At 36.8% G+C, this 144,179-nt stretch overlaps 3 protein-coding genes across 4 annotated transcripts; 1 reads left to right on the forward strand and 2 right to left on the reverse strand.

Annotated features, from left to right (window-relative positions):
- Positions 1-10,347: 10,347 nt before the first annotated feature.
- NUP35 (nucleoporin 35) lies at positions 10,348-83,236 on the reverse strand. 2 transcript variants are annotated; one of them, XM_017652825.3, is made up of 9 exons: positions 83,125-83,236; positions 80,118-80,288; positions 78,217-78,344; positions 68,444-68,501; positions 21,299-21,440; positions 16,787-16,856; positions 14,721-14,849; positions 13,496-13,660; positions 10,348-12,550 (listed from the first exon to the last, which is right to left on the reverse strand). In XM_017652825.3, exons 1-9 carry the CDS (start codon positions 83,162-83,164, stop codon positions 12,473-12,475), a joined length of 981 nt encoding a protein of 326 aa, XP_017508314.2. In that variant the 5' UTR covers positions 83,165-83,236; the 3' UTR covers positions 10,348-12,472. The 2 variants fall into 2 exon arrangements, with proteins under 2 accessions (XP_017508314.2, XP_073074683.1); XM_073218582.1 differs by lacking the exon at positions 83,125-83,236 and adding an exon at positions 82,305-82,449.
- Positions 82,617-99,753, forward strand: LOC140845043 (uncharacterized). The gene is made up of 3 exons (XM_073218583.1): positions 82,617-83,230; positions 97,203-97,323; positions 99,462-99,753. Exons 1-3 carry the CDS (start codon positions 82,729-82,731, stop codon positions 99,751-99,753), a joined length of 915 nt encoding a protein of 304 aa, XP_073074684.1. The 5' UTR covers positions 82,617-82,728.
- Positions 99,754-106,056: 6,303 nt separating this feature from the next.
- DUSP19 (dual specificity phosphatase 19) lies at positions 106,057-121,019 on the reverse strand. The gene is made up of 4 exons (XM_017652824.3): positions 120,610-121,019; positions 115,710-115,756; positions 111,366-111,518; positions 106,057-106,484 (listed from the first exon to the last, which is right to left on the reverse strand). The coding sequence occupies exons 1-4, from the start codon at positions 120,833-120,835 to the stop codon at positions 106,245-106,247; spliced, it is 666 nt and encodes a 221-aa protein (XP_017508313.2). The 5' UTR covers positions 120,836-121,019; the 3' UTR covers positions 106,057-106,244.
- Between the last annotated feature and the right edge of the window lie 23,160 nt (positions 121,020-144,179).

Genomic DNA, 144,179 nt, shown 5'->3' on the forward strand with positions numbered 1-144,179 from the left:
TAGATATTCAAGGAAAGAAAATATAATCCAAATGTCCTGTTAATCCAAAACATCTAGCAACACTGATTTTCAAGTATAAAGAATAAAAACCTATGTATATTTAATAATTCAGTGTTCATGGAAACATAAACACTTTCTAAGGAATTAACTAGAGGATAGTTTCAACAACCAAAATGAATAAAATGGTATCTACATAAGCATGAACATTAAATATAGTTAATATAGTTACTTGCACAGCTAAGAACAAAGTACATAGTACAATAATTAAAAGTTGGGAAGACATGCAAAAAATTGTTTTCAACTATTCTCAACAATTATATAGATGAAGGCAGTATTCACATTATTATTCTGATGCATATGTAATGTGGGATTACCTATGGGTTTTTCTCCTCAACTTTACTGAAGTATAACTGACATACAGAAATTCTATATATTTAAGGTAACAACTTTTGTTTTGATACATGTATAAATTGTGAAAAGATCACCACAAACAAGCTAATCAACATATCCAGCACTAGTTACCATTTTCCTTCCTTCTTCTCTTTTATGGTGTGTTTGTGTGTGTGTGTGTGTGTGTGTGTGTGTATGCATATGTGATGAGAATAGTTAAGATCTACCCTCTTATCATATTTCAAGTATACAATTCGGTACTGTTAACTGCAGTCACCATGCTGTACATTAGAACTCTAGAAGTTATTGATCTCACAGAACTGAAAAACTTTGTACCCTTTGACAAACATCTCATGTTCCCCTCCCATCTGTCCATGGCAACCACCAATCTACTCTCTATTTCTGTAAATGTGACCATTTTAGATTCCACATGTAGGTGAGATCATGAAGTATTTGTCATTCTGTTTCAGACTATTTCACATAGCATAATGTCTTGCAGGTTCATCCATGTTATCACATACATATTTTTTTCCTTATTTATCCATCTGTAAATGGACATTTAGTTTGTTTCTGTATTTTGACTGCTGTGAATAATAGTGCAATGAACATGGGAGAGTGCAGATATCTCTTCCATACCTTATTTTCATTTCTTTGGATATAAATGAAGAAGTAGAATTGCTGGATCAGAAAGTTCTATTTTTAACTTTTTGAAGAACCTCCATACTGTTTTCTATAGTGTTTTAAAAAATTCACATTCCTACAAGCCAAGGTTTCCCTTTTCTTCATACCCTTGCTGACACTTATTATGTCTTTTTAACACTAGCCATTCTGACAGGTGTGAGGTAATATTTCATTGTTGTTTTGATATGCATTTCCCTGATTAGTGATGTCAAGCTCCATGAGTGCGAGAAACTCTATACATCAAATGACTGATCCTTCAACAATAAATTGTAAGTAAAGAAAAATATGCATGAATCTGTAAATTAAAAAAAAAAACTTAAAAGATCAAACCTTTTTAAAGGTGCAAACCATAGTATCTAGGAATGCACTTTTGAATAATAAAACCATTAAGATATAATAATTATAAAAGTTATAACTATTTAATTTTGTAGGGAGAGGATAGATTAGAATAGGGCATATACAGACAGCTGGTAAAATTTTATTTCTTGACTGAGTGGTAGTTGCAAAGTTACCTTGTAATTTGCTAAGCTGTATTTTGTGTATTTTTGTCTTATTTGGTAAATTATAATACTTTTTAGAAAGATGGAAAAGGTGTGAAGCCATCAAAGGTATTGCTTTACATATAATTTTAAAAGAAGAAGACAGATGTCAGCTGCCACACAGCCGAGTTTCCAGATATGAGTCAATTCTTAGATCCAGACTAAATGTGAAGCCAGTTTCAATTGAGGAAGAAATTTTCAGTGCTACAAGTATATACAATAGCAATTCTCTAAGGTCTTCCTGATTTTTTAGAATACATTGAAGAAGAGTACCTAGACACTTCAAGGGCTGTTAGATACAGAGTCATAGTTGAGATTGATAAACCAAAACATCGTCATCGTTCCTGTTAGGTTTGGGCCAGTTAAGAAGCCAGGTGATACACAGAATGTTGGCCCATGTCTGATCTCACAATGGGCAAGTCACAATATATAGTCAGAAAACTTTTGCTCATTTGGACACTGTGTTGATCCACAATATTGAAGGTAGCATGTTCACTGAACCTACAAGAAGTGAAAAATACCCTGGATGTTCTGTTAAGGCATATGTATGCAAGAGAGTGGGAGGTAAAACACAAAAATCCAGGTTCACCACACTGATGAAGTTAAGGGTCCAGTGGTCTGGGGCATACTGAAATAGCTCTCCAGATAAATTATTGCACCTTGCTCCTCCCATCACTAAATGAGACACTGCATTTGGTGGGCCTCTGAATTGGGGAGACAATGGAATATATATGGGAAAAATGCTTCAACCCATTTCTCAGGTGATTTGGAAGATATTACAGAGAACTGGAATGAGAGAGGACACCAGAACAAGTGATTTGGCTCCTAATTAGCAATTACATCATAACATTACAACTATGTGACCAAAGCTGTCCATCATAAGCTTACTACTGTCAGATCCACCATGTCATAAGACTAGGCCAGCAAAGTATTAACCTATAACACATTTGAGATGGGGCCCAAGCAGGCCCACAATCCCCCAGTTTCATACAAAATGGTCCAGAACCCTGCATACCATACGCCAACACTTCTTTCTCAATTCACAATTTACAACTTCATTGAAGTTCACTACCATTAGCTGACAGGAAAAAACCCAGGCTTGGTTCATAGATGAATCAACTTGATACTGTGCTGTAAGCCAAAAATTGACTGCAATCCTATTAGTAGACTTAGAGTGGACTTGACAATAAGGGAAAATCTACCCAATGGTCCGAGCTTCAGGCAACAAACCAGGTTGGCCCTTTGGTCTAGAGATATGTCAAATTTAATGCTCACCACAGATTTTGTCAACATCTTTCTAGTTACTTAGCTTGTCTGTGCACATTCTCCAGTCCATTTCCCAAGGCAGCTCTCAAGGAAACATATTTCCTGAATACTTGCATGTTGATACTGTTTGAGCAGTGACTTTTTAATTTATTTTTTATTGAAATATTATTAATATAGTCTTATGTTTTTAAATGTACATCACAATGGTTCAACAGCCCCTGTGATCAACTTACAGTTTGTGAATTGTGCCCTTTTATCTCCCTACCCTTTGCGCCCATCTCAAACATTGCTAACTGCTAGTCGCTTCTTAGTATCTATGTGTCTAATGCTGTTTTCTTCCTTCTGTTTTGCTGTTTTTATATTCCCCAAATAAGCGAAATCATATGGTATTTGTCTTTCAATGGCTGAATTATTTCACTGAGCATAATACCATAGAGATGCATCCGTATTGTTGCAAATGGCAGGTTTGTTTTCTTTTCATGGTTGAATTCCATTGTCTACATATACCACCTCTTCATTATCCATTCATCTACTGACAGACACTTGGGGTGCTTCCATATCTGGGCTATTGCAAATAGTTCAGCGATAAAGATAGGGGTGCATATATCCTTTCAAATCAGGGATCTTGTTTCTTTGGGTAAATTCCCAGGAGTGGAATTACTGGGTCAAATAGTATTTCTACTTTTAGTTTTTTGAGAAACCTCCATATGGCTTTCTACAGTGGTTGTACCAGTTTTCTGTCCCACCAACAGTGAAGGAGGGTTCCTGTTTCTCCACATTCTCTCCAGCATTTCTTGTTTCTTGTCCTTTGGATAGTGGTCATTCTGAGTGGTGTGAGGTGATATCGCATTGTGGCTTTAATTTGCTTTTCCCTGATGATTAGCAATGTGGAGCTTCTTTTCATATGCCTGTTGGCCATTTGTATTTCTTCTTTGGAGAATTGTCTGTTCAGGTCCTCTTCCATTTTTTAATTGGGTTATTTGTTTTTTGGGTGTTGAGGCATGAGTCTTTATTTATTTTGGATGTTAACCCCCTATCAGGTGAGTTATGAATATTCTCCCATACTGTAAGATCTTTTTGTTCTGCTGATGGTGTCCTTTGTTGTACAGAAGCTTTCTAGTTTGATTTAGTCCCACTTGTTCATTTTTTATTTTCTGTTTCCCTTGACAGATGAGATATACCTAGGAAAAATTGCTCAAACTCACATTCGAGAGATTTTTGCCTGTTTTAAGAGTTTTATGGTTTCATGACCTCCATTCAGGTCTTTGATCCATTTCAAGTTCATGTATGGAGTTAACTATTATCCAGTTTCATTCTCTTACATGTAGCTGGCCAGTTTTGCCAACACTAGTTGTTGAAGAGGCTGTCTTTTCTCCTTTGCATATTCATGGCTCCTTTATTGTATATTGACCATATATGTATGGGTTTATGTCTGGGTCTTCTATTCTGTTCCATTTATCAATGGGTCTATTCTTGTGCCAGTATCATATTGTTTTGATTACTGTAGCTTTGTAGTACAGCTTGAAGTCAGGAAGCTTAATCCCCTATACTTTATTCTTCTTCCTCATGATTATTTGGCTATTCGAGGTCTTTTGTGGTTCTCTATGAATTTTAGAACTATTTGTTCTAGTTCATTGAAGAATGTTGTGGGTATTTTGATAGGGATTGCTTTGAATCTGCAAATTTCTTTGGGCAGGATAGCCATTTTGACAATATCAATTCTTCCTATCCATGAACATAGGATAGATTTCCATTTATTGGTGTGTTCTTTAATTTCTCTCATGAGTGTCTTGTAGTTTTCAGAGTATAGGTCTTTCACCTCCTTGGTTAGATTTATTCCTATTTTACTCTTTTTGATGGAGTTGTAAGTGGAGTCATTTTCCTGATTTCTCTTTCTGCTAGTTCATTGTTATGTATAGGAATGTGACAGATTTCTGTATATTAATTTTATATCCTGCTACTTTACTGAATTTAATTAGTTCTAGTGATTTTGTGTGGATTCTTTATATATAACATATATATATCACATCATCTGCAAATGGTTAGTTTAACTTCTTCCTTATCGATAACATGTCATCTGCAAATGGTTACAGTTTAACTTCTTCCTTATCAATTTGGATGCCTTTTACCTCTTTGTGTTCTCTAATGGCTGTAGCTGGGACATCCATACTATATTGAATAAAAGCGGTGATAGTGGGCATCCTTGTTTTGTTCATTTTAGAGGAAAAACTTTCAGCTTTTTTGTAATTAAGTATTATGCTATGAGTTTGTTGTATATGGCCCTTATTATGTTGAGATACATACCCTCTATACCATTTTGTTGAGACTTTTTATCATGAATGGATGTTGAATTTTGTCAAATGCTTTTTCAGCATATATTGAGATGATTGTGTGGTTTTTATCCTTTCTGTTGATGTGGTTTATGATTACTGATTGATGTATAAATATGGTACCATTATTGCATCCCTGGAATAAATCCCACTTGATCATGATGGATTTTTTAAATTTCTTTTTGGATTTGGTTTGCTAATCTTTTGTTGAGGATTTAAGCATCTATATTCATCAGGGATGTTGGTCTGTAATTTTGTCTCTTATGGTGTCTTTGTCTGGTTTTGGTGTTAGAGTGATGCTGGCTTCAGAGAATGAATTTGGAAGTATTCCCTCCTCCTCTAATTTTTGTGGAGTACTTTCATAAGAGGGTATTAGCTCTTCTCTAAATGTTTGGTAGAATATGGCTGTGAAGCCATATGGACCTAATATTTTGTTTTTCGGGAGTGTTTTGATTACAAACTCAATTTCATTGCTGCTAATTGGTCTGTCTTAGATTTTTTCTTTCTTTCTGGGTCAACCTTGGAAGGTGTATTTTTCTAGGAACTTGTCCATTTCTTCTTGGTGTCCAATTTATTGGCATGTAATTTTTCAGTTTCTCTAATAATTATTTGTATTTCTATGGTGTACATTGTGGTTATTCCTTCTTCCTTTCTGATTCTGTTTATCTGTTGACACTTTTTTCTTGATAACTCTGGCTAGGTGTTTACCTATGTTACTCATTTTTTTCAAAGACCCAGCTCCTGGTTTGTTTTTTTTCTACCACTTTATTCTTCTCCATTTTATTTATATGTCCCTCCTTCTACTGACTTTGGGCTTCATTTGTTCTTTTTTCCAGTTTCTTTGTGATTTTGCCCCGTTTATTTAGGATTGTTCTTGTTTCTTGAGGTAAGCCTGCATTGCTATGCACTTTCCTCTTAGAACTTCCTTTGCCGCCTCCCACAGATTTGGGGCTGTTGTGGTTGTTTTCATTTATCTCCATGCACTGAATGATTTGTTTCAATATGGTCATTGATCCACTCATTTAGAAGCATGTTGCTTAGCCTTCATGTGTTTTTAGGTCTTTCTGTTTTCTTTGTGTAATTTATTTCGCTTCATAGCACTGTGGTCTGAGAAGCTGCTTGATACAATTATCAATCTGTTTTGATTTATTGAGGCTCTTCATGTGGCCTAGTATGGGATCTATTCTGGAGAACGTTCCATATACACTTGAAATGCGTATCATGGTGCTTTTGGGTGGAATGTGTAGATATCTGTTAAGTCCATTTGATCTAACGTATTGTTCAGTGCCTCTGTTTCCTTACTTTCTGTCTGGTTGACCTATTGACATAAGTGCTGTATAAAATCTTCTAAAGTCAATGTGTTGCAATCTATTTTCTCCTTTAATTCTGCATTTGTTTTACATATTTAGGTGCTCCTATGATGGGTGCACTGATTTTTATAATGGCTATATCCTCTTGTTGGACTGATCCTTTTATCATTGCATAATGTCCCTTTTGTCTCTTACTTTATTTTGAAATCCATTTTGTCATGATAAAACTACTGCTAATACTGTTTTCTTCTATTAGTGGCATGGAATATTTTTTTCCATCCTGTCACTTTTAGTCTGTGTATGTTTGTGTCTGAAATAGGTCTCTTGTAGGCAGCATGTATATGGTCTTATTTCCTTATCCATTCTGTCACTCTATGTCTTTTGATTGGTGTATTCAGTCCATTTACATTTAAGGTGGTTATTGGTAGATATGTTCTTATTGCCCTTTTGTTTCCTGGCTGTTTTTTATAGCTCCTCTCTGTTCCTTTCTTCCTCTCTTACATTCATCTCATTATTGATGGTTTTCTTTAGTGTTGAAATTGGACTTTCTAAAATTTATTTTTTGTGTGCGTATATATTGTAGGCTTTAGTTTTGTAGTTACCAAAGGTTCAAGGACAGGCTCATTATTGTATAATAGTCTATCTTAAATTGCGGATACTCTAACCAATCTAAAAGTAGTTTTTTTCTTCCTCCTCTTCCACATTTTTCATGTTAGATTTCATAATCTGCACTTTTCCGTATCCGTTGACTGATTTTGTGTATGATTGATTTTGCTTGTTTTAATTTCATCCTTGCTTGGTAATTAGTTGGTCTACTACCCTTACTGTGGATTTTCAGTGGTAAAAGCTATTAACCCTTGAGTTACTTCTGTCTATAGCAATTCCTTTAACATGTTGTATAAGATTGGCTGAATGGTGGCAATTCCTTCAACTTTATCTGGAAATTGTTTAATCCCTGCTTCAAATTTATTAATCTTCTCTGGTAGAGGATTCTTGGTAGGACATCCTTCTGTTTCAGTACATTAAATATATCATGCCACTCTCTTCTGGCCTGTAGAATTTCTGTTGAGACATCTGCTGACAGTCTGATGGGATTTCCTTTGTAAGTAATCTTTCTTCTTTCTCTGGCTGGTTTCAACACTGTCCTTATCCTTGATCTTTGCCATTTTGATTACTGTATGTGTTGGTGTTGTCTTCCTGGGCTTTTTGTTAGGGGCTCTCTATGCTTCTGTGACCTGAATTTCTATTTCCTTCCGCAGACTAGGGAAGGTGTCAACAATTATTTCCTTAAACTTTCTATCCCTTTGTCTTTCTCTTCTCCTTCCAGTACTCCTATCAGTTTCATTTGGATTGGTCACATTGTTCTCTTATCAATCTTTCATTCCTAGAAATCCTTTTTTCTCTGTTCTTCAGCTTGCTTTCCTGTTCTCTAACTTCTATTTCATTTAACATCTCCTCTACATGATCTAATCTACTTATAAATCCCACCATTATGTTTCACGTCAGATATTCTGTAGCTCTGAGTGGCTTCTTCAGGTTTCTCGTTTTTGGTCTTCCCTGATATCTTGAATACTTTTTTGCAAACCCATGAGCATATTTATGACTTTTATTTTGAAATCTTTATCAAGATTGGTAATCTCCTTTCATTTAGCCTCTCTCTGGGGTTCTGTCTTGTAGTGTTGTTTGGATCAAATTCCTCTGCCTGCTCATTTTGTCAGGGATTCAGTTTCTTCCTTTGTATTAGATGTCTCTGCCATGCTTTCTGGTCTAAAGAGTAATAGCTTTATGAAGAAGGTGTGCTATGGTATCCGGGAGCTCAAGATTCTTTACTCAGTAGTATCTGGTTCTATTTTGTGGGGGCCCAGATGTTGGTGTGCTGTGGGTGGTGTGCCTATCTGGCATCTGTAGTAGACTAAGTTTGGGCAGGCAGATTGCTTCACTGCTGCCTTGCTGATCGGTTCAAGGATCTTTGATGAGCTCACTGTGGGCAGGACCACCCTCTGCCTAGCCTACAGCAATGGTGGGCTTCAGTGTTAATGGAGTGAGCAGACTGATGTGCCCCAGCTGGACACATTACTGGGTTTGGACACCCACAGAGGAGCTCTGGAGGCTGATTCCTCCAGGCACCTCTCCAGTTGGGCTGAAATGGAGCCAAGCAAGCTGGGAGAGTCTCCCCTTGCCTGCCAGGCAGCAAAGTCAGATGCTGCTGCTGAGCCAAGTGGGTCGGGTCCAGGCAATGAATGCATGCAGGTTGGAGCCTATGGGACTGTGCTGCCAGCAAGAGGGATGGAGCATCTGGGGCTCCCAAGAGTTCCCAATCTGTTGGGCTGTGGAAAGGCTGGAAAGATATCCTCCACCTGCCTGTTCTTACAGTTCCATTTAACTCTTGCCTGTCAGGTACCCCTCTCACTGCTGCTAAGTCTTTCAAACTGCTGCCTCTGCTTTAGGTCTCAGGACAGGGAAGGCATGCCTGCCCTCCACAATGGCTGTCTTCTCAGCCTCCCAGTGTTTTCACCAGTCCGTGTCCAGCCCCACTAATCACTAGAACCCAGTAAAATGCGGGCTCATGCTCCTGGAGATTTCCAGGGCCAGGTGTGCAGCACTCCTGGGTTCCCACCCCCTCCCTGCTCTGTTCCCCTTTCTCCTGCCTGTAGGCTGGGTTGCAGATAGGGCTTCAGTCCTGCTTGATCTTGGCTTTGCCACTTGGCCTTTTCTGTGTGGTTGTCTCTTCTTCCTCAGGTGTACGTGGTCTGTTTTGCAGCCTTCAGGTCATTTTCAGGTTTAGTTATATTTGGTGTATTTTCTTCTCTTGTGTTCTTGGAAGGAGGTTTCTGCCCTGCCTTCATATTCCACCATCTTTAATCCCTTGAAGCTGAACAGTGATTTTTATAGTTATGTTTGATATATAATCTTTTCCTCACATCTTTTTACCACTATTACCTCAAGTTTTATTTTCTCCTGGCATACTGCTATTTAAGTCTGCTCTTCTAAGTCATTCAATACTTACCTAGATAGCCAAACCCAAAGTTTATATCTGGGATAATATTTTCAGGCAGCGTGTTCTTTCATTAAACAGCTCCAAATATTTTTTTCCAGCAAAGTGTCCTTCATATGTATTTTTTATATCGACGTTCTTTTTTATCTCTAAAATTTGTCATTTGCCCACAAACCTTTTTTATGTTTGATTCTTAAAGCCATCATCCTTTTTTTACATTCTATTTCCATTAAGCCATCATCTGTCAATCTATTTTTGTTCTAGTTTGGGGTTCATTTCCAATTTTTTCCCCTTTATTTCTACTGTTTTCTCAAGTTTTTTAAATTGACTTTTGGTATTCTTTCATATTTTATATCATTTTCAAAACATTTTAGAACTCATTTTTAAATAACAGGTAATAATTTTTATCTTTCTAAGGACGTGTTGCTGGTGTGCTTTCAATGTCTCTACAGACTAAGTTGTTCCTAATCCTCTTATTTTTTGTGATAACATTGCATATAGTTTTATGTTATTTATTTTGTGTGAAACCAGCTTTTCTAAGTTTTTAGAAAGAGACTTGGTTCAGGGTAACTTTTCCAGTTTCTCAGAGTTCCCACTTCTTTGTTTTTTTGTATAGTATTGAAAAATAAGGCAGCTTGCTTTCTTAGACATTCCTGTTTTTGTTGGTTTATTATTATAGTTTTTTAATTGAGAGATAGTTGACATATACTATTACATAAATTTGAGGTGTAAAATGTGTTGGCTTGAACCATTCATATTATTTCCTGGCTCTTTTTAAATGATGATAGACACAAAAGTAGGTAAGACACAATACTGAGTAAAGAAACAAACCCATACACAGCAAACAAGTATTTTTAGCCAGAAAGCAAACTTCATGGTTCACAGAGGTGTATGGCAATTAAATGCTCTCTCAAGCACACATAAAAAAATCCCACAGCCCTTTTACAAAGATGGGTAAAACTCAAAATATAAATGCAAGAGTTTCCTTAAATAATTAAGTTCTATATGTAATGAAATAGGATACAAAATATATTTTAAGTTGGAAGAGAAAGACTTCAATATAAAAAGTTCAGATGAAAAACGTTTTCTATATATGTAATGATAAATGGATTTTCATCCATTCCAGTAACATTCCTTAGTATCACTTCATCTCAGGAACTAAATATACCTTCAGTGGTAGTCTGCTATGATTTCAAAAAGCATATCAAAGCCTTCCATATGTTAGTTACTCTTTATAAAGATGTATTAAAAACAAGATACAAATTTATTAAATGCATGTACTATAGTGAAATATTTTAATTAAAAACATCCTTTTCACATAAAAGCCAGCTTGATGAGGGTCTCACTGGCCTAGGGGGATAATCTGAACAAAAGATTAATGACTGCAAGTGACTGAAACAGTAAATAAAGAAAAAAAAGAGCTGTAAATACACAGTGATACTAAGGGATAAAAAATTTTTAATTCATAGGACATCAGTGGAAGTTTCCAGGGCACCAAATTACTCTAAAAACTGAGAGGGAAATGATTAGATATTTATCCTCCAATTCTGATATGAATGTATTCCATGATGAAGAAATTAACCCTAGTGGATAGAGCAACGCTCTTCTACATGGAAGAATTCCAGCTAGTAAATGGAAAATCGTCATTCTGCAAACCTTAGAAATAACTGATTCAGGCAAGTATCATTAATGCATGCTGTTAAAAACAGAAGAAGAAGAAAAACAGAATTAAATGTCTCTTGGTTTAATATAACATGTATACTACTACTATCAAGTACTCTTCTCCAAAAAAATGAAATCAGAATCTAATTAATCCTCTCTGGATCTAACTTCTAGGATATGGGATAAAACAAGTTATACAAGATAGCAATCAAACTCAGTCTGTGGGACACTCTATAGCAACACACATGATTGTTTCAACAAGTCATCTGTGTTGGACAATGGAAAAAAGGAGGGGAACTAACTCTCAAGATATTCCAAAAAACTACCAAATATAGGAAGTATACCTAGTCTACTCAGTGATTCAAACAAATCAATGGTGAATACATTTGTTGGAGATATTTGGGAAATTTAAAAATGGACTGCATATTAGATATGAAGAAATTGTTAATTCTGTTAAGTGTGATACTGACATTGTAATTACATATGAAATGTTCTTTTTTGCTACATCCACAAGTATTTAGATTAAAATGACATCACATCTGAGATATGCCTTAAACAAAACAGGGGGAGAAGAAACAAGTATGGCAAAATACTAATGGTTATATGATCATTAAAGCTGGATTACAGGTTTACGGAGGTTCATGGCATATTTTCTCTATTTCAGCAAACACTGAATATTTGTAATAATAAAATAAAAAAATAATCACTACAAATATGTTCAATATATATATAATTGACAGAATTTATTATCAAGAAATTTTAGTAGGTTTTTAAAAAGACTATTTTGGTTTTAGAATACTGAAAAGTTGACAATCCACTATAGGACATATACAAACAAGGATAATTAAAATATTAAATACCACCTAAGTTAAAAGACCATAATCCAAATTGGTAATTATAATATTTGTGTCTTAATATAGGTAACTGCACATGTACTCTTCATGAAATCACCCCACCCACTCATGAAGACTACCAAGCCTCACCACAAATTCAATTATATCACTTACAGTAATCAATGTTGCATTTTTTTGTGCTTAAGCATGCACTATCACAGAAAGCACAAAGTCCTATTCAAAGGAATTTGTTTCTTTAAAATGTCTATCAAGCATCTTTTAAAGTGCGAGCTACAAATATGCTATATACTTGAAGAAAAGGGCTTCTAAAGGATGGGAGATAGCTATCCAATACTTCCAAGAGTGGTTATATAACTAACCAAATGAAACCCAGCAGTACTCTGTTAACTCTGTTTTAGTGTAGCAGCCTCCTCCTCTGTTGTCTGAGTTCTTAGCTCTTACTATACTACCAGCCGAACATGTAATCCATTGCTTTCGATACAAGACTTTCATCTTTTTTTGGTGTTTGTCTGTCAGAAATAACCTATTAAAAAAACACATATAACTGTTAGGTTATGGTTTCTGCAGTGTCATAGTCAATTTTAGAGTTAATGGTTAATTTAAAAGGACCAAACACTAAAATGCATTTGGAGCACTAAATTGTACATTTAAAGATTAAAATATGGATTTAGTTGGAATATCCATATGCTTTTAAGAATGGCAAAATCTTACTCCCTCGGCAAGGCAAATTACATCTGCTCCTTAAATTAGGAAACAACAAACAACACAAAAGCTGTAAGAGATTAGGGCTTTAAAAATATTGGATAAAAAAAAAACCTAAAGGAAAAAAATTTCTAGGAAGATCTCCAAATTTCAGGCAGAGTCAAATTATCTTCCCTACTAAAACACAGGTGTTTTTCTATTTGCTGCTTCAGAGCCCATGTCTGCCACTAGGGAAGTTCAGAATTTATGGCCAATTAAGGGACAATAACACATTGAATCAGAGTCATAATACTTCTACTATTCTTCAATGAATATTAATGAACTTTTAAACATATTGAAGTCAGAAATTTTGAGATGGGAGCTGGTCAATGTTTTCTTTTGATATCAAAGCTACTCCAACTGAGGGTCTTCATTTGTGATGCCATCAGATACAATTACCAATCCAATAGGGTTTTAATATTATTGCCTCATGCCAGAGATATTCCTGAGAAACCTTTTATGTATGCAAACACGGAAAAAAATAACAAATACAAAGTTTTAACAAATGGCAAAGAAATTTTTTAAAAAATCAAAGCTAAGTTTCCAATCAGCCAAAATTCTAATTTTTAAAATAGTAAATTTAAGACTAAAAAGTTTACAGGTTTCATCAAGGCTATCACTTCAGTAGGAAATATTTAATGGCATACAAATCAATCCAATGAAAAAGCTAAACAGGCTATACACCTCTACCTTTAAAGTAATTATTTTTATACATTCACTAAAATACCTGATAGTCACTAGTAGAAGCTTTATATGCTGTAGCCAGAGGTCTCATTGTAGAAATCCTAGGAGTATTTCCAGGTTGGGTTGGTGTACCTAAGGTTCTGATTGGTGGTGTAAAGGCTAGAGATGGAGATGGTAAAGCACACCTGTCACCATTTTCCATAACACTCTGGAGAAATAAAGATAAAGGACTTCTCTGTTTATAAACGTAATACATCTTAACCCACTTACAAAGAAAACTTCATTAAAAAAGGCATACATTATTTGATCTGATTTACTTTTCAAGTAATTTCAGGCTTGTAAAACAATTTATGCTTCTTAACTATCATTTGAGATTTAATGCTCAGCCAGAAATCTCACTTCAATGACCTCAAACATCCTCAAAACAACAATAAACTCACGAGAAGAATCTCTTAACCAACACTAAGAAAAATCAGCAAGGAAGAAAAAGAATTCTGGGGGACATCTGCAGTGGAGGGGAAAATCAAAGTCTATTGCTATTTAGTACCCAATAACCCCAACTTTTCCTCTAGCCTCTGCAAACATCTGTTACAGCACAATATAATAATTATACAACTACACAGTGACCCTAGATCATAAGAACAGGAGCCATGTCTGCTTTGTGCACTAATGTGTGTGCACAAGCACCCAAGCAGAGTGCCTGGTAGGTAGAAGAAGTTCAAATATATTTACTTAAAGAATGATCATAATGATTTTACAAGCCACAGAGAAAAGCTTAAATTGTGCCTTGTATTGTTTTTTAAGTATTTACATATAAAGTAATTTTAAAATTATTTCAAAATAAAAATGACTAATTAAAAGCTTCAGTCATTTAAAAGTTAACCCTCAGTTACCATTCATGTGAATATTTCATTGTGAAATAGCACCATTCCTTTAAAGTGTTTGAAGACTGTGATGTAGCTCTGCCCAAGAAACAGATAATAAATTAAGAGACCTAAAGTCTAGGCTTCACCTTTAACAAATCTGGATGTTACTTAAGTCCTCTTGGCCTCTATATCTGTAAAATGAAGTTGTTGGGATGGATTACTGTTAAATTCTGAACCTGGTGACTAAACATCTCTGACATACCATACTACCAGCACTTAACATCATCATATTTACAAACTAAGATACATATGAAGCAATGTGAAATAACTACCACTATTAATACATAGACTTCTTCTATTCATATAGATTAAGTGGTTTTCCTTACATCAGCAATAACTTACTTTATCTATACATGGTTTCACACCAATCATTATGGACTCTCCAAAAATCCTCCCATCTTTGCTTAAGGCTTTCCGGGCCTGCAGTTTAGACTGATAACGAATGTGCATCCAATTTCCGGTGTTAGACATCTACAAAGAATGAAGTCATCTCTTAAAATATGGAATACATAAAATCTAAACTTAATTAGTTCTATTAGAAAATACAAATACATGAAGATAAACCTGCTTCCACTTTTTATTGACACCCTGTAAAAGTGATTACTAGGATTCAACAGAAATTCTATTAAACAATTTCAATAATCTCTATCTAGCTCTTAATTCCTTAATATAAAGAATATGTGGCAAATATTCTCAGAAAGTAAAGTAACTCTCAAAAAATAATTGTTTCTTCAAAAGCAAAAATGAACAAATGGGACTATATCAAGCTGAAAAGCTTCTTCTGTACAGCAAAGGACACCATCAATAGAACAAAAAGGTATCCTATAGTATGGGAGAATATATTCATAAATGACAGATTCAACAAAGGGCTGACATCCAAAATATATAAAGAGCTCACACACCTCAACAAACAAAAAGCAAATGATCCAATTAAAAAATGGGCAGAGGAGCTGAATAGACAGTTCTCAAAAGAAGAAATTCAGATGGCCAACAGACACATGAAAAGATGCTCCACATTGCTTGTCATCAGAGAAATGCAAATTAAAACCACAATGAGATATCATCTCACACCAGTAAGGATGGCTACCATCCAAAAGACAAACAACAACAAATGTTGGCAAGGTTGTGGAGAAAGGGGAACCCTCCTACACTGCTGGTGGGAATGTAAATTAGTTCAACCATTGTGGAAAGCAGTATGGAGGTTCCTCAAAATGCTCAAAATAGAAATACCATTTGACCCAGGAATTCCACTTAGAGGAATTTACCCTAAGAATGCAGCACTCCATTTGAAAAAGACAGATGCACCCCTGTTTATCGCTGCACTATTTACAATAGCCAAGAGATGGAAGCAACCTAAATGTCCATCAGTAGATGAATGGATAAAGAAGAGGTGATACATATACACAATGGAATATTACTCAGCTATAAGAAAAAAACAGATCCTACCATTTCCAACAACATGGATGGAGCTAGAGGGTATTATGCTCAGTGAAATAAGCCAGGTGGAGAAAGACAAGTACCAAATGATTTCACTCATATGTGGAGTATAAGAACAAAAGAAAACTGAAGGAACAAAACAGCAGCAGAAGCACAGAACCCAAGAATGGACTAACAGTTACCAAAAGGAAAGGGACTGGGGAGGATGGGTGGGATGGGAGGGATAAGGGTGGGAAAAAAGAAAGGGGGCATTATGATTAACATGTATAGTGTCGGAGGGGGCATAGGGAGGGCTGTGCAACACGGAAAAGACAAGTAGTGATTTTACAGCATCTTACTATATTGATAGACAGTGACTGTGAAGGGGTATGTGGGGGGGACTTGGTGAGGGGGGGAGCCTAGTGAACATAATGTCCTTCATGTAATTGTATATTAATGATACCAAAATAAAATTTAAAAAAAAAAGATAATTGTTTCTTGCAAAAAAGTCTTAACAACTCTTACTGTATTTTAAAAAGCTCTACTCATCAATCTGATTTTCTTAGGAGTTAAACAGTCCATCTCTAGTAACAGAAAAAAGATTGATTTATAACTTGTACAATGTAAGATAATTCTTTTAAAAAAGCTCTCTATGGACTAAAAAAAACCCTAAGAACTCTAAATCAGGAACTTCTCCCTTTTCCTTTAACCCAAATCAAACAACTTCAAATTGGAATACAGTAATAAAATATTTGGAATAATCTACCTTTTATAAGGCTCTGTGAACTATTTTAAAAGAGAGAGAAGCCTGAAACTCTTTCTTGATTCTTTCTCTTTTTTCAAATACTATGCAACTTCAGCCTTCCAGACTCTAAAAAACACATTCTATGAAAACTTTAAAAACTCTCTCAGTTGGAAAAAAGCCAAAATTCAGCTGCCAAGTTTCCCCCAATTCACAGCCTAATGCTTCAATTGAAAGAATTAAGACTTACCACATGTTTTAAGACATTCCCATATTGCGCAAATTGTAATAATATATAAGAAGCGGATGCTTGAGGAAACCTGAAAAAAAAATGTTTCCAAGTCAACTTCCACAATAAATACACAACACCAAATTTAGAAGTATTCAAGATAAATTACCCTCAAATGTCAGGTATTAATAGATCCCCTGATTATCCTGTTTTCTCCAATATCAGCTAAATCCATCATTGCCTATCATCCAAAAAGCAAACATGTAAAAATTAAATTTGACTCAGCCATTCTTCACTATCCCTAGATTCCACCTCTATAACATTCAGTTACAGATGTGAATAAAATTTATTTTATACAGGTACAGTGTGTGTGAGAGAAATATTTAGGTATACTGTGGTTATTAAAGGGAAAAATCTTAAATTACATAGTCACTATCACATATTGAGTACCACGTGAAAATTCAGAAATTAGTCCTGAGACAAAAAAAAAGTCAGTTATCAATATCAATGGTATAGAAACACTAAAAGGATAGCTTCCAAAATTTTAATAGCCATATCTCTGTATGATAAAATTCTGAGATTTTTACTTTCTTCTTCTTTATAAATTTATGTATGGTTTGACTATTTTATTAAGATATTTTTAATTTTATAGTCCAATTTTTTCCATTTTCATGTTGAAAAAAAATTTGGAGTTTACTTAACCAGTAGCTTCAGTTATCTGGAGCTTGGATTACAACCTTAAAGAAAAAAGTCCAAGTTACAAAAATAATTGAGAAATTGCATGCATTAAAATATATTAATTCTTCCTAATCAAGAGCATGGGATGAGTTTCCATTTCTTAATGTCCTCTTTAATATCCCTTAAGAGTGTCTTGTAGTTTTCAGGGTATAAAGGTCTTTCACTTCCTTAGTTAGGTTTATTCCTAGGTATTTCATTCTTTTTGATGCAGTTGTGAATGGAATTGTTTTCCTGATTTCTCTTTCTGCTAGAGTTCATCATTAGTGTATAGTAAAGCAACGGATTTCTGTGTATTAATTTGGTATCCTGCAACTTTGCTGAATTCAGATATTAATTCTAGCAGTTTTGGAGTGGAGTCTTTAGGGTTTATTATATACAATATCATGTCACCTGCAAATACTGACAGTTTGACTTCTTTACAAATCTGGATGCCTTGTGTTTCCTTGTTTCGTCTGATTGCCAAGTCTAGGACCTCCAGTACTATGTTGAATAACACTGGGGAGAGTGGGTATCCCTGTCTTGTTCCCAAAATTAGGTGAAAAGCTTCACCTTCTTGCTGTTAAGTATGATGTTGGCTGTGGGTTTGTCATATATGGGCTTCATTGTGTTAAGGTACTTGCACTCTATACCAATTTAGTTGAGAGTTTTTACCATGAATGGATGTTCAATTTTGTCGAATGCTTTTTCAGCGTCTATGGAGATGATCATGTGGTTTTTGTCCTTTTTGTTGATGTGGTGGATGATGTGGATGGATTTTCCAATGTTGAACCATCCTTGCATCACTGAGATGAATCCCATTTGATCATGGTGGATGATCCCCTTGATATATTTTTTAATTTGGTTTGCTAATATTTTGTTCAGTATTTTTGCATCTACCTTCATCAGGGATGTTGGTCTGTACTTTTCCTTTTTTTGTGGGGTCTTTGCCTGGTTTTGGTATTAGAGTGATGCTGGCTTCATAGACTGAGTTTGGAAGTACTTCCTCCTCTTCTATGTTTTAGAAAACTTTATGGAGAATTGCTATTATGTCTTCTCTATAAGTCTGATAAAATTCAGCGGTGAATCCATCTGGTCTGGGAATTTTGTTCCTGGGTATTTTTTTGATTACCAATTCAATTTCATTGCTGGTAATTAGTCTATTCAGATTTTCTGTTTCTTCCTTGGTCAGTCTTGGATGGTTGTATTTTTCTAGAAAGTTGTTCATTTTGTCTAGGTTATCCAGTTTGTTAGCATATAGATTTTCATAGTATTCTCTAATAATTCTTTGTATTTCTGTGGTGTCCGGCGGGATTTTTACTTTCCCATTTCTGATTCTGTTCATGTGTGTAGATTCTCTTTTCTCTTAATAACTCTGGCTAGGGGACTATCTATTTTGTTTTTTTCCACAAAAAACGAGTTCTTGGTTTCATTTATTTTTTCTAATGATTTATTCTTCTCAATTTTATTTATTTCCTCTCCAATCTTTATTATGTCCCTCCTACTGCTGACTTTGGGCCTCATTTGTTCTTCTTTTTCTAGTTTCAATAATGGTGACTTTAGACTATTTACTTGGGATTGTTCTTCCTTCTTTAAACAGACCTCAGTTGCTATACACTTGCCTCTTGCCTCTTAAAAGTGCCTTCACTGCATCCCACAGAAGTTGGGGCTTTGTGATGTTGTTGTCATTTGTTTCCATATATTGCTTGACCTCTGTTGTAATTTGGTCATTGATTATTTAGCAGGGTGTTGTTAAGCCTCCATGTGTTTGTGAGCCTTTTTGTTTTCTTTGTACAATTTATTTCTACTTTTATACCTCTGTGATCTGAGAAGCTCGTTGGTACAATTTCAATCTTTTTGAATTTACTGAGGCTCTTTTTGTGGTCTAGTATGTGGTCTATTCTGTAAAATGTTCCATGTGCACTGGGGAACAAAGTGTATCCTGCTGCTTTTGGTTGTAGAGTTCTGTAGACATGTGTTAGATCCATCTGTTCTAGTGTGTTCAGTGCCTCTGTGTCCTTACTTATTTTGTCTGGTTGATCTGTCTTTTAGAGTGAGTGATGTGTTGAAGACTCCTAAAATGAATGCATTGCATTCTACTTCTTCCCTTAATTCTGTTAGTATTTGTTTCACATATGTTGGTGATCCTGTGATGGGTGCATATATAATAGTTATATCCTCTTGTTGGACTGACCCCTTTATCATTATGTAATGTCCTTCTTTATCTCTTGTTACCTTCTTTGTTTTGTAGTCTATTTTCTCTGTTACAGGTACTGCCAACACCTGCTTTTTTCTCACTATTCTTTGCATGAAATATCTCTTTTCATCCCTTCATATTAGTCTGTGTATATCTTTGGGTTCAAAGAACATACATATTTTAGATGTACTTCCCTATAAATAATCAAAGTAAAAATATTTATTCCTTGGAAGAAAATGTTTCAGTTCTTGCAATTAAACTCATAGAGTTACTAAAACAAGAAAATAAACAGTTGGGAAAGTTTATCACAGAAACACTGAAAAGGACCAACAGAAATACTTCAAGTAATTTATCCAATTACTAAGGGTAATAACACCATTATTGAAAAGCAGACTTGGGAGTTGTCATCCAAGTTCACAATCACACAGCCATTTCATGAGAGAATACAAAAATTTAAACACACACACAAAAATCGTAAGAAGCCAGCCCAGTTGCTATGGATATAGGACTGAGTCTGGGCTTTCATGAGAGCAAGGAAAAGCAAAATCCTGCTTTAATTTACACACAGAATCTCTGGAAGGCTAAACAAAAAACAGGATGCAATTATTGCCTTAAAGGAGAGACTTGTACCTGGGGACCAAAATGGGAAGGAAAACGTTTCACTTTATACTCTTACATATTCTTTTTAATTTTTAAGTAAATTTAAATAAATGTTATACATTTGAATAAATAAATTGAATTCACTAACATTTACTGTACACTGTTTTTCCTTCGAGCTCATACATTTTTATATTTTTTACCCCAAACCTAATATACTCAGGTACAATATTAACATGACCTATTAAACTTTCAAAAAAAACCTCTATGCTAGTATAATGTGAAAAAATCACACTCTTAAATCACCATACCTGAGTTTTTCCTGAAGTCTTAGTAGTAACTAGACATAAACCTCTTAACAAATCACTTAATGTGTGAATACCTCAGATTCCTCATCTGTAAGTTATATAATACAATCTCTAAGTTACTTTAAAGAACTTTTTGGGAACTAAAAATCCACTCTAAATGCATCCAGGACTATCATGCAGGATTTCTATTACTATTCAATATTTGACTATAAAGTATGTGTGCATGTCTGTGTGTATACATATATATACACACACACAAACATACAAATGAAATTCCATTTGTTAGTTCCAGACTGGTTAAGTCCACTATAAGCAGATAAACAACCACTAGACAGAAAGGAGCTTCCTACACCCAAAGGGCCAACCTTGTTTCCATATCCAGCAAATACGATGAAGAGAAAAAAATCTGAGAAAAGGCAAACAGTTAAATGATGAAAAAACTATAAATAAATATTGAACACTAGTTTAATAGTATCCTGAAGTGTTAGGGTGATTTGTACCAATGTTTGTCACTTACTTTCAAATACAGTAACAAAAAAAAAGATGAACTAAAGAAGATAAAACAAATATAGCAAATTGTTAACAATGCAGAATCTAGGTGGTAGATATACTGGTATTAGCTGTGTACTTATTTTAATTGTTTGTAGATTTGATAATATTTGTTATGAAGTTAGGTAGAGGTGTTTTTTTTAAAGGTAAATGATCCAGAAATCTTACCCAAATACAGTCACCCAAGTGTCATCAAGATGGTCTTCAGAAGTCAGAGAATCTCCTTGAGTATAAAAAGGATCCAACTGGGCAGGAGATAATGTTGTCTTTCGTGGTTGACCAATGTTTGCTGGACTAAACACACTTTGTCCTATATTAGTGCATTTAATAAGTTAGTTACAATATAAAGATTTTGATTTATTTTAAATAAAAGCTCTTATTTTAAAATTAAAAACTTCTAAATTTCTTTAAATGTATTAAAAGTTGGCAATTGTATAGATAGTTCAACATACACAAATATGGTAAATGATAATTTTATTTACAATAATGTACAACCTTAAGAAGCCATTAATAATTGGGCATAATTTATGGTTTTGCAAATGTTTTACTTTATCACCAATTATAAACTTGCTAAGTATTTTATTAATTTCTGGTTAGGCCTACACCAGAAGGATCTCCAGTCAATTTAAAGGACTTATGCTGTTTAACACTCCACTTAGATCAATGGACAGATCATCCAGACAGAAAATAAATAAGGAAACAGATGGACTGAACAATAAATTAGATCAGATGGATTTAACAGATACGTACAGAACATTCCACCTAAAAGCAGCGGGATATACATTTTTCTCAAAAGCACAAGGAACATTCTCCAAAATAGATCACATATTAGGCCATAAAAAAAGCCTCAATAAATTCAAAAAGATGGAAATTTTATCAAGCATCTTTTTATATTACAATGATATGAAATTAGAAATAAATCACATGAAGAAAACAAAAAACACCACAAATACATGGAATCTAAGCAACATGCTTCTAAATAATCAATAGATTGATGAAGAAATCAAGCAGTTCATGGAGACAAATGAAGACAAAAATACAAGAGTTCAAAATATGTGGGATGCCACAAAAGCAGTTCTAAGAGGGAAGAAGTACATAGCAATACAGGCCTACATCAAGAAATAAACAGTCTGAACTCACAGATGATGAAACTAGAGAAAGAAGAACAAATGAAACCCACAGTTAGTAAGAGGAGGTACATAATGAAGATCAGAGCACAAATAAAACAATAGAAAAAAAAATCAACAAATCCAAGTGCCAATTCTTTGAGAAGATAAACAAAATAACCCCTAGCGTGACTCAATGAGAGAGCACACAAACAAAATCAGAAACAAAAGAGTTATAACTGACACCACAGAAATACAAAGAATTATTAGAGAATTCTATGAAAAATATATGCCAATAAATTGGACAACCTAGAAAAAATGGACAAATTCTTAGAAAAGTACAAACTTCCAAGACTGACTCAAAATAAAGAGAAAACCTGAACAGACCAATTACCAATTAAATTACCGAATTGGTAATAAAAAACTCCTAACAAACAAAAGTCCAGGACCAGACGGCTTCTACCAAACACTTCAAAGGCTAATACCCATCCTTCTTTAAGTATTCCAAAAAGTAGAAGAGGAGGGAGTATTTCCAAACTTATTCTCTAAGGCCAGCATTATTCTAATACCAAAACCAAAGACACCACAAAAAAAGAAAATTATAGACCAGTATCTCTGATGAACACAGATGCAAAAATCCTCAAAAAAATATTAGCAAACTGAATTCCAGAATACATCAAAAGAATCACCCATCATGACCAAGAGGAATTTATTCCAGGGATCCAGGATGGTACAATATTCACAAATCAATCAACATGAAACACCACATTAACAAAAAGGATAAAAACCATATGCTCATCTCCATAGATGCTGAAAAAGCATTTGACAAAATTCAACATCCATTCATGGTAAAAGCTCTCAATAAAATGGGTATAGAGGGCAAGTACCTCAACATAATAAAGGCCATATATGACAAACCCACAGCCAACATACTTAACAGCAAGAAGCTGAAAGCCTTTCTTTTAAGATCAACAACAAGAAAAGGGTACCCACTCTCCACACTTTTAATCACATAGTACTGCAAATCCTAGGTATAGCTATCAGACACGATTTAGAGATAAAAGGTATCTATGTAGGTAAGGGAGAAGGAAAACTCACTATTTTCAGATGGCATATTATACACAGAAAACCTTAAAGACTACCAAAAAACTATTAGAACTAATAACTGGATTCAGAAAAGTTTCAGAGCTCAAAATTAATACAGAAATCTGTTGTATTTCTATATACTAATAAACTAGTAGAAACAAAAATCAGGAAAACAAATTCCACTTTAGGAATTTACCTGAAGAATGCAGCAGCCCAGTTTGAAAAAGAAAGATGCACCTATGCTTATCGTAGCACTATTTACGATAGCCAAGAAATGGAAGCAACCTAGGTGTCCATCAGTAGATGAATGGATAAAGAAGATGTGGTACATATACACAATGGAATATTATTCAGCCATAAGAAGAAAACAAATCCTACCATTTGCAACAACATGGATGGAGCTAGAAGGTATTATGCTCAGTGAAATAAGCCAGGCAGAGAAAGACAAATACCAAATGATTTCACTCATATGTGGAGTATAAGAACAAAGGAAAAACTGAAGGAACAAAACAGCAGCAGACTCACAGAACCCAAGAATGGACTAACAGTTACCAAAGGGGAAGAATGGGAGAGAAAGGAGGGATAAGGGTGGGGGAAAAGAAAGGGAGTATTACGATTAGCATGTATAATGTGGGGGTGGGCATGGGGAGAGCTGTGCAACACAGAGAAGACAAGGAATGATTCTACAACAACATACTACGCTGATGGACAGTGACTGTAATGGGGTTTGTGAGGGGGGACTTGATGAAGGGGGGACCCTAGTAAACATAATGTTCTTCATGTAACTGTAGATGAATGATAACAAAAAAAAAATCAGGAAAACAATTTACATCTGCATGAAAAAAATAAAACACCTAGGAACAAACCTAACCAAGGAGGTGAAATACCTGCATTCTGAAAACTGTAAGACACTCGAGAAAAATTAAAGACACAAATAAATGGAAATCTCTCACATGTTCATGGATAGGAAGAATATTATGAAATGGCTATCCTGCTCAAAGCAATTTACAAATTCAGTGCACTTCCTACCAAAATACCAAATGGCATTTTTCAATGAACTAGAACAAATAATCCTAAAATTCCTATAGAATTACAAGAGACCCCCAAATAGCCAAAGCAATCTTGAGAAAGAAGAACAAAGGGGGGGTATTACACTCCCTGACTTAAAGCTTTGTTACAAAGCTACAGATCAAAACAGTATGGTACTGGCACAAGACGAGACCCATAAATCAATAACAGAATAGAGAGGACAGATATAAACCCATGCATATATGGTCAATTAATACAAGATAAAGGAACCATGAATAAACAATGGGGAAAAGACAGTCTTCAATAAATGGTTTGAGAAAACTGGACAGATACATGCAAGAGAATCAAACTGAATTACCATTTAACTCCATACACAAAAATAAACTCAAAATGGATTAAAGATCTAAATATAAAGATTTAAAACTCTTAGAAGAAAACCTAAGCAAAAATTTCCAAACAGAAGCATGAGCAATTTATTTTTGGACACATCTCCTCAGACAAGGGAAACAAAATCAAGAATGAACAAATGAGACTACAACAAACGAAAAAGCTTCTGTACAGAAAAGGACACCATCAACAGATCAAAAAGGCAACCTAAAGTATGGGAGAATATATTTGTAAATGATTTATCCAATAAGCAGTTAACATCCAAAATATTTAAAGAACTCATACAACTCAACACCAAAAAACAAATAAGCTGATTAAAAAATGAGCAGAGGACCTGAACAGACATTTCTCCAAAGAAGAAATACAAATGGCCAACCGGTACATGAAAAGATGCTCCACATTGCTAATCATCAGGGAAATGCAAATCAAAACCACAATGAGAAATTACCTCACACCAGTCAGAATGGCCTTTTCCTATCCAAAAGACAAGAAACAACAGTGTTGGCAAGGATGTGGAGAAAAGGATACCCTCCTACATACACTGTTGGTGGGAATGGAAATTGGTGCAGCCACTATGGAAAGCAGTATGGAGGCTCCTCAAAAAACTTAAAATAGAAATACCGTACAACCCACTGTACTTCTAGGAATTTGCCCAAAGAACACAAAATCTGATTCAAAAAGACATATTCAGCCACAAAAAAGAAAGAAATACTGCCATTTGTGACAACATGGATAGACCTAGAGGGTTATTATGCTAAGTGAAATAAGCCAGGAGGAGAAAGAAAATACCAAGACTTCACTTATTTGTGGAATCTAAAAACAAAACTAAACAAAATGAACAAAACAGCAGTACACTCAAAGACAATGGCGAAGTGACCTGTGATTACCACAAGGGAAGGGCTTTGAGATGGGTGGGTAGGGAGGATGAGGGGCATAAAGCAGCACAAAAATCTCAGTCATAATACAAGTTGGTCAGCGGAATGGAAGAATACAGCCAATGGTTCTGTAATGTCTGTCTATGTTGACAAATAATAACTGCACTAGTTGGGGTGAGAATTTAATAATACCAACTATTGAACCACTTGAAACCAAGTGTTGCATACTTGAAACCAATATAATATTGTGTGTCAACTGTAATTCAATAAAAAGTTTAAAACAAAAGAGACATGTTGAATTAATCTTCAAAACCTACCACTTTCATCACAGTGCCTCTGCCTTAAAATTATTCAGTAATTCCTCATTGCCCACAGAGCAAAATCCAATGCCTTGGCCTCCACAATATAGTTTCGACCTTATTTTTTCAATATGTCCCTAAACAGTGTCTACCCTAGCTCCTAAGATGTAAATGCAGTTTTCTTGCATTCAGATCATTTTTATCTGAAAAGTCCAATTCTGTTCTTTCTTTTCTTATTGTTCAGTAACAGCTACCAATCAATGCATATTTCTACATGTCTAACATGCCAAGCTAAATGCTTTACACACTTATTTTATCTCAGAGGCACTATCCTATTGAGACCACATATTTCTGAGAAGTAGAAACTATATTTCCTTCATCTTTAGATGATTCCTTTGAACAAGAAGTATTATTTCAGTACTTAAATATGTACTCATCATCACTGCAGGTATTGGAAGACATAGTAGTAAACAAGTTAGAACCTAAACAACAAAAAATCACCTATCTAATGGAGCTTAAATCCTAGAGGAGAAAAAAGAAATAACACCTATTATGTTGGAAAACAGAAAATTGCACAGAAAAAAAAAAATAACAGAGACAAGATACAAGGAGTCTAAATATATGTACATATGTGAATAGGATAAACTTAAAAAGGATTTTGCTAAGGTACCATTAAAAAAAAACCTGAAGGAGACAGGAGGCAAACATCCCAATATTTTAAGAAGTGAATATTAGGTGGAAAAAAATCAGGTACAAATGTACCAAAAAGGAATATGACTGGTGTTTGATGAAGAGCAAGAGGGCCAGTATTTGCACAGCAAGGAGAAGAATCTAAGATCAGAACAAGTATTTGAGAGTGCAGAGAGGTAACAAGATGTCAAATCATGAAGAAAAACATTTCACCCACTGCAAAGACTTTGGCTTTTACCTCAAATGAGTTGGGAAGTCAATGGAAAATTGGAAGCAAAGGCAACAAAACAGGATTAAATTCTGAAGTGATAATGCATTTTACTGATTACTTATTACAGCATTCTTTACCCATATAATTTTATTTCATTCTAATAACCATGTAGATAGGTCCTATTAGTAGCTCCATTTAACAAATGGGGAAACAGGGTGATTCATGTTAAATAACATCCAGAAGGGAAGTTGGAATTTCAATCTAAGCAATCTAAATTCAAAGCATGATTTCATAAGCAGTAACCTAGTTAAACACTTGTATTTACTATAGCACCAATTCTACAAGTGTGGTCAGAGACCCTAGGCTCCTTAACACCCTCTCATGGGATCAGCCAAATCAAAATTATTTTAATAATTTAAGGTTTCATTTACCTTTTTCACTCTCATTCTCTCATGAGTGTACAATGGACGTTTCCAGAGAGTACTTGATGTGAAATCAATTTAGATTGAATAGAGAAGCAGTTTATGAGAGTTCAGCTGTATTTTAAGCCACACATTTGAGATTTGTAAAACATAAAACAATGTTACTCTTTTCATGAAAATCTTCTCCTGCAGAAAAGTTATTTTTTACTTTGAAAAAGGTTATTTATATTTACATGAAATAGGTTATTTTTAAGTGAATCAATACATACTTTAAAATATTCTCTGTTTTAATTTCTAATGTAGTAAATATAAATAGCAATACTCCAAAAGCTCCTCAGTCTTCAATTTCTAAGAATGTATTAAGGACTCTGACACTAAGAAGTCAAGAATAATTGTTCTACATGTCCCTGCAAATGATTCACACCACATCCACATGTTTACTGATTTTCTGGAGACTCTGCCTAATGCATTTTAATTATATATCTGTTTCCTTGTCCTTTGTTCTGAATTCCCAATAGAATTTGTTTTTTTCCTTCCTCCTTTTTTTCTGAATTTAATAAAATCCTCCTTCCTCCAAAAATTTGTTCTGAATTTAAGAAAATCATCTTAAATCATCCCAAAGTGTTTATAGTCAAATGAATTTATCAAAGTATGTTCTTAAGAAATAAAAAATACACTGCACAAAGGGGGGGAAACCCCTACTGTGGTAAAAGTTTTATATAGTCCATATATTATATTGTCCTGGTGGGATATTTACAATGCGCATAAAATTACTCTCAAAGGTTATTCAATAAAGGAATATTTGTAACTTCATTCAACCCACAATTTCCTTTATTATAACTGACCACATTTTATCCTCATAAAACAAATATTTTGGTAAATGCTTATCTTGTGTCAAGTACCTCCTATATGCCTTATAAATGCTTGACAAACGTAAGAATTTACAGGAACCAAGCCTATTAGGAAATTAATAATAAAAGCACTACTCAAATCCAAAGCTAAGATGCAAAAAGAGTAACCAACTGAGTTTCAATTTCCTATTCATCAAAAAAGAATGATTTTTCTCAGAATCACACAAGAAGTTCTCTTAACAAACAAGCTATATTCAATGACCAGTTACAGTGACACACTATTAATCCATAACAAACAACTGGAGAGTCAAGTTACTCTCAAGATTTGATCTAACACTCAAAAGGTCAAACTAAATAAAAAAGAAAAATTCTAAACTGGCCCCGAGAATTAGTTTGAGGAGATTATTATTTTATTCATTAAATATTTATGTTCCAACTGCTACTGAACTACAAAAAAAGTAATGAAAATGTATTAAAGGTATGGGGGAAAAAGATAGCATAACATTTTGCTTTTTGATAGGCAGTATGTAATTGTATTAAGAGTCCAGGACTGCACTGAACTAGAAGGCAGACTGCTAACACTGGGCCTTTCATTCCCCTTGGTAGAGAGCATCATGTAGTAGGAAGAGAGTAAAAGGCTTCCTAATTAGCTCACATTGCAGTTCTATTCCAGTTACAGTGACTAGAGCAAGTTATTGAGCCCCACCCCAAACATTACAACAAAAATAAAACAGCAGCAATAATGACTGCTAGCATGCACTGAGCACTTACGCTAGTACATAGTATGAACTTAAGATTTCTTGCACACTTATATTTAATCCTAAAGGCAATTCCATGAAATAAAAACTACCGTCTCCACTTTACATATGAGAAATACACAAGGCAAACGTACAGAAATGCCCATCCAACATAGCTGAAAATTAACTGAGGCAGCACATTTAAGAAATTCAATAAAAATATTAGTTTCATAATGCAATGAAACAGAAGGGCCTTGAACCAAGAATACTCTAGCTGGCAAGATTATCATTTAAATTGGAAGGAGGGATTAAACAATTTCCAGATAAATGGAGATAATTTACCTCCCACAAACTGTCTCTAGAGTGTATTTTGGAGAGACAGCTATAGATGGAAGTGTTCCTAAGGCTAAACAGCTGTCACCAGAGAAAACAAAACCACAGTAACAGAAGTGGACCAATTAATTACTAGCAAATGCAAAATTAAATCAACTATCCCCAAAGTCAGCCAATGGATACACAGAGTACAGAATGTGATACCTAATACATAAACAATGGATGAGGAAGAAAAAGGAGGAAGGAAAAAAACAACCTTTAGATTGTGTTTGTAACACCATACTAAGTGAGTTAAGTTAGACTGTTAAATAGTAAAGAAGCTACCCTTGAACCTTTGGTAAACAAGAATCTAGACGCTGCAATGGCAACAAGTACCTATGTATCGATAATCACCCTAAGTGTAAATGGTCTGAATGCACCAATCAAAAGATGTTGAAGAGTTACTGAGTATATAAAAAACCATGACCTGTCTATATGCTGCCTACAAGAGACTCATTTCAAACCCAAAGACATACACAGACTAAAACTGAAGGGATGGAAAAAGATATTTCATGCAACAAATAAGGATAAAAAAGCAGGAGTTGCAGTAATTATATCAGACAAAATACACTTTAAAACAAACTAACAAGACACAAAGAAGGACATTACATTATGATAAAGGGGTCAGACCAACAAGAGGATTTTATAAATATCTATCTGTGGACCCAACATAGGAGCACCTACATATGTGAAACAAATACTAACAGAATTAAAGGGGGAAACAGAATGCAATGCATTCATTTTAGGAGACTTCAACACACCACTCACTCCAAAGCACAGATCAACCAGACAGAAAATAAATAAGGAGACAGAGGCACTGAACAACAGACTAGAACACATGGATCTAACACACACACCTACAGAACTCTACACCCAAAAGCAGCAGAATACACATTCTTCTCAACTGTACATGGAACATTTTCCAGATAGACCACATACTAGGCCACAAAAAGAGCCTCAGTAAATTCAAAAAGACTGAATTCTACCAACAACTTCTCAGATCACAAAAGTATGAAGCTAGAAATAAATTATGCAAGAAAACAAAAAAGCCCACAAACACATGGAGGCTTAACAACATCCTCCTAAATAATCAATGGTTCAATAGTCAAATAAAAACAGAGATCAAGCAACATATGAAGACAAATGAAAACCATAACTCAATACCACAAAATCTGTGGGACACAGTGAAGGCAGTGCTAAGAGGGAAGTATACTGCAATACAGGCTTACCTCAGAAAAAAGAACAATCCCATATGAACAATCCAAACTGACAATTAACAAAACGAGAAAAAGAAGAACAAATGAGGCCCAAAATCTGCACAGACCAATTACCAGCAAGGAAATTGAATTGGTAATCAAAAAACTACCTAAGAACAAAATCCCTGGACCAGATGGCTTCACCGTTCAATTTTATCAAACATTTAGTGAAGACAATATCCATCCTCCTTAAAGTTTTCCAAAAAGTAGAAGAGGAGGGAATACTTCCAAACTCATTCTATGAAGCCACCATCACTCTAATAACAAAAACAGGCAAAGACACCACAAGAAAAGAAAATTACAGACCAATAACCCTGATGAGCATAGATGCAAAAATACTCAACAAAATATTAGCGAAACGAATTCAAAAATACATCAAAAAGATCATCCAACATGATCAAGTAGGATTTATTCCAGGGATACAAGGATGGTACCATATTTTCAAAATCCATCAACATCATCCATCACATCAACAAAAAGGACAAAAACCACATGATCATCTCCATAGATGCTGAAAAGGCATTTGACAAAATTCAACATCCATTCATGATAAAAATTCTCAACAAAATGGGTATAGACGGCAAGTACCTCAACATAATAAAGCCCATATATGACAAACCCACAGCCAACATCATACTGAACAGCGAGAAGCTGAAAGCTTTTCTGCTAAGATCGGAAATAAGACAAGGATGCCCACTCTCTCCGCTTTTATTCAACATAGTTCTGGAGGCCCCAGTCACAGCAATCACACAACACAAAGAAATAAAAGGCATCCAGATTGGCAAGGAAGAAGCTAAACTGTCACTATTTGCAGATGACATGATATTGTAAATAAAACCCTAAAGAATCTACCCAAACACTACTAGAACTAGTAACTGAATTCAGCAAAGTTGCAGGATGCAAAATCAATACATAGAAATCTGTTGCATTCCAATATACTAGCAATGAACTAGGAGAAAGAGAAATCAGGAAAACAATTCCATTCACAGTTGCTTCAAAAAGAATACCTATGAATAAAACTAATGAAGGAAGTGAAAGACCTATACCCTGAAAACTACAAGACACTCATGAGAGAAATCAAAGAAGACACCAATAAATGGAAATACATCCCATGCTCATGGATAGGAAGAATTGATATTGTCAAAATGGCCATCCTGCCTAAAGCAAGCTACAGATTCAATGCAATCCCTATCAAAATACCAAAGGGATTCTTCAACAAACTAGAGTAAATTCATATGGAACCACAAAAGACCCTGAATAGCCAAAGCAATCCTGAGAAGGAAAAATAAAGCTGGGAGGATTATGCTCCCCAACTTCAAGCCCTACTACAAAGCCACAGTCATCAAGACAATTTGGTACTGGCACAAGAACAGACCCGCAGATCAATGAAACAGAAGAGAAAGCCCAGATATAAACTCAAGCAGATATGGTCAATTAACAGATGATAAAGGAACCATGGATATACAAAGGGAAAATGACAGCCTCTTCAACAGATGGGATTGGCAAAACTGGACAGCTTCATGTAAGAGAAAGAAAATGGATTATCGTCTAACCCCATACACAAAAGTAAACTTGAAAGAGATCAAAGACCTGAATGTAAGTCATAAAACCATAAAACTCTTAGAAGAAAACATACACAAAACTCTCTTGAATATGTACATGAGCAACTTTTTCCTGAACACATCTCTTCCAACAAGGCAAACAAAAGCAAAAATGAACAAATGGGACTACATTGAACTAAAAAGCTTCTGTACAGCAAAGGACACCATCAGTAGAACAAAAAGGCATCCTACAGTATGGGAGAATATATTTGTAAAGGACATAACAGACAAGGGGTTGACATACAAAATATATAAAGAACATATATAAAGAACCTCAACACCCAAAAAGCAAATAACCTAATTAAAAAAATGGGTAGACAATATGAACAGACACTTCTCCAAAAAGAAATTCAGATGACCAACAGGCGTATGAAAAGGTGCTCCACATCGCTAATAATTAGGGAAACGCAAATTAAAACCACAATGAGGTATCACCTGACATCAGATAGGCTGGCCAACATTGAAAACGCAAGGAACAACAAATGCTGGAGAGGATGTGGAGAAACAAATACTACCATTTACAAAAACATGAATGGAGCAAGAGGGTATTATGCTCAGTGAAATCAGCCAGGCAGAAAAAGACATGTACTAAATGATTTCCCTCATATGTGGAGTATAAAGATGAAGCAAAACTCAAAGAACAGAACAGCAGCAGACTCACAGACTCCAAGAAGGGACTAGTGGTGACCAAAGAGGAAGGGTGAGGAAGGATGGGAGGGGAGGGAGGGGAAAGGGCATTGAAGGGGATTATTATCAGCACACATGTTGTGTGTGGGGGGTCATGGTGAAGGCAGTATAGCAGAAAGACAAGCAGTGACTCTGTGGCATCTCACTATGCTGATGGACAGTGACTGCAATGGGGAATGGGGGTGGACTTGATAATATGGGTGACTTTAGTAACCACAATATTTTTCATTAGAAACCTTTATTAGAGTGTTTATCAATGATCCTTAATTTTAAAAAAATGTTAAGTTTCAATTTTACCATGCCAGCATTACCTGATACAAAAGCCAGATAGGGACACTACAAGTAAAGGAACTATAGACCAATATCTTAACAAAATATTAGCAGACCAAAGTCATAGTACATTCAAAGAATCATACAAACAGGATTTATCCTTAAGGCAGTAAGGATGATTCAACATATTCAAATCAAATGCGACACACTGCAACAGACTGAAAGATTTTTAAAAGATCATTATCATCTCAATAGACACAGAAAAAAACATTTGGCAAAATACATCCTTTCATGATAAAAATATTCAACAAGATGGTGGAGCCAAGATGGCGGCGTGAGTAGAGCAGTGGAAATCTCCTCCCAAAACCACATATATTTATGAAAATATAACAAAGACAACTCTTCCTAGAATAGAGACCAGAGGACACAGAACAACATCCAGACCACATTCACACCTGCGAGAACCCAGCGCCTCGCGAAGGGGGTAAAATACAAGCACCGGCCCGGTGGGTGCCGAGCACCCCTCCCACCAGATCCCAGCAGGAGGAGAGGAATTGGAACAGGGAGGGAGATGGAGCCCAGGGCTCCTAAACACCGAGCCCCGGCCATCTGGACCAAAGTGCAGACACAGCGCATGCGTCGGGTCCTGGATACTAGGGAAACAGGGCAGCAGAACCGGGGAGCGGGTCCCGGAGGCCGACGCCCTAGGACAAAGAAAAGCGAGTGGCTTTTTTTTAAATTATTTATTTAATTTTTTTTTTTTTTGGTGAGTGCTTTTTGGAAATCTTAAAGGGACAGGGACCCCAAAACCGGACGGAAGTGTCCCAGGACACTTACTCCAGAGGCAGGGAATCTAGGGATATCTGGGCACACTAACCCCCTGGGCAGCAGGGAGCACGAAGGCCCCTCACGGAGATAAATAGCCTCCAGCCACTCCCCCTCCAACACGGCTCCACCATTTTGGAGCAGCCTCACGAGCCAGGCCACGCCCACAGCAACAGCGGAGATAAACTTCATAGCAGCTGGGCAAGAATCGGAAGCCCTGCCTCCTCTGCACAGCTGCCCAGCACAAGACACTAGAACTCACTGTTCTCCCAGGAGAGGAAGGCCACAAACCAACAAGAAGGGAAGTTCTTCCAGCCGTCACTGATCTCAGCTCTGCAAACTATCTCTATCACCATGAAAAGGCAAAATTACAGGCAAACCAAGATCACAGAGACAACGCCTGAGAAGGAGACAGACCTAACCAGTCTTCCTGAAAAAAACTTCAAAGTAAAAATCATAAACATGCTGAAGGAGATGCAGAGAAATATGCAAGAGCTAAGGGATGAAGTCCGGAGGGAGATCACAGATGCCAGGAAGGAGATTACAGAAGTGAAACAAACTCTGGAAGGATTTATAAGCAGAATGGATAAGATGCAAGAGGCCATTGATGGAATAGAAATCAGAGAACAAGGACGCATACAAGCTGACATAGAAAGAGATAAAAGGATCTCCAGGAATGAAACAATATTAAGAGAACTGTGTGACCAATCGAAAAGGAACAATATCTGTATTATAGGGGTACGAGAAGAAGAGAGAGAAAAAGGCATAGAAAGTGTCTCTGAAGAAATAATTGCTGAGAAGTTCCCCAAACTGGGGGAGGAAATAATCGAACAGACCACGGAAATACACAGAACTCCCAACAGAAAGGACCCAAGAAGGACAACACCAAGACACATAATAATTAAAATGGCAAAAATCAAGGACAAGGAAAGAGTTCTAAAGGCAGCTAGAGAGAAAAAGGTCACCTATGAAAGAAAACCCATGAAGATATCATGAGACTTCTCCAGAGAAACCTTACAGGCCAGAAGACAATGGCATGATATATTTAATGCAATGAAACAGAAGGGCCTTGAACCAAGGATACTGTATCCAGCACGATTATCATTTAAATATGAAGGAGGGATTAAACAATTCCCAGACAAGCAAAAGTTGAGGGAATTTGCCTCTCACAAACCACCTCTACAGGGCATCTTACAGGGACTGCTCTAGATGGGAGCACTCCTAAAAAGAGCACAGAACAAAACACCCAACATATGAAGAATGTAGGAGGAGGAATAAGAAGGGAGAGAAGAAAAGAATCACCAGACAGTGTATATAACAGCTCAATAAATGAGCTAAGTTAGACAGTAAGATACTAAAGAGGCTAACCTTGAACCTTTGGTAACCACGAATTTAAAGCCTGCAATAGCAATAAGTACATATCTTTCAATAGTCACCCTACTGTAAATGGACTTAATGCACCAATCAAAAGACACAGAGTAATAGAATGGATAAAAAATGAAGACCCATCTATATGCTGCTTACAAGAAACTCACCTCAAACCCAAAGATATGCACAGACTAAAAGTCAAGGGATGGAAAAACATATTTCAGGCAAACAACAGCAAGATGAAAGCAGGGGTTGCAGTACTAATATCAGACAAAATAGACTTCAAAACAAAGAAAGTAACAAAAGATAAAGAAGGACACTACATAATGATAAAGGGCTCAGTCCAACAAGAGGATATGACCATTCTAAATAAAAATGCACACAACACAGGAGCACCAGGATATGTGAAACAAATACTAACAGAACTAAAGGGGGAAATAGAATGCAATGCATTCATTTTAGGAGACCTCAACATACCACTCACCCCAAAGGATAGAACCACTGGGCCAAAAATAAGTAAGGACACGGAGGCACTGAATAACACACTAGAACAGATGGACCTAATAGACATCTACAGAACTCTACATCCAAAAGCAACAGGATATACATTCTTCTCAAGTGCACATGGAACATTCTCCAGAATAGAACCCATACTAGCCCACAAAAAGAGCCTCAGTAAATTCCAAAATATTGAAATTCTACCAACGAACATTTCAGACCACAAAGGTATAAAACTAGAAAAAAATTCTACAAAGAAAACAATGAGGCTCACAAACACATGGAGGCTTTACAACATGTTTCTAAATAATCAATGGATCAATGAACAAATCAAAATAGAGATCAAGGAATATATAGAAACAAATGACAACAGCAACACAAAGCCCCAACCTCTGTGGAACGCAGTGAAAGCAGTCTTAAGAGGAAAGTATACAGTGATCCAGGCACACTTGAAGAAGGAAGAACAATCCCAAATGAATAGTCTAACATCACAATTATCAAAACTGGAAAAAGAAGAACAAATGAGGCCTAAAGTCAGCAGAAGGAGGGACATAATAAAGATCAGAGAAGAAATAAACAAAATTGAGAAGAATAAAACAATAGCAAAAATCAATGAAACCAAGAGCTGGTTCTTCGAGAAAATAAACAAAATAGATAAGCCTCTAGCCCAACTTATTAAGAGAAAAAGAGAATCAAAACAAATCAACATAATCAGAAATGAGAATGGAAAAATCATGACAGACTCCACAGAAATACAAAGAATTATTAAAGACTACTATGAAAACCTATATGCCAACAAGCTGGAAAACCTAGAAGAAATGGACAACTTCCTAGAAAAATACAACCTCCCAAGACTGACCAAGGAAGAAACACAAAAGTTAAACAAACCAATTACAAGAAAAGAAATTGAAACGGTAATCAAAAAACTACCCAAGAACAAAACCGAACGGATTTACCTTGGAATTTTATCAGACACACAGAGAAGACATAATACCCATTCTCCTTAAAGTGTTCCACAAAATAGAAGAAGAGGGAATACTCCCAAACGCATTCTATGAAGCCAACATCACCCTAATACCAAAACCAGGCAAAGACCCCACCAAAAAAGAAAATTACAGACCAATATCCCTGATGAATGTAGATGCAAAAATACTCAATAAAATATTAGCAAACAGAATTCAACAGTATATCAAAAGGATCATACACCATGACCAAGTGGGGTTCATCCCAGGGAAGCAAGGATGGTACAACATTCGAAAATCCATCAACATCATCCACCACATCAACAAAAAGAAAGACAAAAACCACATGATAATCTCCATAGATGCTGAAAAAGCATTTGACAAAATTCAACATCCATTCATGATAAAAACTCTCAGCAAAATGGGTATAGAGGGCAAGTACCTCAACATAATAAAGGCCATATACGATAAACCCACAGCCAAGATTATACTGAACAGTGAGAAGCTGAAAGCTTTTCCTCGGATATCGGGAACAAGACAGGGATGCCCACTCTCCCCACTGTTATTTAACATAGTACTGGAGGTCCTAGTCAAGGCAATCAGACAAAACAAAGAAATACAAGGAATCCAGATTGGTAAAGAAGAATTTAAACTGTCACTATTTGCAGATGACATGATATTGTACATAAAAAACCCCAAAGACTCCACTCCAAAACTACCAGAACTGATATCGGAATATAGCAAAGTTGCAGGATACAAAATTAACACACAGAAATCTGTGGCTTTCCTAAAGACTAACAACGAACCAATAGAAAGAGAAATCAGGAAAACAATTCCATTCACAATTGCATCAAAAAGAATAAAATACCTAGGAATAAACATAACCAAAGAAGTGAAAGACCTATACCCTGAAAACTGCAAGTCACTCTTAAGAGAAATTAAAGGGGACACTAATAAATGGAAACTCATCCCATGCTCATAGCTAGGAAGAATTAATATCGTCAAAATGACCATCCTGCCCAAAGCAATATACAGATTTGATGCAATCCCTCTCAAATTACCAGCAACATTCTTCAACAAACTGAAACAAATAGTTCAAAAATTCATATGGAAAGCACCAAAGACCCCGAATAGCCAAAGCAATCCTGAGGAAGAAGAATAAAGTGGGGGGGATCTCACTCCCCAACTTCAAGTTCTACTACAAAGCCATAGCAATCAAGACAATTTGGTACTGGCACAAGAACAGAGCCACAGACCAGTGGAACAGATTAGAAACTCGACATTAACCCAGACATATATGGTCAATTAATATTTGATAAAGGAGCCATGAACATACAATGGCAAAATGACAGTCTCTTCAACAGATGGTGCTGGCAAAACTGGACAGCTAAATGTAGGAAAATGAAACTGGACCATTGCCTAACCCCATACACAAAAGTAAATTCAAAATGGATCAAAGACCTGAATGTAAGTCATGAAATCATAAAACTCTTAGAAAAAAACATAGGCAAAAACCTCTTAGACATAAACATGAGTGACCTCTTCTTGAACATATCTCCCCGGGCAAGGAAAACAACAGCAAAAATGAACAAGTGGGACTATATTAAGTTGAAAAGCTTCTGTACAGCAAAAGACACCATCAATAGAACAAAAAGGTACCCTCAGTATGGGAGAATATATTTGTAAATGACAGATCCAATAAAGGCTTGACATCCAAAATATATAAAGAGCTCACCGACCTCAACAAACAAAAAACAAATAATCCAATTAAAAAATGGGCAGAGGAACTGAACAGACAGTTCTCCAACAAAGAAATACAGATGGCCAAAAGACACATGAAAAGATGCTCCACATCGCTAATTATCAGAGAAATGCAAATTAAAACCACAATGAGGTATCACCTCACACCAGTAAGGATGGCCACCATCCAAAAGATAAACAACAACAAATGTTGGCAAGGCTGTGGAGAAAGGGGAACCCTCCCACACTGCTGGTGGGAATGTAAATTAGTTCAACCATTGTGGAAAGCAGTATGGAGGTTCCTCAAAATGCTCAAAATAGACTTACCATTTGACCCAGGAATTCCACTCCTAGAAATTTACCGTAAGAACACAGCACTCAAGTTTGGAAAAGACAGATGCACCCCTATGTTTATCGCAGCACTATTTACAATAGCCAAGAATTGGAAGCAACCTAAGTGTCCATCAGTAGATGAATGGATAAAGAAGAGGTGGTACATATACACAATGGAATATTACTCAGCCATAAGAAGAAAACAAATCCTACCATTTGCAAAAACATGGATGGAGGTAGTGAGTATTATGCTCAGTGAAATAAGCCAAGCGGAGAAAGAGAAATACCAAATGATTTCACTCATCTGTGGAGTATAAGAACAAAGGAAAAACTGAAGGAACAAAACAGCAGCAGAATCACAAAACCCAACAATGGACTAACAGGTACCAAAGGGAAAGGGACTGGGGAGGATGGGTGGGGAGAGAAAGATAAGGGGGTGGAAGAAGAAAGGGGGTATTATGATTAGCATGCATAATGGGGGGAAGGGAGAAAGGGGAGAGCTGTACAACACAGAGAAGACAAATAGTGATTCTACAACATTTTGCTATGCTGATGGACAGTGACTGTAAAGGGTTTGTGGGGGGGACCTGGTATGGGGGACAGCCTAGTAAACATAATATTCTCCATGTAATTGTAGATTAATGATAAAAAATAAATAAAGCAAAGGGGGATTACTCCCTGATAGGATAAAACTAACTGTAAATCAACGATTAATGCATGCCTTAAATATCCTTAATTTTGATCAATTAAAGGGTGTCAGATGATCAGCTATGGAAATACTTTTTTCTGATAATATTCCTTTCTCCTTAAAAAAAAAAAAGAAAAGAAAAAGCAGTTCCTGTGTGGTGATCTCCAATAAGTTCTTCACAATGGTATAAAGGGCATATCAAAGTATGGACAAAGGGTTTGTTTGTAGTTTACACAGAGGATCAAAGCCTAATTTGGCTACCCAGAAAACGAATTAAGATATGATATGAAGAAGAACTTCCAACATCAACATTCTCTGGAAGAGTCATTCCAGAAGATGATCATCAAAAAACTTCAACAAAGATCCTGGCACTGCCGCAGTTGTAGCTGCATTCATCCCATTGGTTCCTGGACTTGCCATTGGAATGAAGAAGGAGATATCTAAGCTGGCCTGTGCATACAGTAAAACAACAAATTTGACTGGATCTATACTGTTGGAACTCAACCAAGAATTAGGAGAAGTGCAAGTTGCAGCGCTCCAAAATCTTGCAACTATAGACTATCTACTGTTAAAAGAACATATGGGATGTGAACAGTTCCCAGGAATGTTTTTTTAATTTGTCTGGTATTTCTCAAACTATTCAAATTCAGTTAGACAATATCCATCATATCATTGATAAGTTTTCACAAATGCTTAGGTGCCTAACTGGTTTTTTTTGGTTTCACTGGAGATGGCTGGTAATTGTAGGTATGCTTTGGTTATGTAGCTGTATTCCTATTATGTTAATGGGTGTATGCAATTTAATTAGTAATTTAAAACCTACACATGCTTATGTTACTCTACAAGAAGATATGTCAAAGAAATAATCTTCCCATGTTTTCTTCTGTCTGCTACTTCTGTAGCTTTTCTTTTTCCTTCCTAATTACAACCCTTAAGTAGAATTCGTGCCTCATATCATAAATTACCGAGTATCATAATTCTTCCAAGTGGTAAAGATACCTCAAGACAAATGCTGGGCATAGAAGCCACAGGGCTTAAATCTGCAAAGAAGTAAAAAGCTAACCTTTTCAAAGAATATTGCTTCTCTCTCACTTACGAACTTTACATTTCCCTGTATGGCCCCGGAAGATGACTGGTTAGCCAGAGATGGTAAGATTCCTCAAGGGAGGAACAACCTAATACAGGCACAGTCGCAGGGGGGCCATCAGGTGAGAAATTGGGGATCAACAAAGGTGAAGCTTAGAACCTCACACCCCCTGTTTTGAGAGAAATCTTCTGCATCCATGGATGATTTGTTGCTCTTGTCTAGCTTGGATTAATACTTAGTCTATAGGCACACACCTGATCATCTACATTTGCCCTCTTACAGCACTAAGCTATGTTGTTTTCTACCTTTATCTTGCATCTACCTACCACTTCAGCATTTTATTAAAAATAATAATAAGGGAGAAATGTGGAATTCACATATAAATCAAGTATAAAAATCAAACAAATATTCATATTTGACCTGATTGTTTATAGTTCATAATGCATGATCAAAACCAAAGGTTTCTGTGATGACTGCCCTTGCACTGTTCACCATGTAAGAACTTATTCACTATGTAAGAATTTGTTCACCATGTAAGAACTTGTTTGTTATGCTTCAGAAGATTGGAGACTGTTGAGAATTAGGCTTGGGGTTGATTAATGATTGTGCATTGAGTCCCCTATACAGAATTTTATTGTTATTAACAACCATTTGATCCATAAATATGAGAGATGGCCTCTCAAAAAAAAAAAAAAAGTAGGAGAGCTAAAGGTCAGTCCATGTTCATTCAGCCCAGTGGGCAATGGTACAGGAATGGAGTGGAGGGAACCTAAAAATCCTAGAAACAGCCTTTGGTGACACCCAGAAAGTGATGGATTGGTAGGTACCATGTACTGTGATGTGTGTGTGTGGGCGATGATATCATCACAGCCTGCTTTTGAGTGATGAGCAATAGGACACTTCTTGACCTTCGGTGGCAGATGCACACTTGGAACTGCTCAGAATGGCTTCTCAGCAGTGTGTATCTGAACGTGTTCTAATGTACCTGTGCAACCCAACCACCCAGCTTGTAGTTTCCAACGTGGCCCACACAGAATACACAAGATCATTCCACTGTATAAAAAGTCCAGACAAAGAAGAAAGATCTTTGTTGTGAGCCTTAATGTCTGCATATTCAAAAGAGGAAAATCATACTTGCAACCTATCCTTCTGTCCCCCCTCCCTTAAAGTGCTGAAAATATATAGTGTATCTTGTCTCTGCTGTAGAGGGAAGCATTTTCTGGTTCCTTAAGTCTGTAAGGATTCCTGGCTCTAAAATCCATAGAATTTGGGAAGAATCAGGTAGCTGAATGGATGTTATTCACAGGAATAGGCCTCACTATATGTATCATCAACCTATGTATTGCAAACAAAAGTTGGGGAAAATCCTTAATGGTGGCTGGGGTAGGGGGAGAGGCTAATGAGAAGGCTTTGGGAAGCAAGGAATCCTTCAAATCATTAAAACCAGTTCTTATCTGGTGACTGCCAAGATAGGTGATAAATTGACATATTTAAATGGAAATGTATGGTGGGTTCAGACATTTGGTTGTGGCTTAAGCAGCCACAGGTAACTGAAAACTGCCCCCTCAAGTTCCACAAGGGGTTCAAAGGTACAGCTAATGCTCTATTTCTTACCTGTGTGGTAGTACTTGAGTATTGCATTATTATTCTTTAAACTGAATGTATGTGATCTATATACCCTCTTTTGTAGATTTCATTAAAGTAAAAATATTTAATCGAAAAAAAAAAAAGACTGGATGGTTTTGGTTAGTGCCCATGCTAGCCATGTGGTAAAAAAAAAAAAAGTTCAACAAATTGGGTACAGATGAAACATAACTCATCATGTAAGTAATAAAGGCCATATACAAGAAGCCTACACCTAACATCATACTCAATAATGAAAGACTGAAAGCTTTCCTCTAAGATCAAAAATAAGGCAAGGATGCCCACTCACCACTCCTATTCAACATGGTACTGGAAGTCCTAGCCAGAGCAATTAAAACAAGAAAAAGAAATAAAAGACATCCAAATTGGAAAGAATTAAAATGATCTGTTTGAATATGACATATTAAATATAGAAAATCCTAGACTCCACAAAAAAGCTGAGCTAATAAACAGATTCAATAGTATTGCAGAATACAAAATCAACATACAGAAATCAGTTGTGTTTCTACACACTAACAACAGAGTATCTGAAAAAGAAAACAATTCCACTTTCAGTACCATCAAAAACAATCATTAAGAATATATTTAACCAAGGTGGTGAAAAATTTGTATACTGAAAACAAGACTTTGATGAAAGAAACTGAAGACACAAAGAAATGCAAAGATATCCATGTTCGTGGATCAAAAGAATTAATATTGTTAAAATGTCCATACTTAACAAAGCCATGCCTAAAACCATCAACAAGATAAAAAGTCAACCTCTGGAATGAGAGAAAATAGTTGACTCTTGAACAACATGGAGATGGGTTAGGGGAGCCAACTCCCAGCACAACAAAAATCCACATATAACTTTTGACTCCTCAAATACTTAACTACTAATAGCCCACTGGTGCCTGGAAGCCTTAACTGAAAACATGTTTTGTATGTCATATGCATTATATACTGTATTCTTATAATAAATTAAGCTAGAGAGAAGTATTTTTCCAAATTGTCACAAATATCTAAAAAATGTCTCAATATATTTATTTTTAAACCCATATATAAGTAAGTTCACACAGTTCAAACCCATGTTGTTCAAGGGTCAGCTGTATGTGCAAACCATATATCTGACAGGGGTTAATATCCAAAAATTAGAAGGGACTCATACAACTCAATAACAAAAAAAAACAAATCCAATCCATAAAAAAATATGCAGAACTGAATAGACATTTTTCCAGAGACACACAAATGACCAATAGGTACAGAATCAGAAGTACAATAGATATCAACTCACACCTTTTAGAATAGCTATCATCAGAAAGACAAAAGATAAGTGATGGCAAGGATTTGGAGAAAAGGGATTCCTTGTGCACTGCTGGTGGGAATATAAATTGATGCGGCCACTACAGAAAAGTTATGGAGGTTCCTCAAAAAAATTAAAAATAGAACTACCATATGATCCAGCAATCCCACTTTTGCATGTACGTCCAAAGATAATGAGAATAGGGTCTCAAAGAGATATGTTCATTCCCACATTCACTGCAGCACTATTCACAATAGCCAACTTACAGAAACGGTCTAAGTGTGCCTCAATGGATGAATGGATAAAGAAGATGTGGTACATGTCTACAATGGATGTTATTCAGCCATAGAAAAGAAAGAAATCCTGCCATTTGCAAAAATATGGATGGGCTTTGGGGGAATGATGTTCATGGTGTTAAGTGAAAGAAGTCAGAGAAAAATAAATAGTGTATGATCTCACATATATAGAATGTAAAAAAGCTGAGTTCATAGAAACAAAGTAGAATGTTGGTTACTAAGGTCTAGGATAGGGGAGATTGGGAGATGTTGGTCAAAGGATTCAAATGCCCAGTCATAAGATAAGTTCTGGGGATCTAAAGTAAAGCATAGTAATTATCATTAATAATACTGTATCATGTATTTGAAAGCTGCTAAGAGAGCAAATCTTAAATATTCTCACCACAAAAAAAAGGAAATTACATGAAATGAGGGCATAATAGCTAATACTATGGTTATTTCACAGTATATAAGTGTATAAAATCAACACATCATATACGTTAAATTTACACAAAGATTTATGCCAATCATCTCTCAATAAACTTACAAAATATTAGATTATATCCATAAATTAACCTATAATACAAGATCTGTTATTCCAAGAATCAAAAGGTACAGTAGATAAAAACTCATTAAAAATGTTAAGTTTTATCAAAATATAGCTTCAATATAAATGATGTACTTGGTACAATTATTCTTTTGCATCAAAAGCACAAATATATTCAGAGTCAAGTCTAAAAGTCATCCATCTCTTGCCTCCAAATTGTACCATACCAAAACCACACCCTCAACAGAATCAAAAGTTAAAAGTATCAATCAGGTAAAAAGTACAATGTAACAATATAACTCCAACTAGAGAGAAAAAAAATACATGATACAATTTGAATCCCTTTACTTCACTTGGGCTCTAATTTAGAAACCATAATTAATCTAATTCAACCTATCAATATAGCCTTTCCTTTAAAAAAAAATGTTTCAGAACACTACTCTAGATCCTAGAAGAAAACAAAGATGCTCAACTAACTGCTTATGTTGTCACCAAGTAACCAAACTAAAATACAATTTAGCCGACAGAAAGCCTGAGAAACATCCAAACATTTTTTTATGAAAGCAATCAAGCAAATGAAGATATGCAATCATTATTAACTCTAGAAAAAACATAAAGTTATACAAGAAGGTAATGGAATCCCAGTTTATTACATGGTTCAGTCTTACAGTTTAGAACTGACTTAAAATTGAGTTCATGCTTAATAAAAAAAAAAGAAAAAGAGAGAGAGAGAGACAATACAAAGGAAGTAACTGAAAGGAGGCCAAACTGCATACATTCTATAATACATTTAACAACTACTTTTTCCTCATCATTCCAGATGCACTTAATAGGTGTAACACATTCCTAAAATGATGTTGATTTTAAAATGAAACACCCACTTTGACAAGTGTCTGCTTACAACTAATTTATCAACTATCCCTACAGGAAATAAGCAAAAGCACAGAGGATACTATAATAAAGTTAGTTCTTACTACAAAGACATGACTTTAACACACAGACAGTAAAAAACATTTTAGTATAAAATGTGAAGCCAGTTCAAAATGTTTTATGTTCTGTATTATGATAAAGAAGGTATAATTTAGTTATGCTACATCATGTAATAACCTTCAAGCAAGAAATTAAATGAAGGCTCAAAATGAGACAACCATTATGACCTTTAAATATAAAACAAATCAAAATTAAGTCTCAAATGAATGAGCAATGTAATTTTTGCCCTGTCAACTACTCTGAAAAACATAATTACTTACACATAATCTAAAACTATTTACATAACTTTAGCATAATTGCCCCCCACCTTGTTAATGTTTAATTGCTTCACTGATTTTACTTCCTTTCAATCAGACTTCAGGTAGAATGCACTGCTTTATAAGATGAAAATAAAGTGTGCCTATCAAACCACATCAAATTGGACTATCATGTGTCTCCATTGGTAAATCACTACTCACTCTTCATAATATCAGATAAAAGTGGAGGACAAAAGACTTACTACCCTTTATGAAATACCCTCAATTAAAGAACAGATTCAAGAGGAGAGGAGGAGCCAAGATGGCGGGGTGAGTAGGGCAGCAGAAATCTCCTCCCAAAACCATATATATTTTTGAAAACACAAAAAATACAACTACTCTTAAAAGAGAGACCAGAAGATACAGTACAACAGTAAGGCTACATCTACATCTATGAGAACTCAGCACCTCATGAAGGGGGTAAGATACAAGTCGCACCAATAGGACCCGAGCACTTCCTCAACTCCAGCCCACCCGCAGGAGGAAAGGAGTCCCAGCAGGGAGGGAGGGGGAGCTCATGACTGCTAAATACCCAGCCCTAATCATCCGCACCGGGAGCGCAGACACAAAATGGATGGTGGGCTGGACATTAGGGAAATGGAACAGTAAAACCTGCGAGCAGGTTCCACAGCTGGTGCCCCTGGGACAAAAGAAGAGAGTGCTTTTTGAAAGTCTTAAAGAGAGGGTCTTCAGAGCTGGATGGAACAGTTCTGGCATACTCGGCCCAGAAGGCTGGGAACCCCGGGGAACTTCGGGTGCCCTAATCCCCTGGGCGGCAACGCAGCTCTGAAGCCCCTCAAGGCGATAAACAGCCTGCCATACATTCCCCCTCCTGCACGGGTCTGCCACAGCAGGGGAGCAACCTGACAGCGGCCACAACCACAGCAGCCACCCAGAGACTCCTCCACAGGACATGGGGCCAGACTCAGATTCCACGCCAGAGCGCAGCAGCCCAGCACAGACAGAGGAAGCCGGGACAGGCTACGAAGGGTCACCATTCTCGCAGGAGAGCACACCAGGAACGCCTGCCACTCCCCACGGGGCTCTGGGCTGCCCTGACTGCTGTCCCACCGGCGGCAGCTCAGGAAATAAAATCGGAAGCTGCTCACGGAGAGCAGGTAACTGGCACAGGCAGCGGAGAAGGGCAAGGGGACCAGCAAGCAGGAAGGGATGTTGTTCTCCCAACTGTCACACATGCCAACTGCCTACAACTACCTCTATTGCCATGAAAAGGCAGAAGAATTTGAACCAATCAAGAATTACCCAGACAACTCCCAAGAAGGAGCCTGGGGATATAATTTTTAACCAATTTTCCTGAAAAAGAATTCAAAATAAAGGTCATACCCATGCTGATGGACCTGCAGAGAAATATACAAGAGCTAAAGGATCAAGTTAGGAGGGAGAATACAGAAATAAAACAATCTCTGGAAGGATTTAAAAGCAGACAGGATGACATGCAAGAGGCCGTTAATGGAACAGAAATCAGAGAAGGAACACAAAGAAGCTGAGGCAGAGAGAGAAAAAAGGATCTCCAGGAATGAAAGAATATTAAGAGAACTGTGTGACCAATCCAAACAAAAGAATATTCGCATTACAGTGGTACAAGAAGAATAGAGAGAAAAAAGGATAGAAAGTGTATTTGAAGAAATAATTGCTGAACACTTTCCCAAACTGGGGGCGGAAATAGTCTCTCAGACAATGGAAACCCACAGATCTCCAAAAACAAGGAACCCAAGGAGGACAACACCGAGACACATAAAAATTAAAATGGCAAAGATCAAGGACAAGGACAGAGTATTAAAGGCAGCCAGAGAGAGAAAAAGGTCACCTACAAAGGAAAACCCATCAGGCTATCATCAGACTTCTCAACAGAAACCTTACAGGCCAGAAGAGAATGGCACGATATATTTAATGCAATGAAACAGAAGAGCCTTGAACCAAGAATACTGTATCCAGCACGATTATCATTTAAATATGAACGAGGGATTAAACAATTCCCAGACAAGCAAAAGTTGAGGGAATTTGCGTCCCACAAACGACCTCTACAGGATATTTTTAAATGACTGCTCTAGATGGAAGCACTCCTAAGACTAAATAGATGTCACCAGAGAAAATAAAATCACACCAAAGAAAGCAGACCAACCAAATAATAACTAAAGGCAAGAAACAAAATCAACTACTCACAAAAGCAGTCAAAGGACACACAAAAGAGTACAGAATAAAACACCTAACATATAAAGAATGGAGGAGGAGGAATAAGAAGGGAGAGAAATAAAGAATCATCAGACTGTATTTATAGTAGCTTAATAAGCGAGTTAAGTTAAACAGATAGTAAAGAAGCTACCCTCAAACCCTTGGTAACCACGAATGTAAAGTCTGCAATGGCAGTAAGTACATATCTTTCAATAATCACCCTAAATGTAAATGGACTGAATGCAACAATCAAAAGACACAGAGTAACAGAATGGATAAAAAAGCAACACCCATCTATTGCTGCTTACAAGAGACGCACCTCAAACCAAACACATACACAGACTACAAGTCAAAGGATGGAAAAAGATATTTCATGCAAACAATAGGAAGAATAAAACATGTGTTGCAGTACTAGTGTCAGACAGAATAGACTTCAAATCAAAGAAAGTCACAAGAGATAAAGAAGGACATTACATAATGATAAAGGGTCAGGCCAACAAGAGGATATAACCATTATATATATATATATATGTATATATATATACATGCACCCAATTACAGGAGCACCACCATATGTGAAACAAATACTAAGAGAATTCAGGAGGATACAGAATGCAATGCATTCATTTTAGGAGACTTCAACACACCACTCACTCCAAACGACAGAACCACGAGACAGAAAATAAATAAGGACACAGAGGCACTGAACAACACACTAGAACAGATGGACCTAATAGACATCTACAGAACTCTACACCCAAAAGCAGCAGGATACACATTCCTCTCAAATACACATGGAACATTTTCCAGAACAGTCCACATACTAGGCTACAAAAAGAGCCTCAGTAAATTCAAAAAGACTGAAATTCTACCAACCAACTTCTCAGACCACAAAGGTATAAAACTAGAAATAAATTATACAAAGGGAGCAAAAAGGCTCACAAACACATGGAGGCTCAAAAACATGCTCCTAAATAATCAATGGATCAATGACCAAATTAAAACAGATAAAGCAATATATGGAGAGAAATGACAACAACAGCACAAAGGCCCAACTGCTTTGGGATGCAGCAAAGGCAGTTCTAAGAGGAAAGTATATAGCAATCCAGGCCTATTTAAAGAAAGAAGAACAACCCCAAATGAATAGTCTAAAGTCACAATTATTGAAATTGGAAAAAGAAGAACAAATGAGGCCTAAAGTCAGCAGAAGGAGGGACATAATAAAGATCAGAGATGAGATAAATAAAATTGAGAAGAATAAAACAATAAAAAAAAAAATCAATGAAACTCAGAGATGGTTTTTTTGAGAAAATAAAAAAAGTAGATAAGCCCCTACCCAGACTTATTAAGAGAGAGAATCTACACACATCAACAGAATCAGAAAAGAGAAAGGAAAAATCATGATGGACCCCAAAGAAATACAAAGAATCATTAGAGAATACTATGAAAATCTATAGCCTAACAAGGTGGAAAACCTAGAAGAAATGGACAACTTCCTAGAAAAATACAACCATCCAAGACTGACCAAGGAAGAAACAACAAATCTAAACAGACCAATTACCAGCAACGAAACTAAATTGGTAATCAAAAAACTAACCAGGAGCAAAACCCCCAGGTCAAAAGGATTTATGGTGGAATGTTACCAGACATACAGAGAAGACATGATACCCATTCTCCAAAACGTTTTTCATAAAATAGAAGAGGAGCGAATACTCCCAAACTCATTCTATGAAGCCAGCATCACTCTAAAACCAAAACCAGACAAAGACCTCACAAAAAAAGAAAATTACAGATCAATATTTCTGATGAACATAGATGCAAAAATACTCAACAAAATATTAGCAAACCGAATTCAAAAATACATCAAGAGGATCACACACCATGACCAAGTCGGATTCATCACAGGGATGTAAAGATGGTCCAACATTCGAAAATCCATCAACATCATTCACCACATAAACAAAAAGAAGGACAAAAACCATGTGATCATCTCCATAGATGCTGAAAAAACACTCAACAAAATTCAACATCCATTCATGATAAAAACTCTCAGCAAAATGGGTATAGCAGGCAGGTACCTCAACATAATAAAGGCCATATATGACAAACCCACAGCCAACATCATAGTTAAGAGCAAGAAGCTGAAAGCTTTTCCTCTAAGATCGGGAACAAGACAGGGATGCCCACTCTCCCCCCTGTTATTCAACACAGTACTGGAGGTTGTAGCCATGACAGACTGGTAAAGAAGTCAAACTGTCACTATTTGAAGAACTCAAACTCAAACTGTCACTATTTCACTACATAAAAAACCCTGAAGACTTCACTCCAGAACTACTAGAACTAATACCGGAATTCAGCAAAGTTGCAGGATACAAAATAAATACACAGAAATCTGTTGCTTTCCTATACACTAACAATGAACTAGCAGAAAGAGAAATCAGGAAAACAACTCCATTCACAATTGCACAAAAAGAATAAAATACCTAGGAATAAACCTAACCAAGGAAGTGAAAGATCTATACCCTGAGAACTACAAGACACTCTTTAGAGAAATTAAAAAGGACACTAACAAATGGAAACTCATCCCATGCTGTTGGCTAGGAAGAATTAATATTGTCAAATGACCATCTTGCCTAAAGTCATCTACAGATTCAATGCAATCCCTATCAAAATACCAAGAACATTCTTCAACGAACTGGAAAAAATAGTTTTAAAATTCATATGGAACCACCTAAGACCCCAAATAGCCAAAGAAATCCTGAGAAGGAAGAATAAAGTGGGGGGCATCTCGCTCCCCAACTTCAAGCTCTACTACAAAGCCACAGTAATCAAGACAATTTGATAATGGCACAAGAAAGGCCCACAGAACAGTGGAACAGGATAGAAAGTCCAGATATTAACCCAAACATATAGTCAATTAACATACGATAAAGGAGCAATGGACATGCAATGGGGAAATGACAGCCTCTTCAACAGTTGGTGTTGGCAAAACTGGACAGCTACATACACCAAAGACCTGAATGTAAGTCATGAAACCATAAAACTCCTAGAAAAAACCATAGGCAAAAATCTCTTAGACATAAACATGAGTGACTTCTTCATGAACATATCTCCCCAGGCAAGGGAAACAAAAGCAAAAATGAACAAATGGGACTGTATCAAGCTGAAAAGCTTCAGTACAACAAAGGAAACCACCAATAGAACAAAAAGGCAGCCTACAGTATGGAAGAATATATTCATAAATGACAGATCTGATAAAGGCTTGACATGCAAAATACATAAAGAGCTCACACACCTTAACAAACAAAAAGCAAATAATTCAATTAAAAAATAGGCAGAGGAGCTGAATAGACAGTTCTCTAAAGAAGAAATTCAGATGGCCAATAGACACATAAAAAGACGCTTCACATCGCTTGTCATCAGAGAAATGCAAATTAAAACCACAATGAGATATCACCTCACACCAGTAAGGATGGCTACCATCCAAAAGACAAACAACAACAAATGTTGGCGAAGTTGTGGAGAAAGGGGAACTCTCCTACACTGCTGGTGGGAATGTAAATTAATTCAACCATTTTGGAAAGCAGAATAGAGGTTCCTCAAAATGCTCAATAGAAATACCATTTGACCCAGGAATTCCACTTCTAGGAATTTACCGTAAGAATGCAGCAGCCCAGTTTGAAAAAGACAGATGCACCCCTATGTTTATCACAGCACTATTTACAATAGCCAAGAAATGTAAGCAACCTCAGTGTCCATCAGTAGATGAATGGAGAAAGAAGATGTGGTACATATACACAATGGAATATTATTCAGCCATAAGAAAAAAACTAATCCTACCATTTGCAACAACATGTATGGAGCTAGAGAGTATTATGCTCAGTGAAATAAGCCAGGCAGAGAAAGACAAGTACCAAATGATTTCACTCATATGTGAACAAAGAACAAAGAACAAAGAAAAACTGAAGGAACAAAACAGTAGCAGAATCTCAGAACCCAAGAATGGACTAACAGTTAATAAAGGGAAAGGGACTGGGGATGATGGGTGAGAAGGGAAGGATAAGGGCAGGGAAAAAGAAACGGGGCATTACAATTAGCATGTATAGTTGTTGTGGGGGGGAGTACAGGGAGAGCTGTACAACACAGAGAAGACAGGTGGTGATTATACAGCATCTTGCTACACTGATGGACAGTGACTGTAGTGGCGTGTGTGGGAGGGACTTGGTAACGGGGGAAGCCTGGTAAACATAGTGTTCTTCATGTAATTGTAGATTAATGATGGCAAAAATAAAATAAATAAATAAATAAATAAATAAAAATGGGCAGAGGAGCTGAACAGACAGTTCTCCAAAGAAGAAATTCAGATGGCCAACAGACACAGGAAAAGATGCTCCACATTGCTAGTCATCAGAGAAATGCTAATTAAAACCACAATGAGGTATCACCTTACACCAGTAAGGACTGCCACCATCCAAAAGACAAACAACAACAAATGTTGGCAAAGTTGTGGAGAAAGGGGAACCCCCCTACACTGCTGGTGGGAATGTAAATTAGCTCAACTATTATGGAAAGCAGTCTGGAGGTTCCTCAAAATGCTCAAAATAGAAATACCATTTGACCCAGGATTTCCACTTCTAGGAATTTACCCTAAGAATGCAGCAGCCCAGTTTAAAAAAGAAAGATGCACCCCTATATTTATTGCAGCACTATTTACAATAGCCAGGAAATAGAAGCAACCTCAGGGTCCATCAGTAGATGAATGGAGAAAGAAGATGTGGTACATATACACAATGGAATATTATTCAGCCATAAGAAGAAAACTAATCCTACCATTTGCAGCAACATGGATGGAGCTAGAGAGTATTATGCTCAGTGAAATAAGCCAGGTGGAGAAAGACAAGTACCAAATGATTCCACTCATCTGTGGAGTATAAAAACAAAGAAAAACTGAAGGAACAAAACAGCAGCAGACTCACAGAACCCAAGAATGGACTAACAGTTACCAAAGGTAAAGGGACTGGGGAGGATGGGTGGGAAGGGAGAAGGGAGGGATAAGGTGGGGGTGTGGGGGGAGAAAGACAGTATTATGATTAGCATGTATAATGTGGGGTGGGGCATGGGGAGGGGCTGTGCAACACAGAGTAGACAAGTAGTGATTCTACAACATCTTACTACCCTGATGGACAGTGACTGTAATGGGGTTTGTGGGGCTACTTGGTGATGGGGGTAGTCTATTAAACATAATGTTCCTCATGTAATTATAGATTAAGATAGAAAAATAACTTAATAAATAAAATAAAATAATATAAAAGAAAGTAAATAATAAAATAAAATAAAGTAAAATAAATGAATTAATTAAATAAATAAATAAATAAATAAATAAATAAATAAATAAATAAATAAACCCACAAAAAAGAACAGATTCAATTATTTTAAAATAGACCACTAACCTAAATGAAAATGTAAGAGAGAATAATGGTCAATTTTAAACAAATTCAGGGCATTTGAACTTGGGAAAAAGAGGTTCCTGCTTACCATGAAATAAAGCAGCACGTTAGGAATTTAGCCTCAGCCCAAAGAGAGGTTTGGCTTTTGTCAGATTCCTTGAATGTAACCTCTAAACCCTAGGAACGTCCACAGGACAGAGTATTTTTGTTATTCAGGACAGGCACCTCAAGCACACCTGAAGTTTATGCTAACAAGGTGAAGCATGGTGAGGGCAGGTCATGCCATAATGACCAACCATGTGATAAAAAGTTTAGACCTATCAGCCACTCAATATCTCACCTATATACAGAGGAGTGAACTGGAGATTGAGCTGAGACACCTGATCAATGATTCAATCAATCACGTTTACATAATGAAATTTCAGTTAAAACCCTAGACATAGAAGCCCCAGTGAGCTTCCCTGGCTGGCAATACCATGTTAATGCCATTTATCAATACTCGGAGAGTAACAATGTCATGGAAACTACATATTTGGAATACTCCCAGACTTTGCCCCCATGCAGCTCTTTGGCTCTAATTCGTACCCTTTTACTCTAATAAAACTGTAACCATAGGTATAGAACTTTCAGTGAGTTGTGGGCTTTTCGAGTGAATTATACAACCTTTGGGAGGGTCTGGGCACCTCTGAATTTGTAGCTACCGGGTCTTAACTGATGGTGGCCCTGTGACCTCGCAACTTGCAGCTGACATCTGAAGTGAGAGAGATCTTGTGGGGACGAGTGGTTAAGTGAAAATTTGCACACTGAAAAGGAGACTTCTCCCTTTCTATAATCAGAACACCAGCTTAGACATTAAGGTTGAATATTAGAGAATTCTTCCTTGGGAAAATTTAGAAGAAACAGACCTACATATGCTGATATCAGAAATTTCCCCCAACAAAAATCTAGCTAATTGTCCAATCCCCTTACACCGAAGCCTAGTAAGAGACAAAATGGCCTTTTTTCACCAAGTTCCCTCTTCCTGCTAATGTTGATACACACACATGCACAAATTCCTAGTAAATTTTTAGTGCCTCATTCAATAAATATGCTTCCACCAAGAAAGACAGATAGAAAAAGATAAAATAACTAGAAGGAAATAGAGAATTTGAACAGGAATGAAAAAGACCCACATTAATCTCACTGATAAGATAGATACTTTACCCATGAAACAAGAACATATTTTTTAAGTACATTCAGAGAAGCACAACAACAAAAAAACATTCTTGGAAATTAAAAATGCCAAGTTAAACATTATTTAAAAAGTTGGAAATTGAGACTGAAGATATTTCTCAAAAAGTAGATTTTATATATATATATATATATGTGTGTGTGTGTGTGTATGTATATATACATACATATATAAACACAATTTAAGAGAGAAAAAGTGGAAAATTAGAAATCTCTGCAGTGCTTACAAAAGGAATTCCAGAAAGCAGAAACAGAAAAAAACAGGGAGAGCAATTATCAAACACAGGGAAATTTCCAGGAGAATAACAGGTACAGGTAAGTTTCCCAAAACTGAAGTTAAGTGTCTTGATTTAACAGATCCATCAATTAATTCCCCAGCAAAACAAATGAAAAGTCCCACACCACGGCACATTTGTGGAACTGAGAACACTAACCATACAGAGAACTTAAATTTTTCAAAGCCAAGACATATACAAAGATGTAGGATTCATCTCCATAAATGACTTGTAAAGAACACTAGAAGCTAGAAGACAATGGAATGATGCCTGCAAATTCTCAACTAACATACCATGTCCTGCCAAATTAACAATCCAGTGTGAAGACAGAAAAAAAGCATTTTAGACATGAGGTCTTAAATTTCACTTCCCATGCAAGCTTTCTTAGAAAGCTATGCAAATATGTTCTTCACCAAAATGAGGAAATAAACTAAAAAAGAAAACACACCCAGGAAAAGGAGTTCAACTCTGGAAAGTTGGTAAGGCAAGTCCTAAGATGACAGCTGTACATAATGCTAAACAAGAAACAGCCAAAAGAGACTAAAAGAAAAGTTCAGTTTAAAACAGAAAAAAAAGAAATGTTTGAAACTATGAGCATTTTTAAAGCAGCTATGTATCATAGCAACAGAACATTTGCTTAAAATAAAGGAGCAAATGGCACACAGAAAATTAAACAAATGGGAAAGAAAAGAGACAATTATTAACTAAAGAAAAATAAAAATTTTACAGAAAGGAAAATTATGATACTTGGTTCAGCACTAAATAGTGCTCACATGGTCATATAAAACTGAACAAAGGAATAAGGTTTGATACAATTATATTCAGATAATGTGGAGATAAGATATAATACTTCAATTTCCCAAAGACATATATAGCATTACTGAAAACTGAAAATCAAGAATGACCAATTATACATGGTTGAAGGAATAATGGCCCTCCAACAGGTCTACATCCTAATCCTAAGAACCTGTGAATGTTACCTTATGCAGCAAAATGGACTTTGAAGACATTAAAAGATCTTGAAATGGGAATATTATCCAGGATTACTCAGGTAGACCCCCACTAGTGTTCATACAAGGGGAGCAAGTGGGAGATTTTAACTACAGAGAGATGATGTGATGATGGAAAGAGATTGGAGTGATACACTTTAAAGAGGAAAGAAGGGGCCACAAAGCACAGAATACAGATAACCGCTACAAGGTGAAAAAACAGAAATGGATTCTCTCTAAAGCCTCCAAAAAGAAACCGTCCTACCAATACCGTGACTTTATCCCAGTGAAAATGATTTGGAGCTCTGAGTTCTACAACTGTGAGAGAATAAATCTGAGTTGCTCTAAATTTGTGGTAATTTGTTACAGCGGTAACAGGAAAATAATACCAGCATCACATTCAGAGAAATGGAGGTAAATTCCAAAAGGAATAGCTCTACGATCTGGATTGGTTGTTAATACTGGGGAAATAGGCTAAAGATTACTGCATTTCATTGTAAGTATACAAGGACCATCTGATTTTTTTTTGAACTATCTGCATTTATTATTTTGGCTAACATACCAAATATTAACCCTTCCAAAACTAGAGGTTACTCAATGGTATTATGGTAGTCTACCATGAGACTAAATAAATTTTAGTGACTAATTTTTAAAAAACCTATGTGGTGGGCAGAAAATGGTCCCCTAAAGATGTCCGTGTCCTAATACCCAGAAGCTGTGAATAAGTTACATCACATAGTAAAATAGAATTAAAGAACATGGACGGACATGTTCCTTCTAGAAGCTGGAATAGGCAGGTGGGGGGCAGGGGAAGATTCACCTCCAGAGCCGCCAGAAAAGAAAGCAGGCCTACCAATGCCTTGACTTTTGCCCACTGAAACCAGTTTCAGACTTCTGACCTCCAGAATTTTAATAAAGCTGAGTTGTTTTAAACCACAAATCTGTGATAATTTGTTTCAGCAGCAATAAGAAACAATGCAATCTAGAATAAGGTTAGTGTTTATTATTAATGAAAAAGTATGCCATGCCACGTAGGATACAACCATTCCAATCCTCTTACTTGGTGTTTGGATGTCATTGCCTCAAAACCCTATATACATATGTTACTTTCCAATGTCTGCTGTGATAAAGTACCACAAACTGGGTGACTTAAAAATTACCCAAACTGAGTGACTTATTCTCTCATAGTTCTGGAGGCCAGAAGTCTAAGATCAAGTTTTTGACAGGGTCAAATGCCTGCTGAAGGTACTAAGAAACTACTGCTTGCCCTGAGTGCTGGCATGTCATTTTGGTGTTCATTGGCTTGTGATGTTAACACTCCCATCTTTGCCTCACTCTTCATATCACCTTCCCCTCTGCATCTCTCTCAGGTCTGTGTCAAATTTCTCTCTACCTATATAGGGATACTTACGACTGCATAAAGAGACCACCCAGGTAACTGCCAGGATTACCTTCCCCTCTCTCTCTCTCTCTCCTTAACTCTCTCTCACGATTCGCAACTTAGTAATACATTTCAGCCACACAGTAATATTCACAGCTTCTGGGGATCAGGATGTGAACAGATCATTCTGGGGCCATCATTCAACTCACTACCACTTACATCCATCTATCTATTCAGTCAGTAAACATTTACTGAGGTCCCTTCATACCCAGCTCTATGGTAGGTAAATAATGAAGATACAGAAGGGGTCTCTCTGTCCTGAAGGAATTTATAATCCAGTAATCAAGAAAAAGCTGAGCAGAGAGAGCTCTACAGAAACACATACAAGGAGCAGCTAACCTGGATCAGAAAAAGAAGTGTCAGGGAAATGTCCTTCACAGATAAATTAGTCCTTATTTTCCCATTCTAGGAACACTATCAGAACTCTGAGCTCCTACAATCAACAAAAGTAGCCAAAAAGCTAGAGCCTAAATATCACACTTAGTCTGTTAACAATATAACACAAATAAGGATTCTGATTCAGTAGATATAAGTGGCACACCCTTTGAGAAGAGCGATGATAAGTGAAAGAACTTCTCAAGAAAAAAATTAAGAAAAAATTTAAAAGATAATGGGAAAGCAGAGGAATATTTAAATAGTAGTTGAAGAAAACTAAGGGGTGAGAAGGGACAAAGATAGGGCAAACATACTCAATATTCTTTACCAGGGCACTAATACGCCATGGTTGAAAACAGTTTCTGAAATTCTTTAATCCAGATTCCCTGTTTTTTCATATGACCAAGGTTTCCCTACAGAAATACGATTTTAAAAGAGAGTTTAACATCAATAACAAAATTAAAGCAAAAAGAACCCCCCGTACTTAGACACAAATACCTAAGCATAAAATACCACTCTTACCATAAAATCCCATGACACCTCTTTATAAAAGCTGCCAAACTTAGAAAGCTAAATTTTATAGGATACAAAAATGTTTCATTTATGTAACACTAAGAGCTAAAAGAATAACCAACAATTTTCTAAAGTCAACTCTTTACCCACTTCTTGTTTATTACTGGCCATGCATGACAGGTCCTCAGGTCCACCGTATCTTTTCAAAAATACTCTTTCACTTATGCCCTATTAAGACTTTGCATATGTAAATTCCTTAAGGTCAGAGTAGAAGCAGCAGTGGCTCCCACTGGCCAATTTACAATAGGTATACTCTCCTATCATGGTCCTTATATTTTCATATATGATTTCTATAATTATAAGAACCTCTTAGAAGTTACAGTATTAGGAAAAAAAAAAGGTAACAAAAGGATATTTAATAAATTTTAATCCTGTGTTCTTCCACTTGACAATATAAAATGCGTGCCCTTCAAACAACAGATCCCTTAAAGTATAAAGCATACTACTTGTTAAGCATTTTTGCATTTTCAAGGTCCTTGGGATCAGTTACTGATTCAAGCAACTGAATTGTCACTATTGTTAATTAGTCAGTTAAAAAAGCATTGTCAATTACCAGCAACGAAATTGCAGCAGTAATCAAAAAACTACCCAAGAGCAAAACCCCCAGGCCAGATGGTTTTACCGCAGAATTTTCAGACACACAGAGAAGACATAATACCCATTCTCCTTAGTTTTCCAAAAGTTAGAAGAAGAGGGAATACTTCCAAACTCATTCTATGAAGCCAGCATCACGCTAATACCAAAACCAGGCAAAGACTCAAAAAAAAGAGAAAACTACAGACCAGTATCCCTGATGAATGTAGATGCAAAGATACTTAACGAAATGTTAGCAAACCAAATTCAAAAATACACCATGACCAAGTGGGATTCATCCCAGGGATGCAAGGATGGTACAACATTCAAAAATCCATCTACATCATCCACCACATAAACAAAAAGAAGGACAAAAACCACATGATCACCTCCATAGATGCTGAAAAAGCACTCAACAAAATTCAACATCCATTCATGATAAAAACTCTCAACAAAATGGGTATAGAGGGCAAGTATCTCAACATAATAAAGTCCATATATGATAAACCCACAGCCAACATCATACTGAACAGCAAGAAGCCGAAAACTTTTCCTCTGAGATCAGGAACAAGACAGGGATGCCCACTCTCCCCCGTTATTCAACACAGTACTGGAGGTCGTAGCCATGGCAGTCAGACAAAACAAAGAAATACAAGGAATCCAGATTTGTAAAGAAGCCAAACTATCACTATTTGCAGATGACATGATATTGTACACAAAAATCCCTAAAGACTCCACTACAAAACTACAAGAACTAATATCGGAATTCAGCAAGGTTGCAGGATACAAAATGAATACACAGAAATCTGTTGCTTTATACACTAATGATGAACTAGCAGAAAGAGAAATCAGGAAAACAATTCCATTCACAATTGCCTCAAAAAGAATAAAATAGGGAGCCAAGATGGCAGCTTGAGTAGAGCAGCAGCAATCTCCTCCCAAAACCATATACAACTATTCCTAAAAGAGAGACCAGAAGACACAGGACAACAGCCAGACTATACCTACACCTGCAAGAACCCAGCGCATCACGAAGGGGGTAAGATACAAGCCGCAGCCCAGTGGGGCCCAAGCGCCCCTCACCCCAGCTCCCCAGTGGGAGGAGAGGAGTCAGAGTGGGGAGGGAGAGGGAGCCCAGGACTGCTAATCACCCAGCCCTAGCCATCTGCACCGGAGTGCGTGGTGTACAGGATAATAGGGAAACAGAACAGTAAAAACTGCAAGTGGGTCCCCACAGCCGTTGCCCTTGGAACAAAGAAAAGCGAGTGTTTTTTGAAAGTCTTAAAGGGACAAGGACCCCAAAGCTGGACAGACGCATCCGGGGACACTTAGCCCAGCAGCTGGAATCCCAGGGAACTCAAGGCATGCTAAACCCCTGGGGGGGCAGGACAGTTCGGAGGCCCCTCACGGTGATAAACAGCCTCCTGCCCTTTTCCCCCTCCAACGCAGCTCCACCATATTGGAGCAGCAGCCTGAGGCCAGACACACCCACAGCAACCGCAGAGGTCCACAGCGACCGGGCAAGAATCAGAGTACCCGTCTGCACGCAGCTGCCCAGCACAAGCTGCTAGGGGTCGCTGTTCTCCCAGGAGAGGAAGGGCACAAACCAGCAAGAAGGGATGTTCTCCCAGCTGACATATGTGCCAGTTAGCCACAATTACCTCTATCACCATGAAAAGGCAGAAGAACTTGATACAAACCAGACTAAGTCAGACATTCTCCCGAGAAGGAATCTGGGGAGATAGATCTAACCAATCTTCCTGAAAAATACTTCAAAATAAAGGTCATAACGATGCTGACAGATCTTCAGTGAAATATGCAAGAGCTAAGGGATGAAGTCCGGAGGGAGATTACAGAAATAAAACAATCTCTGGAAGAACTTAAAAGCAGACTGGATGAGGAGAAAGAGGCCGTTAATGGAATAGAAATCAGAGAACAGGAACACAGAGAAGCTGACGAAGAGAGAGAAAAAAACATCTCCAGGAAGGAAAGTATATTAAAAGAACTGTGTGACCAATCAAAATGGAAGAATATTCACAATCTAGGGGTACCAGAAAAAGAAGAGAGAGAAAAAGGGATGGAAAGTGAATTTGAAGAAATAATTGCTGAAAACTTCCCCAAACTGGGGGAGGAAATAATCGATCAGACCACGTAAGTACACAGAATTTCCAACAGAAGGGACCCAAGGAGGACAACACCAAGACACATAATAATTAAAATGGCAAAGATCAAGGACAAGGACAGAGTATTAAAGGCAGCCAGAGAGAAAAAAGGTCACCTACAAAGGAAAACCCATCAGGCTATCATCAGACTTCTCAACAGAAACCTTACAGGCCAGAAGAGAATGGCATGATATATTTAATGCAATGAAACAGAAGGGCCTTGAACCAAGAATACTGTACCCAGCACGATTATCATTTAAATACAAAGGAGGGTTTAAACAATTCCCAGACAAGCAAAAGTTGAGGGAATTTGCCACCCATGAACCACCTCTACAGGGTATTTTAGAGGGACTGCTCTAATGGGAGCACTCCTAATACTAAATAGATGTCACCAGAGAAAATAAAATCACAGCAAAGAAAGCAGACCAACCAAATACTAACTAAAGGCAAAAAATAAAATCAACTATGCACAAAAGCAGTTAAAGGAAACACAAAAGAGCACAGAATAAAACAACAAACACATAAAGAATGGAGGAAGAGGAATAAGAAGGGAGAGAAAGAATCACAAGACAGTGTTTATAATAGCTCAATAAGTGAGTTAAGTTAGACAGTAAGATACTAAAGAAGCTAACCTTGAACCTTTGGTAACCACGAACCGAAAGCCTGCAATGGCAATAAGTACATCTCTTTCAATAATCACCCTAAATGTAAATGGACTGAATGCACCAATCAAAAGACACAGAGGAATAGAATGGATAAAAAAGCAACACCCATCTATATGTGGCTTACAAGAGACCCACCTCAACCCAAAGACATGCACAAACTAAAAGTCAAGGAATGGAAAAAGATATTTCATGGAAACAACAGGGAGAAAAAAGCAGGTGTTGCAGTATCAGACAAAATAGACTTCAAAACAAAGAAAGTAACAATAGATAAAGAAGGACATTACATAATGATAAAGGGCTCAGTCCAACAAGAGGATATAACCATTATAAATATATATGCACCCAATACAGGAGCACCAACATGTGTGAAACAAATACTAACAGAACTAAAAGAGGAAATAGAATGCAATGCATTTATTTTAGGAGACGTCAACACAACACTCACTCCAAAGGATAGATTCACTGGACAGAAAATAAGTAAGGACACACAGGCACTGAACAACACACTAGAACAGATGGACCTAATAGACATCTATGGAACTCTATATCCAAAAACAACAGGATACACATTCTTCTCAAGTGCACATGAAACATTCTCCAGAACAGACCACATACTAGGCCACAAAAAGAGCCTCAGTAAATTCAAAAAGATTGAAATTCTACCAACCAGCTTTTCAGACCACAAACGTACAAAACTAGAAATAAATTGTATAAAGTAAACAAAAAGGCTCACAAACACATGGGGGCTTAACAACATGCTCCTATATAATCAATGGATCAATGAACAAATTAAAATGGAGATCCAGCAATATATGGAAACAAACAACAACAACAACACAAAGCCCCAACTTCTGTGGGACACAGCGAAAGCAGTCTTAAGAGGAGAGAATATAGCAATCCAGGCATATTTAAAGAAGGAAAAACAATCCCTAACGAATAGTCTAACATCACTATTATCGAAATTGGAAAAAAAAGAACAAATGAGGCCTAAAGTCAGCAGAAGGAGGGACATAATATAGATCAAGAAGAAATAAATAAAATTGAGACAAACAAAACAATAGTAAAAATCAATGAAACCAAGACCTGGATATTTGAGAAAATAAGAAAAATAGATAAGCTCTAGCCAAACTTATTAAAAGAAAAAGAGAATCAACACACATCAACAGAATCAGAATCGAGAAAGGAAAAATCACGACAGACCCCACAGAAATACAAAGAATTATTAGAGAATACTATGAAAATCTATATGCTAACAAGCTGGAAAACCTAGAAGAAATGGACAAGTTCCTATAAAAATACAACCACCCAAGACTGACCAAGGAAGAAACACATAATTTAAACAAACTAATTACAAGCAAAGAAATTGAAGCAGTGATCAAAAAACTACCCAAGAACAAAACCCCCGGGCCAGACGGATTTACCTCAGAATTTTATCAGACACACAAACACATAATACCCATTTTCCTTAAAGTTTTCCAAAAAATACAAGAGGAGGGAATACTCCCAAACTCATTCTATGAAGCCAACATCACCCTAATAACAAAACCAGGCAAAGACCCCACCAAAAAAGAAAAGTACAGACCAATATTCCTGATGAACATAGATGCAAAAATACTCAACAAAATATTAGCAAACCAAATTTAAAAAAGAAATCAAAAGGATCATACACCATGACCAAGTGGGATTCATCCCAGGGATGCAAGGATGGTACAACATTTAAAAATCCATCAACATCATCCACCACATAAACAAAAAGGACAAAAACCACATGATCATCTCCATAGATGGTGAAAAAGCATTCGACAAAATTCAACATCCATTCATGATAAAAACTCTCAGCAAAATGAGTATAGAGGGCAAGTACCTCTACATAATAAAGCTCATATATGATAAACCCACAGCCAACATCATACTGAACAGCAAGAAGCTGAAAGCTTTTCCTCTGAGATGGGGAACAAGACAGGGATGCCCACTCTCCCCACTGTTATTTAACATAGTACTGGAGGTCCTAGCCCCGGCAATTAAACAAAACAAAGAAATACAGGGAATCCAGATTGGTAAAGAAGAAGTTAAACTGTCACTATTTGCAGATAACATGATACTGTACATAAAAAACCCTAAAAACTCCACTCCAAAACTACTAGAACTGATATCGGAATACAGCAAATTTGCAGGATACAAAATTAACACACAGAAATCTGTGGCTTTCCTATACACTAAGAATGAACTAACAGAAAGAGAAATCAGGAAAACAATTCTATTCACAATTGCACAAAAAGAATAAAATACCTAGGAATAAACCTAACCAAGGAAGTGAAAGACCTATACTGAGAACTATAAGACACTCTTAAGAGAAATTAAAGGGGACACTAACAAATGGAAACTCTTCCCATGCTCTTGGCTAGGAAGAATTAATATTGTTATAATGGCCATCCTGCCCAAAGCAATATACTGACTTGATGCAATCTCTATCAAATTACCAACAGCATTCTTCAATGAACTGGAACAAATAGTTTTAAAATTCATATGGAAACACCAAAGACCCCAAATAGCCAAAGCAATCCTGAGAAGGAAGAATAAAGTGGGAGGGATCTCACTCCCCAACTTCAAGCTCTACTACAAAGCCATAGTAATCAAGACAATTTGGTACTGGCACAAGAACAGAGCCACAGACAAGTGGAACAGAATAGAGACTCCAGACATTAACCCAAACATATATGGTCAATTAATACATGATAAAAGAGCCGTGGACATACAGTGGGGAAATGACAGTCTCTTCAACAGATGGTGCTGGCAAAACTGGACAGCTACATGTAAGAGAATGAAACTGGATCATTGTCTAACCCCATACACAAAAGTAAATTAGAAATGGATCAGAGACCTGAATGTAAGTCATGAAACCATAAAACTCTGAAAAAACATAGGCAAAAATCTCTTGGACAAAAACATGAGCGACTTCTTCAAGAACACATCTCACTGGGTAAGGGAAACAAAAGCAAAAATGAACAAATGGGACTATATCAAGCTGAAAAGCTTCTGTACAACAAAGGAAACCATAAATAGAACAAAAAGGCAGCCTACAGTATGGGAGAATATATTCATAAGTAACAGATCCGATAAAGGGTTGACATACAAAATAAGTAAAGAGCTCACACATCTTAACAAACAAAAAGCATATAATCCAATTAAAAAATGGGCAGAGGAGCTGAACAGACACTTCTCCAAAGAAGAAATTCAGATGGCCAATAGGCGCATGAAAAGATGATCCACATCGCTATTCATCAGAGAAATGCAAATTAAAACCACAATGAGATATCACCTCACACCAGTAAGGATCGCCACCATCCTAAAGAGAAACAACAAATGTTGTCAAGGTTGTGGAGAAAGGGGAACCCTCCTACACTGCTGGTAGCAATGTAAATTAGTTCAACCATTGTGGAAAGCAGTATGGAGGTTCCTCAAAAAGCTCAAAATAGAAATACCACTTGACCCAGGAATTCCACTTCTAGGAATTTACCCTAAGAATGCAGCACTCCAGTTTGAAAAAGACATGTGCCCCTGTTTATCGCTGCACTATTTACAATAGCCAAGAAATGGAAGCAACCTAAGTGACCATCAGTAGATGAATGGATAAAGAAGAGGTGGTACATATACACAGTGGAATATTATTCAGCCATAAGAAAACAAATCCTACCAATTGCAACAACATGGATGAAGCTACAGGGTATTATATTTAGTGAAATAAGCCAGGCGGAGAAATACAAGTACCAAACGATTTCACTCATATGTGAAGTATAAGAACAAAGAAAAACCTGAAGGAACAAAACAGCAGCAGAATCACAAAACCCAAGAATGGACTAACAGTTACCAAAGGTAAAGGGACTGGGGAGGATGGATGGAAGAGAGGGATAAGGAGGGTGGGGGAAGAAAAGGGGCATAACGATTAGCATGTATAATGTGGGGTGGGGCACGGGGAGGGCTGTGCAACACAGAGAAGACAAGTAGTGATTCTACAGCATCTTACTACGCTGATGGACAGTGACTGTAATGGGGTTTGTGGGGGCTACTTGGTGATAGGGGGAGTCTAATAAACATAATGTTCCTCATGTAATTGTAGATTAATGATACTAAAATTTTTTAAAAATTTTTAAAAAAAGCATTGTCATGTACCTATGTATTTGATCAAACTAAAGTTGTGAAAACCTCAACTAATTCTACATTACTCCTCAAGTATGTACGGAGATTGAGGTGACATCCTAGATTTACAATGATATATGTGGCAGACAGAAATTTATAGATATTACCTGCAAAACTGCTGTTGTAATTTGATTGGTTATTCTTAAACATTAATGCAGGCACTGCTGTGAAGGGTCTCTGCAGACAGAATTAAGGTTAGTAATCAGCTGATCTTACATAAGGAATTACCCTGGATTATTCCAGTGGGCCCAATGTAATCAAATGAGTCCTTACTAGCAATAGATGGCAGAAAAGTCAGGTCAGAGATACTACAGAAGACGGACATCAGGGAAATTCAAATCATAAAAAAAGGACTTAATCTGCTATTGTCATGTTCAAAGATGTAAGGGGAGCCATGAACCAAGGAGTGAGAGCAGCCTTTAGAAGCTGAGAACCACCCTCCAGGTGACAACCAACAAAGAAACAGGGGCCTCAACCTACAAACACATGGAACTGAGTTCACCCAATAACCTGAGTGAACTTGGAAGCATATTCACCCCCAAGAGCTTCCACACAGCACTGTTGACACCTGAGCTCTAAAGCAAAGAACCAAGCTGGGCCTCGACATCTGACCTGTGGAAAACTTGAAATAATAAATTTGTGTTGTTTCAAGCCACTAAATTTGTGATAAATTTGTTACGGCAGCAATTTAAAACTAACACAGATTTTCGTACTACAAGTAGGGTGCTGTTGTAACAAATAACTAAACATGTGGAAGTGGCTTTGGACTAGGCAGTGGATGAATACTAAAGAAATCTGAGGAGCACTACAGAAAAAGCCTAAGTAGCGTTTATTAAACTGATAGTAGAAATCTAGACTTTAAGGACACTGACAGTGAGGATACAGACTGTTGAAGAAATCTGGATTTGCAGGATAAAAAGATCCAACTTGTCAGTGAATACAACTTTTGTTATCTATTCTGACAACCTCTGCCCTTTAACTGGAGTATTTAGAACACTGCATTTTATATAATCATTGATTGGTTCATTTTTAATCTACTGCCTTGCTATTGTTTCTGTTCCATATTCTTTTCCAACTTTCCTTTACATCTCTCACCTAGATGAATGCAGTAGTCTCCTATCTGGTCTCCTTGCTTTCACATTTGCCCCTTCCCCCAAAGTCAGTTCTTGCACAACAGCAGTCTTACCCTATCTTGTTTTCCACCTTTTTTGGATAAAGACCATTTGATACAATGACCTACAAGGCTCTGTAATATCAGCCCCCATTAACTTTCGGACCTCATTTCCTACTAGTCTCCCCCTCACTCACCCCATTTTACACTAGCGTCTTCACTTTTGAACACAACAGATACACTCCCACCTCAGGGCCATTGTACTTGCTACTTCCTCTGTCTAGAACACCTTACCTTCCCTACCTCCCTTAATTTTGTTCAGATTTTTAAGCAAATGTTACTTAAACCCTAACTGTTTAAAGCAGAATAGCCCCCCAAAGATGTCCATGACCTTATCCTGGAACATAGGAATGTTACATTATACAGCAAAGGAGAATTAAGATTGCATATAGAATAAGGCAGCTAATCAGCTGACCATCCTCAGTTACCCAAAAGGGCTCAAGGTACTCACAAGAGTCCTTAAAAGAGAGAGAGAGAGACAGGGAGAGGTGATGGCAGAAGAATGGTTGGTCAGAAAGATGCAAAGCAAAACTGCTGGCACTGAAGATGGAGGTAGGGGACCACAAGCACAGAAATGTGGGCAGTCTCTAAAAGACAGAAAGGATTGCCCTCCAGAACCTCTATAAATAAACACAGCCCTCCCTACCTATGCCTTGCTTTTAGCCCACAGAGACCCATTTCAGACCTCCACCTCTGTAAAATAATACATATTGTTTAAGCCACTTTCAAGTTTGTGGTAATTTATTATAGTAGCAACAGAGAATTAATACAGCTACCCTATTAAAAATTATAAGCTCTCACACTCTACTCCCCTTTGCTGCTTAATTTTCCTCCATATAGAATATAATACTTTTCAACAAACTTTAAGATTTACTCGGTTTATTTATTTTTACCATTTTTTAAATTGAAGTATCATTGATATACAATCTTATACTGGTTTCAAATAACAACACGATGGTTCAACAGTTACCCATATTATTAAATCCTTATGCCCTTAGTTTATTTATAAATGTAAATTCTGTGAAGTCTATATATGTAAGCTCCATAAAGGCAAGGGTCATCTATTTTGTTCAATTTTCCAGGTCCTGGCACATAGTTATGTGCTCAAATATTTGTTAAATGAACATTTAATAGATGACAAATACATGAATATGTAAGAATTGCGCAAATGATTATGATGGTGATAAAAAATACCATTAATCTTAAGGAAAAACTAGATATAATCAGAGGCTGCATATAGTCCATGACATTTAGATTTATTGTTATGCACTAACAGCTCTCAAAATACTTTTTATTGTTTACTCTCTGTATTCCTTTTCTTCCCAATTGCTACAACTCTTTTTAAAATTAGTTTTAATAAATCAAGAGACACCATTGTATAATTTATTTAATTCTTAATATTTTGAGTGGAATATCACATCCTAACTATAAATTCAGAAAAATAATTAATATACAAAGCATTTCCCTCCTAAATGAAGTTACTAACATGGAGTAAGTTGTGAAGTTTTAAATATGAAAGAAAAAATTTTGCAATTATGAACAAAGATCTTATATCATTTTTATTCACAAAGTGGAGAATAGTCTTCGAAGTTAAAAGGCATTACTTACCTGTTCCAGGAGTAGTTGTCATAGCACCAAGAGGACTCTGCATTACTGAAATGTTTGGCTACACGAAAACAGAAGAAGGCATTAAAGTAAAAATGCAAAGTTCTAACCATAACGAAACATATTAAGTGTTGAAAGCCTTCATTCAACAGACAACTAGATGACTACCAGGTACCAGAAATGCTTCTAATTAACTTACAATCTAAGAGTACTTCACCTTTTTTTTTTAAGTTGAGAAGTATTAATTTAAAATGCTTAATTATTTTAGCATATTATTTGTTTAAAATAAAAGTTTTTTATTTGTTTAAAATAAAAGCATATTATTTGTTTAAAAACAAATAAAAATTTGTTTAAATTAGAAAGACATTATTTTTAGAATAAGATGATTTGTTTTTGAAGTACAATAAGGTACAGTATTTGAAGTAATAGAGATAATGGTGATTTTTCAAATCACCAAGTTCACATAAAAATAGAAATGTTTCTAGATGCTGAAAAAGCATTTGACAAAATTCAACATCCATTCATGATAAAAACTCTCAGCAAAATGGGACTAGAGGGCAAGTACCTCAACATAATAAAGGCCATACATGATAAACCCACAGCCAGCATTATACTGAACAGTGAGAAGCTGAAAACATTTCCTCTGAGGTCGGGAACCAGACAGGGATGCCCACTCTCCCCACTGTTATTTAACATAGTACTGGAGGTCCTAGCCACGGCAATCAGACAAAACAAAGAAATACAAGGAATCCAGATTGGTAAAGAAGAATTTAAACTGTCACTATTTGGAGATGATATGATATTGTACATAAAAAAACCCTAAAGACTCCACTCCAAAACTACTAGAACTGATATCGGAATACAGCAAAGTTGCAGGATACAAAATTAACACACAGAAATCTGTAGCTTTCCTATACACTAACAATGAACCAATAGAAAGAGAAATCAGGAAAACAATTCAATTCACCATTGCATCAAAAAGAATAAAATACCTAGGAATAAACATAACCAAAGAAGTGAAAGACTTATACTCTGAAAACTACAAGTCACTCTTAAGAGAAATTAAAGGGGACACTAACAAATGGAAACTCTTCCCATGCTCTTGGCTAGGAAGAATTAATATCGTCAAAATGGCCATCCTGCCCAAAGCAATATACAGATTTGATGCAATCCCTATGAAACTACCAGCAACATTCTTCAATGAACTGGAAGAAATAATTCAAAAATTCATATGTAACCACCAAAGACCCCGAATAGCCAAAGCAATCCTGAAAAAGAAGAATAAAGTAGGGGGGATCTCACTCCCCAACTTCAAGCTCTACTACAAAGCCATAGTAATCAAGACAATTTGGTACTGGCACAAGAACAGAGCCACAGACCAGTGGAACAGATTAGAGACTCCAGACATTAACCCAAACATATATGGTCAATTAATATTTGATAAAGGAGCCATGGACATACAATGGCAAAATGACAGTCTCTTCAACAGATGGTGCTGGCAAAACTGGACAGCTACATGTAGGAGAATGAAACTGGACCATTGTCTAACCCCATATACAAAGGTAAACTCAAAATGGATCAAAGACCTAAATGTAAGTCATGAAACCATTAAACTCTTGGAAAAAAACATAGGCAAAAACCTCTCAGACATAAACATGAGTGACCTCTTCTTGAACGTATCTCCCCGGGCAAGGAAAACAACAGCAAAAATAAGCAAGTGGGACTACATTAAGCTGAAAAGCTTCTGTACAGCGAAGGACACCATCAATAGAACAAAAAGGAACCCTACAGTATGGGAGAATATATTTGAAAATGACACATCCGATAAAGGCTTGACGTCCAGAATATATAAAGAGCTCACACGCCTCAACAAACAAAAAACAAATAACCCAATTAAAAAATGGGCAGAGGAACTGAACAGACAGTTCTCCAAAAAAGAAATACAGATGGCCAAGAGACACATGAAAAGATGCTCCATATCGCTAATTATCAGAGAAATGCAAATTAAAACTACAATGAGGTATCACCTCACACCAGTAAGGATAGCTGCCATCCAAAAGACAAACAACAACAAATGTTGGCGAGGCTGTGGAGAAAGGGGAACCCTCCTACACTGCTGGTGGGAATGTAAATTAGTTCAACCATTGTGGAAAGCAGTTTGGAGGTTCATCAAAATGCTCAAAACAGACCTACCTTTTGACCCAGGAATCCCACTCCTAGGAATTTACCCTAAGAACGCAGCAATCAAGTTTGAGAAAGACAGATGCACCCCTATGTTTATCGCAGCACTATTTACAATAGCCAAGAATTGGAAGCAACCTAAATGTCCATCGGTAGATGAATGGATAAAGAAGATGTGGTACATATACACAATGGAATACTACTCAGCCATAAGAAGTGGAAAAATCCAACCATTTGCAGCAACATGGATGGAGCTGGAGAGTATTATGCTCAGTGAAATAAGCCAAGCGGAGAAAGAGAAATACCAAATGATGTCACTCATCTGAGGAGTATAGGAACAAAGGAAAAACTGAAGGAACAAAACAGCAGTGGAATTACAGAACCCAAAAATGGACTAACAGGTACCAAAGGGAAAGGAACTGGGGAGGATGGGTGGGCAGGGAGGGATAAGGGGGGGGGAAGAAAAAGGGGGGTATTAAGATTAGCATGCATGGGGGGGAGGGAGCAAGGGGAGGGTGGGCTGCACAACACAGAGAGGACAAGTAGTGACTCTACAACATTTTGCTAAGCTGATGGACAGTAACCGTAATGTGGTTGTTAGGGGGGACCTGATATAGGGGAGAGCATAGTAAACATAGTATTCTTCATGTAAGTGTAGATTAAAAATTAAAAAAAAAAAAAAAAAAAGAAAGAAAGAAAGAAGGAAAAGGGGGATTACTCCTTAACAGGATAAAACTATTGGTAAATCAAAGATCAACGCATGCTTTAAATATCCTTAATGTTGATCACTTAAAGGGTGTCAGATGATCAGCTATGGAGGTACTCTTTTCTGATAATATTCCTTTCTCTTAATTTAAAAAAAAAAAAAAAAAGCAGTTACTGTGTGCTGACCTCCAATGAGTTCTGCACAGTGGTATAGAGGGCATGTCAAAGTGTGGGCAAAGGGTCTGTTTGTTTCTATGCAGGAGATCAAGGCTTAGCTTGGATACCCAGAAAATGAACTAAGATACGATATGAGGAGGAGCTTCCGGCATCAGCACTCTCTGGAGGACTTGTGCTGGGGGATGATCATCAAAAAGCCTCCACAGGAATCCGGACGATGCTGCGGTTGTGGCTGCATCCAGCCCACCATCTCCTGGACTTGCCATGAGAAGGAGGAGGGAGATGTCTAGGCTGGCATGTGCATACAGTGAGACAACGAATTTGACCGGATCTGTACTGTTGGAACTCAACCAGGAGTTGGGAGGGGTGCAAGTTGTAGCACTCCAAAATCTCATGACTATAGACTATCTATGGTTAAAAGAACATATGGGATGTGAACAGATCCCAGAAATGGGCTGCTTTAATTTGTCTGATGGTTCAAGTACAGTTGGACAATATCCATCATATCATAGATAAATTTTCACAAATGCCTAGGGTGCCTAAATGGTTTTCTTGGCTTCACTGGAGATGGATGGTAATTATAGATTTGCTTTGTTTATGTCACCGTATTCCTATTATGTTAATATATGTGTGCAAATTAGTTAGTAGTTTAAAACCTATACATACTTAAGGTACTATACAAGAAGATATGTCAAAGAAATAATCAATCCTCCCAAGTTTCCTTCGTATGCTACATCTATAGCTTTTCTTCTTCCTTCCTAATTACAACCCTTAAATAGAATTCGTGCCTCATATCGAATTTACCGAGTATCATAATTCCTCCAGGTGGTAAAGATACCTCGAGACAAGTGCTGGGCATAGAAGCCACAGGGCATAAATCTGCAAAGAAGTAAAAAGCTAACCTTTGCAAACAACATGGTTTCTCTCTCACTTACCAACTTTACATTTCCCTGTATGGCCCCGGAAGATGACTGGTTAGCCAGAGATGGGTAAGATTCCTCAAGGGAGGAACAACCTAAGACAGGCACAGTCGCAGGGGGGCCATCAGGTGAGAATTTGGGGATCAACAGAGGTGAGGCTCAGAACCTTACCCCCCCTGCTTTGAGAGAAATCTTCTGCATCCGTGGATGTCTTGATGCCCTTGTCTAGCCTGGATTAATACTTAGTCCATAGGCACACACCTGATCATCTGATCATCTACATTTGCCTTCTTACAGCACTAAACTATGTTTTCTACCTTTATCTTGCATCTACCTACCACTTCAGCATTTTATTAAAAATAAAAATAATAATAATAATAGGAGAAATGTGGGATCAACATATAAATCAAGTACAAAAATCAAACGAATATTCATATTTGACCTGATTGTTTATAGGTCATATTGCATGATCAAAACCGAAAGTTTCTGTGATGACTGCCCTTGTACTGTTCACCATGTAAGAATTTATTCACTATGTAAGAATTCGTTCACCATGTAAGAACTTGTTCGTTATGCTTCAGAAGATTGGAGACTGACGAGAATTAGGCTTGAGATGGATTAATGATTGTACATTGAGCGTTGACCCCCCTATAGTGAATTTTATTGTTGTTAACAACCATTTGATCAATAAATATGAGAGATGCCCTCTCAAAAAAAAAAAAAAAAAAAAAAAATGGGCAGAGGAACTGAACAGACAGTTCTCCAACAAAGAAATACAGATGGCCAAAAGACACATGAAAAGATGCTCCACATCACTAATTATCAGAGAAATGCAAATTAAAACTACAATGAGGTATCACCTCACACCAGTAAGGATAGCTGCCATCCAAAAGATAAACAACAACAAATGTTGGCGAGGCTGTGGAGAAAGGGGAACCCTCCTACACTGCTGGTGGGAATGTAAATTAGTTCAACCATTGTGGAAAGCAGTATGGAGGTTCATCAAAATGCTCAAAACAGACCTACCATTTGACCCAGGAATTCCACTCCTAGGAATTTACCCTAAGAATGCAGCAATCAAGTTTGAGAAAGACAGATGCACCCCTATGTTTACCACAGCACTATTTACAATAGCCAAGAATTGGAAGCAACCTAAATGTCCATCGGTAGATGAATGGATAAAGAAGATGTGGTACATATACACAATGGAATACTACTCAGCCATAAGAAGCGGAAAAATCCTACCATTTGCAGCAACATGGATGGAGCTGGAGAGTATTATGCTCAGTGAAATAAGCCAAGCAGTGAAAGAGAAATACCAAATGATTTCACTCATCTGAGGAGTATAAGAACAAAGGAAAAATTGAAGGAACAAAACAGCAGCTGAATTACAGAACCCAAAAATGGACTAACAGGTACCAAAAGGAAAGGAACTGGGGAGGAAGGGTGGGCAGGGAGGGATAAGGGGGGGGAGAAGAAGGGGGGTATTAAGATTAGCATGCATGGGGGGGAGGGAGAAAGGGAGGGAGGGCTATACAACACAGAGAGGACAAGTAGTGATTCTACAACATTTTGCTATGCTGATGGACAGTAACCGTAATGTGGTTTTTAGGGGGGACCTGATATAGGGGAGAGCATAGTAAACAAAGGAAGTATAGTGTAGATTAAAGATTAAAAAAAAAAAAAAGAAAGAAAGAAAGAAAAGGGGGATTACTCCTTGATAGGAGAAAACTATTGGTAAATCAAAGATTAAAACATGCTTTAAATATCCTTAATGTTGATCATTTAAAGGGTGTCAGATGATCAGCTATGGAGGTACTCTTTTCTGATAATATGCCTTTCTCTTAATAAAAAATAAAAAAAAAAAAATGCAGCTCCTGTGTGCTGACCTCCAATGAGTTCTACACAGTAGTATAGAGAGCATGTCAAAGTGTGGGCAAAGGGTCTGTTTGTTTCTATGCAGATCAAGGTCTAGCTTGGCTACCCAGAAAATGAACTAAGATACGATATGAGGAGGAGCTTCCAGCATCAGCACTCTCTGGAGGACTCGTGCCGGGGGATGATCATCAAAAAGCCTCCACAGGGATCCGGGCGATGCTGCGGTAGTGGCTGCGTCCATCCTACCGTTTCCTGGACTTGCCACTGGAATGAGGAGGGAGATGTCTAGGCTGGCATGTGCATACAGTGAGACAACGAATTTGACCAGATCTGTACTGTTGGAACTCAACCAGGAGTTGGGAGGGGTGCAAGTTGTAGCACTCCAAAATCTTACGACTATAGACTACCTACGGTTAAAAGAACATATGGGATGTGAACAGATCCCAGAAATGGGTTGCTTTAATTTGTCTGGTTTTTCTCAGACTGTTCAAGTACAGTTGGACAATATCCATCATATCATACACATATTTTCACAAATGCCTAGGGTGCCTAAATGGTTTTCTTGGCTTCACTGGAGATGGCTGGTAATTATAGATTTGCTTTGTTTATGTCACCGTATTCCTATTATGTTAATATGTGTGCACAAGTTAGTAGTTTAAAACCTATACATGCTTAAGGTACTCTACAAGAAGATATGTCAAAGAAATAATCAATCCTCCCATGTTTTCTTCCATATGCTACCTCTATAGCTTTTCTTCTTCCTTCCTAATTAAAACCCTTAAATAGAATTCGTGCCTCATATCGAATTTACCGAGTATCATAATTCCTCCAGGTGGTAAAGATACCTCGAGACAAGTGCTGGGCATAGAAGCCACAGGGCATAAATCTGCAAAGAAGTAAAAAGCTAACCTTTTCAAACAATATGGCTTCTCTCTCACTTACCAACTTTACATTTCCCTGTATGGCCCCGGAAGATGACTGGTTAGCCAGAGACGGGTAAGATTCCTCAAGGGAGGAACAACCTAAGACAGGCACAGTTGCAGGGGGGGCCCATCAGGTGAGAAATCAGGGAACAAGTGGTGAAGCTTAGAACCTCACCCCCCCGTTTTGAGAGAAAGCTTCTGCATCCATGGATGTTTTATTGCCCTTGTCTAGCTCGGATTAGCACATAGTCTACAGGCACACACCTGATCATCTACAATTGCTCTCTTACAACACTAAACTATGTTTTCTAACTTTATCTTGCATCTACCTACCACTTCAGCATTTTATTAAAAATAAAAATAATAATAATAACAAAGGGAGAAATGTGGGATCCACATATAAATCAAGTATAAAAATCAAACGAATATTCATATCTGACTTGATTGTTTATAGTTCATAATGCGTGATCAAAACCGAAAGTTTCTGTGATGAATGCCCTTGTACTGTTCACCATGTAAGAACTTACTCACTATGTAAGAATTCATTCACCATGTAAGAACTTGTTCTTTATGCTTCAGAAGACTGGGGACTGACGAGAATTAGGCTTGAGATGGATTAATGATTGTGCATTGAGCATTGACCCCCCTATACAGAATTTTATCGTTGTTAACAACCATTTGATCAATAAATATGAGAGATGCCCTCTCACAAAAAAAGAAGAAAATAAAAATGTTTCTATTTTGAAACATTTATAAACCATGAAATACTACAAGTTCAAATGAGTCTACACACAAAAAAGACAGCAAGCCCCTGCCTCTACTAGTAGAAAGTTACAAAGCAGGAAAAGTATAGATACCATAGTTTTTTATATGTGAAAATACTGAAGTTTTATGAAAGTCATTAAAAGTCCTTCTATAAACAAAGTCAACATCAATCAAAAATAGGAAAAGACTCTATAGAAGTAAATATATAGACAGATTTTTTTTTTTAAACAGAATCTGATTTACAAAAGGAAATCTAAAATCTGGCTATTATCTAGCCACCAAACCAAATGTTGAGAGAATGCTAGCAGAGATACAAAATGCACTGTTCAATTCCTGCTACCAGCCTCTCATGATTAGAGAGAGGCAGAGCAGTCTAAAGGGGCAAAACTAATCTGGGCTCTGATCTACTAATATTTAATCTAATTACTAATCTTCACCCCCAAATATCCTGTACAAACTATGACCTACAAGACAATTAAACATTTTGAACATAGCAATAACTATAAACTACCTTTTTTTCATGTATCATCAGAAGAGTAATGAAAACTAGCATAAATTCATAAGCCAGTGGTTCTTATACTAAACTAAACATCAGATTTACTTATCAACCTTTAGAAAAATATCCCAGAACAGAAAATTCTGGATTTAGTAAGTCTAGCACACCAATGTCCAAATATTACACAAGCCATACAAGTAATTTTAAAGGTTACAGTAGATATTTTAAAAAAGTAAAAACAGGTATAGTTTATTGAACAGAATATATCCAAAATATTGCAATTTTAATGTGATCACTATAAAAAAGTAAATTAGATAGTTTACATTCTTCCTAAGTCTTCAAAATTTGGTATGTATTTTCCACTTAAGTATATCTCAGTTAAATCTAAGAATAGCCACATTTCAAGTGTCAATAGTCATACCTGGCTAGTGGCTACTGTACTGGACAGGGCAGCAGGGCTAGAAATATTGGAAAGAGAGGGCAATCTGTTTTACAGAATGAATTAATTTTGCTTTGCTTGACATGTAGACCTAGTCTGCTAGGCATATCAAGCCCATAAATAGTCAAAATTTACTATAAGATGCTATCTACTATTCTTAAACTTACCAACAACTATGCTCTTTCCTTTGAAAGGCATAAAACATTTCTCCAAAGAGCAGAAATGTGTTTATACAAAGAACCTATCAGTTTAATCGACACACTGTTTTTACGTCCTACTAAGCACAAAATAGGAAAGAACACTTGTGACTATAAAAGCTACTAAACTCTCCACTTAAAAGAAAAATCCACACTACCTTTCAACTGACAGTCAATAGTTCCCACAGTACTATCAGCATAGCAAAGCTGTTACAAACACTGGCTCTAAATTCAAGACTGCCTGAGTTTTAAGCCTGCGGCACTAACTGCTTACTCTGGACAAATTACTTAAGCTTTCTGCATCCTAGTTTCCTCAATGATAAAATGAAGCTCGAAATAGCTACCTCACAGATTCACTGCGAGGAATGACTGAGATAATACATGAGAAGTTTTAAGATCAGGGACTGTAAACTAAAGGTACTTCATTGAAGTATCAGAAACTTTCTTACAGCTATCAGTCCCATCAAAACACAAAATCTCTATCTTGCATAATCTATGACTGAAAATAACACTATCACACCTATGCCAACCAATCTTATCACCAGCAGAATACCTGCACCCAGAACACACTAAACCAGCTCATACATATGCAAGAGGCATTTTTAGTAAAATAAACAATGAACATAGCTTTAAAAGGTCTTATATTAATAAAGCATTCCTGAAACAAAAATCTCAAATAATTACAAAGTGCCCTACATCTTTATCAAGGATAAAACCTTGAATCATTTCTTCTTTCATGAAATTATGTGTAAATACTCAACTTTTTAAACAATTGGAATGACTTAAACCACAATCATTACTACATGTATATTAAGTAGGTTGCAAGCATTGGACAAGTAAGTAAAGCATACCTATACAAACCACAGAATTACCTATAGGAAAAAAATAATAAGGAATTTTATTACATTTTTAAGTACATTTCATCATAAACACATTTAAGTAGTTTCTATGATAAATGTCCTTAGTGCTTATTCTGTGCAAGACAGTTACACATAAGCTGACCTCAAGGAAACATTTCAAATCACCCTCATTATATAGCCACATAAAAACATAAAATTATTAGATGTGGATTATGAATGAGGATCTGTGTATGACCTGTTTTCTCAAGGTTAAAGGTGTTGATCCAAGTCCTGGGCTGGAAATGTCATCATATATACTTCTAACTGGTGGAGCTCCACTTTTATCTTTATGAGCTGGTACAACTGGTTGTGGGGGTGATCCACCTACAATGTACAAAAAGTTTAGACAGGTGAAAAAACAAAGAAATCTTCCATCTTTCTAGTAAGGTTTTTTTAATAAAATTTTTTTTAAATACTGATTTAAACTCCTGTCTCCTAGTGCTTCTCAAACTTTAACATACATGAGGGTCACCTGGAGATCTTACTCAAGTTCAGATTCTGATTTAGAATATGTGGAGTAAAGTCTGAGACTAAGAACTTCTGACAAGCTCCCAGTGATGCCAATGCTGGCAATCCATAGACTGCACCTTGAATAAAAGGTTCCAGACTAAGAAAATAAAAAAATTTTAGTTTTTAGTAAACACATGTAACTTTTACCTTCTGTATAAAATGCTTAACATTCCAATACAAGACCTAATCCTATTTCTTACTTGCAAGTAGCTAATAAACAGCTCCAGTTTGTATACATTTAAATAGATATAATCCCCAAATGGACCTATCAAAATTAAACAGATCCCATTCATGGTTCTCACAGTAGAAATATACTTAAAATACATAATACATATGTAGGAAAAGGACCAACTCTGGGGGACATGAAGATGTCTCTAAAAGCCAGAAAAATCAGCAATGCCAAATAGTGAAACAGCCCAGGCCCTCTGTAAGACTAATGTCTGAGTCTAGAGAGTACTCCATAAGCTATTTAGAGCATAGACTTTAGAATTAGACTGACCTGGACTTTAACTTCTTGCTCTGTCACTTATTAACAAGTGGGCATCAGCAAGTTCTCTACTTAGACTCAGTCTTCTCTTTTGAAAAGCAGGATACTACCTACTCTTTAAGATTGATGAAGGAATGAAAATAACGTAAAATGCTTAGCATATTGCCTGGCTCATAAGTACTCTTTATGTGGTAGCTACAATAATAAAATAATACATTTGAAATACATAAAAAACAAAAGTCTATCCAGAATAATGTTCTTACATCAATTACTTCAAACATAATTTATGATAATTCTCCCTTAACAATCCTTAAAAAAAAGATAATAAACACGTCAGACCTTAAGGACAATAAAAGAAGTCTCCATTTAAACATCTATTAAAAGGATATTAGCTTTTGGAATCAATCATTTTTTGTAGCTAATTCTCACTACTCATAGTCAAAACAAGTTATCTTTTAAAATACTTCTTTGCTAAAAGACTTCTCTTAAAAAGATACATGTTGCATTTAGGTAACAATATTTTGTGCTAACTGCAAATTCTTTTAAAAAACTTCACCACAGTTTGAGGAGTAAATCTTTTCACTAAACACACTACAGTTGTGAATTTTACTTCATTGTGACTAAAAGTAGAATTTACATCTACAAATTCTAAATCACACTTATTCTGACTGAATATTTACTGTTATATTATTTATTTAAGATGAATTACTTAAGTTGAATTCAAACAACCATATTTCTTCTTTCCCACACATTTTAACATCTCAGAAACAGGGATAATTTACAAAAAACAGCATATGAGCAATTGTTATCATATTTAGTGTTTTTCGTAATGGTACTTAAAATAATGATGAGTTTTACAATCAATGGCATCTTAAATTGGATGAAATGTAGTACACACTTTTTTAATGGGTGGTTCCTAGAATTATAGTAACCTATACTGCTTACATCTCTACTCCAAGAGTCTTAAAAATAGAGGCATTGCTTTATTTTTTTTAATTAATAAACGTGTTGATGAGATTGAATACTGCACCATTACTCTTTTTAAAATTTTAGAACATGTAATGATAGTACTGTGAAACTATTTTAAACAATTTACCTACCTGCAAGTAAAGGGGATCTCATTTCCATTACTCCTACTGAAGGGCCACTAATTGATCTAGGTTGTGGTGTCACTGGAGCTGGCAAGTCCCCCATTAAAAATCCTGGTAAGAACTGAGCATTAATCCCTGGCTTTGGAGATGTGGGTGAACCCAGCATCATTGGTTCAGATCCTAAATGAATCAAATAGTAAAATAAAACAAAGTAAGGACTTTCATGTTACAATATCCAACAAAAAAATGCAAGATTCTAACATAAATAATTTTGAGAAATTAATAAAAACTTTTAGTTATAAAACCATAGTTGAGTTTATTTTAAAAACAGATAAAATTCTTTCCAGAGAAATGTAAAAGTATTTTGTATTAACAATACTAACCTCTGACAGCTATTTTTGTTTATATTATTTCACAGGTTTAAGAATTAACATTTACTTTTAAGTGAAAAAATGTTAAGTTTATTATCTTAAAAAGAATTCCTAACACATACAGAATAACTTCTTTCCACTTCTGGGTCAGCTTCTACTATGCAACAACCACAAACAAGGACAGGGTGCACTAGTTACTTAATACAAAGTCTTAGCAAAACCCAACACAATGGACTTAGCTTGCTGTATATTTCATTTTTTTCTTCCCCATACACAAATACTGTAAATCATTAACATAAAACCAAACTAAAGAGAACTGATACTTCACACTCATCAATTCAAAATTAATCTTCACAATTTACAGAGTGGGTATTATTATTCCCATTATAAAGATAGGGAAGTTATAACTAACTTCAGAGCAAAATAGCACTATAAAGAAAACATGGGTTCTGGAGTCAGACACCTGGGTTCAAATCTCTCAGCAAAATAGACGTAAGGTAGCACCCACTCAGAGTTTTGATTAGAATTAGCAAATAAAGCAGTTGACCCCATGCCTAATATACAGTGAGTGTTCAATATGAGTTATTGTTATTATTCTAACAGTATCTTATAACAGCAAAAGCTGAATGACTAACATGTTATTGTAGAATTTGTGACTTCTACTTATGAAAATTTAATCGTTCAACTACATGATGAGCCTGAATGTGTTTCCTGGCACTCAGATCAAATGTTTGGTATGTTATTTATATGATCTTTATTAACTGTTCCTTAACTTCTAAGGGTCCTCAAAAATGTTTTCTTGCTATCCAAATGCTGTTAATTCTTTATTCTTCCTTTTCTCATTATAGTAGACCTAGATATTAACAATGCAAGTTTATAAAAGAGGGGAAAAAAGTATTTCAGGAAAAGAATAAGGTAAATACTGAAATACGCTGTGAGAAACTATAATTACATTGTCATTACTTAACAGTGCTAGTTACTATGTTAATATAATACTATTATATATTTCCAAAGAACATACACACCAAAAGTCTAAAAAGCACACTCTGAACAGATATTCAGAAACCAACAGTAATAAACACAAAAGTTTTGGGTACCAACTACCTTCAGTCTTCCATCCCCAAAAGAAAACATATATATGGCAAGCATTAAGAATTAAGAAAGATTCTGACATATCTGGACATTTTTGTGATACAGTGGAAAGCACAAGCAGGAGAGCACGAAGAATTCTTAATCTGTTAGTAACGACCTCTCAGGCTAAATTTCATTTAAAGAGAGAGCAATACTAATGGATCCTTTAAGTCTTAAATTCCACTTCACACTGTGTACTCCTAAAATGATAAAAAAAAAAAAACTGTCTTACTCGGCTAGCACTGTTTGTGGAAGTATCCTTAGTTTTAATATACCATTAGGTGCTGGGAAATTGTTTATTCCATGCCTGGAATAACTCCAACATGTGGACTAGAAGATTCATAACAGCTAATGTCAGATTTCTGCTCAGACAATAAATAGGAAGGGTTTGTTCATTCACATTTGTGACCCCAAGATATAAACACACCGAAATGTTTTTGTTAAGCAGAAAACTTTGGAACTAGAAACGAACAACTTTCTAACCTAAAATAATACAAATCAAATACCAGACCAGCAACTGTAAGTAAGTTTAAACGGAGCAGGTATGCGCACTGACATTATACACTTAGTTTTTTATGACTAAAACAGTTCGAGTTACTCTATATTATATATTATCTATATTATAAACTTATTTTCCACCAAACATGACAAACAGCATACACTCTTCAAGTCTTAAAAAACATTCTACACATACATATCGCTGTTGCTCTTTTTCAAACTCAGTTAAGTAACCTCATTTTCAAGTACGTCTCTATGATAGTTTATTTTCTGCTCCAAAATTTTCGACGGTTCTCACAAGTCCACACTCAGCAGAAAAAAAACAGAAATCGACATCCTGTTAACATGGTAGTTTTTTTCAACAAACATAACTCAGCAAAGCTCCCCGCTGAATAATAGTATTACGTGACTTATTAGAGTAAAAAAACTCCTACAATACTTAGTCACTTCCCCAAGATAAAGGCGGGTTCCCAAATGGTGCGAACTCCTCCCTTCTTATTAAGGCCAATTTCTCAACACCGCCCTTTTAATTAAATGTCTCACGATCAAGCTTCCATTAATCGCATTCCTTCTGCAAAGCCTGGGCGAAGAAAGGGAATCAAACAGGAGTATAAGTCTAGATGACCAAAAAGCAGCGGACTGTAGTCACACTGCAGGGCCCCACCCACCACGTGCAGGCAACTCAGTTCCTGCACACCAGCGCTCCCCGCAGCTGGGAGCCCAGGGTCGCTGCCCGGGCTCAGGTGTGGGCAGGTGTGTCCGGGCCCGCGTCTGTGGGCCCAAACGGCACAGCCGTTTCCTCACCCTCTTCAGGATGGGCCGCTTCCAGGAGCCGCCCTGGTGGCTGCACGGTGGCAACGCCTGGAGCAAGGAGCCGACTAGGAACTTGGGGGCGAACCGGGGGCTCCTCTGCGACTGAAGCTAGCAGACAACAGCTTGATGCCTTCAGCCTTGCCGGCTTCCAGGCCTACAGCGTGGGCTGCAGTGACAGCCAGGACAAGCAGTTTTTCACTCACCCAGCGCGGCCGCCTGAGGTTCCACCGCAAAGGCTGCCATCCCAGCGGCAACTTCACTTGGCCCCGAGCTTTCCCGATTTTCAAATATGGCGGAAACTCCCCACGGGTAGGAGCGCGCTACCTGACGAGGTTTCGTAACTTCCGGACACGCGCTGTACTTAAGTTGTAGGCGCGAGAGCTATCATTTTGGAATAGGGCAAACGTCTCTGCGCAGACTCAGTGTTTTTGAGAAGGATTTCGCGGGAAAGGTGTTAAACTAAGGTGGAAACTTTCGGTTCTGGGAATCCTTTTGCTCACGCTGTGATTGACTCTGGATTTGGTGCCCTTGATTTGCTTTGATTTTGGTGCTTGAGGCTTATAGAAGCGAAAGTTCTTTTAGGTTTCATAATTAGCGTGAGTTTACCCCGTCTTGTGTCATCTGTCAACTTTTCCAAGTAACATCTGGAAAGGTTAGCTTGATTGAGTAGTTGATGCTTTGATTCCGATGTCAACCGCAGGCTTAGTGTATGCAGCTCCATTCTCAAAGTATATTTTCCACCATTTTAATGACTTTTTAAAAAATGTGTTTCGTAGACACAATTTTACATTAAAATGAAAATAAAACAGTTATTTTACTAGCAAAAGTAGGTTTATTCAGGAATACCACAGAATTGCAAGCCAGTACCTGCAGACTATGGCAAAACCACAGGCAAGTCCAAAAAATAAAGAAGGAGGATGTGATAGGGGTTGTTTTAAACAAAAGTCCATTAGAGAAAAGCAGAAGTTCAGGGTGATGAGTGTTTCTCATTAGCTGAGTTGCAGGAGTGGTCAATTTCTTGTAGACGATGCAATTGACATCTTTCCCTGTTGGAGTTTCTAGCTGATGATTATTCCCAGTTGAGGATTCTCCTGTTGGGGTCTACATTTAACAATACTTCTGTAACTGAGGAAGAGCAGTACCAGCTGAAGTTTCTAACCTCCTGACTCTACTTAACTGAGGCTTCCCTTTATTTTCACAAAGGCATAACATATACTTGCTGTTTTATTACATATTAATATATACAAAACATATTAAGTAATGGAGGCTAGTAATGAACACCCATAACCCCACTGCACTGACGGATCCTGTGTGCTCCTCCCTTTTATCCATGCCATCCACCTCTCATTTTGCAGCTGCTCTCTAGAGCATATTCAAACATGGATCTCACACACATTCTATATATGCATATGCAAAAAATACAGTTGTGCTCACTTACTAACTTTATAAAAGTGATGTGCTACATGTATATATCCTGGGATGGTCTCTGGTCCATAATAAACCCATTATCCTCAAAATACCCACCCATTCTCTGAGATTTCTTAAAATTCCAAATCCAGCAAGAATTTTGTACTTTGTGCAACAATAATTCCAGAACTAAGTACCAAGTTCCCAGAAATCAAATTTTAAAATCAATTGACTTTTTTTTTAATAGGTGTGTGGATTAAATTGTGTCCCCCAAAAAAGATACGTTCAAGACCTAATCTCCAGTACATGTGAATGTGACCTTATTTTGAAAAAAGATCTCTGCAGATGTAATCAAGATCAAATGAGGTCATACTGTATTACCACAAACTTGGCAGGTTAAAACAACACAAATTTTTTTGTTATAGTTCTAGAATCCAGAAATCTGAAATGAGTGTTATGGGGCTAAAATCAAGGTGTAAGCAGGACTGGTTTCTTCTGGAGGCTCCAGGGAATAATCTATTTCCTTGCCTTTTCTAGCTAACTATAATCCTTAACTTCTGGCCCTTTGCTCCCCCTTCAAAGCCAGTGGCATAGCATCTTCTCTCTCTCTGGCACTGCTTCTTTCTAAACTCTCCCTCTCCTTCTTTTTTTAATTTTTTTTTCATTTTGGTATCATTAATATACAATCACATGAGCAGCATTGTGGTTACTAGATTCCCCCCATTATCAAGTCCCCACCTCCCTCTGCTTCTTATACCAACATTTGTGATTATATTTAGGGTCCACTTAGGATACTTATCCACTCAGAATAATCTTCCCATTTCAATATCCAGTTGTGATTAAGTTAATAATCATATCTGCAAAGTGCCTTTTTCCAAATAAGGTAACATTCATTAATTCCAGAAATTAGAGTGTGGATATCTTTGGTGGCTATCACTCAGCCCATCATATCCAGCAAACCCCTTTTTAGAACTATGGTACCAAGATGTGTTCATTAGTGAGGAAATGTCTATGAAAATTATGGCCTAGTCAAACAAGAGAACATTATGCACTTGTTAGAAAGACTAAGGTAGATTTGATATATGAGTGGAGCATGAAACCCAGAAAAATCTTCAGGATTCATACAGTGAAAGAGGCAATTTGAAAACATATATATGACATAATTTTAATTTTTAAAAAGTATATTTGGGTAAATATTCAAAGAGGTTGGGGAAAATGCTTACTTAAAGTAAGAAATTGGAAAACATTTGTGTCAACAGGCAATATGGGGTGGGAGAGGGATTTGTAAATTGGAAGGCGTCAGGGCCTGTAACTTACTTTATATAACTTTTTAGTGGTTGATTATATGTGCTTTACTATTTTTATTATTCTGCAAATTTTAAACATTTTTTCCCTTAAGAAAGAAAGTCATTTTCCTTTCTTCGTTTGTATCTCAATCATCTACCCTTCAACTGGCTCGTTCCTTATGAAGTTCTAAACATGCCTAGTGTGCCCTAACAAAAACCTTCCCTGGAGCTTTCTCCTTCTTCTAGCTACCATGCACTAATTTTGCACACGTTCTCTTTCTTCAAGATCTGAAAAGAAGGACTTTAGAAGATGTTCATCAATTGTCACATCTATGCAAACATTTTCCAAGACTGTATTAGATTTCTCTCTAAAGCCAAATGCTAATTTTCCATTTGCTTACTGGACAACCTACCGGTACATCAAACCTTAACAACAAACTCCTCTTACCCCTAAAGCCAGCCCTGTTCCATTTGTCCCTTTTTCCATAAGTCTCTTAGAAACCCAAAACTAAAATCACAATGTATTAGAGCAGAATTTTAAGTGCTGAATTCAGAGCCCAACTTTCCCACTTAAATCCTATATTACTTGTATTTGTATTAAGTATTTCTAGATTTTATTTTCAGTAAAATAGAAACAATACCTACTTTGAAAGGTGGCTACACTTAGTACAGTGTCTCATCTAATTTGCTATTACTGGCTCCTACCTTCCCTGTCATCAAACATTCAGATATATCAAGTCCTATTTTTTCTGCCTCCTCAATTCTTAGATAATTAACATCTCCCTGCCTTCAGTCTCTCCCACCAAATGTAATACACCATTAGCCAATACTCCTTTTTTGTACACATTACCCAGCTGTCCAAAAACTTTTACTGACTTCCTGTTCCCTTATAGCAGCCTCCTTTTCTTCAGCTCCACAAGATTCACATGCATAGTACATGTCAACCAACAATGTCCTCATTACATGACATACACGGGGAGAAAGTGAAGAGGAAAATCAGAATCTCAGGGTGGAAGCTGCCATAAACAGAAAGTTTGCGCCCCTCAAATTTCACATATTTAGATATGTGTGTCCCTCAAAGTTCATATATTGACATCCTGATCCCCAATATGATGGTATTTGGAGATAGGGCCTTTGGGAAATTATTAGGTCATGAGGGTGGAGCCTTCATAAATGAGATTACTTCCTTTATAAAAGAGACCCCAGAGAGCTCTCCTCACCCACAACAGCACCACATCAGCAATTTGAGGATACAGAGACAAGACTGCCGTCAGAGTAGGCTCTCACCAGACACCAGATCTGCTGGTGCTTGACCTCAGACTTCCCAGCCTCCAAACTGTGAGGAATGAATTTCTGTTGTTTATAAGTCACCCAGCCTATGGTGTTTTGTTGTAAGAAACCGAATAGACAGAGAGAGGTGGGTGGGTAGAGATTGCAGTAGGCACCACTAAAGGACATACACATTGTCACCCTAACCTTCTGCTCCAATCAGTTTCCCCATTATTCCCCTTTGCAAACCTTCAGCCTCTTATGAAAGATCTCCACACTGTATTCTTTGATCACAGCAATCCCTCTGCCTAACATCTCTTTAGTTTCCACTCCAATTTACAAAGCCCTGTCCTTCTTACAAGTAGCAGCTCAAGATTTTCTGCCACCATGAAACTTGCCCCTGCTAAGCCAGCCCTCATTCATCATTCCATTTCAGAATATTCACTGCATTATTTATGCAACTCATTTGCTATGATACTTGTTTTGTAAGTTTTCAGTCCCAACTAGATGGATTTTTTTGAGGACAGGGACCATACTTCTTCTTTTCTGTATTTCTAATACTTTCAATAAATAAATTTTGAAAAAGTAAATGAATGGATGAATTAATAAGAAGCTCTAAATAAATAAATACTGAATAAAGGGTAATCATTCAACATTTGATGCAACTGTCCATATTTCCAGATTTGATGCAATTTTTATGCAATTTTATAAGTTTTCAGATCTTTAAATCATAATTTCACTCATTAATTTTATTAGAAGTGCTTATTATTTATGTTACAAAATTAAGAAATGCTTGTAGTTCCAATTACTGATATTTTTTAATAAAATTATATTATCATAATGAATTATATCAAATGAGAAACTTGTAGGGCATGATTTTACTTTTTTATATTTCTTGTTAAACTATAATCTTTAGAAATATTACATGTTCACCATGTTCTCCTGTACATAAATGTAGTTATCTTAGAGTACTTACTTTCCTTTCTTTTCTGAACATATTAAATAAAATGTCACCTAAAGTGGAACACTTATTGCATATTTCTATTCCACATTCATGGTTCCTTGAAGAGTGTCTTCTGATGACATAAGATTTAATCAAAGTGATATATTTTTTGCACTCTGCTGATATTCAAACTTAAATGAGGAACTGTTTCTTTAAACAAAGTATTGTGCACATACTACATACAATAGAACTGCTCTGGTTGGACAAAGAAACAAAAAACCAACTCCAGGTTTCTTGCCCCCTAAACTGTTGACTATCACACTTCTAGGTGACCCCAAAACACTTGGGTGGGGTACCTGGGGATACAGAGAGTCCAATCTGAAAATAAGCTCTGGGCCATACATATTTCAACTTTCTTCTAAACTCAAAACAAATATTTAAAATGTCAGATATGTAAAATCTCCAAATTTATTTATTTTCAATATATTTGATATATTCACAGCCAAACTGCTTGTGTATCTATAGTATATACTGAATACTCATCAAACTATTTATAAATGTCTATTAACTAGCAGTATTTGTATATAAACACAATTTCATTCGCCTAAAAGCCCACCCTCAAGTCTATTTTTTTTCTTTTGCTATCATTAATATAAAACCACATGGGTAACATTGTGGTTACCAGATTCCCCCCATTATCAAGTCCCCAACACATACCCCATTACAGTCACTACCCATCAGTGTAGTAGATGCTATAGAGTCACTATTTGTCTTCGCTGTACTATACTGCCTTCCCCATGCCCCCCACTACGTTACGTGTGCTAATCGTAATGCGTTTTACTGCCCTTCTCCCTCGCTTCCCACCCATGCTCCCCAGTCCCTTTCCTTTTGGTAACTGTTAGTTCATTCTTGAGTTCTGTGAGTCTGCTGATGTTTTGTTCCTTCAGTTTTTGCTTTGTTCTTATGCTCCACAGAGGAGTGAAATAATTTGGTACTTGACTTTCTCTGCCTGGTTTATATCACTGAGCATAATACCCTCTAGCTCCATCCATGTTGTTGCAAATGGTAGGATTTGTTTTCTTCTTATGGCTGAATAATATTCCATTGTGCATATGTACCACATCTTCTTTATCCATTCATCTACTGATGGACACTTAGATTGCTTCCATTTCTTGGCTATTGTAAATAGTGCTGTGATAAATATGGCTGCATATGTCTTTTTGAAACTGGGAGCCTACATTCTTAGGGTAAATTCCTAGGAGTGGAATTCCTGGGTCAAATGGTATTTCTATTTTGAGTTTTTTGAGGAATCTGCATACTGCTTTCCACAGTGGTTGAACTCATTTACATTCCCACCAGCAGTGTAGGAGGGTTCCCCTTTCTCTGCATCCTCGCCAGCATTTGTTGTTCCTAGTCTTTTTCTATGTTGGCCATCCTAACTGGTATGAAGTGATATCTCATTGTGGTTTTAATTTGCATTTCCCTGATAATTAGCGATGTGGAGCATCTTTTCATATGCCTGTTGGCCATCTGAATTTCTTCTTTGGAGAAGTGTCAGTTCATATCCTCCACCCATTTTTTAATAGGGTTATTTGCTTTTTGGGTGTTGAGGCATGTGAGTTCTTTTTGTATTTTGGATGTTAACCCCTTGTTGGATATGTCATTTACAAATATATTCTCCCATACTGTAGGATGCCTTTTTGTTCTGCTGATGGTGTCCTTTGCTGTACAAAGCTTTTTAGCATGATATAGTCTCATTTGTTCATTTTTGCTTTTCTTTCCCTTGCCTGAGGAGATACATCCAGGAAAAAGTTGCTCATGTTTATATTCAGGAGATTTTTGCTTATGTTTTCTTCTAAGAGTTTTATGGCTTCATGACTTACCACTCTCAGTCTATTTTAAAAACAAAAACAAGAAATTTTTTAAATTGAAGTGAAGAAAAAAGATGTCCACCTTTTAGTAAGACTTCAAGAAAAAGATAGAGTTTGTCACCTTCTGAAAGAGAGCAAGAGGAGGGAGCATCTTATCACCCATGTTATCATCTCAGCCTTTGGCCCCTGGTGTAGCATGCCTCTGGTGTGGCATGGCCTGTCAATCACTAAGACTGTGATGTCACATAAAGCCCACAGAGGAACCATGACTTCGTTGGGCCCAAGGACAAGTCATCTCCAAAAGAGTTTCCTGGTGTTTAGGATGTAGGGTTCATGTCCAGAAAAATACAAATCCATTCGTTATTTGCATTATCTGACCTCTATAAATAATAATGACCAATGCCATGCCTTTATAAATTAAAAATAAACTATTACACTTGAAAATGTTTTTTTCTGATCACTTCATTACAGTAAAAGCTGGTAGAAAGGGGCAGCCAAATATGAAAGGGAACGTCAGTGTAGCTGATTAACCTGTTGTCTTTTTTTTAATTGACGGTATTTCCTATCCAGTACCTTTCATCTGCATAAGTTATTTAGTTTATAATTGAAGTTTGTACCTCTTTCACCCTGTTTTCTTTAAATCAATTAAATAATTATTTTCACCTACTGTAAGTGAAAAAGTAACATTAAAATTTATGCAACTTTGGAAGGGAGGGATGAACAGGCACAGCACAGAGGACATTAAGGGTAGTGAACCTACACTATATGATACATAATGGTGGATACATGTCATTAGAAATTTGTTCAGACCCATAGAATGTACAGCACCAAGAGTGAATCCTTATGTAAACTATGGATTTTGGGTGGTAATGATGTGTCAGTGTAGGCTCACGAAAGGTAACAAATGTGCCTCTCTGATGGGAGAAGTTGATAATGGGGAGGCCCAGTGTGGAGGCAGAGGGGATATGGGTAATCTCTGCACATACTATTCAGTTTTGCTGTGAATGTAAAACCACTCTAAAAAATAAAGCATATTTTTAAAAAGTTACATAACTTTCAGGTGCAATTTTATTTCCTGCTTTTATATTTGAACTATCAGACAAGTTAATCAGATATTTGAAAGCCTAGTGGAAGTTTATAGCAGGCAAAATAGACAATTTTGAAAAAAAAACAAAACTAGGATTGATTTTAGAAAGAACTTTGTCTGGGATTTGCTTTAAAATAATCTTTGGTGGGGCTTGGGGGCAGGAGCAGGGAGGGAGGATGATGACTAGGGGCATTCTTTAAAGAAGAAAAGCCATGAGTTGATAATTGTTGATGGGTAATCGATTATGCTATTCTCTGTTATTTTGTGTATGTTTAGCATTTTCCCTAATTAAATTCCTTTTTAAATCAATAAGCCTAAATTCTAGGGTGTTCAAAAGTTGTACATTCTGTCCCAGTTTATTTTTTAAAACATCAATGGAAAATAAATCTTTTTTTACTTGATAATATCTTCATTTAGAAAAGGAACCTTTTGCTGAGGACAGGAGCAAATGTTGACTTTCAATAATTAACAGTTATATGACATTAACATCTCTAATATTTTGTCTACAATTTGAAGAGTGGAAATAATAGCTAACTAATATGTAATATATTGACTTACCCAGTGAGAGAGATATATAATATATAGTCAATAATTAAAATTTATTTTAAAGCTCTCATCTGTTATTTAGCATATAGCTTTCAATAAACTAATTTGGCTTCTTCCCCCATTAATCCACCTAACAGCTCTTGCAGTGAAGCTAAATCTTACATAATTCTCAACAGTATTAGTTCACACTAAATAGTCTCTTTGAAAATCTTCTTAGTTTCTTTATATTCTCTTGGTTTCCCTCCTACCTCTCTGACCATAGGCTAAGTCTCTTTTCTTGACTCATATTCCCTATCCAGCCTTTAAATGTTGTTGGTCCTCAAGCCTTAATCTTATGGTCTGGTCTTGCTCAAAACTCTTTCCCTATATGATGTCATCCATGTCCATTGCCCCAGCATCTCCCAGTTCATACCACCAACCCAAATCATTCTCTGAAGTCCAAATCGGTATCCAATTGCCTGTATGACATCTGCCTTTGGGTATTTCAAAGCACCTGAAAGCCAAATTTATAGTCTTTTCTGTAAAACATGAATATTTATCTCAGAGAATTGCACCACCAGCAATCTAGCTGCTAAAGCCGGAAACCTTGGAATGGTCTTGAAAACCTTTTTCTAACCCCAATCCAGTGTCAGGTTCTATGAATTCTACCTTCTAAATACCTTTCAAATATATCCACTTCTTTCATTTTTTTCTGCCTTAAGCAAATCGCAGCTTTACCATCTGATACCTGGATTTACTTTCCTGATTGCTCTTGGTTTCCCTCCCAGATCCACTCTCCACAGTGCAGCTAGAGTGATCTTTTAAAAATAACATTTTTAAAATGAGCAAGTTGTCCTCCTGTATAAAACCTTTCTATTTCTTCCACTACTCTGAGAGACCAAAATCCTAAAGCTGCCTAAAAGCCTCTACTTGAGTTGTTCAGCCTCGTCTGACACTATCTCGCCTCCTCTTGCCCACTGCTCCAGTCACTTGGCCTTCTTTCCATTATTCTAAAGTGTCATATTTCTTCCCATTCCTGGGTCTTTACACGTGTTCTTCCCTTAGTTCTAGAAGATCTCCAACAACTCACACCCCCTCACACCTACTTACCTTTTAGAACTAATTTCAGATGTCACTCAGAAGTCAGGAAAGCTTTCCTTATAACTAGACAGAATCATACTTTGAATTATACACTTCTGTAATTTTTAAAATAAAATCTATCCCCCCACCAAACTGTAAGCTCTGTGAAATCAGGTACTTGGTGAAGGCAAATTCTGGCACGCTAAGACCACCACCCCTTAAGATCCAATCACCAACGCAGAACACACCATACCCCTATTCCTTAAAAACGCGCATCCTCACCCATGAGCTGCTGCTCCCTCTCTCTGGGAGCAGCCGTTTTCTCTTTCAGTAATAAAATCTCTTGCGTGGGCCCGTGTCTCCTGAGTCGTTCTGGCGTAAGGAGGGTCGCGGTGAGTTACCCTTTCACTTGGATTTTTTATTAAGGTTTTTAAAAAATTAAATATTTTTTATTTTGAAATATTTGTAGGCTCACAAGAAGTTGTAAAAAATAATGCAGAGGTCCCATATACCCATTACCTCGTTTTCCCCAATGGCAGCCTCTCGCCAAACAGTAATACAGTATCACAACCGGGATATTGAGCACTGGTACATCAAGATGCAAGACATTTCCATTTCCACAAGGATCTCTCTCATTGCCCATTTATAACCACACCCATTTCCTTCTGCTGCCAACCTTCTTAATCCCTGGCAACCACTAATCTGTTCTTTATTTCTACAATTTTGTCATTTAAAGAATATTATGTTAATGGAAAAATACAGTATGTAACACTTGAGGGTTGGCTTTTTCATTCAGCATAATTCGTCCAGGTCGTTACAGGTGTCAGGAGTCTGTTCCTAGTTGCTGAGTAGTATTCCATGATATGGATACACCATAGTTTGGTCAACCACCCATTGAAGAATATTTGGGTTGTTTCCAGTTTTACCTATTACAAACAAAGCTGCTTTAGCCATTCATGTACAGTGTTTTGCATTAAAATAAAACATAATTTCTCTGGGGAAAATGCCCAGGATTATAATTGCTAGGTTGTATGGTAGTTACATGTTTAGATTTTTAAGAAAGAAACAGCCAAACTTTTTCCAGAATGGATGTACCATTTCACAATCCCTCCAGCCACATATGAGTGATCCAGTTTTTTCACATCCCTGTCAACAGTTGGTGTAGTCACTTTTTTTATTTCAACTTTCTTGTAGATACATAATGATATATCATTACAGTTGTAACTTGCATTTCCTTGATGGCTAATGATGTTGAAAATCTTATGTGCATATTTGATATATGCATATCATCTTCAGTAAAATGTCTCGTGTCTTTTATCCACTTTCTAATTAGATGGACTGTTTTATTATTGAGTTTTGAGAATTCTTTTTATATTCCATACATAAAACTTTTGTTGAATACACAGTTTGCATATATTTTCTTCCAGTCTGCAAGTTATCTTTTCATCCTTTTGAAAAGGTCTTTCACGGAGCAAAATTTTAAATTTTGATTAACTCCAGTTTCTGAATTTTCCTTTTAGGGATCATGAGTTTGGTTTGAATATTTTTTATAATTTTGTTTGTATATATCTATAGTGTTTTGAGTATGTCTCTTTGTATAGTTCTTTAATGATTGCTTAGGTATTACATTATATATACATAAAGTATCACAATCTAGTAATGTCATCACTTTACCATTTCAAATGAAGTATAGAAAACTTTATGTCCCTTTTCCCTCCCCATTATAATTGTCTTAAATATTTCCTTTATGTATATTTAGAAGCACATCAGATTGTGTTAAAATTTTGGCCTCAGCCATGAAACAAATGTAGAAGAGGAAAAGAAAAGCTTATTATATTTACTCATATTTTTGTACCATGTTCTTTTTTCCTGATAGCTCAAGTCTCCTTCTTTTATCATTTGGTTTCTTTTTAGGGAACTTATTTAACTTCTTTAAAACCACTCTTTTACGGTAGGGCAGATGGCCACAAATTCTCTTAGTTTTCCTTCATCTGAGAATGTCTTGATTTCTTCCAATTCCTAAGGATATTTTTGCTAATTTGACAGGTTTCTGGGTTCAGCAGTTATTTTCTTTCAGTACTTGAAAAATATGATGCCACTTTCTTCTGGCCTCTACATCTTCTAATGGGAAATCTATTGTCACTCAAATTGCTTTTCTCTGCTTTTAAATTTTTTTCTTTGTCTTTAGTTTTCAGAAGATTAATTATAATGGCATCATAATGTGTGCATTTCTTTACACATTACTATGTAAGTTAGACCCTGTTGGTTGATCCCTACTACTTGGGATCCATACAGCTTCTTCAATCTGTCAGTTTATTTCTTTGCCCAGATTTGTGGACTTTTCAGCCATTATTTCTTCAAGTACTTTTTCAGTGCAGCTCTTTCACCTCTCCATCCAGGACCCCACTGACAGGAGCGTTAAATCTTTTGTTATCATTCTACAGGTCCCTGAGGCTCTTTTCACTTTTTCTTTTTTCATTCTATTTTCTCTGTGCTCAGACTGGGTGATTTCTATTGTTCTGTCTTCCAGTTATTCAGTCTTTCCTCTGTCCCCTTCATTCTGATGTTGAGCCCATCTTCTGAGATTATTATTACGGTTATCATATTTTTCAGTTCTAAAATTTCCATTTAGCTCTTGGATGGCACCAAATGGAAATTTTGATGAGACTTCTATTTCTTTGATGAGACTATTTCTTTGCTGAGGATTTCTATTTTTTTACATTTATTTCCAGCATTTTCATAATTGCTTACTGAAATATTTTTGACTGCTTTAAAATCTATGTCAAATGCTCCACAAATAGTAGCTAATATGTTACTTTCATGATCATGAGTTGGTTATTGATAAACTTCAGACAGAATTTCAAAACATTCCCCACTACATAGATTTTCCATGTTACAAACAGCAGTTCAATTCCTTGTACTCTGACCCTACTACCATTGCTGGAACATGCAGTCACTCTGCTCTTTTATCAGTGGCTTCTATTGACATCTTGCATTCTAACTTAACTTATCCAACAACTTCCCAACAGCTTCTGAGTTTTTCATTATTTCTACATATGGTCTATAATTATATTGACTTTCCCCCAACAAATGCACTTACAAACATGAAAAGTCTCTTCATGCCCAAATTTATCTGTTGTGAGCTTTGAACAATATTTGTATTTGTAATACCAAACATAACACAATGATACTAAGAAACCCAATACTTATTAAGAGCATTTGTTAAGAGCACTAGTTCTTATGTTGATGTTGAATTATATACAAAAAAAGAAATTATAAACATTCGATTGTTAATTCTCTCAACTTTCTTATGAGGACAGTTAACAAACAGCCTACCAGTCTTGAAAGATACAGTCATCCAAGGACTCCAGACCTTCATGGAATAGAAAATAATACCAACATGTATTTCTTTAAATATCAGGATTAATATTTCTAAACAATAGGTTCTTTTGAAAATCATTTATAAAACATATTCACTACTGCTGTATGATTTATACATGCTCAGCTTGATCAAAACTAAAAAAAAAAATAGGCTGCACGTTGGGGAGGGAGGTTTTTTGTGAATTTTAGGGATCTTTTCTAAAGCAAAAAGAATATGTGATTAGTATTGTGACAGATTTTAACCTGGTAATGATTTCTTTAAATTTTTGATTGATTGTTAATTCACATTACCACTGTAGGTAGCTGGAGAGGAGGAGTTTTTTGAATTTCTACTTAAGGCTGCTATTTACTTCAATAGGACCAAGGGTAACTGGGAGATACTTAGAAAATCCTGCCCTTGTCAGTCAAGTCTCCTGGCAATTTGTCCACCTCTCCTAAAGTAAGAAAGGGCTCTGTGGTTCATTTTAAAATAAAATAAATTTTAAATTAGAAGAAATTTTAAAATAGGAAAAAACCTGAACAGCAGAGGCTGAGAGATCACTGTACATAATGTCTGATTATTACTTAATGGTACTACTTTGAATGCAAGCTCTATGGTGGCAGGGATTTTTCTCTATTTTGCTCACTGTTGTATCCCCAGTGCCTAGAACGGTGCCTGATATGTAGTAGATCATCAATAAATATTTGTTGCATGAAAAAATTGAGTCTGCAGGAGAGCCCCTAAATGTGAAATGAATTCTTTTGATACATTGAAGTACTGAGAAAAACTGCTAATGGTATCCCCAAAGTAAGATCATTCATATTTGAAACATGCTGCGAGAATGCCATAAAATTGAAGATAGGCAATCCTGTAAATTATACATAACAAGCTATTGTTATGGGAAATTATACATATCCCCATTCTGGGAAAAAATTATGGAACTTTTTGTTAGTGAACACTTACAAAAAAAGATACTAGAGAGATAGCTTTGGCTTATGAAGTCATGGCAGATTTTAATAAAAAAGCTTCTTTCACTGATAGAATTACTAGGTTGCTGGATGGAAAAAAGTTAGGTATGTGAAAAAAATCACACTAACTTTGCAAACCATATGAAAGGATTGCTTACGGGGTGGTTTAACAATTGTTTAAATGGCTGACTAACTTACCGTATAAAAAGGAAATTTCAACTAAAGAACTGTGTCAAATGATATGTAGTAAAATGTAGAGTTGCTCTGTCCTAAGCAGTTCAACTCTTGTTGTCAATAATTTGAATAAAGAGATATATGGCATTCGTACAAAGTTCATAGATTTTTGAAACCAAGAATAATAATAAATATGGTGGGTTACAGAATCAGGATCAACCATGATTTGCAATGTTTAATGTGCTGGCTATTCACTCTTGGTGTCTACAGATTTACTCTCCACCTTTTTCTGTGCTGCCTTACACCCTAGGAGATCTACATCTAAAGTCTGTATCATCCTGGTCTCCACTGACTTCCTGCCTTCAATTGAATTTGGCCGATTCCCGAAGTCAAAGGAAGGAGCTTGGAAGATGGGAAGAAAGAGAAATCAGGTATATATTTCCAGGGCTCCCTCCCTGTCAGGCCACAGTTTGGCAACAGCTCTGTGACTCTTCTAAGGCCACTGCTTCTATCCAGCAGTTGTGTTCCATGGCTACAGCTCTCAACATTCTGGTAACTTCTTCCCTGCTCCCCACCCCCACTGCACTTTCTGTCCATGAGGATGCAATGGCTGTCTTCTATTGCTAGATCCAAAGTACTTCTCCACTTGTTGAATGTTTCCTAACTAGGTCCACACCTCCGTAAACAGACCCTTTATTAAATTCTCTCTATTGCTTTTATAGCATAACATCTATTCTCCCTGTATTTAAATTCTATTTAGGTTATGGGCAACAAGCCCCAACCCCCATAAAAGCAAGTATAATATGGAGATGTGAAAAAAAATGAGTTATAGTCCATTACAAATGCAATATGAGATGGCAAATAATGTGATGAGTTGCTCTTGTGCAACTGTGAGTGGCCAGAACAAGAGAAGTCATACTCACATACACATAGGTGTGTTCTGTACTCCACACTATGCCAGTGATCTGTCTCTTTTTACATGAAAATCATATTTGAATGATACTAATTGCCATTAGGGATATTTGGGGAGTTTGTCTGTTTAATGGTAGGGATGGGGGGAATGGTCCTTATTCCTCAGAAGCCATTTGCCTCACTAGCCAAAGAATCTACATCCCTGTTTTTGTCCAGTGGCTAAAGGTCTCCACTGCTAGTTCTTCAGCACAAGTGGGGAGGAGCTGGCCAACTGCCCATCTCACCCCCAACCCCGACCCCAAACCCAGTCCTCACCAACATACTCTTTCCCCAAACAATATCCACTCATGCCCTCTGCAGTTAGAACAATCCTGGAATGAATCACCTCCATAGGAATCCTGAATAAACTTGATTTGAGCTGTGCTTCCTTTTATTCCTAACCCCACATGCTATCTTTCAAATTTTGCTCAAAATTTCTATTCCACTGTTGACATTGTTTTTTGCTTTCCTGTACTCTTGAAGATTTATATATGTATTTATCTATCTTTTCAGTCATTTCTAAGGGAGTAAGTTTATCAGATGAGGCTGCCAGCTTGATCCAACCCCAATAACTACTATACTTTTGCTACTTGAGAACTATACACCAGGTACATGCTAAAAGATTAGCTTATATTATCTCATTTAATCTTGACAGCCACTGTATGAAGAGGCCTAGAGGAATTAACTTGCCCATTTAAGCAGTGGGGTAGAAAATTGAGACAACCTGACTTCAGAGCTGAGACTCATTTCAGAAAAGAATGCACTTGCTTTTATTAAAAGTATATATAAACAAATCACTAGTGGTGAGACAGTGCTTTTCATTTACCCCTCAGAGTCCATCAGTTGCACTAGCAATAATTAAAACTTTATTTTTAAGTAAGTTCACAAATTTAGTAGGACTAAACTTGGATAGAGAAGAGTGGGAATTCAAGAGTGCAAGCAAAGGAACACGTTTCCTTTCCTGCTGGAATGATACACGAGTGTAAAGAGTGGGTTAAAAACATAAGAGCAAACACAGTTTGCACTATTTGTGTGCTTTTTCAACTTCGAAGGATTCATCACTCGGTAGATACAATCATTAACAAAATCAGGTTATTGTGTATATATTCTTACACTCTGCACTATTTATTTTTGATAGGATTAGATCTCAAAATGTATTTTATAGCACTAATTGCCATTTGAGCTGTTATTATCATAACCCGCATGATTGTAAAATAGCTTGACCTGCTGTTAGAAACACTCCACAGAGACAATTATTAAAATAATTGACTGTAAATTACAGGCTGGATCAGAAGAGAGAAATCACATACCAATTTGAACAGGAAAGTTTAATATAAACGTTTATTTACTATAACAGTTGGAATAATGAGGGATTAGTTGGAAGTAATCAGAACTCAAAACAATACAGGAATAGCAAATATAAAGAGCAGCAACCACCCATAGCGATGAAAATTCAGAAACAAGGCTTCCCAGGTTGAAATCCGGATCTTACTGCACAGTGAGGCCAAGGATCACTGGTGGCAGAGATATCGCCGTGGTGTTGACTGATAGAACTTGCTGGAAATCTATCCGTTAGGATGCCAGGCAAAACTGTTGACAGGGGGATGTCTCACCGTAGGCACTCTGCTACAAAACGACCCCAAGGCATTACCCAGGAAAGTTTCTGGCTGCTGAGTGCTACAGGAGCCAAATGCTGGAGCAACCATCCCCCCAACAGGACTGGGCAATTGAGAGGCTGTGAGAGCGGCACAAGCCCGGCTCCCAGGAAGCTGTCAGTACCGCAGGAGCCCACCTGGAAAGCACACCAGAACCAGGTGAAAATGCCCTTCCTCCTGAAGGGTCTCTCCAACACACTGCCTTCTACTGACAAAGCTCAACATCACGCCAGCTGTCAAAGGAAAAATATTTGAATACCTGCAGAGGAAATAAGAATGGGGTTGTTGCTGAGATACAATAAATTGATAATTGCCACATACTTTTTTCATATCTTGAGTGCAAAATATCCTATACTGAATACTCTTGATTATTTGAACAACTTTTTAATTTCTAAATAATTTTGGCAGAAGACTTTACCTTAGGAAAAGGGCACTCATATTTGCTGCTGCTTAGGGTCCTATGAGGATCCTGTTTCAGACTTATCATTTCAAACTGTCAACCTTCATGCAGTGTCAGACATGGGTATAGTTGTACGTTGTGGGTCATATGCCAGAGTTTAGGCTGTAATCTACAATGGGTACAGTGCTGTTAAGCTGCCACAACAGCATGCACCAATTTCTTTTCCTTCCTTTCTCTCTCCCTTCCAACAAGCAATCTTTAAAAACTTGCAATGGGAAACATACTAGTAAAGAAACAGCACAGTAAAAATCTCTGCCCTCATGGGGAGCCCACATTTCGATGGGTAAAAGCAACAAGATAAAAAAGTAAATATATAGACTGTTGGTGATAATTAGGACTATGCAGTAAATAAAACGGGAAGGGGAGATAAACATATTAGGGATGGGGGAAAGAAGAAGGTAACACCTGAGCAAAGATCTGTTTCTGGGGTTTTGAAAAGTGTTGCAGGTAGAGGGAACAGCAGGTCATTAAGTAGGGTTCTTGATTGTGCATTTTCAAGGAATAGCAGAGATGCTAGGGTGGTTAAAACAGAGAGAGTGAGAAAGAAAGCAGTCAGCAATTAGGTCAAAGAAGTAATGATGTTTGAAGTGGGAGGTGAGTGCCAGACTATGCCCAAGTAATTGTAATGCTGTCATGGTTAGAATATTGAGTAGTTTAATCTGAGAGTAATTCAGCATCTTCTCTTGACTTAAAGTACTAGGATGTTCTATTGAATTTTTTCCTGCTATTTTATCCACAGTAATGCCAATTACAAAATCTTACTTTAGCCTTTCAATTCTTGAAGTGGCTATAGCAATAAATCTCCATAGACCTTAAACTAATTTATATTCCAAAGTGTATAATTTTGTGGCTTGTCAATGCATTTCTTAACCCAGAATCAAGATATTACCAGGGGGAAAGAGTAAATTTATTATTTTTATTAAAGAATATCAATACCTAGAAACAATAAAGGGTACATTATAAATATGGATACAAAATAAGTAAGTCAAACTTTATTTGAAATAGAAAAGTTTAACTAAGTTATTTTAAAAAGTACATCAATGGAAACAAAACCATAAATTTGTTAACTGTAAACACTATCATATGTATTGTAGAATATAAAACTTCAAAATCTTCTGGTTTAAATTCTTAAATAACTGCATGGTGACTACATTCAAGATCCCTTGGGCAAAAAAAAAACCAATTATTTAGAGTCACCTAGCAAAGCCAAATAATTCATTGTGCTACATTTCTGTTATTTTTAAAAGTATTGTGGTTTTGCTTATAGAAGGTGTTCATTCATTGAGTTAACTCACTGAGTAACATTAGAAGACAATACTCTGATTTATACTTGCTACATTGAAGAATATTTGAATAAGTTACCTTTGAGGGATACTCATATACATTTAAATTATATGAGTTACTAATATTCACACCGACAAATTAGACATTTTCGCCACCACCACTGAAATTGTTAATCAGAATCAAAGTAGGTTCCCTAGGTTACAGGCAAAAAAAAAAGTTCAAGTGCTATATGCATACATTTCAGTCAGGGAAGAAGAGATGCAAAAATACTATACTTCATTTCCTCTGAAATCTTGTCTTTGAGTTAGTATAATGGTCTAAATTTGTCTAAAAGAAGCTAAGAAAAGTATTTCTTCAGTTTCTCAAGAATCTAAATACTTCTTGGGTTTTCATTTCAAATCATATGTAATCACCTATAATAAAGCACAAAGTTAGCAAACACTTAAAAATACTAACCTCAAATAAACAGAATTTTATCATTTATTCCAGTACTTTTGTTCTGCTCTCTTTTTCAGGTTGCTAGGAAGGCTCTATATTTATTTTCAATGTTTAAAAACAAACAATATTTTCACTTTCTTCCCTTTGAAAATGGTAGAAAAATCTATTTTAAAATAGAGGCAAAACTCCTTGAAATATTTTTTCCTCTCCTCAAAACAGACCTATATTTGGTATACATTTTTAAATTTTTATTATATATGAGATGGAGGATCATTTTGAAAAAATTTCACTTTAATAAGTAACTAGCTATCACAGAGTGACCTATATCATGGGAAGTACAAGAAACATGTATGTATGAAGCACCACTGCCTTATATAGTACCCTTAATTTAAAAAACTGGATTATATTTATTGATCTATTTTAGATACAATGAACTACTATCATTCAAGATAAAACAAAATTGATCCTCAATGTACATAAAACAAGATATGTATTTGCACTATAACCAGGTAACTTCAGGCAACTAAGCATGCAAACTACATACATAAATATTATACTATCTGTTACTAACAAGTTCTATTCAAGGCTTCATGTCACAAAATTTAATGACTGAAAACTAAAGAGCACCTAGCAAAAAAAAATGTATTAAATGCTTTCCTGTGAATGGAAAAAGTTCACCCAGCAAACTCTCAGCAATACTGATCATAAAGACATTATACATCAGTCCCATATTTAAAAGGATTCTGTCTCCTTGGTCTACTTCAAACAGTTCACTGTAGCTTGATTCTATTTATGCTGCTTCTTAATAGAAGCAAAGCTCATAGCTTTGCATGTGATGAGATCGTGTGAGAATATAAGCAATCTTGAAATAATTTGCACTTATCACTTCTACTTTTTCTCATTATGGCATAAGAAATGCTGCCTTCTCAAATGCACAGATGTGCTTCATGTGCACTTTCCATCTGCCACACAGAAATATGCTTGCTCTGTATAATGTGGAAGAAAAGCTCAGGACTTTCTTAATAAAATCTAGATAGCAATGGTATTTTCTAAATCATGAAAAGCTACTTGAAAGCTATTAAATAAATTCTATCTTAATTACTATAATTTTTAAGGTATATTTTATTCTGAGTAATTCAGAGTATCTTTAAGCAACCTTATAATGCACAGAGGTCAGCCTTGCAAAAATGGAGACTTAATTTAAAAAAAACTATTAGAAACCTCTATATATGATAAATTTGTAAATGATTTTAGACTTACTAACATTGTGTTTAAAATTTCTTACACAACCATACCTCTTTCCTTAAAATATGTTCTCTAGCAGAATACCAAACTAACAGAACAAATCACATATAAAAAAACCCTTTCAGTAACGCATTTTCTGACAGGTCCAAGGAGACCAAAAATTAAGACATGGGACCCAAAAACAGAATGCTAGAGGCCCAGGATAAAAACAAAACAATGTATGACACTAGGTTGCCTAATTAAAGAACCAGAAGTTCACAATAATATAAGAGAGAACATCTACACAACAGTTTTAAAAATAAAAAATACATGCAGGCAATAGAATTAAAAATATAAATGTAAAGCATGTTTTCATGAAAGGACATAAAAACTGTGTAAATATCATAACCACTATACAAATACAGGCAGACCTCAGAGATATTGCAGGTTTGGCTCCAGACCACCACAATAAAGTAAATACTGCAATGAATCAAGTTAGATGAATTTTTTGGTTTCCCAGTACATACAAATGTTGTGTTCACACTATACTATAGTCTATTAAGGGTACAATAATACTGTGTCTAAGCAATATACATGCCTTAATTAAAAAACACTTTATTGCTAAATAATGCTACCCATCATCTGAGCCTTCAGCAAGTCTTAATCTTTTTGCTGAGGGAGGGTCTTGCCTGGATGTTGATGGCTGCTGACTGATGAGAGTGGTGGTTGCTGAAGGCTGGCGTGGCCGTGGCAATTTCTTAAAATAGGACAACAATGAAGTTTGCCTTAATGATTGGCTCTTCCTTTCGTGAATGATCTCTCTGTAGCATGCAATGCTGTTTGATAACATTTTACCCACAGTGGAACTTCTTTCAAAATTGGAGTCAATCCTCTCAAACCCTGCTGCTGCTTTATCAACTAAGCTTATGTAAAACTCTAAATCCTTTGTTGTCATTTCAACAATCTTCACATCATCTTCACCAACAGTAGATTCCATCTCAAGAAACCACTTTCTTTGCTCATCCATAAAAAGCAACTCCTCATCCATTAAAGTTTTATCATGAGATTGGAGCAATTCAGTCACATCTTCAGGCTCTACTTCTAATTCTAGTTCTCTTGCTATTTCAACCACATCTGCAGTTACTTCCTCCACTGAAGTCTTTAGTTCCTCAAAGTCATTAGTGAGGGTTGGAATCAACTTTTTCCAAACTCTTGTTAATGTTGATATTTTAACCTCTTCCCATGAATCACGAATGTTCTTAATGGCATCTAGAATGGTGAATCCTTTCCAGAAGGTTTTCAATTTACTTTGCCCAGATCGATCAGAGGGATCACTATCTATGGCAGCTATAGCTTTACGAAATGTATTTCTTAAATAATAAGATTTAAAAGTTGAAATTACTCCTTGATCCATGGGCTGCAGAAAGGATGTGTTAGCAGGCATGAAAACAACATTAATCTCATTGTACATCTCCATCAGAGCTCTTGGGTGACCAGGTGCATTGTCAATAAGCAGTAATATTTTGAAAGGTATCTTTTTTTCTGAACAGTATATCTCCACATTGGGCTTAAAATATTCAGTAAACCATGTTGTAAACAGATGTGCTGTCATCCAAGCTCTGTTGTTCCATTTATAGAGCACAGGCAGAGTAGATTTAGCATAATTCTTAAGGGCCCTAGGATTTTCAGAATGGTAAATGAGCATTGGCTTCAACTTAAAGTCACCAGCTGCATTAGCGCCTAACAAGAGAGCCAGCCTGTCCTTTGAAGCTTTGAAGCCAGGCATTGACTTCTCCTCTCTAGCTATGAAAGTCCTTGATGGCATCTTCTTCCAATATAAGGCTGTTTCATCTACATTGAAAATCTGTTGTTTAGTGTAGCCACCTTCATTGATTATCTTAGCTAGATCTTCTGGATAACTCACTGCAGCTTCTACATTAGCATTTGCAGCTTCCCCTTGCACTCTGATATTATGGAGACGGCTTCTCTCCTTAAACCTCATGAACCAACCTCTGCTAGCTTCAAACTTTTCTTCTGCAGCTTCTTCCCCTCTTTCAGCTTTCAAAGAATTGAAGAGAGTTAGAGCCTTGCTCTGGATCAGGCTTTGGCTTAAGGGAACATTGTGGCTAATTTGATCTTCTATCCAGACCACTAAAACTTTCTCCATATCAGCAATAAGGCTGTTTCGCTTTCTTATCATTCGTGTGTTCACTGGAGTGCCACTTTTAATTTCCTTCAAGAACTTTTCCTTTGCATTCACAACTTGGCTGACTGTTTGACGCAAGAGGCCTAGTTTTCGGCCTATCTCAGCTTTTGACATGCCTTCCTCACTAAGCTTAATCATTTCCAGTTTCTGATTTAAAGTGAGAGATGTACGACTCTTCCTTTCACTTGAATACTTAGAGGCCATTGCAGGGTTATTAATTGGACTGTTTTCAATATTCTGTGTCTCAGGGAATAGGAGGCCTGAGGGGAGGGAGAGAGAGGGGGAATGGCTGGTTGGCGGGGCAGTCAGAACACACACATTTATGGAGTAAGTTCACTGTCTTATGAAAGTGTGATTTGTGATGCCCACAAATAATTAAAATAGTAATATCAAAGATTACCGATCACAGATCACCATAACAGATAAAAGAGGAAAAAGCGTTAGAAATACTGTAAGAATAACAAAATGTGACACAGACATATAAAGTGAGCAAGTGCTGCTGGAAAAATGGTGCTGACACACTTGCTTGATGCAGGGTTGCCACAAACCTAAGTTTGTGCGGGGTGGGGGGAAACCCCAAAAACCTCAGTATCTGCACAGCACAATAAAGCTCAATGAAATGAGGTGTGCCTATCTTGTGTAAACCTTCAGATTGTAGCTATCTCTTTTGAGAGGTTTATTAAGACATTAGTTTTTACCTTAAATTATTTACAGAGAAATTTACCTCCCTCTGAAATAGTAAGTCAAGTAGCACTTCAAGTTTTTCCCTTCATGGAAATAGTTGCTGGAATAGAAAAATATGAAAAGTCTTAATCAATGGATTTCATATTTCCATGTTCTAATATAGATTTTAAATTTAAACCTTTTCCTTTTACAGAAACCAATTATTGATAATACATTGTTATAGTCTCAGCAAATCAAAGAAGCATTTAATCACACATTATAATGCCAAAGAAAACAATTAAAAATTTTATTTATACACTAGCTCAGAACAATCAATTGACCTCCACATCCACTTGAAAAAAGCAAGAGAAAAAGAAGTTTTTTACAAGTTTACAATCCAAAAAAAGCAGACAGGTGGCTGTAGAGGCCAATTCAGAAATTACAGTTGTCCAGTATCTGCTAGAATATAACTCATGAACTGTTGTGCCCTTCTAATTCCTGTATTTTGTCACACTTATTGCTTGCTTTGACTTCTTCATATGTACGAAGCTGCTCCAAGAAGCCAGCATTTGGACACATGGAAGGCCTGGCATTTTTCACCAAAGAAAAAGCGCTGGTAAATGAGACGTCTTCAGAACTCATCAGGAAGCCTATTACAATTGCAGCAGCCCTGGAAACTCCTGCATTACAATGAACAAGAACCACTCCGTCCTGCAATAAAAATCAAACAAAAATCCTCATTATTCACTTAAGAAAGGTTTTTAAACTGATTGCACATTCTTATACTAATAAAATAAACATATTCATTTATCAGTTTTATTCAATTCAAATATTAGATTTGAATACAATTCTAAAAATACAATTCATTGTTAAGTAATCAATGGAAAGATCAATCAATCAATCAACAAACACCTTCTCTTCTCACCACCCTCAACCCCAGGATTGAAATGCTTTGATGATTTACTTGGAATTTTGAAATATCTTTTATTAAACTGAAGTAATCTAGTAAAGTACACATAAAAGCCTGGTAAACTTAGCATAGATAAGAAAAAGATAACAGGGAAAAAATAAAACCCTAATCATAAAACTAAACAGAAAGTTTGAGACATTCTAGGTACATATAGTGTTCCCATAAAGAAATTAGTATCACTGTCTTGGAAATCTATGTGTAAAATCTATGTGTAAAATGATCAGCAAGGAAAAAATTTCTACCCTTGGATTCTGAGGGAAAGTAACTTTAAAAATAGTTAAACTTATGAGGTAGTAAAATAATGACATAAATAGTTTATGACAATTCAAAGTGGAAAAGGCAATCAGACACTAGCACAAGGTCAATAAATGAAAAATGTTTCAGGTAGCTTGAAAATGATATTTTACAAGTGAAAAAGGATACAGTGCAAGACCAATGTTGATGGGGTAATACTACATTAATAATAAACGTGGTGGATCTGAGGTAATAGCACTGATACCAGTTGGCTTATCACAGGCTTTCCGAAAGTTAATAATCTAAATGAAATGTAGTGAACTGTGAGCACGCCCTACAGAATTAGAATTTTTAGTTACTTATTTCTTGGTTCTTCTTTTAGTACAATACCAAAGAAAGACTGGGAGAGGGAAAAGGAGAAAAAATACAACTTATAACTAAGAACTCACTACCCAAAGCATACTACTATGTTTATGACTCACTGGATTATTTTATTTTTGCAAGGCTGTATTCTAGATTCATAAACCTGTTGCAAAATTCCTTTCCTAGATCTGTTGTAATCTCATTTCAAGAAAGCCAGATGATTAACAACAAAATTGTTAATATTTTGATAACCTTCACATCAAAAAGACAATTTCAATTGTTTCCTTACATATATTTATGACTAATTTCCAAATTTTAACTGTTTCTGTACATTAAAAGTAAAACAAATGTTCACTACACAAACGTGGAACTTTTCTCACTTTGCACACTAGCTCATTTTTACAAGAGTTAAGACATTTGAAAATCATATCACAGTAATTGATGAAAACTATTAATCAACTTCTTTTAACTCAAATCAAATGTGTTCCAAAGAAACTAATCATAAGCTTGGAATCATAATCAGTGTCATGCTTAATATTTCCTGACTACGTACTAGTCATCTCTATTTTTAAGCTATATGTATGCTTTTGAAAATAAAGCTAGCTTTCTTTTCTTATTTTTTAAATTAAGGTATCCCTGATATACAATCTTATGAAGGTTTCACATGAGCAACATTGTGCTTTCAACATTCACCCATATTATCAAGTCCCCCCACCACCTCACTGCAATCACTGTCCATCAGCATAGTAAGATGAAAATTAACTTTATTTTCAGTCTTATTGTACCATGCATCCAGTTTTAGTAATGTTAATAATGTTAGTATTTTCTTCTTTCTTATATCCTTTATGTAACAGCTACCTTTCTGTTGGTTTCTACAGCCTTGGAATTCACCTATTTACCTTTTATTATTCCTTAAGTGTTACATGATCCTTGAAAGTATTTCCAGAAAAAATACTGGCTTTATATTACTTCCCTTTCCAGAATTCAAAACAGTGACAATTAAGTAATTTGCAAAGCAGTTTTTTTTCTTTTGCACTTGCTACTGTCAGCTGCCTGAAAGGCCTTTCCTCCTTGTCTTGGCCCAGCTAACTGGCTTCTGTTGGAAGAAGGCTGCCTCTCTCTGAGTGAGAAGAGAGCAGGAGGAACATCTTGGCCACTTTGTGTGTCTACTGCTTAGTGCAATTTTTGGCACATAGTAAGTATTCCGTAAATGTTTGCTAAGTGAATAAATTAATTTGTTCTGAACTTCTGAGAAGAAAGAGTTCTCTTAAAATTTTAAATCACTGTTTTGCTACAGGCAGATAGGAATTATGCTACAGTATTTCCACTTTTTCAAGTTTCTTTGTTCTCGTGAGTGCATGTTATAAACAGCTTTTTAACTAGACTACAAGCTCCTTGAGGGCAACAACATGCATCCCTTGTATGTTTTCAGAGTAAGTAATTAATATTTGTTAACAGATTAACTGAGCAAAGTTCAGTAAATGAGTGTTCTGATACATAGAAAAATATATCAAATGCTAACAGTGGTTACACCTAACAGTGAAAGAACTGTGATCTAAATTTTAACTCATTTGTATTTTCAATTTTTCTGTGATAATATGGATTATTTACCTGACGTTTTAAAAATCACAAAAAATAAGTAATAAACATGGAATATTAAATACACATTTTCATACTAACAAAGCCACACATTAATAAAAGGGGCCAAGTGAATTTCCCTAAAAGAATACTTCTATCCCTTTAGGAATAAATCAGACGAAAACACAGGAGGACCCATATAAGAAGGACAGAGAAACAAAACAAGCAGGAAGGGTCTTACAAGTGCAGAGGAAAAGACATGGGAAGATGGAAGATACACCATTTGGCAGCTCTTTGTAAAAAGATGGAAATAAACTAGGGCCAGGAATGGTAGTTTTGAAATATGCAATTCACTGAGTAATCAGATTTAATAAAACTTGCATATATAATAAAGTCATGAAGAAACTCTTCTAGAAAAAAGTGAATGAAGAAAATTCAAAAATCCTATTGCTAAAACTAAATATGTATTAATCTAAACAATAAAGTGTTTTCGGGGCAAGGAAATTTTGGCTGAAGTTAGATCCCAGTATAAAACAATAAGGCTTGAGAAATTAGAACTTATTATGGAATTCTATTACATTGTATAGCAGAAACATTTTATACATCTCCTCAGATTCTCTGTGTGCCATCATCTCATCTGTGGCTGACTGTTTCCCAAAGGCCTATTGAGTTTTGCTTGCCTAAGAAATCAGGGTGTACCTGTAGCAGTCTCTTCATAGCCAGGTACACCCTGAGCTCTGGATTCTCTTGCTGCTGCTGAACTTGGATAGAAAGTAACACCACAGGATATTGGGTTTGGTTTCAAGTTAGCTGCTGAAGGAGTAGAATGTTGTACCCTGGAATTGCAGGGTTAGTCACCTCCCCATGGGCAAATTCTGAGCAATTGGAAACAGGAGCTGACAGAGTCAGGAAGGTAAATTCTCTCTCTTTCCTCCCTCCCAAAGTCTGTACTGAAGTGCAGTTTCTTTGTACTCCCTGTCCTGAGATGTCAGGTGGGAGAGCAGATGTACCTACCTAGCACCCAGCTATTTCACTGTCAGCTCACTGTGAAGTTGTACTAGATAGGTAAACACATCATCTTATGTTGCTTCTCATCCTTCCCTGAATCTTTTCCCTTTCTTCTTATCTCACTAACTATGGATTGCACCTCTCTAATGAAGCATCAGCTCTTAATCATTGTCTCAGGTTCTCTTTTTTAGGAATCCCAAGCTAAGGATCCTTTTAATTAAATATTATCCTTTCCATTTTTTATTTGTAACATGTACCTATCTTCTAATATTGGTATGAATGTGGATGATGCCCCCATTTTCCTGTTACCACCTAAGGCATATTCTACATCTGCTTAGAGAAGCAGCTATACAGAAACATCATTTTTATATGGAATGCTGGAGAGGCTACAGAATTTTTCACAAGAGAATGGACTGGCCAATATTAGACTGTGAATTAGAAAGCCTTTTCCTTTTATTTTATCCAAATATCTGCTGTTAAATAAAGTTGAATGGTAGGGTTCAATAGTTTTATATTTTCCAGGTAATTTAGAGGAAGGCACCTAGAAGAGTGCTGGGCACAAAACGCACTCAATGAACATTACTAAATAAAAGGGAAGAAGACAGAGGAAGGGAGAAAGGGAAGGAAAACATAGAAGGGATATCATTAGATAGAATTCAACTAAACTGGACTCTAATATTAACTGTCATTAGTTGTCAGGTGTTCCAGGAGAGTTAACTTTTCTCGGTAACATTCACTTCAACATTCCCATCTATTTATCAAACATACATTTTGTAAGAATTATATGCTAAAACTGATGTCATTTCAAGGTACAATTATTGGTACAGCCAAACTAGAAGCTGAGGTTTGCTTGGATCCAGGACCAAGGCTGAAGGATTATACTGTCTGTTAGTCTTCTAGAGTCAGAGAACCAATAGACAGGCCAGCTTCTGATCAGCATTTTCACACAAACTCAGTAAAGCAATACATACTTAGTCCTCATAGTACCCTAAAATTCTATCATTAAAAATGCATATTCACAATCCCTACCTCAGCCATGAAAATGAATGCATATTAATCCTCATAAATACACTACAAGGCCTACAGCAGCCTCTATCCATAGTCCACCTGATTGTCCTGCAAATTGGTCACAGGGCAGATGATTTTAAACCATTAGATGGAATCTAAGTACATATATACATAGGAAAATTCAGTAAGTGGAGAATTTTATCCCCCACCATTTTCATGAAGGCATAAGAAGATGAGACATTAATGTTAAAAGAAAATATCTCATTGAGGAAAGATCAATTGGAGAACTAAATAGTTGTAGGAATTAATGAAATATTGTTGGGGGGCAAATTTTATGACTCTCCACATATTTGTTACAAAAAATAAAAATTGGATAATGGATATTTTAAAATGTCTGCTTTTGAAGAAATATAAATCAAAATAAAACTTACATTCGTTTTTGCTTGTTCAATAAACTCAAAACATTCTGGAAAATAAGACAGGATATTGGCGTCAGGCAGATCCAAAATAGAAATGCTCTTATACAAAAAGTCACTGAGGAAAGCATTTTCAACTCCATATGCAACATTGAGAATATGAGTCACCTTACAGAGAAAAAAAAATGATTGTTAAAAATTATCATTAATTAGGCTAATAAAAAAAGACAAGGATGTTGAGGTCTCTAACAAGAATAAATGATCTAGGCATGACATACCTGAATAATACTTTCTCCAGGAAGCCTTCTTTGACTGCCTCATCCCTGACCAGAAGTGCTATATATTCCCATAGCACCCTCCACTTGCCCTATTACAGCCCTTACCACTTAGAGGTAATTTGCCTCCTTCACTGTCTAGATACTCCATGAGGGCAGGGACCATGTTTAACTTACTATTGTAAGTAAGTATTGTGAGTGAGCAGTGTCCTTAGCACAGAAATTACTTAAAATATTTGTTGAATAAGTCAATGACAGTCCATATGGAAAGATCTTAAAATAGGGAAATGCATCAATAGCACAAACTTCCCTTTCAATAATCATTTCCCTATTTTCCTTCATATTCTTTGTAAGTACAATAGTCCTCAAGTACAGCTGCACATTAGAATCACCCAGTGAGCTTTTAAAAATTTCAATGCCACAGGATGTCAAACGCAGAGACTCTGATGAATGTCTGATAGAAAGGTGGGATGGTCATGCAAGATTTTCTTTCAAGTGGTACACATAAGCAACATCCGGCTCCATTTATGCATTTCAACTCCTTCCCTAGAGTCCAGCAAGCATACAGATGGAGCCATGTGGAAAGTCCACAGAAAGAATCCAAAGGCTAAATGGATCAGAAAAATGAGTCATGATATGCTTCTCACTGTATTTATTCTCTTAATGTGGGTCTTAGGTTTTGCCTAATCTCAGTATTTTCATGTACTCACACCCATTTTGGAGTATTTGCCCAGCCTGCCTCTCTTGCCCCCACTACCCTAAGGTATGGCCCAGCAGTGCCGCACTCCTCCCTCCAGCACCGAAGACTGGATTCAGGCAGACAGCTGACAAACTAGGCTGATGAGATTATCTTTAGAAACTAAAAAAAATCAGTGTAAAAGACAGCTAGAACGATCCACAAACTTGAGAGCTTAAGCCAGCCATTATCTATTAAGTGCTCAGAAAGGCTGAAAAAGTCCTTCTCCCCAATGAGAATAGAGTAGATGGGCAGACAGGGGCCAGGATGCCAGTGGGAGGGAGGGACTATCCCGGATAGCCTTCTATAGTCTAGCATAGCTCCTCTCTGCCCTCATGTTCCAGAGAGCCCCCTAAATTATCACACATGTTCTCTTTCCTTTCTCAGATTTCTGTGATTTACAACCAAGAGATTTAAGACATTCAGAGAGCTAGAAGAGAGAGCTACAGGCATTTACTAACCTAACTGCTTTGTAGAAGAAACACAACAGAACTACCTCAAATATCTACTCAAGAAAGACTCTTAAATAGAAAGAAGATGGGAGAAGCTAGAAAGAAGGGAAGTACATTTTTAGAAGATACAGTCTTAAATGTCCTTATGGTTTCTTCAGTGAAGTATTATCTGATTATGTCAAGTCACTTTCTTACTCCCAGTGTATGGACCAGGATTATATGATTCTGCCCTTAATTACATAGTATCTTCTAAAGTTTTATAATATTAATGTGTTTGCCTTGTCTTTATGACTATATTCTATATTGCCAAAAGATGAGAAATGAGGTTTGACCACTTACAGAAATTTGTATTTATATATAACATTACCCATGTATCTTCCCTATACATAGTGGGATTATGTAAATGACTAAATGAGAATCTTGGGAAAATTTGTTGAAAGGCAAAAGTGCTTTACAAATACTGGGCATTATTAAACTACCCAGTGGCTGGGTAGTTTAGCTGTTTGGAAATGCAATTTATATGTGAATCGATTGAATGTATTGAGTCACAGGTCAGGGTGGTGATAGGGACCCAGCCTAAAATCCTTCTAGTAATCAAGCACGCTTCCAACATGCAGTTACAGAAGTTCTAGCAGTGGCTGCCCTTGGGGTGCCCTTTATAATAGGGATAATAAGAACAGCTTTACTGAGAACTTGGTATGTGCTAAACATACAGGTTGCCTCACTTAATCCTCACATTCAGGCATTGTTTCCACTTTCAATAAAATTTTATTTTTTGAATTGGTTCAAAGATCAATTATTAAAAGAAACATGAATAAGTCTTGTTCTCCCCCTGTCCCTATCACTCCATTACCTCCCACCAGAATGGTAACCACCTTTGTAATTTCTGGCATATTCTTTGAGAGTATCTTTATGCAAATATTTTACTTACTCCCTTTCTTATACAAAGGGAAGACCTTGGGTTTTTTACCTCCACTTATATATGTTCAGAATATCTTTTCATATTCGTATTTAGAGACCCTTTTTTGTGTGTTCTTTTTTATAGCTATTGTGTAGGTGTACTATTTTTTACTTAAGTAATCCCTTTTGATGGACACATGGTTGTTTTCAATAATTTGCTATTATAAACAATGCTGCAATAAATAACTTGGAACATTTTATGCTACAATTAGTTTTCTATCCTCCACAGTGCTTTACTGGGCACACACTAGGCACTTAATGAGTATCTTATTAATGAATCAACTATCATTACTGTATCCAAACATTAAAATGAAATTCATTTGGAAATTTCTGAAATGAATCCTCCACAACAGAATTTCTATTAGTTAGAGCACTTTACTTAAATCCTAGGACATGCCTTTGAAATATGCCGTGCATTTAAATAATTTTGTTTTGCAGTATCAGCATCCTTAAAGTTTTTCTAGAAACCTCTATTCAGCTGCTCAGTTTACTTTGCTTCTTCCAGGTAGCTAACAGAATATAGAGATATGTATATAGACAGAAGCTTCTTTTAAAGAGCTGTTTGGTTCTCATCACCAGATGAAAGTGAATTTGAACTAATGTGTTACAAGAGGGAATAGATAATAACACTTGCCAATAAACAAATTCAGCAGTTTTTCTTTCTTCATCTTTTACCCTGAGAAATATTAACTTATTAGTGTAAGCAAGACTTTCAGACTTGTTCTACTTATAGTTAAGATATTAATCTAAGAGGGTTCCTATCTGGAATTACAACAATTCTCATATCCTTATACAATTCCAGGCCATTATCTCTCATTGTCAGGGAGTTATTTTTATAACTATTACTACAATAGCCTCATAACTGTCTCATCTCTAGCTTAAGCAACCCTCCAAATCTATTTTCCACATTGCCTCTGACAAGCAATCTTTATAAAATGCAAATTTGATTCTGTTACTTCCCTCAGTGAAGCCTTTTGAAGGCTTTCCACTCTCTTTTGGGTCAAGTCCCAGCAATTCACTCTGACTTATACAGACTTCATGGTCTGGCTCATGCTTCTCTCTCTGGCCTTGTCTCGTGGTAGCCTTCTTTTGCACACTCTCTCTTCTAGGGTTCTCTATTCTGAACTTTTCTGTCTCTGAAAGCACAGCTTTTCTCTTTCCCTCTGGGCCTTCACACAAACCATTTCTTCTATTTGAATACGTTTCTGTTTGTTTCCTTCCCACCCCAATCAGAGCAAAACTTCAAATCTTCCTCCAGGAGGATTTCCTTGACCTTACCATCCCCAACACAACCCAATACAAGCCAAACACACCTGGGTTAAGGGCATCACCTCCTATGCTCTCCAACAGCACTGAATTTCCCCCATCAAAGCACACAGTACTGTACTGTAATGGCTTATCTGTCTTCCCTCTCTGCCCCTCAGATCACAAGATTCATGTGAACAAGAACTTCCTGCATTCCTAAAACCATAGCAATTTCATGACCCTGAAACGGTGCTTGACAAAAGAGTAGATGGGTCAAAACATTTTGGATGTAAATATTTAAATAAGTAATAAATCACATCAGTTGCGCCAGCAAGGGTTAGAGGAAATGGCGCTGGGGAGGATGTGGTATGGTAAGTCTTGGACAAAAAAAGAAGAGGGAAAATGTAGTTCCACTTAGAGGAACTACATGAACCGAGGAAAGAAGACATGGCTCCAAAGTCAGCTTCATGAGGATACATAAAGGAGATTAAGAGAAATATAAAGCTGGAAAAATGGATTACAAATCCACTCACTTGAATTAAGTGCAATAATTTTTGCAACTTCATGAAAATGATAGCCAAAAATGTTACCAACTAAACTCTGAAATGGACCAATACAGTTTTTCTTAAATAAATGTAACAATTAAAATACTTCTTATACATGGTACCAGACCTGAAAAATTTCCTTTTACCTTGTGCTTTTTCAATGTATCCAGATCATGAGCAGCATCCTGTGACCCTATAAGAAACAGATCATGTCATCTTGAACATAAAAATAATCACCCTGACTTTTTAATCCATTTTTTTTTGCAAAAATCCTGCTATTCATTTACTTTACAAAATACAGTCCAAATTTCTGAAAGACAATTAGAGAATATTTGTCAAAAACTATTCACCATGTATATATTCTCAGACTCTGAAAGCTCACTTCTAAGAATTTATCTTTAAAGTCCTAGATGTTGCAAAGATTACCTATCAGAATTTTCATTACAGTATTGTTTGTAATACAAAAAATAATAATAAACAAACAAATGAACAACCAACCAAAAACCCAATAATAGGGATTAGGTTAAATAAAAGATGATACAATTATGAAGTGAAATATATACAGCCATTAGAAATAAGAAATGAAGAATATTTATGGCATGGGAACATATTAATATATTAGGTGATAAAGCTGGTTACAAAATACCATCATTCATTTCCGTAAAAACAAAGTATGTATAAATATATATATTTATATATTCATATGAATATATAAATATATATACATATGCTTTAAAATGTACAGGAAGTATCTAGAAGAAAATGTTAACAGGATCACAGGTGATCCTTTTTTGTTATGCTTTTACATATTTCACAACAAATACTGTTTCTTTTGTAATTCAAAAAAGGATATTAAAAAAAAAAGATACCCACAGAAGACTTAGCCCAGCTGGTTTGGGAACACCCAGTAGCTTAGAGCAAACACTGTTGGTCTATAGGATTCCACCCACATGCTGTGTACCACTAAAGCTGTGCCCTTTTGCAGTTGTTTCCTGTCAAAGTTGTGCTTCCAGATCTCCTATACTTGGAAAATGACTCTAGTTAATAAGCAAGTTTATACACGAGAATAATTAGTTAAAGTGAGTTATATAATTGAAAAAGCATTACTATTTAAAGATTTCAGGTATTTTACTTTCCTGAATTAGATCCACTTCCATAAACAATGTTTTTCTTAACTTATCTATCTGGGAAATCTGCCCACTTCTAGTACAGATTTTGATTTTAGGTAACTGAAAGGCCATCAAGTACAGTGGCTGGCTAATATTCTCTTGGTAATACAAAGCTGACAGTCTCCTTACGGAGCCTACATGTGACTTTATTCTACTTAAAAGTTAGCCTATCAAAATACTAACATTTGTTAAAGCTGGATGGTAGATACATAATTTTCTGGTAAATTATTGTCAGTAATTTTCTGTAGATTTGAAATACTTCATAACTCTTAAAAAAATTCTGTTTTTTGTAGGAAGTCCTCACCACCACCAGAGTAAAAAACATGGGTTCAAATAAGATAACTGAAATTTGGTGGTTTAATATGCATGTCATCTTTTAAATAACAATTCTACTCTGCCTATTTCTTAAAACATAGCAAAAAAAGTAATAGGCATGAATGAAATTCTTTTTTTTTTAAACCCTAGACTGGTACTGTTATATTTATCAAAGCTGGATACTTTGGACACATATTGCCAAATAGTACAGGTCAATTATATTTCAGAGTTGACCATATTTTGAAAGTGACTTCCAGAATATGACTATCTTGATACAGATTCAGTATTCTTGAGGCCAAAAAAATATAACTTGTGTGCTTTGCCTTTTCAAATGATACCATTATAGGTGTGTAAATAGTGTGGGCGAATGATTGTAGTCAGATCAGATGGGTTTCAAGTGATTGGCTTGTGTGTTTTATCTACTACTTAGTTCAAGTTAATTCTAAATTCTACATATAAATATCAGTTTTTGTCCAATTTTACATGGTTACTTTGTGTTGTAGTATTGTGTTAAGACTTTTACTGGAATACATTTATCATGAAAAGAAATAACATTGTAAATCATATATTATGACAATGTGTTACTTAAACCACTGTTTTGAAAGAGTAGAATGCCATGTTTTACAAACTATCTTACAATTGACATTTAAAAACAAGTATCAATTTTTAAAATGTTATTTTTAATGGTGACTACATGAATCTATAACTATGTTAAAATTCACAGTGCTGAATACCAAGTCAATTTTACTTTAGAGTAACTTTAAAAATTAAAAAAAAGTTGAAGACTAGGAAAACAACTAAACAAGAGGTTTAAGAATAGTAACAATTTATATTTATATAAACCACTAATATTCATTATCTTGGCCAAGGATTATTATGGAACTAATACAGATTAGGTAACTGGTTTAGAAAGAATATATAATTACATGCTGTTGGAATTGGGATTTCTAACAAGTTCATTGTTTTGCAATTATATTATATGTATTTTAAAAAACATGCTACATAATACCTCCAGAATCCTGTTCCTATTTTTTAAAGAAATCCTTTTAATGAAAACACCAAATATTGTATAAATTCTGATGCAGCATGTCTTAATTTACAAATTACTATTTTGATCACAAAAAAAAACAAAAAAATTATTATATCACTGAAAATGGAAATGATATTCCAAAGAGAAATAAATGTTTTGAGAAAATTTGTAAAAGTGAACATTCATAAATAAAAATAGAAGCATAAATTACTATGAAGGTAAGATAATATTTGTGAAAGAATTTTACAAAATAAAGAGCTATACAAATTTAATGTATTATCAACCTCCTAAGAACATTGGGTTTTCTAGATAAGAGAAATTTTCTATAACCTTATAGAGGATCCCAGGATTTTCACCTAGAATTGAAGAGATCTCAAACATGTTACCATCTGAGACTTCTTTTCAGAATGGATATAATAAATAGGTCAGCCTTTTAACTACTCAAGAAACACGAATTTTCTACTTTTACAAATCAAGTTGGATTTAAGAAAAGTCCTAATGATTTTGTGGTAAAAATATAGTTTGACAAAAGTGCTCACTGACAAAGATCTTTTATCAACCTGTTAGATAGCTCAAGGGCCTATGTTAAGATTTTTTAAATGCAGAAGCTTGTTTGAATTTATAAGCTAACTGAAAAAAGACAGAAGTTTTTACAGCTTTCCATTTTCATTATTCCCCACCAGAACAAAAGTGAATTTCATGTAGTCCTGGGTGGGACTTCTGATGGCTTTGAAGAGGTGAAGGAAACTCTTCGAAGCAACCTAGAAACAATCCCCATCTCCAGAGAGAAACCTAGTCTGGTCAGAAACAATCCTTGTATCATTCATGAGGAAGAACTTTACTTTAACCATCCATGGGTCCCTCAGGAATGAGGCACCTGTAGCTAGGTAGGACAAAGTCCATCTACCTCTTCAAAGAAAGGAGGTTGTGACTGATGAAACTATCCCATTTATTGGTCCAGAGAGCATACCATATTAAGACTAGTTTCAAGAAGTTTCACCCAGAACTCTCCTAGGATCCTGGGCAGGGCTCCAAGGCCAATCTAATACACTACCTTGATCAGCTCACTTTGGATAAATCTAGATTAAAAAAGAACAGGCAAAGTTTATGAAGACTCTGCAAGGTTGAATGAGATGTTAAAATTCTACAACAATTTCAAACCATTATTATTACAGTGGAAGCCAAATAACTGAAAAATGTGCCTAGACATTTTCTTTCTTTCCTAGAAATGGTATCAACTCCTGGGTGAACCCTTCAGACTAGCTCAACAACCCCTTAATTCTTCACTGGGCTACAGGAACTATTTGGAGATAGTTACATGGTGAATTTAAAGATAGCTCATGTGACAATTCATATAATACATAATACAGTAACACCTCGTATGTATACTGCAATTGATTTGTTTCAAAAACCTTTACAATAACCTCAGGACAATTCTATGAGAGAGCACATACTGTTACTTCAGCTTTAAAGATGATGTTTCTGAGAACCAGAGAAAATAAATAATTTGCACTAGCTAATCTAGATAAAAGTAAAGCAGAGCTGAAAACCTGGACTCCATGAGGCAATCTTCAGAACCATGGAGAGTAGGGGTCCATCAGACTTGAGCTTGGGGCCACTCGGTTATTTAGTAGGTGTATTACCTTGTGCAAGTTACTTAACCAATCTTAAATCCAGTAAAATGGAGCCAATAATCCCTACTTCTCAGTTTTTAATAGGAGATGCTGTGTGCACTTCACATAGTTTCTGACTATTTCTGACTTTTAGTTCAGCGTTCTTTTTATGTCAGAATGGCTTGGCTGCATAAAAACTGACATTTTATTGACAATGAAAAATAACTCGAACTCAATCTAGAACACTGTTGACGATTTTTTAAAGAATACCATAACATAGCTTTGCCAAGCAAACAAATTTGTATTTTTATAACTGTGCTGTTTGCTATTTGTAGACTATGATTTGTATAGGGAAATCAGTATTTTCTGTAATACAAGAAATCATAAAGCTATCTGACTCACAGCTATAAAATAAAACCCCACCTTCTCCCACACACTCCAAAACACATCATGGACAAATGTGGCCACAGGAGGCATGCATTCCATATAGTTTATAACAGCAGAGCAGGAAAACAAGTACTTGACTATTTAATAGTATTAACTTTCCTATAATTTTCACCCTTGTCACCTGTAGTTTTACCTAATAAAAGCATTCTTTTTGATTTTACCTTTTTCGAAAAGGCTATCCTTTTATAATCCAAGAAAACACATCAATGTGTTATCCTCCAGAGAAGTTAGAAAAACAGAAGAAAGCTTTTCTAAAATTCAAATACCAGGTGCTATATACTACTAGAATCTATTCTTATAGATATATTTCGGGGCAGAAACATCACTAGCTAGCTAACATCCGAAAAGGGAAACATTTGAACTTTTCGGCAGGATACCTGATAATACAGACCTTTACACATTAGGGGGTTAAAGGAGAAAGTAATAAGGTTAAAAGGACTCAATGACTTAGTGGCAAAACGAATATACTCACCCAGGAGCAACCATGGCTTAATAACACCAACTTGCAGGTCTAAACTAAGGTCCTGCACATAACCACAACTACCCCCACTGCTCGGCTCTATTTCTTCCACAACATGAATTCTGGCATTTTTCCATGTTTCTATAATTCTCTTTCCAGTTAGCGTTGTCACTCGGGTGCATTGCTTCCTGAGATTATTCCGGGAGAATGCTTTAATTTCCTGGCTAAGGGATTGCATTACATGAGCAGTGGCTACGTACAAACACAAGTCGAAGCAGCCAGCACAGAAAAAGGCCGACCTACGCCTCCCCTGGTGCTCAGCTAACAAATACAGCCTCAGGGGTGCACTCCCCCACAGGTGACAGCATCCGCCACACGCTGGTGGACAAAGACCTCGTAGCTCCGTTTTTCCCAGAATCTCAAAATGTAACGCAAAGTTTGATTGGCCGTTGGGAAATGCACGCCGATTGGATGCTGTTTCTTCTTCCGGCCAGCCAAAGATCTGCATTATCCCGGCAGGCCGAAGGTGTCCGAGACTTTTCTTATTGCTGTTTAAATCTAGCTCTGTTTTCACAAAGAATGTAAAATATAAGACTTAGTGGGATAGAGGGCTGCTATTTCCTCACTGTTTAAAAGCAGTATTTTTTTGGTCTATTGTTCAGTTGGTGTCGTTTGTGGTGACCGTGAGCGAAATAGGCTGACCTGGCTATAACTTCTTTAGGGGAGCGGAGGTTGTTTAACTAAAGACCTTTTATTAATTCTATTCTTAAATTACGTTACAGGAAGTTGAAGACGGTAAAAGTAGTATATTGCTACTTTGGGTTTTGTGGGAACGAGTGTAAATGTGCAGAGTGATAGTGTAGGTAGCATCTGTGGTTCTGCTTTTTTATTTAGCTTTTAGGTTATATTTTTATATGCAAATTAGCATAAGCTTAAGACAAATGTTTTCTAATTGATGACGTTTTCACGGTCAGGTCAGTGTGACACTGCTGATGAAACCTTTATACCGTAAATATACGCTCTGTTTATGAAGCACTGCAACAAGTCCTTTCATAGTTTGAGAAAATTGTTATGCAGACATCCAGACTTACAAATCAATTCATACAATGATGATTCTGCTTAGAAAAGGATGGTTTGTTTTACAAAAGAAATCACAAGATTAAATAGGAATTTTTTCCTTACCTCACTTAAAATGCAATTTTAAATGGGTTTAGATACAACATATAAACACATAAAGTGAAGACGTTGCAGTTAATGAAAACTTATTCTCCAACACCACGTTAAAATCTTATTTTTTGAAACGTTCTGATATAAAAGTAAAATAAACCAACATTTTTCCTATGGAAAAGAGTGAGGTATCAGTGCAGGCCATCTACAGGGCACTCTAAAATGAAGAATTGAAGTAATTATTGCACCATTTAATCACAGGTTCCTCAAAAATAACTCTATATCACAAATCATTCCATGTATTTATCATCAAATGATTTAAAAAAATAAGCTACAACTACTGGGCCACTTACTAGTGCTAGGTACTGTGTTTATAAGCAATTTTTAGATTCTCTGTTATCCAGTTACTTAATGATCGTTTACACACATTATCCCATTTGATCTCACCACAAGTCTTTATATGTATTTAGTATTACAATAATCTATATTTTACAACTGACGATGCCGAGAGAACAAATAACGTATCCTACATTTCACAACTCATAAGCTTATAACCACAGATAAAACCTAGGTGTGTTTAGTCTAATGCTCTTTACTATGGAAATACTGCCCTGCTCCCAAAAATGATTATAATTAACAAATATCTATTGAGCATCTACTATGTGCCAGACACTTAAAGTCACTAGGGATATGTCAGTGACTATAAACAAAGTCCCCTCTTTTATGGGGCTTATGGAACAGATGGACAGATAAATACATAAAGAAAGACGTACATACATACATACATACATACATACATACATCCATGTTAGGTCATGATTTAAGTGCTAAAAAGAAAAGTTAACTAAGGAGACAGAGTAAAGGGCAGTGTGCTGTTTGCTATTGGTTGGTGAAAGAAAGCCTCTCTGATAAAGGGCAACTTGAGCAGAATGGAATAAAGTTCAGGAGCCAGCTCTGTAGATATCTGGGGGAAGAACATTGCAGGTGGAAGGAATAGCTAGTGCTGAGACAGGAGTATACTGGTGGGAGGTGGGAAACAGGAAGGTTCAAGAAACTTCCATGGGAAAAATATGACTTTTGGGAGTGAGTGAAGGGAAGAATTGTAGAAGATGAGATCAGAGAGAAATGATGAAAACTTCAGATTGTATTTTGAGCGAAATGGGAGCCACTGGAGGGAAGTGGTTGGAAAGTGTGGATCCTGTGTTGTGCTGTCGCGATCCTCCTTCAGTGAATGCTTGCTGTCAGGGAGTGGTATTGGCTAAGTGGTAAATAATCTCTTCAGGGACTGCTTCAGCTGCAGAGGGCTGCCTTGCTTGAGACTGTGCCCTTCACAGGATAGACCACATCCAGGACTGACTGATGAGGGAACATAAAGGCCTGGCCATCTTAGCCCAACCTGAAACAACTGAAGGGAATTCTAGTTCTAAAGGCCAACATGTAGTTTATCAAGCCGGTCACTGGACCTGTAGAGCCTCTTGACTTCTATGTCTGTCCAATCCTGATCATTTCCTTCCTTACACAAATGTTAACCCCAAGGCCACTTTTTAAACAAGTCCTGCATGCTAAACCCTACCTTAGTGTGCTTCTGGAAAAACCCAATCCATGATAAATGACGTGATATTAGGCTTATGCTACAGAAGGATCTTTCTGGCTGCTGTAAGGAGAGGGGGTAAAATGGAGGCAGGGAGATTTGTTATGAAGCTACTACAAAGGTCCAGATGGAAGATTATAGTTGCTTGGACTAGAATGGCAGCAGGCAGAGAGGTAATACATGGTCAGATTGTAGATAAATATAAGAGCCAAACCAAAAGGATTTATTAGCAGATTGATGCGGGGGAGATTAGGATAATTTCAAGGTTTTAAGCCAAAGCAAATGAAGAGTAGATATGCCATTTTCCAAGAAAGGGATGTGTGTAGATGAAGAGTTCAATTTGGGACATTTTGAGTTTAATATGCAAGTAAGTCAACCAAATGGAGATGTCAGGAGGGCAGCTGAACAAATGAATCTAGACTTCATAGAAGAGATCTCGGCTGGAAATGCAAATTTTTTTAGTAATCAGTTTAAAGATGCCAATTAAAGCCACAAGACTGAATGAGATGATCTAGTAGTAAAGGTTGATAGGGAAGCCTGATGTATGCCCTCCTATAGAACTGAGGAAGAGAAGGAAGATCCAGCAAAGGTGACTGAGGAGAGGTCCAGAAGACAGGAAAAGAAAGACAGGTCTAAGACTACAAATAGAGTGTTTCAAGGAAGACAATGTGATCAACTGCTGATAGTGTTAAGTAAGATGAAGACTGAACACTAATACTAGATATGAAGACTGAAGGGGACTTAATTTTTTCCCCCAGAAGTTAATTTTATTTTTAGACGCCCCCTTAGCATAAGTGCTACCATTTCAAGGATCCTACCTCAGCCAATCGGAGCTTGGGCTCTCTCCTCACCAGTCAGCAAGAAGCCCACCAACCACCCATAGACCCAGCCAATCGGCCAAGGCCACACCTCTCACCCCACCAACCACACCTAGACCCTTTGTACTTTTGAAACTCGGCTCTCTTTCTCTGGCATCTTGCCACCGCATTGGTGCAGATGAGAGACTGAGCTCGAACTAGCTTGAATAAAGGCTCTTTGCTTTTGCATCGGTGTTGGCTTCTTGGTGGTCTTCTGGGATTTGCAACTTTGGGCACAACAAAGACCTCCTCTGCAAGAACAGATGCTATGTACCAGCACTATACAAACATCTGATTCAATTCTCATGATAATCCAGTGAGGTGGATAATATCTTTTAAAGAGAAGGATATTTAATTTAGAACCTAGGAACCTAGCTTTTGGTCACAGAAGTTTGGATTGGTTTGTTAGATTCTAGTAACAACGGCAGTTGAACAGATCACTCTCTTAATCAAAAGCCCATGTTCTTTGTACCATATCACTCTGTAGAAGATGGGTAGAATTGTTGGTTACACATTAATAGCTGCTGTCCCTGCTGAGAATTCTGCAGTGCTAACAGGCCTGCGGTGGCAATGGATGCTATCACACTAATACTATACCCTGACTCTAACCAACTCAATCCTCTACTAGGCACCAAATCTAGGGAAGGAAACTAATTTGCCTAATATCACATTACTCAAGATCTCAGGTCTCTCCACCCCATAGTTAAGGCTTGTTTTACTTTACTATACGGTATTCCAAAAAAGCCCTTTTCCAAAAACTCCTTTTCATACAGGTAGCCTGGATGCAGAGGGATTGGGAGAGGCATCACTATCTCAGGCCTGGAGTGCTGGCAAAAGAGAAAAAAGAAGCAAAAGATTATGAGACCAAAGTCAGAGAGAGAGAGGGCATCCATGGAGGAGGCATCATCTGTGTTGGGACATGATTGATGAGGGATTGTTCTGAAAGAGGGGGCACATCCTCACAAGGATTAAGGGGGGCCTGCATCTGGGAAAAAATGGGAAAGTCTGAAGTGGATACATCCTGGAATATGTTGCCATGCCCCCTATATAATTTCTCTCTCCTAACAGATTTACAGCATCTATGCAAAGTGCTATGCTAGGCATTTTCCAAGTATTATCTCTAATCCTCACAAAAATCCCACTTTCAGATAAGATAATTGAAATGCAAAGAGCTAATAAGCAGTGGATCTTGGATTCAATCTCAGGTCTGTTGGATCACAAGGCCCACTTTCATCCCACTACATTACATATTCGGACATAGTACATAATAAAATTGCCACGGGAATATGTGATCTTCATTAATTCAGATATGACTTATATGTGTAAAAACATAAGTAATTAAAACTGTGCTTTGCATCATAAGTTTTGGCTTGAGTTAATAGTCTCAATTCTGCACTGTGCTGAGAACACAGACACAGCCTGAAGGAAATACAGAGAAAAACCAACCTGGCATTGCTCCTCGTAAGAGATTTTAAAAGACAATTTTCAAAAAAAAATAGTTTAATTAAGACAAGTTTGAATGCAATGAATATAACTTCTTTATGAATTCAATATCTCTTGTATGAATGTTACTGGAGTACTTTAATTGCACATTTTTTGCTTATATATCCAATGTTATAGTGGTAATATAAAAAAGCAATGAAATAGCACACTTTCTAATTTTCTTCCAAATATTAACTGTTTGCATGTTTGTGGTGCTATTTAAGGGTCTCACATGGTCCAAAACAAGTGAGATCTTTTCAAAGTTTGGAGAGAGATTAGGATATAATTCACAAATGTAGAGTCCAGTCTTTTGTGATATATATTTTTTAAAAAATAGACTACACATACTTGTCTAATTCTTTTTCATTTTATCTACCTCTCCTCAAAGAGCAAGCCATTTTTGTTTTAATTTTTGAAATCAGTAACATGCTAGAATTTGGGTAATCTTTATTGCAGACACTTCTGCGGTTCAGATCCATATAACTAGGACATAAATCAACCAACAGGCATTTATGGAGTATCTGCAATGAATTTAATACTCCATCAAGGACTGTAGAGGTATGAGAAAATTGATATTTTATTGAATTTAAGATGCTATTGATTATAAGACAGCATTATTTTATGCACCATCAGGAAAGAAGAAATACTGCCAATTTTAAATTACAATATTTAAGACATCATTGATTATAAGATATATCTTGATTTCAGGGAAGTTATTAATATTAAGACAAAGTACATTTCAGAACTTAAAATTTTCAATAGCAACTAAAAATAGGTCCTGATTTCTGAGAGCTTACAACTCTATTTGGGGGAAAATCAACCAAGAAATAATAAGTCACAATAAGAAAAACAGTTTTAGCAAAAACATAGAAGTAAACAATATCATTCATGTTATAGGGAAACTTCCTAGCTGTAAAGAAAGGTGCATATTGGGAATAAAATTTATACAGTGAGTCTAGACCATAAAAGTTTCAAAAACAAGGTGGAGATGTTTGGGCTGTTGTGTTTATGAACAATATGAGTGACATGATAAAAAATATTATTATACAGGCTGAAGAAAATCAGAGGAACAATTAGGAAGCTAAAGTAATAATCCAGGCATGTAAGGGACATGACAACTTGGCATATGTTGAAGCCCATAAGAACTGATGGCTCAAAAGGCACTTTTTAAAAATAAATAAAAGATATTGAAAGAATGAATACAAGGATTAAAGAAAGAGGCTCATCAAAGATGACTTGAGGGTTTAAAACTGGAGAAACTTGTACACTAGTCTTAAGAGGGTTATGAGTTATATTTTATAGAGTGTTAAGGAGCTCTATTATTGCCTGCCATATTGTAATGATTCAATAAATATTTCATGGATGGATGAATGAGTGAGTGAAGCCAGGACATCTGAGTTGAGTTGAAATCATTCACATAGAGGTGATGGTTGAATGAGAAAATACCAATTTCTCAAAGGAGCCAATTTAGAGAAAGCCCACTAAAGGACAATGCCCTGAGGGACAAACTTGGGGGGCCTGAAAAACAAGTGAAATATGAAAAGGAATCAGATAAGGAGACATCATAGAAGCCAGTAGAAAATGTGGGCCATTTAATCAAAGGCCAAATAGAATAAAAAAGAAAAGAAAAGAAAAAAAGAAGTTGTCCAATGGTATAAAAATTACAGAGAGGCTAGGATACAGAGAACCAAGAAAAGTTATCTAGACATGACAAAATGAGATGCATTAGTAATTTTACATAGAAGAGCTTCAGTAGACTGGTTGGGACACGTGTCAAATTAGAGGAGTTGAAGAGATTTGCTGGATTGGAAGTGGAGGCAGGTGTAGATCATGCTCAGAAAGTACTAGATTGTTAATGGCAGAAAATTCCTTTCCACGGGTCATCCTCAAGTAATCCTGACCTCTCCACTTTCTGCCAGGAATTATCTTCCTCTAAACTTCTTCGATTACATCAATTGTAAAAATATGTGTATATCTATGTGAAAGTTTGATTCAAAGTGATAGAAAGTTGAGAATTATGATCAAATTATTTAAAGAAATAAGAAATGATATGGATAATGTTAACTAAGTAATGAAATCCTAGGATATTAAAAATACTAGGGAGAGTATCTTGAAGTTTAAAAGAAATAATTTTATGTCAACGGAAAGAATATGGTGGGTAGTAAAGTTAACCAAATATGTTGTTTAAAGTACTGGAATGAGGAAACAACAGAATAATGGTCAAGAAATTTTAGAAAATGAATGCAGGATCCCAGATTCAAAAAGAAATATGCACCCCTATGCTTATCGCAGCACTGTTTACAATAACCAACAAATGGAAGCAACCTAAGTGTCCATCAGTAGATGAATGGATAAAGAAGAGGCTGTACATATACACAATGGAATATTATTCAGTCATAAGAAGAAAACAAATCTTACTATTTGCGATAAATGGATGGAGCTAGAGGGTATTATGCTCAGTGAAATAAACCAGGCAGAGGAAGACAAATACCAAATGATTTCACTCATCTCTGGAGTATAAGAACAAAGAAAAACTGAAAGAACAAAACAGCAGCAGGCTCACAGAACCCAAGAATGGACTAACAGTTACCAAAGGGAAAGGGACTGGGAGAATGGGTGGGAAGGGAGGGATAAGGGGAAAAAGGGGCATTATGATTAGCACACATTATGTAGGTGGGGGGCACCGGAAAGGGAGTATAGCACAGAGAAGACAAGTAGTGACTCTATAGCATCTTACTACCCTGATGGACAGTGACTGTAATGGGGTATGTGGTGGGGATGTGATAAGGGGCTTGAAAGTATGACTTGGTGTCCACATTCACCTGTATGACCAATTGGTCCAATATAATATAGCATCTCTTCTATTTTTATCTTCAAGCCTCTCTCAATTGAGTGTGGACTGCCTGGTAACTTTCTTCCCCTTGGAAATACTCCTAAAGAACTGTTTATTTCCCTGGAAATATCCCTATAGATATTTTATGTGGATGAATACTAAAAGATAGAACGACTAGAGCTATGCACTAAGAGAAAGCACTAATTCTTTTCCTATGATGATTATTTAAAACTGTATTAATTAATTTGGGATAAGACTGTAGAGTGGGAGGATTTTTTTCCTAATCTCTGAGAGGTCACTCATACTAGGAATGATAAGACTTTTATTTCCTGACACTTAGATTTAAAAGACCAAGATTCACAGACTTTAGATTTTTTAATACTTAGATTGAATGTAAATACATTGATAAGTATGTAACATGAAGAGCATTTGGCATATTGGATTGATGAGTTCAGGAAAAAAAATAAGAGTTTCATAAATCTTTCAGTGCTGAAATTCTAGAAGGCAATATGCAAGATTAGTGAAGGAAAAAAATCAGGGAATAAAGATTATATTACCAGATATTTTGCTGATCTCAGTTTTGGATTCTGTTGATTTTCTTTTTTTTTTTTAATTTTGGTATCATTAATCTACAATAACATGAAGAACATGATGTTTACTAGGCTCCACCCTTCACCAAGTTCCATATGAATTTTTGAACTATTTGTTCCAGTTCATTGAAGAATGCTGTTGGTAATTTGATAGAGATTGCATTGAATCTGTATATTGCTTTGGGCAGGATGGCCATTTTGACGATATTAATTCTTCCTAGCCAGGAGCATGGGATGGGTTTTCATTTGTTAGTGTCCTCTTTAATTTCTCTTAAGAGTGTCTTATAGTTTACAGGGTATAGATCTTTCACTTCCTTGATTAGGTTTATTCCTAGGTATTTTATTCTTTTTGATGCTATCGTGAATGGAATTTTTTCCTGATTTCTCTTTCTTTTAGTTCATTGTTGGTGTATAGGAGAGCCACAGATTTCTGTATGTTAATTTTGTATCTTGCAACTTTGCTGAATTCTGATATTAGCTCTAGTAGTTTTGGAGTGGAGTCTTCAGGGTTTTTCATGTACAGTATCATGTCACCTGCAAATAGTGACAGTTTGACTTCTTCTTTACCAATCTGGATTCCTTTTATTTCTTTGTTTTGTCTAATTGCCGTGGTTAGGACCTCCAGTACTATGTTGAATAACAGTGGGGAGAGTGGGCATCCCTGTCTTCTTCCTGATCTCAGAGGAAAAGCTTTCAGCCTCTCACTGTTCAGTATGATGTTAGTTGTGAGTTTATCATATATGGCTTTTATTATGTTGAGGTATTTGCCCTCTCTGCCCATTTAGTTGAGAGTTTTTATCATGAATGGATGTTGAATTTTGTCGAATGTTTTTTCAGCATCTATAGAGATGATCATGTGGTTTTTGTCCTTCTTTTTGTTGATGTGGTGGATGATGTTGATGGACTTTCGAATGTTGTACTATCCTTGCATCCCTGGGATGAATCCCACTTGGTCATGGTGTATGATCCTTTTGATGTATTTTTGAATTCGTTTTGCTAATATTTTGTTAAGTATTTTTGCATCTAAGTTCATCAGGGATATTGGTCTGTAGTTTTCTTTTTTGGTGGGGTCTTTGCCTGGTTTTGGTATTAGCGTGCTGTTGGCTTCATAGAATGAGTTTGTGAGTTTTTTTGGAAAACTTTAAGGAGAATGGATATTATGTCTTCTCTGTATGTCTTATAAAATTCTGAAGTAAATCCATCTGGCTCGGGAGTTTTGTTCTTGGGTAGTTTTTTGATTACCGATTCAATTTTGTTGCTGGTAATTGGTCTGTTTAGATTTTCTGTTTCTTTCTGGGTCAGTCTTGGAAGGTTGTATTTTTCTAGGAAGTCGTCCATTTCTCAGGTTTGCCAGCCTGTTAGCATATAGGTTTTCATAGTATTCTCTAATAATTCTTTGTATTTCTGTGGTGTCCGTCATGATTTTTCCTTGCTCGTTTCTGATTCTGTTGATGTGTGTTGACTCTCTTTTTCTCTTAGTAAGTCTGGCTAGAGGCTTATCTATTTTGTTTATTTTTTCAAAGAACCAGCTCTTGGTTTCATTGATTTTTTCTATTGTTTTATTCTTCTCAATTTTATTTATTTCTTCTCTGATCTTTATTATACCCCTCCATCTGCTGACCTTAAGCCTCATTTGTTCTTCTTTTTCCAATTTCGATAATTATGACATTAGACTATTCATTTGAGATTGTTCTTCCTTCTTTAAATATGCCTGGATTGCTATATACTTTCCTCATAAGACTGCTTTTGCTGCGTCCCACAGAAGTTGGGGCTTTGTGTGGTTGTAGTTATTTCTTTCCATATTTTGCTGGATCTCCATTTTAATTTGGTCATTGATCCATTGATTATTTAAGAGCATGTTGTTAAGCCTCCATGTGTTTGTGAGCCTTTTTGCTTTCTTTGTACAATTTATTTCTAGTTTTATACCTTTGTGGTCTGAAAAGTTGGTTGGTAGGATTTCAATCTTTTGGAATTTACTGAGGTTCTTTTTGTGGCCTAGTATGTGGTCTATTCTGGAGAATGTTCCATGTGGACTTGAGGAGAATGTGTGTCCTGTTGCTTTTGGATGTAGAGCTCTATAGATGTCTATTAGGTCCATCTGCTCTAGCATGTTGTTCAGTGCCTCTGTGTCCTTACTTATTTTCTGTCTGGTGGATCTGTCCTTTGGAGTGAGTGGTGTGTTAAAGTCTCCTAAAATGAATGCATTGCATTCTATTTCCTCCTTTAATTCTGTTAGTATTTGTTTCACATATACTGGTGCTCCTGTATTGGGTGCATATATGTTTATAATGATTATATCCTCTTGTTGGACTGAGCCCTTTATCATTATGTAGTGTTCTTTTTTATCTCTTGTTACTTTCTTTGTTTTGAAGTCTATTTTGTCTAATACTAGTATTGCAACACCTGCTTTTTTCTCCCTATTGTTTGCATGAAATATCTTTTTCCATCCCTTAACTTTTAATCTGTGCATGTCTTTGGGTTTGAGGTGAGTCTCTTGTAAGCAGCATATAGATGGGTCTTGCTTTTTTATCCATTCTAGTACTCTGTGTCTTTTGATTGGTGCATTCAGTCCATTTACATTTAGGGTAATTATTGAAAGATATGTACTTATTGCCATTGCAGGCTTTAGATACGTGGTTACCAAAGGTTCAAGGTTAGCTTCTTTACTATCTTACTGTCTAAGTTAACTCACTTATTGGGCTATTATAAATGCAGTCTGATTATTATTTCTCTTCCTTTTTATTCCTCCTCCTCCATTCTTCATATGTTGGGTGTTTTGTCCTATGCTCTTTTTAGGAGTACTCCCATCTAGAGCAGTCCCTCTAAAATACCGTGTAGAGGTGGTTTGTGGGAGGCAAATTCCCTCAACTTTTGCTTGTCTGGGAATTGTTTAATCCCTCCTTTGTATTTAAATGATAATCGTTCTGGATACAGTATCCTTGGTTCAAGGCCCTTCTGTTTCATTGTGTTAAATATAACATGCCATTTTCTTCTGGCCTGTAAGGTTTCTGTTGAGAAGTCTGATGATAGCCTGATGGGTTTTCCTTTGTAGGTGACCTTTTTTCTCTCTCTGGCTGCCTTTAATACTCTGTCCTTGTCCTCGATCTTTGCCATTTTAATTATTATGTGTCTTGGTATTGTCCTCTTTGGGTCCCTTCTGTAGGGGATTCTGTGTACTTCCGTAGTCTGAGCAACTATTTCCTCCCCCAGACTGGGGAAGTTCTCAGCAATTATTTCTTCAAAGACACTTTCTATCCCTTTTTCTCTCTTTTTCTTCTTCTGGTACCCCCGTAATGCAGATTTGGTTCCTTTTGGATTGGTCACACAGTTCTCTTAATATTGTTTCATTCCTGGAGATCCTTTTTGTCTCTCTCTGTGTCAGATTCTATGCATTCCTGTTCTCTGGTTTCTATTCCATTGATGGCCTCTTGCATCTTATCCATTCTGCTTATAAATCCTTCCAGAGATTGTTTCACTTCTGTAATCTCCCTCCGAATGTCATCCCTTAGCTCTTGTATATTTCTCTGCAGCTCTGTCAGCATGTTTATGATTTTTATTTTTAATTCTTTTTCAGGGAGACTGGTTAGGTCTATCTTCTTCTCAGGTGTTGACTCTGTGATTTTGATGTGTCCCAGATTCTGCCTTTTCATGGCAATAGAGATAGATTGTGGAGCTGGATCGAGTGATGGCTGGGAGAACATCCCTTCTTGTTGTTTTGTGGCCTACCTTTCTCTGTTCTTGAGGCACTAGGTTCTCTCAGGTGTGGATGTAGTCTGGCTGTTGTCCTTTGTCTTCTGGTCTCTCTTTTAGGGAGAGTTGTATTTGTTGTATTTTCAAAAATATATGTGGTTTTGGGAGGAGATTTCTGCTGCTCTACTCATGCCACCATCTTGGCTCTATAACCATACTGCAACTCGAATTTTCAAGTGAAGAATTTACCCTAGCTCTAAAACTACATGATGCTTCAGTTTGAAAATAGCAGCAAATATTGAGAAGCTTTACATGACTATTTTTTATAAAAAGACTGTGAAAGATGGCATGCTATTGTATACTTTTTGTATATTCTTTGGCAACTATAGAGTATTTGTTTACTAACCAAATATGTTACAATAGCTGTATTGGGGGATAAAAAGCACATATTTGTTTTATTTATTTGATGTACATTTCTTATGTTTCTATAAAACAAGTCAGGGTGCATGGCTTCCTTTAAGTATGCTTTTAAATACATATTCACTAATTAGTCTGAAAAAAATGAACTCTGATGCATAGGATTGATTTTCTATAAGAAAAGAAACACATAATGAAGTTGTGTAGCTTCAAAGCTAAATGTAGATATATCATCAATGTATTACATTGCTTGAATGTTTAAGGAAACATTATTATTATTCTAGTTCTGTCATTATCAGTTATACCACTGAATTTGGTACCTCACATGATGAAACCTTTGGAGTTTCCAAGAAAAAAGTTTGAAGTTTTCCTAGAAAAGTATAAAAAAAATCAAATCATAAAGGAAAAGCTTTCTTATTAGCTAATGTCACTATTCAGAAGAAGTGTTATCTGATGTTTCAGATTTCATTTAAAATGATAGGGGAAGAAGGGTTATAAATTGAACAGAATTAGTCATGTGTTGATAGGTATTGAAGCTGGATGATGAGTACATGGGAGAAGGTTAATTTTACTATCCTGTCTTCTCTTGTTTGAAATTTTGAAAATGTCCATTATTGAAAAGTAAACAAAAAAAGTAAAAGAAGTGTAAGTCCAGGGAGAGGAAATCCAAGGGCAAAATACCTATAAAAAACGAAATCAGTCAAAGGGAGAAATAAAGTTTAAAACCTGTCTATTGCTTACAAACTGCAGTCCAGTGCTGTTTCTCTCCTCCTGCTGGATTCAGAAGAAGCAAGCAAGCCCTTCCCCTTAACCTCTCAGGTTCAGACATGCCCTCAGTTGCCCATTGACATGGAGACGAACTTCTCTCCATCCCTGAGGATATGCAAAAGCACTAAAGCCAGGCAAGATACTCTGGAAATGTTACAATTTTACCCACAGGCCACCCCTCCAGAAATCTCACCTTACAGTTTACTCTTTCATCCTCTTCTGCAATGGTCCCTGGGTGAGAAAACTGGAGCATTGTGACCAGACTAATGACATAACAGTAGTAACAGCAATAAAATCATGATAATCCTCAAGCCAGAGGATTCAGCTATGTTCAAAGTCTTACGCAGATTAAGTTCATAGCTCATCCATTCCATAGGCAGGCAGTAGTTGAGGGTTCAGAGCAATCATCATGTAGCAGCTGCAGCCAGGGGGCACATTCAGGCCATAAGGACTGTGGGAGAAAATAACCTAATGAGTGATAAGATACATATTTTAATGACACCAGCATAGGCAAATCTTGTCCATCAGGTAGGATATATGCAGGAGAGTAGTCTTGTGATAAAACAGTGGCAGGAATGGGATCTCATCCTGGTCTAGTATACCAGACTTTTACCTCCCTCCCTGTGGGAGTTACAGATGGGTCAATACATAGGGCTATGGAAGGTACATGCACTGGCCATAAAGGTAAAACAAAACTTCCCCGCAAGATGCCCTTACCTCCTGGACATTTTGGGTACACTACCATGACCTTTGGGGCCCGTCAGCTGTTATTCCAAGAATACACAGGAGGCCAGCTTCCAGGCCTTTCCTCCAAGGTGCCAGAAGGGCCAGCCATCACTGGTGCATGTGTCGAAATGTCCAGGGACAGGTCCATTCAATAGTGTCTCCAGGGCTTAATGCAGTTGGGGCTGGCAGCAGGATGTTGCTCTGCTGGCCATATCCTGGCTTCGATAACTCTTCTCTGGTTTGGACATACAGTTATATAGGAGAGGCAGCAATGTGTGTTAGCATATCCACAGGGCTCAAAGTTCCTTTACATGGCTTCTCATTCAAATGCCGCAGCACTGTACATAGGTGAACTGACCAACCCTGTAGACTATTGATGTCCGACTTCAGGTCAGATTTCAACAAACCGTTGTACCTCTCTATCATGCCTGCCCCAGTAGGATTATATGGTACATGAAATTTCCACCTTATCCCTAATTGCTGCACCCATTTTTATAACATGTGTCCAGTAAAGTGTGTGCCTTGATTGCTCTCAATCATCTGCAGCTGGCCAGAGGCTGCAAAGAGATGCTCCAGGCCCCTCTTGGTGATTTGCTGATTTGCACGATGTGTAGGAAAAGCAGCCAATAGTCCAGTAGCCATGTCCACACAAGTCATGGCATACTGATATCCTTCTGATATGGCAGAGGCCCAGTATAGTCTATTTGCCACCTGACAAGGGGTACTGGACCCCTTACTATTGTCCCATGTTGCTGTGGGACTCTGTGTAAGTCCCTCTTAGAGCACAGAAGGCACTCCTTCCAGGCTCTGCTGACTTCTTTAAAGGTCAATGGCAAGCCCCACTGACAGGCTATAGCCCACATTGTCTTTTGTCCCGTGTGCAACAAATTTTGATGTAGCCACTGGGCCACATCAGAGGCAGGCTTTTCCTTCTAGCCAGTGCACCTGGGCAAGTGTATCTGCTTCATCATTCCCTGGGGATGCCAAAGGCAAATGGCCAGTCACATGATATACAGTAACAGTCTTAGCTTGACCAGAGGCAGATATGGCAGAGGCCCAATATAGTCTATTTGCCACCTGACAAGGGGTACTGGACCCCTTACTATTGTCCCATGGCATACTGATATCCTACTGATATTGTCCCATGGCATACTGATATCCTACTGATGTGGCAGAGGCCCAATATAGTCTATTTGGGAGTCTATCCCCATAATGGGATAGGTGGTTATTACCTTGGTCAGAGCTGTTCCAGTGATGGGCTCTGTAGCCAGCAAGGCATGGTAAACAGCAGCCAGTTGCTTCTCTATCAAGGTGTACTGGACTTCTGCTCCTTTCTGTATTTATGACCAGAATCCAATAGGTTGACATGTCCATTCAAGCCGCTGCCAAAGACTCCATCCATAACCATCTTCTGTTGCATGAACATACAGGGCCTTGGAGTCCATTACATTCAAGGCCTGTATGGCCTTGACTGCCCGCTTGGCAGCAGTAAAAGCAGCTGCACATGTCTTATCCGAGTTCCACCTGATGCCCTTTTGTACCATCTGGTATAAGGGCTTCAGAATTTGTGCCAAGTGCGGGAAAAACACTCTCCAGTAGCCCAAAAGACCCCAAAACTCTTGTAATACAGCCACAGTGGTAGGGGTGGACCTTGTCTATAACTACTTTAGGAACAACTTTAGTTTTACCCAACCAGACAACCCCCCAAGAATTTCACAGATAAACCAGATCCCTGAACCTTGGTGCTGTTCACAGCCCATCCTTTTTCCTGTAGATGTTGCAACAGTCTTAGGAACTGTCCCTTCTAAATCTGAAAGAGAATCAGATATGAGCATAATATCATCAATGTGGGGATACAACCACACTGATTGTAGTTTCCTTCACATGACCAAGTCCTGGGCTACAAGCCCATAACAGATGCAACTGTGAAGGTATCCCTGTGGAAGGACAGTGAATGCCCACTGCTGGCCTTCCCATGTGAAGGCAAACTGTTCCTGGCTTTCCTGTGCTATGTCAATAAAGAATAAAGCATTAGCAATGTCTACTACATAATGATACATTCCCAGCTCATGGCTGAGGGTGTCCAGAATGTCTGTTATAGAGGAGACAGCAGCATGCAAAGTGGGTGTAATTTTATTCAATTCCCTGTAGTCCACAGTCATAAGCCAGGAGCCATCTGGCTTTCTCACTGACCATACTGGGGAATTAAAAGGACTATGAGTGGGCTTTATGATACCCACTCTCACCAACTCTTGTAAAGTTTCTCCAATTTGCCCCCCCAGACAATTTATACTGCTTAGTATTTGTCACCTGCCAAGGTACAGGCAGAGCTACAGATGGGTGCTTAGCATGTCCCCTCTGAACTGCCTTTACCACACATACCCTCAGTGTAAACTCACCTGCAATGGTCTGTAACCACAGGTCCTGCAGGATATCAATCCCCAAAATATATTCAGGGATGGGAGAAATGTACACTGTATATACCTTTGGGGGTTAACACCCTATCCCCAATGAGATTTGGTCTTTCTTCACTCTAATTGCCTTCCCCCAATAGCCATCTGTCACAGCAGAGGTCCCAGGAAAATGCTCAGGGTTGCAATGAATCAGAGAACACTCAGCTCCTGTGTCCACCAGCACCAGCACACATTGCACATTCACATGGGACCAATGAATTGCTAATTCTACATGTGGCCTCTGGTCCCACCACATCCCCCAAGGTGGGGACTTTGACACCCCCTTAGTTGAACCATGATGCCCAATCATCTTCCTATGGGGGTGAGGGCCCAGGTGGAGCCTGAGTACTGTCTCCCATGAAGTTTTGCAGGGACACAGGCCGAGTATGAGGCCTTGACGCTGGTTTCCATGTCCTGGACCTCAGCAGCTGGAACTGCTGCTCTGGCTTTAATTGGTGCCACAGTTCTAACAATATTCTACTGGGCTGCCCATAGAGTTTTTCTTTCACTACCCTGGCCTTTATCAAATCAACCCACATCTGGGTCCTCAAAACCTTCATGTGGCCTTTTGCACCTCTCCTTTCAGTTGTGGCCCATACTTTCCTCTGTGCCCTTATTGTTTCAACCTCCCCCAGACCTGCTAAAGTGGGAGCAGTCTCACTTATGTCTTACCCTAGGTGGGAGGCAAGAGTATTCACTAGGGACCCAAAGAAAGATGTGGGAGCTGTATGCAGCACCAGGTTTCTCATTCCTATAGGGAACACCTCCTCATCAGGGCCCTGGGGGTCCATATTATAGATGATATTTTTCATATCCAATTCCCACAGTACCTGTTGGAGCTCAGCATACGTTTTCCAACTACTGGGAAAATATGGTAAATCACCTTGATTAGGCCAAAGTACCCTGATGGCAGCTGTCAGCCATTCCAGGAGTGTCTGATTCCCTGAGGCATGATGGGAATTTTGCAACCACTGCTGGAGGGAAGGGTGAGTCATCAGGGAAGCTATTCTACTCATCTCAGTACCCACCACATTTTCTACCCCCATATCCCAGAGAAGTAAAAACCATGTAGGCAGAGATTCTGACGGCCTCTACCTATACCGGACACTCATGTCCACCAGCGCATCCTGGGTATAGGGGCAGAGCATGCAGTGGTCCACAACTTGGGGAAGGGGCTGCTTTTCCCCCTGAGGAGCCTGAGGTTGTTTTGTTTTTATTTTCTTAATTACAGCTGGGCAGGCCTTTAAAACAAGAGGAGATGGTACCTCTGGCGGTGGCCTGGGTAGCAGATCTGCCAGTGGCCCCACCTCCTCCTCTTCTCTCTCCGGCTTCTCCACCAATGGCTACTCCTCCACCATTTCTGGGGCTGAAGGCACCAATCTTTCCAACCCACCCCCACAGCCTCCTGCAACGCGGCTTTACCTGCTGCCCTCTGCCTTGCCACTAAGGAGTCTTCTGGGGACATGACCTGTCTTTTCAGTAACTGCCTCTCTTCTTTAATAGCATCCCATAGGTTATCGCCCAGCTCCCCCAAGCGATGCTGAAGTGTGTATCTCTCCTGCCTAAGTCCCTCTCTCTCCTCACTAACCCTCTTGATGATCCTTTCTCCTGTATAACACTGTCCATTGTCTTGATTAAAAGAGACCCTGCAATGCCAGCCGCTACACGGCACAGTAAGGGCTCCAAGCAGTCTTCCAATTCACCAATGGCTAATTCTGCAGCTTCTGGTGTTTCCACCCTTCCCCAGTTCTGGGTAAGGCCCCACCCCTCCAAGAGGTACTTTACCGTGGACCAATTCTCCACTAGGAGTTCCCAAATTGAAAGCCCCACAGCTGGGCAGATATTAACAGGTGAAGTGGCACCCTCTGCTGCTGCATCCACTGGGGCCTCCCCATCATCCACAGGAGCAGCTCTCCCAAAGGTCACACCCATTATGACAGATTTTGGGTTCAGAGGAATCCTGCCGACTTCCACCAGATGTAAGTCCGGGGAGAGGAAATCGCAGGGCAAAATACCTATAAAAACCAAAATCAGTCGAAGGGAGAAATTAAGTTTAAAGCCTGTTTATTGCTAACAAACTGCAGTCCAGCACTGCCTCTCTCCCCCTGCTTTGGAAGAAGCAAGCAAGCAAGTAAGCGCTTCCCCTTAACCTGTCATGTTCAGACACGCCCTCGGTTGCCCAAGTAATTACTCATTGACTTGGAGATGAACTTCTCTCCACCCTTGAGGATATGCAACTGCACTAAGGCCAGGCGAGATATTCTGGAACTGTTACAATTTACCCACAATAAATAAAAACAAGTTAACTTTTATCAGAACATATACCTTTGTGATCCCCTGAAAGTGGCCAGTCTCTTGGAAATTGAAGCATCTTAAAAGTTTTATTTGATGACAAAAAGCAAAGAAAGGAAAGGAAAAAAAAAAAGAAACCACTTGACTAGCTAGCTAGTGAGAGGGAGGGAGAGAAAGAAAACCAGCCAAATAATGATGCCTGATATTATTGAATGCTTTGGGAAAAGAAATTCAACTTTTTTGTAATATACTCTGAATTTGGATTTGTTTTTATAACTTCTTTTGTGTTTCTAGTTTAAAGAACAGTGAGGTCTAAGAAGTATGTTCTCATCATTTTACATGTTAAGTATGTTATTAGCCTTTAAGCTCAAGTCAGATGATTTTACAGTGTTTTCGAAAAGTGGTTTTTACACCAATATACAATATTATATTTTAAAATGTCTAGAGTTTGCATATCCTTCCACCATCAGAGATCAGTACTGCACAGAATTTTATTATTAGTTTACAAAAAGAGAGGAGTAAAATAACTTCACTTTGTGTGCATGTGCATGGGCTTGTGCGCATGGTCTTGCGCGCATCTATGTGTATACAAGGCTAATTATGTCTTAGCACAGATGACTCTTAACTCACAAGCTGTAGAGTCAGACAACATGTGATCGTCTCCATGGAAACCATTTCTAAGATAAGTACATTTCTGAACAATGGTCCCAAAATAGTCTATTACCAGATTTTTGAGATTTCTATTGTAGCAGCAAAAATAATTTTGAAAAGCCTTGATCCGTTCCTTAACCAACGAAAATAGGGACAACAAACATATGTCCAAATCTGCAGTGAAAATATGATTAAGTTCAATGGGAATTTCTAATAAACTCAAAATTTGATTCAGTCTTATTTTCATTTTATGGATTATATATACTTATTGTTTCTCCTGCAACTTTTTGGCTTCCTATATTTTAGCTATTTATCCTTTTCTGAGATTTCTAGGCTATAAAATGAAGAAGAAATGATCTCCCACATCTTCCAGCTCTAAAATTTCCAGATCTTTCAGCTCTAAAATTTTATGATTTTATGATATCTCTACTCAATTTGAACCATTATGAGAACATGTACTTGGGAAATAAAAATGATTGGAACCTAAAACAATTGAAATCTTTTCTCCATACTATGGAAAAGATTTAAAAGAAGAGTTTTAAAACTATTTGCCATCATGACTGGATTGTTGTTCCTATAAATTCCAAATATTTTTGTCTTTTTTTTTTCCTATTAAAGCTGGCTACATTTTCTTTTCTTTCTCTTTTTTTTTATTAAGTTATCATTGATATGCAATCTTATGCTCAGGTTTCACATGAACAACATTGTGGTTACTACATTCCCCTTATTATCAAGTCCCCCCCACATACCCCATTACAGTCACTGTCCATCAGCATAGTAAGATGCTATAGAGTCACTACTTGTCTTCTCTGTGCTATACTGCCTTCCCTGCACCCCCGTATATATTATGTGTGCTAATCATAATACTCCTTAATCCCCTTATGCCTCCCTTCCCATCCATCCTACCCAGTCCCTTTCCCTTTGGTAACTATTAGTCCATTCTTGGGTTCTGTGAGTCTGCGCTGTTTTGTTCCTTCAGTTTTTGCTTTGCTCTTATACTCCACATATGAGTGAAATCATTTGGTACTTGTCTTTCCCCGCCTGGTTTATTTCACTGCGTAATACCCTCTAGTTCCATCAATGTTGTTGCAAATGGCAGGATTTGTTTTCTTATGGCTGAATAATATCCCATTGTGTATATGTAGCACTTCTTCTTTATCCATTCATCTACTGATGGCACTTAGGTTGCTTCCAATATCTTGGCTATTATAAATAGTGCTGCAATAAACATAGGGGTGCATATGTCTTTTTGAATCTGTGATCTTGTTTTCTTAGGGTAAATTCCTAAGAGTGGAATTCCTGGGTCAAATAGTACTTCTATTTTTAGTTTTTTTGAAGAACCTCCATACTGCTTTCCACAGTGGTTGAACTAATTTACATTCCCACCAGCAGTGTAGGAGGGTTCCCCTTTCTCCACACCCTCGATGGCTACATTTTCTTAACCTTTAAAAATGTCTTAACTTTCTGAAAAGAGGACACATTGAAACATATTCTTGCACTGGGGAAATCCCTCTGTGGTTGTAAAGATGCTCATTTTGCACATACCTCTCCACATCTTCTCTGTTGAAATTTCAATGTCAGAGTCCTCCAAGGGATGGGGAAAGTCTTTGTGACCCTCAGATGGGCTGAGACAAAACATGTATCAGTGGAGAGAATGGTAAAATGCCAGGCTAATTCTACCCAGCTCTTTTCAGTTCCTTGGAAATGGAAGACTGATTGCTTGGGTTTTAGTGTCTCTACTGCTTCCCCTCCCATGACAACCTGTGGGTCCACTGCACTCTCTATGCTCTAAGATTTGTAAGGAGAGGGAAGAGATAGGTTCCCTAACCTTTTGTTTTGGAGCAGCCTTAGGTAGAATTGATACCACACTTTTCCTTTGAGAGCAACTTAGGGGATATTTCCAGAAGTTGAATATTTGAATGTATGAGTGTATATTCATATTTAGAAGACATGGATATTTCCCAAAGGAAATATCCATGGTAGGTAACCAAGGGCCCAAATTCTAAAATTCTTTATATTTCCTGCCTTTGGAGTGTCATATCCCTCATTGCTTGAATGCTGACAAGTCTTCCTCTTCAGTGAAAGGAAACTTCTTTTTCTTATTGGGGCATAGGTGCTCTTAACAGTGACACCCTGGCCAGACAACCAAGACTATCAATGTTACTCTGTCCTGATCCCAGACTCACTCCCAAATGTACTAACTGCTCTTAAGTCTTCTTCAGTGCAAGGCTGCCTACTAGTCTAATCCAAGCTAACAAAGGAAAAAAAAGGTACTGGGGAATTCGCATCTACCTTTTGGATGTAAGTACATTTTAAAGGCCCTTTGCATTCAGCGCATTAGATTTTTTGAGGGGTAAAGAATGTTGGGGACTTTAAAAGGATAGAACAGCACTACAGAATGCCTATGTATGGAATAGTTTTATCAGTGGCCTCTTCCATCCATGAAAGTGATGGCTTTGGCATTGCGCTCTGTGGATACAATAGAGAATACAAAGAACCCCAAGTGGAAACTTCATTTGCTCCCCGCAGGCTAATGGAATTTGTACCTCAAAAGGCCAATTCTATGAATCATTGTCACAGGCCAAATTGGGCTTAAATCTGCTGTGCCAGGCTTATCCTGACCCTTGTCAGATGACAAGGTTCCAGGTACCTGTCACTGAAGGCCTGTTTGTCTAAATGACTTAATTTTGGGTTATGATCCAAGCACCTTTTAAAGGGCCTGAGAGAATAGTACTTCACCCACTCACTCCCTCTGCTATAGAATCTGAGCTGAGCATAAGCAGTACTATAATACTGTGTATCAAGAGTTCATAGTGTTATTCATATAACATCCAGATTTGAATAAACCACACTTGGTTCATTAGATCACACTCTAGCAATAGAGACATACCTTTTAGGTCTCAAAAGCTAATAGAGGGACTAAGAACTTCTATCAAAAGCCTTAGTTAGCAGCAGATATACAGCAGGTTTTAGTAGGACCTGGATATCTGTGTTTTCTTTCATTGACATGGAATTGCTTAGAAAATTTCTTGGTCTATATATACTATAACTCCTATAACTATTCCCTACTGTGAGAGTTTAGGTCGTGTCTAATTCATGTTATTATAAATAGTATGCTTGGGCACAAATTTGTTTATTTGGGGTATTCTTCTTAGGATGTATTTCCAGGAGTCAAATATTCAAATGTATGAGTATATATTCAAACTTAGAAAGCATGAATATTCTGAATGTTCTTTATACATACGTCCAAATTCATCTCCGAAAGGGTTACAGCACTGTACAAAAGTACCCTTTTACTACAAAAGTAGTTTATTTTTAATGCAATTATTCTTGTTTTCCAAAGTATGGAGTCCTGTTGCTCTCAAGTTTGGAGACTTTTTTCTCCATGTTGTAAATTCATGAAGAAAATACAGTTTTGATCTTTTTATGTGTTATAGAGAGGAAAAGGCCTTTAATACCACAAACCATACAAAGTTCTAAAGATTAATTATTTCTCTATTTCTTTTCCTTGCAATGACCTTAGGATTAATTGAAAATTTGCCGAATGAAAATTAAATGAAGAGTACATTAATTGAGCTTGTTAATATAATAAGATAAATTTCCCTAAGCTACAGTTAATATTTCTAGCAAAAAAAAATGCTCTTTTATGTTTCTTTGGAAATAAAGGAAAAACTATTCTTAGACTGACACAGTCAGAATGATTTTTGTAATTTTTCTTTTTTGCCAATTAGTGTAAAATATCTAGCCAATGTTTAATACTAACTGAAAGGGTTTTAGTCACTAAAATACTTCACTATGATTCTGAATATTATCTGATGAAAAACTGGTTTCATGCCTGCCAGTCCTCAAAGAATTTAGAGTCACCTAGAAAAAAATGTGGTTATTCAGCAGGTGGTTGATCTTCCTCTCTTTCAATCCAGTGACTCAGTGAAATGGATGCACTGTGTGCATTTGCTTCTCAAAGAAACCAAGGTTTAGGAAGCACTAGTCACGAAATCGTGCTATCACATGTTTCATGTGGTAGATCACATGCTCGCGTATTAGCTTCAGTTTGATAGAAAGATA

Source organism: Manis javanica, chromosome 12 (genome assembly GCF_040802235.1).
Source record: "Manis javanica isolate MJ-LG chromosome 12, MJ_LKY, whole genome shotgun sequence".
Lineage (NCBI taxonomy): Eukaryota > Metazoa > Chordata > Mammalia > Pholidota > Manidae > Manis > Manis javanica.

Excerpts from the sequence above, each read along its gene's own strand:
- LOC140845043 (XM_073218583.1), top strand. The coding sequence starts at position 82,729 with ATGACCAAAAAGCAGCGGACTGTAGTCACACTGCAGGGCCCCACCCAC. Across the intron at positions 83,231-97,202 it reads ATGGCGGAAACTCCCCACGG|GAGATCTACATCTAAAGTCT; the intron begins GTAGGAGCGCGC and ends CTTACACCCTAG. Across the intron at positions 97,324-99,461 it reads TGGGAAGAAAGAGAAATCAG|GCACTCTGCTACAAAACGAC; the intron begins GTATATATTTCC and ends GTCTCACCGTAG.
- DUSP19 (XM_017652824.3), bottom strand. The coding sequence starts at position 120,835 with ATGCAATCCCTTAGCCAGGAAATTAAAGCATTCTCCCGGAATAATCTC. Across the intron at positions 115,757-120,609 it reads TAAGCCATGGTTGCTCCTGG|GGTCACAGGATGCTGCTCAT; the intron begins GTGAGTATATTC and ends TGTTTCTTATAG. Across the intron at positions 106,485-111,365 it reads TTGAACAAGCAAAAACGAAT|GACGGAGTGGTTCTTGTTCA; the intron begins GTAAGTTTTATT and ends TTTTTATTGCAG.
- NUP35 (XM_017652825.3), bottom strand. The coding sequence starts at position 83,164 with ATGGCAGCCTTTGCGGTGGAACCTCAGGCGGCCGCGCTGG. Across the intron at positions 16,857-21,298 it reads ACTTGGGTGACTGTATTTGG|GTTTCCTCAAGCATCCGCTT; the intron begins GTAAGATTTCTG and ends TTTTTTTTTCAG. Across the intron at positions 12,551-13,495 it reads CTTCTACTAGTGACTATCAG|GTTATTTCTGACAGACAAAC; the intron begins GTATTTTAGTGA and ends TTTTTTTAATAG.